The sequence below is a fragment of the Dermochelys coriacea genome, chromosome 3 (assembly GCF_009764565.3).
Source record: "Dermochelys coriacea isolate rDerCor1 chromosome 3, rDerCor1.pri.v4, whole genome shotgun sequence".
NCBI lineage: Eukaryota > Metazoa > Chordata > Testudines > Dermochelyidae > Dermochelys > Dermochelys coriacea.
The window spans coordinates 102214354-102334176 of NC_050070.1; the positions used below are offsets into that span (position 1 = coordinate 102214354).

The 119823-nt window shown below is 41.4% G+C and overlaps 1 protein-coding gene across 1 annotated transcript; it reads right to left on the reverse strand.

Annotated features, from left to right (window-relative positions):
• Positions 1 to 13581: 13581 nt before the first annotated feature.
• MOXD1 (monooxygenase DBH like 1) lies at positions 13582 to 95997 on the reverse strand. The gene is given in 13 exon segments (XM_038396421.2): positions 13582 to 14070; positions 20763 to 20788; positions 20791 to 20930; positions 25468 to 25610; positions 34502 to 34561; positions 40574 to 40765; positions 42375 to 42541; positions 45929 to 46031; positions 49304 to 49483; positions 74058 to 74141; positions 74270 to 74437; positions 76583 to 76729; positions 95614 to 95997. Coding segments are annotated over 13 exon segments (1839 nt in total). The 5' UTR covers positions 95878 to 95997; the 3' UTR covers positions 13582 to 13905.
• Positions 95998 to 119823: the final 23826 nt, after the last annotated feature.

Sequence of the window (119823 nt, forward strand, 5' to 3'; positions counted from 1 at the left end):
GGGCAAAATATTTTGGTGAAATAGCAGCACCACTGAAGTCAGTGGAAAAACTCCCACTGACTGCAGTAGGGTCAGGATTTCACCCTATGATTTTTATTGGAAAATAATGGTGATTTTTTTTTTCCATTTTGCAAAGTCCACCTTTCTGCCATGAAAAGCTGATGCAAATGCTTGAGCTGTAGTTTTTTTTTTAAATCTGGAGTCAGTGTGACTTTTCATGAAATCTTTCACAATATCAGGTAAACCTATATTCCCCAGAGAAACAAGTCCTGTCACCCAGCTCTGGTGGTGAGTGAAACGCTTGCAGATATACTACAGAAATTAGACAGGGAAGGGACTTATTTGGGTCACCTTGCCCATCCTCTTGGCCCATGTGGGATTATTCCATAAAACAAATTTTCTAGGATGTTATCAAGTCTAACAGTACATATCCCAGGCCATGGAGCTCCCCCAGCTTCCTTCTGAGACTAGTCAAGAGATCTTACCATCGGGAAATGTTTGTGTAATATTCAGCTTCACTCTTCCATAGTTGTATTTTATACCAGTGCTCCAACAGCCCCTTCTCCTGTCCTGGTGTTGTATTTATATCCACAGTTTTCTGTGTTTCTCATCACTGTGGAATCCAATCCCTCACACACATTAGCAGATGTAGCCTCACCTCCCTGGTCTGTGAGGCAGGGAGATTATGACCCTGCCAGCTTTAGAGAGAAAGATGAGCACTTTGCCCAGCACCACACAGGAAGTTTTTACGTGGAGCTGGGAATTGAAGCCAGAGCTCTTTAGTCCCAGTGCAGGGCCTCAGCTGTAACACCAGCACTCCTCTCCTTTACACCTGACAAATGTGTGGAGACTTAGTTCTATATCCCCTACCCCCTCCACCCCTTTAAGTCACTGCTTAGCTAAGATATACCCATTTAGCTTTTCAAACCTTTCCTCCTACAGTAATTCCTCCATCCTCTCTGAGCGCCTTCCAACTTGTCTACATCTTGCAGGTGTTGAAGAGCCAAATTCTCTGCAAATGTAACACTGGTACAGCTCCATGGTGCTAATTTACACCAGCAGAGAATTGGCCCACCATGTCTAAAAATGCATTATGGGTTCAATATTCCAGTGTCCATCTCGCCAGAACTGCAATGTCTGGAATAGCATCACACAAATTTATTACTTATTGCCAAACCTTAACAGCTTTTATGGCCTTGGCACATCGCAAATTTGTAATTGCATCCAATAGCATCTCTAGGTCTCTTGCACTATTACTAAGCCCTGGTCTACACTAGATGTTGAAATTGAATTTAGCAGCGTTAAATTCATAGATTCATAGATTCATAGATACTAAGTCAGAAGGGACCATTCTGATCATCTAGTCCGACCTCCTGCACAGCGCAGGCCACAGAATCTCACCCACCCACTCCTACGAAAAGCCTCCCTATGTCTGAGCTATGAAGTCTCAAATCATGGTTTAAAGACTTCAAGGAGCAGAGAATCCTCCCTCAGGTGACCCGTTGCCCCATGCTACAGAGGAAGGCGAAAAAACCTCCAGGGCCTCTCCAATCTGCCCTGGAGGAAAATTCCTTCCCGACCCCAAATATGGCAATCAGCTAAACCCTGAGCATATGGGCAAGATTCACCAGCCAGATACCCAGGAAAGAATTTTCTATAGTAACTCAGATCCCATCCATCTAATATCCCATCTCAGGGGATTTTGGCCTATTTACCCTGAATATTTAAAGATCAATTACTTACCAAAATCCCATTATCCCATCATACCATCTCCTCCATAAACTTATCAAGTAGAATCTTAAAGCCAGATAGATCTTTTACCCCCACTGCTTCCCTTGGAAGGCTATCCAAAACTTCACTCCTCTGATGGTTAAAACCTTCGTCTGATTTCAAGTCTAAACTTCCTGGTGGCCAGTTTATACCCATTTGTTCTTGTGTCCACATTGGTGCTGAGCTGAAATAATTCCTCTCTCTCTCCTGTATTATCCCTCTGATATATTTATAGAGAGCAATCATATCTCCCCTCAACCTTCTTTAGTTAGGCTAAACAAGCCAAGCTCTTTAAGTCTCCTTTCATAAGACAAGTTTTCCATTCCTCGGATCATCCTAGTAGCCCTTCTCTGTACCTGCTCCAGTTTGAATTCATCCTTTTTAAACATGGGAGACCAGAACTGCACACAGTATTCTAGGTGAGGTCTCACCAGTGCCTTGTATAACGGTACTAAAACCTCCTTATCCCTACTGGAATGCCTCTCCTGATGCATCCCAAACCGCATTAGCTTTTTTTCACAGCCATATCACATTGGCAGCTCATAGTCATTCCTATGATACAACCAATACTCCAAGGTCCTTCTCCTCTTCCGTTACTTCTATTGATGCGTCCCCAACTTATAGCTAAAATTCTTGTTATTAATCCCTAAATGCATAACCTTACATTTCTCACTATTAAATTTCATCCTATACTATTACTCCAGTTTACAAGGTCATCCAGATCCTCCTGTATAATATCCCGATCCTTCTCCGAATTGGCAATACCTCCTAGCTTTGTATCATCTGCAAACTTTATTAGCACACTCCCACTTTTTGGTGCCAACGTCAGGTAATAAAAAGATTAAATAGATTGGTCCCAAAACCGATCCCTGAGGAACTCCACTGGTAACCTCCCTCCAACCTGACAGTTCGCCTTTCAGTAGGACCAGTTGCAGTCTCCCCTTTAACCAATTCCTTATCCACCTTTTGATCCCTTTTGATGTTCATATTGATCCCCATCTTCTCCAATTTAACTAATAATTCCCCATGTGGCACGGTATCAAATGCCTTACTGAAATCTAGGTAATTAGATCCACTGCATTTCCTTTATTCTAAAAAATCTGTTAAAATCAAAAATTGATTTAACCCTGCACCCGTCCACATGACGTAGCCCTTTTTTTGACTTAAAATCGATTTCCTTACTCCACCCCCGACAAGGGGATTAGCACTGAAATCGGTTTTGCTAGGTCGAATTTGGGGGTACTGTGGACGCAATTAGATGCTAGTTGGCCTCTGGGGAGCTATCCCAGAGTGCTCCATTGTGACGCTCTGGACAGCACCTCCTCAACTCAGATGCACTGACCAGTAGACGGAAAAGGCCCTGCAAACTTTTGAATTTCAATTCCTGTTGGCCAGTGGTGGCAAGCTGCAGGTGATCATGCAGAGCTCATCAGCAGAGGGTGACCATGATGGAGTCCCAGAATCGCAAAAGAGCTCCAGCATGGATCCGAACGGGAGGTACGGGATCGGATCGCTCTATAGGTAAGAGGAATCCGTGCTATCAGAACTACGTTCCAGTTTTCGAAATGCCAAAACATTTGTGAAAATCTCCCAGGGCATGAAGGACAGAGGCCATAACAGGGACCCGAAGCAGTACCGCATGAACTAAGGAGCTGAGGCAAGCCTACCAGAAAACCAGAGAGGCGAACGGCCAGGGTCAGAGCCCCAAACATGCCGCTTCTATGATGAGCTGCTTGCCATTGTAGGGGGTTTCAGCCTCCACTACCCCAGCCATGTTGTTTGATTCCTTCAATGGAGATGGAGGGCAACACGGGAAGCAGGTTTGGGGAACGAGGAAGATGATGATGATGATGAGGTTGTAGATAGCTCACAGCAAACAGCGGAAGGAAAACCGGTTTCCTGACAGCCAGGAACTGTTTTTCACCCTGGACCTGGAGTCAGTACCTCCTTAACCCGCCCAAGGCTGCCTCCCGGACCGCCAAGTGGAGAAGGGACTCTGGTGAGTGTACCTTTTAAAATACTATACAAGGTTTTAAAAGCCAGCATGTTAATGATTAATTTGCCCTGTCATTCGTGGCTGTCCTGGATATACTCCCAAAGCCTTTGCAAAAGGTTTCTGGGGAGGGCAGCCTTATTCCATTCACCATGGTAGGACACTTTACCACTCCAGGCCAGTAGCACGTACTCGGGAATCATTGTAGAACAAGCTTTGCAGTGTATGTTTGCTGGTGTTCAAACAACATCCGTTCTTTATCTCTCTGTGTTATCCTCAGGAGAGTAAAAAGAAAAGGAGTACTTGTGGCAACTTAGAGACTAACAATTTATTAGAGCATAAGCTTTCGTGAGCTACAGCTCACTTCATCAGATGCATGTGAGCTGTAGCTCACGAAAGCTTATGCTCTAATAAATTTGTTAGTCTCTAAGGTGCCACAAGTACTCCTTTCTTTTTGCGAATACAGACTAACACGGCTGCTACTCTGAAACCTCAGGAGAGTGATATCATTCATGGTCACCTAGTTGAAATAGGGTGCTTTCTTAAAGGGACATTCAGAGGTGCCCATTCCTGCTGGGCTGTTTGCCTATGGCTGAACAGAAATGTTCCCTGCTGTTAGCCACGCGGTGGGGGGAGGCAAAATGCGACCTTGTAATGAAAGCACATGTGCTATGTATGTAATGTTAGCAGCAAGGTTTACCGTGAAAGAGTGTACCCATTGTTCTATAAAATGTGTCTTTTTAAATACCACTGTCCCTTTTTTTTTCTCCACCAGCTGCATGTGTTTCAAGGATCTTCTCCTTCCAAGAGGCTAGTGAAGATTAGAAGGTGAAAAAAACACACTCGCGATGAAATGTTCTCTGAGCTCATGCTGTCCTCCTACACTGACAGAGCACAGATGAATGCGTGGAGGCAGACAATGTCAGAGTGTAGGAAAGCACAAAATGACCGGGGAGAGGTGGCAGGCTGAAAAGAGTAAGTGGTGGGCTGAAGAGAGGGCTGAAGCAGAAAGGTGGTGGCAACGTGATGAGAGGAGGCAGGATTCAATGCTGAGGCTGCTGGAGGATCAAACTAATATGCTCCAGTGTATGGTTGAGCTGCAGGAAAGGCAGCAGGAGCACAGACCGCCGCTACAGTCCCTGTATAACCAACCGCCCTCCTCCCCAAGTTCCGTAGCCTCCTCACCCAGAAGCCCAAGAATACAGTGGGGGGGGCCCTCCGGCCACCCAGCCACTCCACCCCAGAGGATTGCCCAAGTAACAGAAGGCTGTTTAAAAGTTTTAAAGTGCTGTGTGGCCTTGTCCTTCCCTCCTCCACCATCCCTCCTGGACTACCTTGGTAATTATCCCCCTATTTGTGTGATGAATTAATAAAGAATGCATGAATGTGAAGCAACAATAACTTTATTCCCTCTGCAAGCGGTGATCAAAGGGAGGTGAGGAGGGTGGTTAGCTTACAGGGAAGTAGAGTGAACCAAGGGGCAGGGGGTTTCATCAAGAAGAACAAACAGAACTTTCACACCGTAGCCTGGCCAGTCATGAAACTGGTTTTCAAAGTTTCTCTGATGCACACCGCACCCTCCTGTGCTCTTCTAACTGCCCTGGTGTCTGGCTGCGCGTAACCTGCAGCTAGGCGATTTGCCTCAACCTCCCACCCCGCCATAAATGTCTCCCTCTTACTTTCACAGATATTGTGGAGCGCACAGCAAGCAGTAATAACAGTGGGAATATTGGTTTCGCTAAGGTCTAACCGAGTCAGTAAACTGCGCCAGCGTGCTTTTAAACATCCAAATGCACATTCTACCACCGTTCTGCACTTGCTCAGCCTGTAGTTGAACAGCTCCTGACTACTCTCCAGGCTGCCTATGTATGGCTTCATGAGCCATGGCATTAAGGGGTAGGCTGGGTCCCCAAGGATAACTATAGGCATTTCAACATCCTCAACGGTTATTTTCTGGTCTGGGAAGAAAGTCCCTTCCTGCAGATTTTGAAACAGACCAGAGTTCCTGAAGATGCGAGCGTCATGTACCTTTCCCGGCCATCCCACGTTGATGTTGGTGAAACGTCCCTTGTGATCCACCAGTGCTTGCAGCACTATTGAAAAGTACCCCTTGCGGTTTATGTACTCGCTGGCTTGGTGCTCCAGTGCCAAGATAGGGATATGGGTTCCGTCTATGGCCCCATCACAGCAATCCCATTGCAGCAAAGCCATCCACTATGTCCTGCACATTTCCCAGGGTCACTACCCTTGATATCAGCAGATCTTTGATTGTGTTGGCTACTTGCATCACAGCAGCCCCCACAGTAGATTTGCCCACTCCAAATTGATTCCCGACTGACCGGTAGCTGGCATTGCAAGCTTCCACAGGGCTATTGCCACTCGCTTCTCAACTGTGAGGGCTGCTCTCATCTTGCTATCCTTGCGCCTCAGGGCAGGGGAAAGCAAGTCACAAAGTTCCATGAAAATGCCCTTATGCATGCGAAAGTTTTGCAGCCACTGGGAATCGTCCCAGACCTGCAACACTATGCAGTCCCACCTGTCTGTGCTTGTTTCCCGGGCAGAATCGGCGTTCCACCGCATGAGCTGCCCCATTAGCACCATGAAGCCCACATTGCCAGGGCACGTGCTTTGAGAGAAGTCTGTGTCCATGTCCTCATCATCACTCTCGTAACTGCGCTGACGTCGCCTACTCACCAGGTTTCGCTTTGCAAGCTTCTGGTGCTGCATATACTGCTGGATAATGCGTGTGGTGTTTAATGTGCTCCTAATTGCCAAAGTGATCTGAGCGGACTCCATGCTTGTCGTGATATGGTGTCTGCACAGAAAAAGGCGTGGAACGATTGTCTGCTGTTGCCCTGACAGAGGGAGGGGCGACTGACGACATGGCTTACAGGGTTGGCTTACAGGGAATTAAAATCAACAAAGGGGGTGGCTTTGCGAGAAACTGAATGGTTCCTTAAGGATAGAACTCAAAACTGGGTTTAGCAGGCCGTTGATTTCACAGAGAGAGGGAGGGAGGGAGGAAAATGAATACAAAACAAATCTGGTCTAATTCTTGTTTTGAGCCACTTCATCTATCTTTATACATCTTGCTGACAGCAGACTGTGCAGTATGACCGCTAGCCATTGTCACCTCCTGGGTGCTCGGCAGAAGACGGTGCAGTATGGCTGCTGGCCATCATCTTCTGCTGGCTGCAGATTAAAACAGTGCACTGTCGGTAGGACCCAATCACCATGAGACAAAACAAGGGAAATGACATGGCTGAGTCACTCCCATGTTTGCCCAGGTGCCCGGTTAAAAGAGCACCCAGGACTAGGTCGATGACGGCTACCAGTCATACTGCACTGTCTGCTGCCAAAAGGCAATAAACTGCTGCTGTGTAGCAATGCAATACCGCGTCTGCCAGCACCCAGGAGATATGCTGACGGTTAGCTGAGCAGGCTCCATGCTTGCCGTGGTATGGCGTCTGCACAGGTAACTCAAGAAAAAAGGCGCAAAACGATTGTCTGCCCTAGCTTTTATGGAGGGAGGGAGGGAACGGGGGCCTGATGATATGTACCCAGAACCAGCCGCGACAATGTTTTGCCCCATCAGGCACTGGGATTTCTACCCAGAATTCAAATGGGCGTTGGAGACTGCAGGAACTGTGGGATAGCTTCAGTGCAAAGCTCCGGAAGTCGACAGTTGCCTCGGTACTGTGGACACAGTTCGCCGACTACATGCACTTAGAGCATTTATGTGGGACATACACACTCCACTGTATAAAACGCTTTCTACAAAACTGACTTCTATAAATTCGACCTAATTTCATAGTGTAGACGTACCCTAACTTACAGGACCTGTCTCTCCTATTAGAAAACTACATCCCCAGTAACTTCCCTCAGAGGCACAAATGTATACCTTTGAAACAGAATCTCATTTAATTATTTCCTGCCCATATTTCTAACTTCTCAAAGCCACCACATGATTGAGAGGCTCAGGCTGAAACAGGGAGAGGTACAAATCAGAATGCAATTGCTTTGCTTTCACTAGCACTGTATTAACTCACAGGTTGCTGTTTTTTGTTTTTTAAAGGTTGCCATGAAGAAGCAGGTACAAGTGAAGTCCTGATGACAGAATTAGTTCTGGGAATGAAGAATATGGTGCAACACTCCAACAATAGTATCTCCTGCAAACCATTTGTGACAAAGACAAACATAATGTCAGACAAAGTTTGTTTTTACTGAGTTGCTCAATGCATCAATGTTTAACAGCACTTGAGTCTGAGAGAGCTGTTTTAACAATCGTTCTGCATCTGCTAAGGATATCAGCAACTCTTTGCGTCATTCCTAAAGCCTCATCTTTTTCTTTTTCTTTTTTAAAAAAGGTAAGTTGATCAAAACAAATAATGCACATATTTAGTGGGGTTTGCTGCTCTCCAGAGATGGTCTGCATTACAGCTAGCAAAGGCTTATGAAGAAGTTTTTAATCACAACCAGTTACAGATCTCAAGATTTCTCCTGATAGCAAGACATTTAGATAATCTAGGCTTCAGATAAGCATCCAAATAGCAGAGCGCTTATATGAGCTGAAATAAGCGTGAGTAGCCTGCAAACCATTTGAAGTTCTCCTGCCACTAATAACTCCTTAGAAAGAGTGAATTCTTCACTAAATTATATAAAGTTCTACCTCTTTTTTATCTTCCCATGTCTTTGTTCAGAGTACTGGCACTGGCAGACAGGCTCCTATGCAATGGCAGAGAAAAAGATTTGCCTGACAGGATCATTATCTGGGCTGAGTAAATGTTCATTTCAACAGGATTTGAGATTGCCAGTGAAAAGCACTGTATTAGTCTTAATTGATTTTCCTGTTCTCAGTTATTTTTAAGTGAGAGTGTACTCCCTCTGTCAGGGCAACAGCAGACAATCGTTCCGCGCCTTTTTTCTGTGCAGACGCATATCACGACAAGCATGGAGCCTGCTCAGATCACTTTGGCAATTAGGAGCTTGCAAGCTTTATTATGATTAAGAGCATAACAGAAATTGATAATATCTCATTTTGCAGAAGCAGGTGGAGTGCCGCTGATATGTATTTCACATGGGTTCTGATGAAGGAGAGTGTTTTTATATTCTTTTCCAAAACATAAATGTTTGCACATTAAAGTATTATACAGAGCTGTTTACAGATACAGAGCAGGCAGAGATTTACAGTCTGCTCCAGAAATTTCTGAAGTTCTCCAATCACGGATTATCACACAGGATTGTTTTGATTGCAACTTCATTTGAGTGAGAAGTAGATTTAGCCAATACATTTTCTGTTCATTGTCTACATCCCACTTTTGTCAACCATTCAGTATATCCTCTTCACACATGTTTTCCTCTCACAGAGAATATTTTAAGTACAGTATTTACTGCATTTCTCATTTAACTCCAATTACGGTAAAACTTCCAAGTAGCTGTACATTGCAAACATATATGCTGCAGTAGAAGGTAATTGTGCAACAAACCATAGAAATTAAAACTGTACCTTCCTTTTGAAAGCTGTTTGTGTACAAGGCCAAATGATCTTAGCCACTGCTGCATATGCTTTTCCTACCTTTATCTTCTCAATGCCACGGTGTTCACTTCTGGTACTTTTCGCCCATGTTTTGGTTTGAGTTTTTGGCAGTCTCCATCCCTTTTTTCCATTGCAAATCTAGTTTGTAATACAACATATGCATATTTGCTCCCATTTCTTTTCGCCGGAAGTATGCTGAATCTGTGTCGCTCATCATACTGGTTTTGTTTACCAGTAAAGCCGACTTTCCATTGCTCTCCCTTCTAGCCACTTAAAAGCAGAGCAGGCCAAGCAGAAACAATCCATTAGAGAATATGGAAACTCTTGCTGCCTGGTGTATTGGTGGTTACTGCCTACAAACATCCCTTCCTAGCCTGCTTCATTCTACATCATAGCATGACATGCTGGTTGGCAACAACACTGGTTAAGATATCATTAGGTGAGGTCCCCCTGGAAAAAAAACTCCTCTCTGATTTGAAACTGCATCAAATCAGATAGCAGCCATTTATTTTGCGTGAATGGAAACTAACCATAATTTGCATTATTTATTTTTATTCCAAAACAAGTCCATGTAGGCTTGAAGCCAGAAATGCACATCCACTAGCAAATGCGAGAAAGCACACTGTGTTTAGCAAGATGCACCCAGCATCCATTTTCTTTTCTCATTTCGTGCTGTATTCTCTTTTCCAAAAGAAAAGGTGAATAAAATACATTCAACTTTAGTGATTTATGTGGCTGCATGGAAAGTGCAGGGTGTTTATGGACTTCTTGTATCACAGCTTCCCAGCTCAAGTATTAGAAATTCCTCGGGCATTTGATGAGGATTCTTTCTCCTTCTGAGTGCAGGTTGTATCACTGAGAAGTAGCATTAGAGAAGTTCCCTTTGAAACTCTCCCTAGAATGTCTTATTTTAAATGAGGCTGCTTTGTACATTACACCTGATAGGTAGGTCCCTATACACATCCTGAACCCTAAATCAGGCTTTGGTTCACCTGTGTACTCTCATCTTCTCACCCATTCTTCAGTGCTTCTCTTCATTTGGAAGTGATGTTCACACTGGCCATCAGTTTGGCTCTTTACACAGGAGACTTAGCAGCACTGCATTGCATTCTTCCTCATTGTATTATCTTCCTTGCAGAGAAGGTGGTGCTTAGGTCTGGTCCTAATTCCCTCCCAAAAGAGATGTTATCTTTTCACAAGAGACAGGACATCACCCTTTTCAGTATCTGCTCTCATTTTAAGGCAGAAAAAGAAACTACTCTAACCCCTTTGGGAATATCAATCAGCTCCTGGAATGCTGGACTGAGCCTCAAAGGGTGTCTCTACACTGCAATAGAACACCTGGGGCTGGCCCACGTCAGCTGACTTGGAATTGCAGGGCTTGGGCTGCAGGACTATAAAATTGCAGTGTAGGGCTCAGGGCTCAGGCTGGATCCCAGGCTTAGGGACTCTCCCCCATTGTGAAGTCCCAGGGCCCAGGCTTCAGCCCAAGCCAGATCATCTGACATAGGCCAGTCACGGCTCTTTTATTGCCATGTAGACATATCCTAGGAGCCCTAGCCTATGGACCACAACAAAATTGGCTCCAGAGCCTCTGGACATCATTTTCCAGCACGTTTAGAATCCAGGGCAGGGACAGAGTAAACGGAAATCTTCTGCATTAGGAAGGCTTTTGAACATGGGGTGATTTATACAGACAGTTTTCTGGGCCAACGAGGAGCCAGGACTGCTCAGCCCCCTGGGAGGGGACAGCCTGGTTCAGAGACAAAGGAACAAGGCTTTTTAGTAACAGTTTTGGCTTTTAACTTTGGAGCAGAGCAAGAAGCAGAACAGCTCAGGGAGTCTCTGCTTAGCTCCCAGTCCCCACAAAGAGTGTGAACTGCTGTGAGATCTAGTGCATGGATCAGGCAGTTCCAGCCCGGTGGAGATCAGTGGCCAGAGAGGTGAACCAACCTGGTGCCAGCTACCTACAGCCAGCTGGGATCTCCACAAGGCTCCAGACCAGAGAGAGAACCCTGCCCATTCAAGAGTGAAAATACTGTCAGAGGGCTCCTTTTGTTCTCCAAACTGTCCGTTTGCAGCGCTGCAACATAAGAACATAAGAATGGCCCTACTGGGTCAGACCAAAGGTCCATCCAGCCCAGTATCCTGTCCGTCGACAGTGGCCAATGCCAGGTGCCCCAGAGGGAGTGAACCTAACAGGTAATGATCAAGTGATCTCTTTCTTGCCATCCATCTCCACCCTCTGACAAACAGAGGCTAGGGACACCATTCCTCTCATCTCCATACACTCATCTCTGGACTCATCCTATGCATTCCGTCTGCCTGGAAAGCTGCCAGGGGAGAGCTGGGGGCTGTGGTACATCTGTGAATGTTGAGAGGTGGGGAATTCATTGTATTATTAATATTTAAGTATATATATTTAACCGTAACACATTCTAGGGGCTAGGGAGTGAATGGCTAGGCAGCAGTTCTTCAGAAAAGGACCTAGGGGTTACAGTGGACGAGAAGTTGGATATGAGTCAACAGTGTGCCCTTGTTGCCAAGAAGGCCAATGGCATTTTGGGCTGTATAAGTAGGGACATTGCCAGCAGATCGAGAGACGTGATCGTTCCCCTCTATTCAACATTGGTGAGGCCTCATCTGGAGTACTGTGTCCAGTTTTAGGCACAAGAAGGATGTGAAAAAATTGGAAAGCGTCCAGTGGAGGGCAACAAAAATGACTAGGGGACTGGAACTCATGACTTATGAGGAGAGGCTGAGGGAACTGGGATTGTTTAGTCTGCGGAAGAGAAGAATGAGGGGGGATTTGATAGCTGCTTACAACTACCTGAAAGGGGGTTCCAAAGAGGATGGAGCTAGACTGTTCTCAGTGGTAGCAGATGACAGAACAAGGAGTAATGGTGTCAAGTTGCAGTGGGGGAGGTTTCAGTTGGATATTAGGAAAATCTTTTTCACTAGGAGGGTGGTGAAGCCCTGGAATGCTTTACCTAGGGAGGTGTGGAATCTCCTTCCTTTGAAGTTTTTAAGGTCAGGCTTGACAAAGCCCTGGCTGGGATGATTTAGTTTGGGATTGGTCCTGCTTTTAGCAGGAGGTTGGACTAGATGACCTCCTGAGGTCCCTTCCAACCCTGATATTCTATGATTCCCTCCCTAGAGTCTCTGTTTCCTGTCACCAGTCAAGACCCCTCTTTGTTACACTGTTATTTTGGGTGTGGCATTTTATTTGTTGGGATTTGTATGACTGTATTTTGTTTCTTGTGTACTGTGTCATACTCCTTGTTAACAGTATAGTATTAACCCTGGCCAAACTAGCCCCCATTGTAGATGTAGCTAGGTCTTCTATCAACCTAATTACTCCCACTCAGGGAGGAGGATTAATTATTTCGATGGAAAAACACCTTCTGTCTGTGTACTATGGCAACCTAGCTAGAGTGCTACAGCTGTGCCATTGTAGAATCCATAGTGTTGGTGGAAAATCCAGCCTGGGATCTTTGCCAGTCTTTTAGAGTACCGAGTGTAGCAGCCGGGTCACATTGGCCCATCCCAGGTTTTGGTATTGACTGGAGAGGGCAGTTAGCTACAAAGGAAGAAGCCGCATGCTGTGTTCTGAAAGATGCAAGATTAAACCAGTGGTCTGTGGGACCTTACTTTAAAATGATATACGGGATCTTTGTGATTCATTCCAGAAGCTCCCAATCAGTTAGAAAACAAGTTTAGTGCAGATATCCCTTAGTCGTTTCCCTGAAACAGCACTCCTTGTGTCCCAGGCACAGAGAAGAGTCACCTTAGGTGGAGGCACCAGACATTGCAACAAAGAACTCAGGACCCAATCCATGGTGGCAGGGAAAAGCCACTCTGATTAGCAAGCTCAGAGAGGCAGCTTGTTCTACACCTCTGAGGAGAAACTACACCCCATTGCCCGGAAGCTGGGTGGGAGGGTTCCTGGGGCCAGAGCCCATGCAAAGACAAAGTGTCTCTGCATGGATAGTTCTTGCCTCTACAATGATCCCTGGGGTTCTGCCCCGCACCATTTTCCATGGAGGACAAACCATGAACCCTACCTCCCCTCAAAGGGACTATGATGGAGAGAATCGGCAGGGGATTTCCCACCGAAATTCCTTCCCCAAAAGCCCTCTCTTGGGAATTTTACCACAGCAGGGGGAGAGCCAGCCCAAGGTGTGTATAGTTACTCAGGTACATAAGCGTTTGCAGGATCAAGCCCTACATCAGTCTCAAGAACCAAGACAAAATAATACAGCACACTCCATGTTGATTAAGGTGAACTACTTAAATTTTAGTTTATTAATTTTATCTGGATACAGAGCTGTTTCTAGAAACACTGTGTGAAAAGCCAGGATAAGCTGTAACAAAACTGTAGGGGAAACAATTTTGATAATGTGACGTAGCAGTGTACCTACTGTTCTTTACACATAATGTACATTAAAAAACAAAATAAACAGAGTTTTCAGAAGAAGTAAACGTTTTATTTTGAACTAGTAAATTTGGTTTATTAATATGTAAAAAAATAGATCTACAATAGCAACAGTGCAAACATATCTGAAGTTGCATGGCATACAGAACATACATGAAAATAATTAAATTATTATACAAAGGGCCAACTGTTCCTAAGGGTACTGACTGTGACACATGCACTGAACAACAGGTTAAGGAATAGATTGCAATGTAAATAGGAAGATGAGATACATATTATTGGCTCTGTCCTGTATGGTCTCTCAATTTCAGGAGGTATAGCTGTCATGCCTTGGATCTACAATTAAAAAAATTGAAAATGATCAGATTTTTTATCTTATAAAAGATGGGTAGTTTCTATTTCATTAAGTAATCCAATGTTTCATTCAGAAACATTATTATTTAATATTTATATTGCGGTAGTGCCTCCGCCTCTGTAGTTGTCAAACTCAATCACACATCAATATATTCTGGACCAGATTCTCAGCTGGCATAAATCAGCATTGCTCCTTTGCAGTCAGTCCATTAAGGGCAACTCCACACAGAAGGGCTGGGAGTAGAGATATTCTGATGTAGGGCTTTCTCAATCTCTCCTGTTGAAGTTGTTCCACTTTAATTACATACTAATTGGGCCAGAGAAAGAATAAGAGTCTCTCCATGTAGCCCAATGGTTAAAGCACTCACCTGAGAGACGGCAGATCCCAGTTTAAACCCCTTCTTCTCATTGGGCAAAGGGGGCACTTGTACTGGGCATCTCCCACATCCTAGGTGAGCACCCTAATCACAGGGCTAACGGTGATGAGGGAGGGGCCTCCTTTACGACTACCCCTCCTCCCCCCCCCGACTGTTTTGTATAGCGCTAGATAGCCTCTGAGCATGCCTACTGGATTGGGTCCTATAGGCAGAAGGATGTCGATCTTTCACTGATTCGTGGATCAAATTGGGGCTCAGGTGGAAGATAGTGCCTTGAGTGAGCAGCTGTGCGTGTGCCCAGAGGCAGAACTTAGGTATCTTGGGAACTTCCAAAACAAAAAATTTAGGCACAAAATGAGTTTAGGCACCTACAGAGTAAGGTGGCAGCTGAATGGGGGCTTTGTAGATTGGCAGTGGTCCTTAAAACTGGGCTTTAGGTGCCTAAGTCCCCTTAGGGCTCTAGCTCATGGTTTCTTCAGGAGCAGCAGCTTTCATGCTGTCCTCACTTGCAGTTTCCTCTGCACATCCCCCTCAAAGAGTGAAATGGAAGGGACTATTGCACACAATAAAGATGATGGAGTATAATCTTCAAAGAGTCCTCCTTGTCACCTCAATGTCATTATGATGCAGCTCCCACAACCCCCGTCTGCCTCTGCTTTGACATAAGAGTGGGATGGTGTACACTGGTTGTGTGTTTCCTGCAGTGGACTCCTATTAAGATGAGCAACAACTTGAATTAAAAACAAACATGGATATGTTTGAGATAAATAAAGGAGTTCCATGAAAAATGAGACTCCAGCAGCTTAGGACACACGTTTTTTAGCCTTTGGAAATGCAATAGATGGGCTTGTGGCTTGATGGGCTGGTTTTGAAGTTGCTCTCTCCTTAGAATACTGGAAATAAACAGTCACTTAATCTTAATAAACACAACGTTTAAAATTAAGACAGATTGAGATGACAACCCTAAAGAGGGATTAAATATTTTCAATTAACACCCTCGGCATTAAGATTTTCTTCCTTTCTTGTATAGATCACTGACCTCTTGGCCATTCAGCTCTCATCAGGATTAAGGAATCTGTTGATTTAGACCTAAATGGCGCACAGGATCTGGTTCAAGAGGAAACTATAGCTAAACTGCTCAGTAAAGGGGATCATAATATAAATTCAACATAGTTGTAGGGAGGATAATGCCAAAAAACCACCCCAACCCCCACCATAGTAACATTTAACTTTAAAAGGGGACTATACAAAAATGAGGATGCTTGTTAGACAGAAACCAAAAGGAGCTGTCACAAGGGTGAAATGTCTGCAAGCAGCATGGGAGTATTTAAAAACACCATAATAGAGGCTTATACTAAATGTATAGCCCAAATCAGAAAAGACAAGAGGACCAAAAGAATGCCATCATTGCTTAACAGCAGAGTAATGGAGATTGTTAGAGGGGAAAAAGGCATCATTTAAAATTCAGGAATCAAATCCTTCTAATAGGGATAATAGGATAGATGCACAAACTCTGGAAAGTGAAGAGTAAAAGTAAAATAAGGCAGGCCAAGAAAGAATTTAAGAAGCAACTTGCTAAAGATGCAAAAATTAATAGTAAGAATTTTTGTAAGTATATCAAATGTGAAGCCTTCCAAACAAGCAGTGGGGCCCTCTGGACCAGGGTGTTAAAGGTGCACTCAAGGAAGACAAGGCCTTTGCAGGGAAGCTAAAAGAATTCTTTTCATCAGTCTACATTGCAGAGGATGTGGGGAGATATCCACATCAGAGCTACCCTGTTTGAGCGAGAAATCTGAAGTACTGTCCCATATTGATGAGCCAATAGAAGAGGTTTTAGAACAAATTGATAAATTAAACCATAAGAAGTCACCAGGAGCAGATGGCATTCACCTAAGGTTCTGAAGGAACTCAATATAAAATTGCAGAACTACTACTGTAGTATGTAACCTATTGCTGAAATGAGCCTCGTACCACGTGACTGGACTGTAAGTACTATGTTTTTTTAAAAAGGCTCCATACACAATTCTGCCAATTACTGGCTGATAAGCCTAACTTCAATACTGGGAAATTGGTAGAAACTATCATAAAGAACAGAATGATCAGGCACATAGATAACATGATTTGTGGGAAAGAGTCTTTTGTAAAGGGAATCATGCTTCACCAATCTATTAGAATTTTTTAGGGAGTCAATGAGTATATGGATATGGGTGATCCAGTGGATACAATATAGTTGGATTTTCAGAAAGTCTTTGACAAAGCTCTTGATGAAACTAAGTGTCAAGGAATAACAGGAAGATCCTCTCATGGATCAGTATCTGGATGAAAGATAGGAAACAATGGGTAGGAACAAATGGTCAGTTTTCACAATAGAGAAAAGGTAAACAGCAGGCTCCCTCAAGGATCTGTACCAGGACCTGTGCTGTTCAACGAATTATTTAATGATCTGGAAAAGGGAGCAAACAATTAAAAAAAGTTTGTAAATGATACAAAATTATTCAAGACAGTTAAATCCAAGATGACTATGAAGAGTTACAGGGGAATTTCACAAACTGGGTGACCAGGCAAAAAAAAAGCAGATGAAATTCAACACTGATAAGTGCAAAGTAATGCACACTGGACAAACACAATCCCAACTATACATATATAATGATGGGTATTAAATTAGCTGTTACCACTCAAGAAAGAGATCTTGGTGTCATCATGGATAGTTCTCTGACAACTTCAGCTCAATGATCAGCAGTAGTCAAAAAGGCTAACAGAACATTAGGAACAATTAGGCAGGGGAATAGAAAATAAGATAGAAAATATCATAATGCAACTATATAAATCCATAGTACACACCAACACCTTAATACTGTGTCCAGTTTCTGGTCACTCCATCTCAAAAAGAATTTGTTAGTCTCTAAGGTGCCACAAGTACTCCTTTTCTTTTTGCGAATACAGACTAACACGGCTGCTACTCTGAAACCAGTTAGGAAAGATGTGGACAAATTGGAGAACGTCCAGAGGAGAGCAACAAAAATGATTTAAAGGGCTAGAAAACAGGACCTATGAGGAAGATTAAAAACACTGGGTTTGTTTAGTCTGGAGAACAGAAGGCTGGAGGTGGGGACATAACAATTTTCAAGTACAGCTCTATCCTGATATAACGCGACCTGATATAACATGAATTTGGATATAATGCGGTAAAGCAGTGCTCCAGGGGAGGGGGGGCGGAGGCTGCGCATGCCGGTGGATCAAAGCAAGTCCAATCTAACATGGTTTCACCTATATAGCGGTAAAATTTTTTGGCTCCCCGAGGACAGTGTTATATCAGGGTAGAGGTATACATTAAAGATTGTTATAAGGAGGAGGTGAAAAACTGTTCTCTTTAACTTCTGAGGATAGGATAAGAAGCAATGGTTAAATTGTTGTAAGGGAGGTTTAGGTTTGGACATTAGGAAAAACTTGACCTAACTTCCTAACTGTTCAGGGCAGTTAAGCAATGGAACAATTGCCTATGTAGGTTGGGAGGTTTTTAAGAACAGGTTAGACAACCACCAGTCAGGAATGGTCTAGTTATTACTTAGCCCTGCCTTGAATTCAAGGGACTGGATTAGATGACATATTGAGATCTCTTCCAGTCTTACACTTCTATGATCAAGGGTATGGAATGGCTCCATATGAGGAGAAACTAAAAAGATTAGGGCTCTTCATCTTAGAAAATAGATGATTAAGGGGGGATATGATATAAAATCATGAATGGTGTGGAAAAGTGAACAGAGAAGTGTTATTTATCTTTTCCCACAATACAAAAACCAGGGGTTACCCAATGAAATTAATATGCAGCATGTTTAATATAAACAAGAGGAAGTATTTTTTTCCCACACGTCACAATTAACCTGTGGACTCACTGCCATGCAATGTTGAGATGGCCAAAGTATAACTGGATTCAAAAAAGAACTAGAGATGTTAAATGGCTATTAACCAAGATGGGCATGGCTGCAGCACCATGCCTGGGGAGACCATAAACCTCTCACATACCAGAGCCAGGAGAGGAAGAAAGGGATGGATCACTCCAGCTGCCCTGTTCTGTACACTCACCATGAAGTTCAGGGTATGGGTTCACTGTAGGAGACAATCTGGGAGCAGATGGACCATTGTCGGACCCAGTATGGAGCTCTTAACCATCCTTCAACAAGATGAAGGTAACGGCAATACTGGTTATGGAAAAGAAAGAAAGAAAGAAAGAAAGAAAGAAAGAAAGAAGAAGAGAAAGAAAGAAAGAAAGAAAGAAAGAAAATCCTGCTCTTAGCTTTAATGGATGTAACTTGGTGAAAAAAGAAACTAATGATAAAAATACAGAGTCAATCACCCTCAGATCTTACTGGATCATACTGACTTGGGTCTGTAATGCTGCAAATATTGCTATCCAATAAGTGAAGAGTAGAGAAAATAGAAAATCCTCCCATATCTGATATAATTTCCATATATGATTTCAGCCTCTTTGCTAGAACCCCCCAAAAATAATAATGAAATTATTTTGGCTGTGCATTTTGTGTTTACTATTGTTTTAAGTAAATTAAAGCAACCAAGCTATTTAAACCATGAACAGTGAACATTTTGGCATGTAGTGTCTGCAAAAAGAAAAGGAGTACTTGTGGCACCTTAGAGACTAACAAATTTATTTGAGCATAGCTTTCGTGAGCTACAGCTCACTTCATCGGATGCATTTGGTGGAGAATACAGAGGGGAGATTTATATACACACACACAGAGAACATGAAACAATGGGTTTTATCATACACACTGTAAGGAGAGTGATCACTTAAGATGAGCCATCACCAGCAGCGGGGGGGGGGTGGGGGGAAGGAGGAAAACCTTTCATGGTGACAAGCAAGGGAGGCTATTTCCAGCAGTTAACAAGAACATCTGAGGAACAGAGGGGGGTGATTACTTTTCATAGAATTTCAGTAGTGCAGCAAACATTCGGATGAAATCAGAACTATTTTACAGACATCTCATAAAAATCTCTCACACACTATACAATTTCAATGAAGGTGTCTCATAGTTCTAGTAATATCATACTATGCATAGTTAGAGCTCTACTGATAGTGAACCATGAATTATTTCAGTTCCATCCCAAAGACATGCCAATCTGATCAATGTTAGATTCTCTTATAATGTATGAATGTGACAACTTTAAGAATTCTAGGGACAGATTCTGCATTATACTCCTGCCCTTTTGAAACTCTCAGGAGGTATTAGGGGGTTGGATTTTAGTGAGTAGAGATTTCCCCTGGAGGATGGAAACTCCCCCAAAGGCATAAATCTCCTATGCCAGTTGTCCCCACTCTTATTGGTGTGGGAGATGGAGGGAGCTATTCAGGGTTGGGGCGAGAGCACTGCTTTGCCAATCCACCACTGACAACTGTGTGCTTACAGATCATATCACCAATGACACAGAACTGCATCTAGGCTTCTCTAACTCATGCCCATGCTGGATAAGCACAGAATCAAGCACATAACTGGGTCCATGATGCACTCCCTTCTCATGCTCAGCAGAGCTCAGATACAAAGAAGAATTGATGCATGAATCTGTTTATAATGGAGTCAAATATGCAACAGAGTGTCAAAGCACATTTATTTTTTCAATGTCTCCTCCACTGATGCTACATTGGTGTTCTAATGGTGCTTTGTCAATGCAAGTTCAGGAGCCATGCCATTCCTTTTTTTCCCAGAGGGACTGTTAAAATATCAATAGTCATTTAGAGCTGCTGTTAACTCAGTGGAGGATTACTTTTTACTTTACATTTCAAAGTGAATTTAGTGCTCAGGGAGAATCAGAAAGGAACATCCTTGGAGACTGAAATCTGCAACCGGACACAGAGAAAATATGGCAAACAATGTGAATTTCCCTTCTCTGGCCTACTAACACACCTCATCACTGAGCTAGAAGACCAACTCCTAAGGTGAGAGATGTAGACTCCATAACCTATGGCCCAGAAGTGATGAAAGGCTCCTTATTCTATTACTAATTCCATGTACTGACTAGGGTCTCGATTTTTCAGTCATTTAATATCCTGTCAGTGCTCAAGAAAGGAAAATAGAGATAGTATATTCCAACTTTTCCAAACTTTTTCAACTGTTTTTCAACAGCCATGAGAAGTGGGGGGAAAGGTATTTAACCAACTTCATATTCCCCATCAATTCAAGCACAGTAACTCCCATATGCTTCAATCAGAGAGGACCCCATTGTATTCATAGTATTGTTACGTCTTCGATAGCACTTGGTTAGCTAATGCAGGATTAGACTTACCGACCATTCTGCATTGTCAGTCTTGAGCATCTCACATTCACTGGCAGTCTAAGAACAAGCTCATTGTAGGAGAGACCTGCTGATCTGGACCATTTAAACTTGTTCATCGCATCCATGAAAGAGAGATTTTTATATTGCTTTGGACTCTTGATAATGAAAGGCCATGTCCTGAATAAAAGAAAAATTCCCCACTAAGTTATTAACATTCATAAGCAAAGGTATATACAATACCCTTTTTACAAAAGCAAATTGATTATTAACCTTTTGTGCTATCATTATTTTTATTTAATTTTAAATGTGACTAATACTCAATTTAAATGTGACCATCTCAATTTGGGTCCCCAAAGATTTAGTGGGTGCCATGCACTACATTGGTTAAACTCGACAGATTGAGACTATGTTGTCCTGCATCACATCAACAGTTTTATCTCTAGTTCTAGGCAACAAAAAACACCTAGAAACTTTTTGAAGAATGGCTGTTTTTTTCAGATCTTACATCTCTGCAGTCTCCTAGCTTTGACCCCTAATTTGGGTCATTAATCTTACTCTGCATCCTCCTCAGGTACACCAAATTTCAAAGGAATCTGATTAAGAATGTGGATTTTTAGAGGACTTAAAAAAGGTCAACTTTTAAACAGAAGTCATGATACACCACTACTGTATTCACTGTATTAGGTTACCTGTAGACATGTGGAAACAGATCCTCAGATAATGTAAATTCTCATAGCTCCATTGACTTCAATAGAGCTATGACAGTTTATAGCAGTTGAGGATCTGCCCCATCAGGCTTTGGTAAAGGGAAGGAATTTTTCTAAAGTAAAAAACAAAAAGAAAATCACCACAGGTTCTAGATAAAATATCTACAAACTGAAAAAAGGAGAAAACAAATCCAGTGCAAATCTTTCCCCTCTTAATTTCTCAAAAGACAATGGGTCACATTTTCTGCTGCATGGAGCAGACACTTGGCACAGAGGAGAAGAGGATGTGTGCTGTCAGAAACTTAGTTATGATTCTCATCCTATTCCCAGCCTCGGAGGAAGTTAGAGCGGCATGGGGGCTGATCTAACATGTGCCAAAGGGCCCAAATGAGGACAGTCAGAGCACAGCATGTTCTAGACACTTTTCCCTCCCTGCTCCTGATATGTTCCAAGAAGACCCCCAGCACACACTCTGCTCCTGTGGGACTGTGGGAAAGGATGGTGCAGAAGTTTGCTATGCTGGCTCTATGCCCTCTTGAAATTATTGAAATCCTGGTGGAATTCCTCAAGGGCTTCTTTTCCATGAGGACTCTTCCATGCCAGGGGGATCCCCCCACAGAAGAAAAGGGCCTGATTCTGTCCTCTGTGCACCAGTCTGAGATATGCAAAGGTGATACAGTGGGATAGAAAATTTGGCCCAGTCAAACTGGATCTTCTGTGACTCTTCTAAGGAAGAGAGAGACAGGGTATAAGGAACTAAAAGGTAGGCATAAGGAAAACCTTTTCTATAACTTTAGCCTTCTTTAAAGGGATACTATCCCTGGTGCTGAGACACTGTTAATAGTTAATAGTTAATAGGACACTGTTGGGTTATTAATCATATTTTAAAATCCTTACCTGTATTTTAGGTTATTGGAACTATTTTTTAATAATGGAAATTTACTTTTTACCATTTCATTATTTGATTATTTTTCTGTAGTTCACTCAACTTGAGCAGCGTAACTAGACTGGACCATTCTCACTTTTGGTTTATAATCACTTTCAATTTCTGACCTTCAATTTTACTTTTCGGATTCACAACATCACAAGGAATGTTTAAATGTTAAAAATACCTGTTGATTAATTTTTAAAAATCTATTCATAGTAATTCTAGGAACCTTCCTTCCCTCTTCTTTAATTACCAAAATCTAAAAGTTGTGTTGTGCTGGAAAACATATTATAACTTTAATTTCTGGAATAATTACCTTATTCCTAGAGAAAAATTCTTTATCTTGCAAGTTGTCCCACTGAAATCAAAAGCTGTAGGAGTCAGGTCCAATGGGATTTTTAAAAATAGCTATTTTTATTTCAGTTTAAAAGTAATGTAGAAGTTTAGTCATGATGATGAATGGCTGTTTATAGAGAATTTCTTCCCAAAACTAACAATATGTTGTGAAACTTTTGTTTTCTCTGATACAATCATAGTGAAGCCAGTAAGGGCCCTGCCATCTTAATGGCCAAACCACAATACATCATTTAACCTTACGAGTGCCACACCCACTGCAAATTCATGGAACCAGTGGTTTACCCCCCCCCAACACACACATTCCAGCTGAGTACCCCATGGAATGTCAGGATGTTTGACAGAGGTCCTTAGTTACTAAAAGGTGACACTTTTATGAGGGTGTGCTGAATATCTGTAGAGCACCAAAGTGGTTAGAACTGACAATAAAACAAGGTTACCCCTTTTGACCTGAGCAGCCAATATGTAGGGCCTTGCAGGTTGTTTCTGTTAGGAGGAGAGACTGATTTCAGTTCACGCCAGGTATTTCTTTGGTTCAATCCTTGTTTATTTACACAGAATATATGCAGAGGCTTGTTTCCCTGAACACAATAGGAATCAAACACCAGGAAACAGTTTCTTTGCTGTCTGTTACAAGCCTCTTTTAGCCAACACTTTACCCAAAAAGCTGTCTCTCTAGCAGGGCCGTCCCTAGGTATTCTGGGGCCCTACACAGCCCCCCCCCCACGGGGGAGGGGGAGTGTGGGGCCCTAGGCCTCTGTGGGCAGGAGTGGGGGGAGGGCAGGCCTGCAGTGGGCGGGGCTGGCTTGGGAGGCAGGAGAGAACCGTCCCCCAGCACTCACCGGCAGCAGGGCTGGAGCCGGGTCTCTGCACTTCCCGCCGCCAGTGAGTGCAGAGCTCAGGGGAGTGGAGGCAGGGCTGGGGTGGAGCAGGGGCAGGAAGAGGTGGGGCGGGGCAGAGGTCCTGGAAAAGAGCCGGAGCAGGGGCTGGAGCAGCAAGCAGCTGCGCAGGGCACCCCCTACGCAGCTGCGTACTTTGCGTATGGGTAAGGACACGGCCCTGCTTTCTAGGCTTTGTCTCAGGGCTATAGTCCCAGTGGTTGTTCTTGCTTTCTCCTCGGCTGTCTGCTGTTTCTCTGCTCGCTTCTCTGGTGTTTCTGCTGCTTCTCACCCCATAGTCCCACCACACAGTTCTAATCAAATCAATCCTCCGTCCCTGCATTTGTTATCAGACACCCAGGAAACTCCTTGCGCTGCATGGTTCAGCCACTGCCCAGATTTGCATGCGGTCTAGATTTTGGGTGGTGATTTTCCATTGCTTCAAATGTCACTAAAGGGGCATTTAGATGTTCCCTTATTTAGCCTGAATTGAAGGCAACTACTACTTCCAGCAGCTTCAATGTGGTGGTGGTGGTGGTGTACGTAACAGTATAACAGTAACAAATTGTTGCTTAGGGAAAACGTTATTGGCAACTTGACAAAAAATAACCTTTTCTTTCCTTTTTTCTTTTTTTTATCTCTATTTTTTTTCCTACAAACATTTTTGCTTTGCAACACTAAGTGTGCATTTTGGTAAATCAAGGCACAGTATATGCATCAACCCAACCAAGTTTCATTTCAGAAATGGTTTGAAGAGGAACAATGTACACCAGTGACAAAAGACAAGATTCTTGGAAGCAATATTTTGTCTTGCATCACTTGATTTGTCTCCTCCTTTTGCTCCTAAACTTCTTAATCCCTGACTGGGCTGTTCTAGTGCCACTTGGCAGATTCTCTCAAGAGGCACTTTCTCTACAAGGATAAAAAAAATATTGCTTTTTTTGTTTCTACCTCTCCTGTTTGCTGTTTTGTTTCATTCTCTTCCTGCTGCCTTTAATCTCTTTTCCTCTACCCTTTTCATTACTGCTTCCCCTGCACTTCCTCTTACTACTTGCTACTGTCCTGCCCTCCTGAGCCTCTACCTTCTCTCCACATCTCTTTCCATCTCCATTTTATCCCCTGCTATGCGCCACTATCCTGTTCTATCACCTTTCTACCTTATTATCTTTTCCATCATCATCCTTACTTGCCATTATTTCCAAATTGTTCTTAGCTTTTGGATGCTAGCAGCAGTTCTAAGGCCTGATTCTCCTCTCTGTCAATGTAACTCAACTGACTTCAGTTTAATTGGACTTCTGATTTAATCCGAGGACGATCAGGTCCCCAATGCCTTGCACTAGGGCCCCTAAACACTGTGAAAATGACCTGGGTTTTAATGGTTGTCAGCAAAAGGAGACCCTCAACCCCTTCTCAGCAAATGTTGAAAACATTTTACCTGCTAGTGATAACTGACCTTACCATTGAATTAAGTGTAACGTGGTTCCATTAGGCTTTTTGTAATGACACTGAAAATGATTTTGTTCTGTCTACACTACCCATCAAACCTTTTTCAATATCAGTGGAGGAGGTGCCTCATGACTGACAAGCATGGTCAGCAATGTGTGATTTTTTCTACTCTAAACATACTGTAGAAGAAGTGCAACAATCATGAGACATCAGATGCTGGAAACACTTAGTAGCATTTCTTGTGTTTAATTCAAGTAGTGCCAGTGATACGAGATGAAACAACATACTATGTTATTACAAGGGGTTAAAAAAAATCATGTGTGTGTGCAATAATCCCACAGACCAAAATAAATTAATGAATGAATACAAGGTGCACACCCTGTTATATTTCCCCTGCTTACCTGACTGGTCTATATATTTCCTTCACTCCAATAAACTGGAGTTGCTCCATTATGTCTGGAATACTTGCACATCGGGTAAGATTGATTCTCGGGTAGTACAGTAGGTAAGACAGGCACATTTCATTTCTGGTGCTCAGACCCCCCTGAAGATGAAGATGTTTTAGCAATACAAGTTTATGATTTCTCAGAAAAAGATAGTGATGATAATTAATATGTTAGCTAGTGAACTGTATATGAGAAAAGAAATAATGGACCAATATGGCAAGGTTACTCTGCCTATTCAGTTATCAGGGAACAAAAGTCAGTAGTCCCTTTGTAACAAAATACATTAAAAGTCCACTCATTGCTCTGATCAGATACAAAAATAAATGTCAGCAAAAGCAGCTTTCAGTATGTTACTGACAGTGAAGTTAGAATAACCTTCCTGCTATTTTACACCTTTGAGGTCTTTCATGAACTCTTGTTTTGACACCATTTTCCAAAGTGTGATGGAAGTGAGGTAAATTCACACTGGAGTGCAATGAACCCTGCTGCACCAGTTGGCAATGGGGATGATTCAAGTGCAACTGAGGGTATTTTATATTAACACCCGTCCATAGTTGCTTTTCCCATTGTTAACCACTTTTAACTCACTGATATGTAAGTCACACTTGTTATACTCAACCATTGAATGCCAAGTCAGTGGAACTACCATTATAGCATAGCACTTGCTTCCTTTTCCTTCCCATACCATTTCTGTTACCAGAAAATCAAGAGAAGTAATCAAGATGTTGAAATAGAGAGTGCGTATTGCCTGAATACAGGAAACAAAATGGAAGGAGTTGAAATCCATGAACATCAGTGAGGGTTACCAGATAATATATCATGAATCAGTAGCAAAGAGGAATGGAGTAGGAATAATGGTAGCAGAAATATTACAGGAGAAGGTACCTAGACATACTAAAGAAGAGTGACCTGCTGATGAAAGTTAGAATAGCAGTGAGCAGAGAAAAAATATTTAATGTTATATGTGGATATGTACCACAGGTTGGTTGTACAATTCAGAGAAGGAAGAATTCCAGGTAGCGCTAGATCAAGTGATAAGTGAAGTACCACAAGCTGAGTCCTTGATTATTTGGAACAAGAACTGAAGTTGGAGAGGATATCTTAAAGATAGCCAGAGTCTGTGGCCTGATTGTTGCCAACACAGGCGCCGACTTTCCAATGTGATTGGGGGTGCTCAACACCCAGCTCTGACCCAGGCCCCACACTGACTCCACCCCTTCCCCCAAGTCCCCACCCCTGCTCCACCTCTTCCTGCCCCCCATCCCGCCTCTTCGTGCCCCATTCTGTGCCCTCCCACAAGTGCTCCACATCCTTGCTCCTTCTGTCTCCCCCCCCCAGAGTCTCCTGCATGCCGCAAAATAGCTGATTATGGTGGTGGGAGGCACAGAGAGGGAGGCGGAGGCGCTGATTGGCGGAGCCCACTGGCAGGAGGGAGGCGCTGGGGGATGGGGAGGGGGGCTGCCAGTGGGTGCTCAGCACCTACCATTTTTCCCCATGGATGCTCCAGCCCTGGAGCAACCATGGAGTCAGCACCTATGGTTGCCAATATATACTTTGTAAAGAGGAAGGGGCACTTAATTACATACAAGCGTGGTGCCAGCAGGTCCCATATTGATTACTTCCTGACAAGAAGAAGGGATTTAAAAAAACGTGAGAGACTGGGAGAGCAAATTGAGGAGCAACATAGACTGCATGTAATGGACCTCTGGGTGAAAAGAATAATGGGGGACAAAATATGAGTTGAGGAACAAAGGATAAACTGATCGAGGCTTATGGATAGGAAAGTTAGTCTGAGATTTAAGGATGAGTTTCCACGGAGGCTGGACAATGACCAAACATACTGTGATGATACCAATAAGGTTGGGGGGGAAATATCCAAACATAACAGAGAAAGTGCACAAGCTGCTTGTGGCCAAACAAAAAGAGGGAAATTTTATGGCAAGGAGACGTGGTGGTGGTCCAGTGATGTGCAGGAGGCACCAAAGAAGAATAAGCAATGGCATAAAGTCAGAATGGAACAAAGTTATGAGGGATACAAGAAAACGGTAAAAAGAATGGTTGCAGAAGCTAAGCATCAAGCATTTAAAGCCTTAGATGCAAGACAGAGGACTTCTAACAAAGGATGGGGAAAAGGAATATATAGATTAGCCAAGATTAGGCAAAGAAACATAGAAGACTTGGGAGCTTTAGAAGTGTGTCAAAGATGAAAATGGAAAAGTATTGGTGGAAGGCAGTGAAATCATTAGGAGTTGGCAGCAGTTTTATGAGAAACTACTCAATGAAGAGAATGCGAAGAAACTGTTGAGGACAGTATGCGCAAACAACCTCACAAGACCTATCATCACGGTGGAGATGCAGACAGCACTAAAGATGATGAAATGTAGGAGGGCAGTGGGATCAGACGGTGTACCAAAAGAGGCATTTAAAGTATTAGGCCATGAAGAAGTAGTGATGATGATGAATTTTTTCAACTTAATTCTCAGTATTAGAAAAATGCCCAATGAGTGGAAGAAGAGCACATCAGTCTCTGTCTTCAAGCATAAAGGAGATGTGAAAGAATGTAGTAATTACAGCCCCATGAAGTTAATGAGTCACATGATGAAATGAATGGAAGGAATTACCAAGAAAAGAGTTTGGGAGGAGCTCGAGCTCATATAAGTGACAACCAATTTGGGTTTATGCCAGGAAGGCCAGCCATGGATGCAGTGGTTTGCAACCCAAATATTGCAGAAGAACAGGGAGAAATGCAAAGAATTGCACTTAGTGTTTGTGGATTTAGAGAAGGGTTAGGACAGAGTGCCTAAAGAATTGTGATGCTGGTGCCTACAGTCACACAGTCTGCTACAGATATATTTTCAGACGATCATGGACATGGATGAGGGTAGCACAATGGTAGTGGGAAGCAGCTGTGGCTACAGTGAGGGTAAGTCTACATCAAGGATCAGCCTTAAGCCCTTTCTTCTTTGTGTCTGTAACAGACACCCTGGGGATGGGCGCAGTGGTGCTCCTGTAATCCCTGCTACTTGGGAGGCTGAAGCTGGCAGATCACTAAGGAGTTCTGGGTTGCGGTGCGCTATGCCGATCAGGCATCCGGTGCTACTAACAACTTGGCCAGTGGGTGACTGAAGGACTGGCTAGAACAACATGAATGACATGTTGTGATTGGTGCTCTCTGTGAGGGCTGATGGACCAATGGATACCAACAGACTATTTCTGCTAAACAAGGTGTCAGCTCCCTGACATCCCCAGTCTTTTACCCACACATACATCTCCACAGGGCTCTGCCAGCCCATACTTTGCCTTGCAGCTTAACACTTGGTGTATTCCAGTCCCTGAGCTCCTCTGAAGTGTACCCCACTAGTGTCCAGCCCCTGTCACTAAACACTCACAGTAATTACCAGGTCTGCTATTCTCAAGGAAACAGTACAAACACAGCTTCATTGATAAGGTCCTTTATACCACCAAAGAATGGAGATATAAATATAGCGAAACAATCATAAGTTTATCATTAAAGATTAAGGTGTAAGAGATAGTGAGTAATAATAATGGAAACAGAAATGATTATATAAAACAAAACATGCTTCTTAGAGGCTAAACTTATCTGTAACAGGTTAAATTCCTTGTCTAAAGCAGTTTCCCCTCCAGTATTTCCAACAGGTCAACTTGGGATCCCATTTTCATAAATATAATTGTGCTGCCCAGCTAATTCCTTAAGTGCAGGATGACAGGGTGTTATCCCTGTCCCCAGATTATAGTCCAAGTAAACCTTTTAAGTGCACCCCCAAACAAGTCTTTTCCCCCTACTGTTCTCTCCTTTTTGTTAAATCTGCATTTAGCTCAGGTTGGTGATTGTGAATGAAACAATGCTCAATTTACATTTCAACAGACAGACTGATTTCCTGACGGACCAGAGATGTTTATCAGTATCTCATCTCTGCTGGGGAATATCAACTTGATACAAAATATAAAGGACATATTCAGTATATAGACATAACTTTTTAAATATTATCCACAATTATATTAATGGCCAGCATGATCCTGGCTTTCATTTAAGATCTTACATGACACTCTATGGATAGATACTATGACAACAATAGGGTAGTGAGTTTGTCAGCCTTGATAGGAGTTGCTGACAGGGAACAGGGAACCCTTTGCCAGATAGAACCGAAGGGCCTCTGTCTCTCATCTTGATGTGGAAGACTAGAGGAGAGGCTCCATGGAGCATGCTTTTCACCAATAACATTATATTGCATCATTAAGATTGTCAGGGTTCTCTCCCCACTTTGAACTCTAGGGTACAGATGTGGGGACCCGCATGAAAGACCCCCGAAGCTTATTTCTACCAGCTTAGGGTAAAATTTCCCCAAAGCACAAATTCTTTGCCCTTGAAGGGTACGCTGCCACCACCAAGTGATTTAACAAAGAATCTGGGAAAGGACCACTTGGAGTTCCTATTCCCCCAAAATATCCCCCAAAGCCCTTATACTTCCTTTCCTGGGGAGGCTTGAGAATAATATCCTAACCAATTGGTTACAAAGCGATCACAGACCCAAACCTCTGGGTCTTAGGACAATAGAGAAATCAGTCAGGCTCTTCAAAGAAACAGAACTTTATTAGAAAGAAAAAGGGTAAAAAGAAGCACTTCTGTAAAATTAGAAGGGAAGCTACTCTCACAGGGCAATCAGATTTAAAACACAGAGGATTTCCCTCTGGGCAAAAACTTCAAAATTACAAAAAGAAAACCAGGAATATACCTTTCTCTCAGCACAGAGAAAATAACAAGCCAAAATAAAAGTAAACTAATGCATTTCCTTGATAGTACTTACTAATTCTAATGGAGCTGGAACGCTTCCTTTCTTGATCTCTCTCTGGCAAACACACAGAACAGATAGACAAAAGCCTCCTCCACCCCCAAGATTTGAAAGTATCATGTCCCCTTATTGGTCCTTTTGATCAGGTGCCAGCCAGGTTAGCTGAGCTTCTTAACTCTTTACAGGTAAAAGGATATCGTGTCTCTGTCCAGGAGGGATTTTATAGTACTGTATACAGGAAGGTTGTTACCATTCCCTTTATATTTATGACAAAGATAAATAGGAATTAGAAAAGAATCTAGAACTATAAGAGGCTGCATTAGAAGAAAATGGTTTATGAATCAGCTGACAAAAGATAGAATACATGTAATGCTTCAATAAGAGGCACAACAAGAAGACAATAAAATTAGATGGTAAAAAAGTTAAAGGCTGTGCAACATTTAAATACCTTGGTTCATTGCTGAGCCATGATGGGGATGTGGATGTTAGGAGCCGCATGAAGAACATTTGATGTAAATGGAGGAAGTTGATGGGAACTCTCTGCAATAAGAATATGACACAAACTAAAAGCAATGTGTGTAAGATCATGATTAAGCCAGCCATGGTGTACGAGTCAGAATGCTGGCCAATAAGGAAGAGAGGAGAACTCCTACTTCACACAGCCGAAATGAGAATGTGCAGATGGACGCTGTGTAAGAGCTGAAATCAGTATGAGCCAAGATGCAAGAAGTCATCCTTATGGAAAAGAAAGAGTATCGACTGAGAGGGTTGGGTCACGTGAGACAATAAGATGTGGAATATGTTGGCCAGAGAATAAAAGAACTATAGTAGTCACAGGACAAAGACCACAAGGAAGACCTGGAAAAAAGGGTGGTTTGAGATGCTGAAGTAGGGCATGAAGAAAGTTTGTGTCTGCTTGGAAGAGGCACTCAACAAGGGCACCTGGAGACAAAGAACAAGAGCTACTGACCCTGATTGATGGGAGAAGAGGAAGACTATTTCTGTAACCTTTTGCATCATAGAGTATGGCCCAGAGACTTACATGGAAGTTGCCAGCACTTAGTTTAGGTTTACTCCAACTTGAATTTGCTCCAAATTGCAAATGCTCTCATGTGGCACTGTCATATCCAACCACTAACTTCAAATTATAAAGGACCCAATTGTACTTCCATTTTAAAAGACATTACTACATTTGAAAAGAACTGTTGAAAGTCTCTCTCTCTATATGGTCCCCTTTACAGTACTATCTGAGCATCTTCCAAGTATTTGAAGATCTATCCTTAAAACTCCCCTGTGAGGTAGGGTAGTAGTATTATCCTCATTTTCAGACACAGACAGAATTGAGTTACAGTGAGATCAGTAATTCAAGTGTGGCATTTAGCCCCAGCTTTGTCTTGGGATAGTGCAGAACTGATGGCTTGGCACACAGGGGGACCATCAGAAGGCATTCAGTCTCAGTTGAACTGAAGTGGCAGCCGGGAGCACAATAATAATGTATTATTTTTTTTTAATTTCTTTTATTATTTTCTCAGGAGGAGTACAAAACTAAATAAGCAATGCCTCTTTAAGGCCTGCAAGACACTCCCCTATAGCCTGTCTAGCCAGCTCTGCTGTCCAGTGTATAAGGGGAGGAAGCCATGGTTCCATCTACCTTCCTCCTGTACTTTTTCTGCCAATATCTACTGCGGGGGCCGTCTTGATAGTAGCCTCTGTGAACCCAAAGTTCATCCAATGCAATTCTGATCAGCCCTTACCCTGTCTGTTCAAGGGAGGGCAGGGTGTGCCTTATTCCCTCCCTCTCCACTATGCAGCCATGTAAGGGACACCACAATCTAACTTCAAATGACTTGCTGAAGGTCACACAAGAAATCCCTATCAAAGCTGGAATTGAACTCAGCTCTCCTAATGAGCAGCAAGCAAAATCTACTTGGAATAACTAAATGTCAAATGCTGCTTGCAAGCACTCCCACTCATTTCACGGAATCACAGAAGCTAGAGATGGAAAAGACTTAAAAGAGTACCTAGACTTCAGTGAAAGTACACATGGGACTGAGTTAAACAGGAACTGGTCCTAAAACTGGTACATGAAGACAAACCTAAAAATATGTCCTAGGTGAATAATTTAATCCTGATTGGTTGCCTACAGCTGATAAACAACAAGAAGATGCTGACAGATTCAATTCTGTACAAAGATTAACAATGGTTTAGTAATTTTTCCATTTGACATTTTCTGTTCTTCTAGTCTTAAAGCCTTAAGCCATGTTTTGCTAAGACAAATTCAAATTGTGTAATTCCATACTAGCATTCCATTTCATATAGCTCCAGGTATGAATTATTACTATCTTGCTCTATGACATAATAGGGTAGAAGAATAGAGTGCAAAATAAAATTGAAGTGTTCAGTCTAATGATTTATTTTCTCACCACAAAAGGAATGTTAGTACCAGACAGCACAGTTTAATCATTAAATAATTACATAATTATTAATTATTAAATTCTGAGTTAAGAGTGCATAACCAAGGAATAGGAAACAGAGTGACTCATTACTTTCTAAGCTTGGATGGTAGATATGGCTCAACTAAGGTATAGGCAATCCATCACAAATTAAAGGCATCTTTGTAAAAGACGCAATTCTCATTTTTTTGTTTACTTCTCTTTCTACTGAAATATATATATTTCACTTGTCACGGTAAATCATCATTCAGTAGCCTAATATCTATGTATTGCCTGGAGTGCCCTAACCAGGTTCCTAATTACCCTGCTCTACACACAGACATGCTGCTCTTCAGGTTTCAACTCTGGGAATTTCTGACTTACTTTATCCTCAGGGAGAACGGCCAGTGTCAGAGTAGAAAAGGTCAGAGGTTGGCACCTGAAGATCTGTGGGTAGTGTCAGTTCTAATGCTGAAGATCTTAAGGCATCCATGTACAGTGGAAGACCCTCTGGCACAACTCCAGGCCCCACACTTCCTTCATCTTGCCAATGATATCCCCGCCACCTTGTGTTCTGGGACCCCCCTCTGATGGGACTCACAAAGTACAGGGAGACCTTCATTGGTGGAAAATCTTCTGGACTTGGAAGGCAGAATGCCCTCTGGAGTAGCTGCTCTTTGAGCTCAACCTCCATGACCCAACATGTCTCAAAAACTCATCCCCCTCCCATCTACACAATAGTCTCATGTAGGAGTTTTCACAGGCTTTGCAGGAAAAGGTTATCCAGGTGATGCTCCCCAGTTTTACATGCACTGGCCACATTTGGACCCCAATCCTGCAAAGACTTATTGAGGTGCTTAGGTCAATAGGATTATTTACAATGTGTAAAATTAATCATGTGAGTCTCTGCAGAATTAGATCCTTGGCCAGTATTTGCATGCTTTCACTCCCCTCCATATAGTGCATATTTGAGCCTAGGATGATACTTTATTACTAGGTTGAGCAGTAAACACAGATTCAAAAAACAACAGTCTAACCACCAAGACTTTGTAGTACCGAAACATACATACACATTTAATTGTCTAATTACTATGAGTCAGACGCTGGCTTTGGAGTCCCTATTCAGTCTTTTTATTAGGCAAAACATCCAGATGAAATCAATGGGATTTTTGTCTGAGGACAGACTAAGTAAGGATTCCAGAATTTGACTCACATTAATTAGGCAGTTGTGAGCACACATATTTTCAAGCACTAAATAGACTTAGTAGTTAGGATTGCATATTTTGATTCTATATTTACTGCTCAACCTAATAATAAAATATTATGCCATTCCCCCAAATTTCCCACTTTTGTATTATATGGAGGAGACAAATGCATGTAAATATCATCCAATTGTGCTGATATATGGATGTTTTGCCTGGGGATAGATTTAGTAAGGGCATTAATTGTTTCTTATTTTAATGAGGAATAAAAAAGAGCCAGAACAAGCATTGTCCCATGAAAGATTAAACTTCCAAAGGAAAGACTGGTGCCTTAATTGCATGCTGTACAGTTACAATTAGAGAACGTTAAATTATATGTAGTAATTACTGCATAAATCCATAAGTAGCCTTGGTGCTATCACTTAGTAATGCTTTACTCTTCACAATATCAAATTATTTCTGCTTCCAAATGAGAACATATCACTTATGTATTTATTTCAAAGAAATATGCCTTCCGTGTCAACCCATTTGAAGGTTTCCTTACCCATGTCATACGTATTCGATCTATAGTGCTGTAGCGACATTCCGTGATTAAATTATCCCCCTGAAACATAAAATATAAGAAGTTCACAGTTATGAAGTTTTATAACATTTGGTTCAGGTGATGATTTACTATTGCAAAGGTTTAACAAATAATGGTCAGAACACTGGAATCCAGGGATTTGAATTTTTGAAGGAGCAGAGGATCAGTAAATTAGCCCAGACTAAAACTTTGGTGGTTTAGTTAATTCATTATTCATTATCCTCAGTGGGTGTAAATTAGTGTAGCTGCATTGACTTAAATGAAGGCATGTCAATTTATACCAGCTGAGAACCTAGTCCATTATTTGTACTGCATTAGCACCCAAAAGCTCCAGTCACGACCAAGGCCCTCACACATAGGAAGATGTGGTTCTTGTTCCAAATTCCTTACACTCTCTGAGTTCGGATATTTTGTTTGTGATAAATCCTCTCACCAATTTCAATGGGACTATCCGTGTGAATAAGGAAAAGATTTTCCACATCATAAAAGAACCATATTGTTTGCCATGATTGGCAGTCTCTTTTCAAGAGAACCCTGAGCTTGGTATGGCAGGAGGTGTGGCGAGCTATGATTGAAATGGATTGACAGATTTATTTGGAGAACGTTGCACATTTTCTGTCTTTAGTATGTTCAATTAATTTTTCATTTTCATGACAACTAAATTGCTCTACCATGTTTTTAAATAATAAAAAGCAGTAGCTCACAGAGTAATTAATCTTCTATACCAAATCAAATACAGTCTATATGTCCCTATGCAAAGCAATATGGATCAGAAATTATAACACCGGATTTATGAGGAGTGCAGAAGTACTGACTGGACACATTTGTATTAGCCTTGTGGGCAATTTTTGTCTGACCTTTAATTAGAGGAGTTCAGGGCTCTCACGTGCTTGTTTATTCATTGACTGAGTTGTTTAATGATTACTAAAAAGAGAGAAGCCTACTTTTTTTGAGGAATATTTTTTATCCCTTAAAGAAGATAGTGCCAGAGTGGCTGCAGCCACTGCCCCTCACAAAGTAGTCCTAAATTTGTGACTGAAAGATCTGAAGAATGCTGTGCCACAGGGCATAGGCCTGCTACTTAAAACGGTGTATTTTGTGAGACACCAATAACCCTCCCCCGATCTCTCGCCCCAAAAAAGAGGGGAAACTCAAGGGGTTGTAAATAGAATCGTGGATTTAGAAAATTCCTCTTCTGGCCTTAGTGATTTAAAAAAAGAACAAAAACAACAACAAAAGCCTACAACTTTCTCTGTAAGTGGAAGTAGAGAACAGGATAGAACTAGAAATATGATACTTTGGGGAATTTCAGAGCACACCAGTTCTGGGGATTTTTATGTTTATTTGCATATGGATAGTTGAGTTATTTAGCCCTTATCTGCTGATTTAATTTCTCTTGAAATGGTCAGGAGATTACCTACCAGAAGGTCTGAATCTCCCTCTCCCTATGTAGTTCTGATAGCGTGTACACCTTTACAGCTTTGTAATAAAATTATGTAATTGTGAAATGGAGAAAGTGGACTTATTGGTTCTAGGAGCAGTCATCATTTTAACTATACTCTGACTCTTTGAAGAAGATATATATACACACACACACACTTGTTCTTAGGTCCAGAAGGAGGTGGGAGGCAGATCTGTAGAGAGTCTCTGAATAAAGGGTAAAAGATAGGGGTGATGTCAGGGTAGGGTTTTGCTATAGACCAAATGTGGGAAAAATACAGCCTGTGGGCCACATCTGACTCGCGGGATCCTCCTGCCCAGCCCGAGCTCCTGGCCTGGGGGGCCTAGCCCCCAGCCCCTCCCCCGCTGTTCCACATCCCCCGTAGCCTCAGCTCACGGTGCTGCCAGTGCAATGCTCTGGGCGGTTGGGCAGCGAGTTCCTGGGGCAGCGCAGCTGCAGAGTCGGGACGTGACCCGGTACTCTGAGCTGCACAGTGGCATTGCTGACTCCAGCTGAGTGGCGCGGTTGTAGTGCCACCAGCACCGGTGCTCCAGGCACCACGGTAAGAGGGCAGGGAGCAAAGGGGGTTGGATAGAGGGCAGGGGAGTTTGGGGTGGTGGTCAGGGTGTGGATGGGGTCAGGCCGGTCAGAGGGCGGGAAACAGGGATTGACTGGGGGCAGGCGTTCCAGGGGGCAGTCAGGAAGCAGAGGGGGTGTTGGATGGAGCGGCAGGGGGCAGTTGGATGGGGCAGGGATCCCAGGGAGGCAGTTAGGAAGGAAAGGGGGGGCTGGATGGGGTGGCAAGGGGCAGTCAGGGGCAGGTGTTCCAGGGGTGGTCAGGAAACAGGAAGAAAGGGTTGGGGTTGGATGGGGCAGGATTCCCGGGGTGGGCCATCAGGGGGTGAGAAGCAGGGGAGAAATCAGATAGGGGGTGGAGGCCAGGCCATACCTGGCTGTTCAGGGAGGCCATAGCGTCCCCTAACCAGCCCTCCATACAACTTCAGAAACCTGATGTGGCCCTCAGGCCAAAAAGTTTGCCCGCCCCTGCTCTAGACCATCAAATCAGGAACAGGAGGTGGATGAGGCATTTCTAGAACAAACAACAGAAATATCCAAAACACAAGACCTGGTAGTAATGGGGGATTTTAACTACCCAGACATCTGCCTGAAAAGTAATAGGGCAGAACACAATATTTCCAATAAATACTTGGAATGTATTGGGGAGAACTTTCTGTTCCAGAAAGTGGAGGAACTAACAAGGAGGACAGCCATTTTAGACTTGATTCTGACCAACAAGGAGGAATTGGTAGCAAACCTGAAGATGGAAGGCAATTTGGGTGAAAGTGATTAGGAAATGATAGATTTCATGGTTCTAAGGAAAGGAAAGAGTGAAAGTAGCAGAACAGGACAAGTGACTTCAAAAAAGCAGACTTTAACAAACTCAAGAGAACTGGTAGGTAAGGTCTCATAGAAAGAAAATCTAAGGGAAAAAGGAGTTCAGGAGAGCTGGCAGTTTCTCAAAGAGACAATAACTGCAAGCTATCCTGATGTGAAGAAAATATAGGAAGAATAGTAAGAGGAAAAAATGGCTCTATCGGGAGCTCTTTAATGACCTGAAAACTAAAGAGAAATCCTACAAGAAGTGGAAAGATGGACAAATTGCCAAGGACGAGTACAAAAGAACAGCACACGCATGGAGGAAAAAAATCAGAAAGGCTAAGGCACAAAATGAGTTATACATCTAGCAAGAGAAGTAAAAGCCAATAAGAAGAGGTTCTTTCAATACATTAGGCACAAGAGAAAGATGAAGGAAAGTGTAAGTCTTCTACTTAGTGGGGAAGAAGAGTTTATAATTGATGACGTCAAAAAAGCTGAGATGTTAAATGCCTATTTTGCTTCAATCGTCACTAAAATGTTAATGTGATCATATACTTATCACAATTAATATTAACAGCAAGGGGGAAGGAATGCAAGTCAAAATAGGGAAAGAACAGGTTAAAGAATATTTAGATGAGTTAGATGTATTCAAGTTTTCAGGATCTGATGAAATTCATTTTAGGGTACTTAAGGAACGAGCTGAAGCAATCTCAGAACGATTAACAATTATCTTTGTCAACTCCTAGAGGATGAGTAAGGTCCCAGAAAACTAGAGAAGAGCAAACATAGTACCTATCTTTAAAGTGGGGAACAAAGAGGACCCAGAGAATTATAGACCAGTTAGTCTAACTCCGATACTTGGAAAGATATTGGTACAAATTATTAAACAATCAATTTATAAGGTCCTAGAGAATAATAAGGTGATAAGGAATAGCCAAAATGGATTTGTCAAGAATAAAGCATGCCAAACCAACCTAATTTCCTTCTTTGGCCTAGTGCATAAGAGGGAAGCAGTTTACATGATATATCTTGATTTTAGTAAGACATTTGACACAGTCCCACATGACAGTTTCTTAAACAAACTAGGGAAATGTGGTCTGCATGAAATTACTATACAGTGGGTGCACAACTGGTTGAAAGGCCCTACTCAAAAAATAGCTGTCAATGGTTTGTTGTTTGAACTGGGAGGGTATATCTAGTGACCCTACAAGGGTCAGTCCTCGGTCCAGTACTATTCACCATTTTCATTAATGACTTGGATAATGGAAATTGGAAACGCTCCATTGATGTCAGTGGAACTATGCTGATTTACACTAGCTGAGTACCTGGCCCTTGGAGTAGAGGTAGTTACAGAACATCCAGCAAAGCTTTCTTTGGTTGGTGATTAGCTCTTCCAGTTTCAAATGCATCAGAAGTTTCTAATACTTGCAGAGAACAAATAGTATGAACTCCACAACTCCAAGGAACAGCACATGCAGGAACAGACAGAGAGACTGATAGGAATGTCTGAGGAGAACACTTTGAATTAATTGTTCTACCATACTGGCAATAAGCAATATTATTATTTATTATTATTTATATGTATTGTGGTAGCAGTAAATTGGAATCATTGGTAGCAAATTATGAGAATTTAGATGCCGGTGATTCATATTATAGCTGGCATAGGCCAGGGCCACTTTAGAGAAGGTTGAATTCCAACTTCCATTCCAGCCCTTTCTTTTTGAGTTGCTCATAATATACACAAGCAAATGTGCTTTTCAGTCTTTTTCCTATCTATTTCTGTTTATTCTTTAATCTAAAAGTGACTTTTCTCTATAATTTGCATACAAGCTTTTTCTATAAAGGCATCCAAACCTCTAATCCTCTCTCAGCCTCCATTTCTCCTTCCCAAATCCCTGTACTCCTTCTCTGGAGGTGGAAGTAGTGCTTTCTCTTTTGAAGTCCCATTGGATTGGTAGCAGTCAGACTTCAAAAGGAAAATGTTGCTCTCCCCTGCAAGCACAGCTGCACCTGAGAAGTAGCCAGGCTTTGCTGTGGAAATTGAACTGGAAGCTAAATAAAGGTTCCCATTTCAGTTTCTTACCTTAGAAGGGCAAGTATCAAAGGAGCCTGATGTGCGGGAGGGGAGACAGAGATGAAGAGAATTGTGAGGGGAAGACTGACAGTTTTAAGCTAACATTCAGTCACTTCTAGTGACCTTTTCTTGCCACTTTCAACTCACTTTCTGTAATAGGCTCATTCTGAAAAAATTACCAGGTGCTTAACTTTACCAATATGTGCCATCACATTGAAGTCAATGGGACTGCGCCCCCTGCATGAAGATAAGCACATGATGAAGTACTGGAATGCTCAGAGCCCTGCAGAATTGAGCCCTCAGTCTGTAGCTTCTCTGCCAAAAAAGGTGCCAATCGGAGGTAACAAGAGCTGAGTAAATAATCTGTAATGAATTTAGACTCTTTCTTCTCATGGAATGTCTGCAAATAGATGGTGATTGAATTGAATATATTTGTTATAAAAAAGTTGATGATTTTTGTATTTTTTTAATTGTGAATTATTATTATTATTTATTTTACAACATTCAGGAGTGTACTAAGTGCCTCAATGAAAATAAGACATCATGACATCATGATTTCTTGCCCTAAGGAGATTCAGTTACTCAATGAAGGTCAATGCAGAGCGTGATGGAGTTTTTCCCCTTTAGCAACAAATAAAAAATTTAAAATAAATGGAGGACTTAGTTGACTGATTTCCTGTCTGTGTGTGAGGTTGAACATAAACAGCTCTTTGCAAGTACTTGATAGTCAAGATGTGTTGTGTTAGTTACAATTGGTCAGAAAAGTCATATGGTATTGTTTTCTTTCCCTGACTGGATTAATGTGCAAACAAACTGGCACACTCACATATGAGAGTTTAAAATGTGCTTTCCACAAACATTTGTGACAGTAAAACTCAATTGCTCAAATGTTTATGGAAACCCAACACAAAAGAGATCAGAACATGGTGAAAGAAAATTATTTAAAAATTTAGGTAAATATTCATGGGATATTGTTTAGAGTACTTTCCCAACTCTAATGTGATGGTGGTTTTGTGAAAGGCGGGAAAGTGAGTAAGACAGCCAAGTCATTTCACAAGCAAAATTAGTCCTAACGATGAACAAAATATTAGTCACTGTGGCTCACAAACTATGGTAAGGGGAAGAACGAAGAGATTCATACAGGCAAGATAGTTCTTTCTTCCTTTAGATACTGAAACTCCTGAAAATTGAAGTCAAACTCATCATCATAAGCAAGCAGCTTCTGTTCTTCACCCTTGCGAAAGTGACGCATCCTGATGGCTCTGCCAGCAAGATGGGCATGGAGAAGAACAGCAAACACATGAATCCCACTTGGCCTCTCAGCATCCAAGGCCTGTCAAAGGGAAACCAACAAAACTGTCAGTACATCACAAGCACAAAAGGTAAACAGATGAGTGAGAATGTTAAATATATAAATGCACTGTATGTTTCCTCAGTTTATAATAATATAAGCACTGTGCAATATAGAGAAACAGAAAATCTAAAACACCAAATGAAAACCAAATGGCCATTGTACAATAAAAACAATTATTTAAGCGATATTTATTAGTCTGATGTGTACATGTAGCTCTCATTAAAATTAACTGGAGTGCCACATTCCCAGTACACAGCCAATAGAATCTGAACTTAAAACATACAGTTTTTTAAATGGTATGGTCATTTCATGGCTATGGGCTGCTACTGCATATGAGCGTGTCTTTTTTGTGACAAATGATTTGCAGTGTTTTACCGCATTACTAGAAAGGACATGCATAGACAGGCAGTTTAAGATGAAAGTTTGGAAATACTGCTTAAAATGTTCTTCTGCCAAACTGCAGGTAAGCTGATACCAGAATACTGCAGAATTAAGTCTAAAGTTTTCATTCCAGGCCAAAACAATTTTAAAGCATTCTTTGACAGATTAGCACAGAAGATAGGACTGAATCAGATTTTACAAATCTGGCACACACATCCCCAAATTCCAAGTGGTGTGAGTGTTTCAAACACAGATCCAAACCTACCCTGTGGTTCTGATTTCAGTTTAGATCCAAAATTGGAAAGCACATGTTTTTCAGATTCGTTTCACATGTAGCCTTAGATGGCAGCAACCTCGCAAGAACAGATCTTATCGTTTTTAGGCTGAAATTTGCTACAACCACCACCACCACCACCACCATCTTGGTACTGTCAGTTGCACACCCAAATCCTAGCTCCAGTTTGGCCTTAAACCCAAACCATAACTTAAATTAACTATACATTCGAACTTGTCCCAACTCTCGATAGGACAAAATATCAACAAGAGTATGATATAGTACCTTAATCACTGGTTTCATACCATATCTCAATAACACAAAGTGAAACAGAATCCTCTCCTCAAAACTACATTAAAGGTCTTTTAATGAAACTGAGACTGAACAATTTAATACTTTGGGACACACAGCAAAAACCTCAGTACCTGTATCTTAACCAGTCTTCATTGATCGACCTAACACTGTTTTTCAGACTGTGACTTCAATACATAGAACCTTTAGCTTTTGCAAAGATCTTAAGTAATCTCTGTCCACAATTCTTCATGGTTAGCTTTCTATACAATGATGTCTTTGCTCTGCAGAGTGAAATGTTTTATCTAGTATTATATTAAAACAGTGTATAAAATAATTTAATATTTTATATAATACTTCATTATATGTATCAATATATACAACTGGAATATTGAATATTACAATATCAACTTCATAGAATAATCTCAGCACAGAGAAAATCATAATTTAAAAAATACTAAAAAATATATTGTTTGAAAAGGTGGTACTAATATCCAGAAAGATCCAAAGTTTTGGTGCCTAGTGCCTTTGCTCAAGTGACTTTAACTAGTATTTGTTATTCTTTCCAAGAAGTTAATTTAAAAATGCCATCACAAATTAGTACTGAGACCAAAACCTAATAGTATTAGACAGGACACATACTTCTTCCAGACATTCCAGAGTGCAGTGACCTTCTGACGTGAATTCAGGCATGCCTGGTGGGATACTGTGGAAGAGACTAACCCAAAGACCAGCTTCAATAACGCCAGCATCATATTTCCGTAAATCTGTAGTATAAAATAGCCTCAGTCCAGAGTTATCTATCAAACCTGCAACAAAAGTGCACTGTCAACTGTGGCTATAAATCAAGATTAAAAAAAAAAAGTCAATCACAGAGTTTCTCTCAGATTTGTTTATAATTTTTACAGGAAAATCATGCCAGGGAGGTTTTAAATTGGAAATGGGTTAAATATTTTACAGGAATCAGGGAAGCAATAAATAAAGGTAACTTACAAGAAGGTTGTTAAATAAGGTATGTTGATATCTGAATCAAGTTAACCAGTATGAAAAATGTTTGTCATGCTCCTCTTAGTCGCTTAGAAATTGGAGGGCACAAAGGCAGATTATGGGCAATCTATGAAAGTGAATAATAAAATCTCAAAAGGCAGGATGTATGATTTTAAAATAAAATATTTGAAAAGCAGCTCAACTCATTTTGGGTTTTTTTAGGTAACAGACATCTATTTTCATCCAGTTGTAAGTTTCTTTATCCCTTCACAACACCAGTGGTATTTTTCCTTTCTGTTGGTCTGACTGTAAAGAAGCCTTTTAGATTGCAGCATGTCACTGAAAACCAAGCAAGCCTCTTTTGCAACCTCTCTGATCCCTGTCCGCTCAGGGAGCCTTTAATGATGAACGTGCTTATCCACTGTATAAATCCCAGAGATAGGAGGGAGAACTAAATAAAGATTTTTTGGTGCTATAATCAGGGACATCTCTATATTTTCGTTGTGTACACCATTGTTTTCTGGTAGTGAATGTACTGTGTGTGTTGAGCTTTCTGTGGAAGTGCTAGGGACATGTTGTTTTTCTAGCCTGGCACATGTCTCCATAAATATGAAGTCACTGAAGGAAGCTAAGCCTTATGTATAAAGACTGACAATTTATAGGAGTCAAATTGATATTTGTCCAAGGCCATTTCATACATCAAAATGTATAGTCACATTTATGTATTTTTTATGATCATTTCTGTCACTTCCTTCTTTGATTTCTCCCCCCTTTTGAAATATTTGCCTTAGAAAATTAAAAATCCATGTAAATTAACAAGAATGTCAAAGAAGGCAAGAAACTTTCCAGGGACTTGTACAGTTCTTCTAAGAAACATAACAGACATGATGACTGCAACCATATATTACGTCAATACAATGTTATTAGCTGGATATGTTAAGACAGATATTTCCCTATCTACCAATAGTTTTTCTAAAGTGCCCATTCACCAAAGTATGCAAGATCTAAACTGTGTAATTATTTGGGGACCTGGGGTATCATCTTGGGCACCAGTTCTTACAAGTTTGAGTTGGCAAACTGAATATAAGATATGTACTGATTTCTCCATTTCTATGCTATACATAACCAGTTACTATTGTTGATCTACAGTACAGTGCATGACTTACGACCTCATCAGAGGTGACAAGAGAGCCAGCAACATATTGATTTTTAATACTTCTGGGACTTGGGACTCTAAATTGACTTTTCTTTCTGAGCTACTTGTAGGATCTCATCTCTTTGGAGCACCAATGTATTCTGGGTTTGGGTGGGTTTTTTGGCCTCCTTCTTCTGAAGCATCAGAGATGGCTATGGCTGGAAATGAAACACTGGATAGGGTGGCCCAATGCTCTGAGGTGGGTCTGAGCATTCTCTCTCTCAGGGGCTTAGCTGGCTGGTTCCTGATCACATGCTCAGGGTCTAACTGATTGCCATATGTGGGGAAAGGAAGGAATTTTCTCTCCAAGTCAGATTGGCAGTGACCTGTCAGGAGGGTAGGGGGGCAGGTTCCCTTCTTCTGCAGCATAGAGTGCAAGTCACTTGCCAGGATTATCTGGGTATATCTCAGTTAATCTTTTCCCTGCCACTGCAGGGGCCTCAATCACTCAGTGAAGGCATTGGCTAAGATTCTGTTCTGCAACACCAGCAGGAACCACACAGAAGCTATAGTATAGAAAAAGGGAGGACAGATGTGACTTTATGACAGCTCTGTGCCCTCAAGATTCTAGTCTGGTCCAGTAGCCTGGAGTTGTTCTAATTGACAGCATCCTTCTCATAGCATCGTGCACTATAGGCCCTCACCCCTTTGCTCTTTGCATGCCTCCTGCAGCAGGGCATGCAGTAGTGATGGGTGGGGGGGGAGGGGTGGGAGCACAGGACCACCTTGGGTGGTATCCATACTGTGCCTCCACTGGGCAAATTTTCCCTTGTCCCTTGCTGGCTGTTTATGGCAACATATAGGGGCCAAAGCAGGAGGCAAAATCCTTCCCATGGCTTCCAAAGTTAGATCATCATTCCAGTCTGCCCATGTCCTTTTTTTTTTTAACAAGTCATTTAGAATAAAAACATAAAATTATACAATTAATTAAAACAAAACAATGGCTCTGGAATAATTAACATTAAGTGCTCTCCTTGGAGCCTGAAATCTCTGATTTTCAGCTGATATTTAATGGAAAATCATTAAATGTTAGTGATATTAATGGGGACTCTTATATTCAGTGCAAACTGGTTTTCACAATATCTGAGAGATTTGGAGAGGTTTGCAGAAAGGAGAAATTGCTCAGTTAAATAAACGTATTTTAGGTGGACTTGATTGTATTAATACAAAAATAGGAGAGACAGGGTCTCTTAAGCTATGAGCAGAGGGTTTAATGTGGACATGAGTTTACTAATGATGATTCATCTTAAGAGAATTAAAAGGGGCTGTGGTACATTTCACCCTGTTAGCATTTTGCCAGATAACAGTAAATTCTCAGGTAACTCTGCACATATTTGTTTAAGATCCAAAATTAATTACTAATCTTGTCAGAAGTTAGCTTTGAAATGTCTTAGATTATTCTGGAATGTCTCTGGTTTCACACAAAAATTCCCTTTGCTTCTACTTAACTTAAGTAACTTTCATTAACATTAATAATGTTACAAAAGGAGAGTAAATCTTTCAAGATATGCATCCTTTAATCTGTGATTTGTCTAGCATCCTGAATATTCATTTTTCAGAAACTGCCTTCAGTTGTGGTTGCTGACTTATTCTTTTTTTAATCTTGTTCCCTGATTCCTCTACTGAATTTTTGTTTGCTTTTATATTATGTATGCTTCAAGGTCAGTCGATGCAAGCTAATTAATGCTAGTCATCTTTCAGCAAGGCTAAAACTTATCAGCGTAAGGAACAGACACAATATGAAGTATTTAGTGATAAAACTGTTATTTATTGTTTATGATGGGCATGATTCAGAATTTTTTGTGCATCCAAAACTTCCATTAATTTCGATCGAGACTTCTGGTGTGAAGGAATGAAGGTTTGGATCTGATAATGAATAGGGACAACATCAGAGGAAAATGGACTTCTGTTTTGCTGTTAATTTGGTTCTCCTGTTCTGGTGAAAGGATGAGATACATCAACATGCAGTACATTCAGAAATCCTGAATATTATGGTTAGGGTGAATGAACATACCTTCTAGATATGATGGATTGTCATAATGGACTTCCATAAGCACATACTGAGGGTCTGTTGATGTGCCAATGGATAAACCAACATGAGGAGGATATGTAAAGGCCTGTAATTTGAAACATACACATCTGCTTAATAGGGTTCCTGTCCTGACCACATGTCAGTTTTGTTTTGATCAATATACCTACTGATTTAAAAACAATAATATAATAATGTAAATAAGAATTATGTGAACTATGGACAAACAACAATTCTTTTTAAAATCTTAATGGACATGGCATCATGGAATGATATATCCCATTAAATAATAATGAATGCATAAACCAAACCACTAAACCTATATAAAATATTCAGCTCTGTTGCTCACTAACAGATTATTCATCCTACATTTGTTGACTGAGTTGCAAAAGGAAATTAAATAAAAAAGTGTCAGTATTGCATCATCAAGCGGGTTAGTTGGAAAATACATTTTTTATCAACGTTTGAATCTAAAGTAAAAATGTTCCCAATTTTTAAAAGCAACGATTTCCAGATAATATGCTGGCTATATGAGTTTAGACTGTTCTTAGACAAACTGATGCATTCTCAGTAAAATTATTTGAGCCTTAAAAGTGATCCTACACCAACTAGAAGAGGTCATTTATCAAACTTCAGACCTGTCGGAAACCAAGTTACATTGTTTCTCTTATACAAATAGTATTTTTGCACTTCGTATTCTAGAATCCCAGCATTCTAGTGGTTTACATTAATGAATTAAACCTCACAACACTTCTATGGGTAGCAATAAATATTATCATCCTTATGTTGCATATGAGGAAATTGAGGCACTAAGGGGTTCAGTGGCAAAGCCAGAATAGAACCCAGATCTTCCCTTTCCTACTCCAGTGCATTAACAACAGGATTATCCTTGCAAAGACTGTGATAAACCTTGTTAAACTAGATTTTATTTATATGGGCTTCTTACTTCACTTGGACCAAGGTAGAGGAAAGTTCCAAATATGACGCTAGAGTGTAGAGTTATGGCCAAAATGCACAAAGCACATGTCAGGAGTGATGTGCAAAAGTGGCCTAATGTTGTCCACTGGACTGCCCTGATTTGGTGCTAGACTGGGCTTGGAAGTTCCAACTGCACAGTGTGACAGTACCATTAGGACTGCCCTAATTTTAACATTTGCAAGGGGCTGAAAACATAGCCTAGGATTGGCATGACATCAGGATTGTGTCCTCTTTTCCATAGTCAGAAGAACAAATGAGCAGCCATATTGGGTCAGACTAATGGTCCATCTAGCCCAGTATCCTGTCTTCCAATAGTGGCCAATTCCAGGTGCCCCAGAGAGAAGGAATAGAACAGGCAATCCTCAAATAATCCAGCCTCCATCGTTCACTCCCAGCTTCTGGCCAACAGAAGCTAGGGACACTCAGAGTATGGTGTTGCATCCCTGCGCATCCTGGCTAATAGCCATTGATGAACCTATCCTCCATGAACTTATCTAGTTCTTTTCTGAACCCTGTTATAGTTTTGGCCTTCATAGCATCCCCTGGCAAGCAGTTCTACTGGTTGTGCATTGTGTGAAGAAGTACTTCCTTATGTTTGCTTTAAACCTGCTGCCTATTAATTTCATTGGGTGACCCCTAGTTCTTGGGTTAGGTGAAGGAGTAAATTACATTTCCATATTCACTTTTTGTACCCCAGATCTCTATCATATCCCCCCTTAGTCATCTCTTTTCCAAGCTGAAAAGTCACATCCAATTTCCACAGGTATTATAGGTCACCAAGTCCAGCCCCCTGCTCTCAGGCAGAACCAGGTAAACCTAGACTACTCCTGACAGGTGTTTGTCCAAAAACCTCCAATGATGGGGATTCCACAACCTCCCTTGGAAGCCTATGCCAATACTTAACTAACCCTATAGTAAGAAAGTTTTTCCTAATATCTAACCTAAATCTCCCTTGCTGCAGATTAAGTCAATTACTTCTTGTCCTATCTTCAGTGGACATGGAGAACAACTGATCACTATCCTCTTTAGAACAAGCCTTAACATATCTGAAAAATGTTATAGGTGTCCCTTCCCTCTTTTTTCTCAAGACTAAACATGATCAATAAGCTTGCAGTAGGAAAGTTATGTGGCATATAAGCCCCTATCTTGGCTCTACACTAGTGCAGGATCATCCTCTCCTTGGGGGTGATACGCCCTGGTCTGGGTATACCAGAATTATGACCAAATTACACCTGCCATGTGGTGCAAAGTAACAGCAGTGCACACAAGGATCTGTGCCAGTGTGAAATCAATCTCTATGTTTATTTGGAGAGAACCCTCCTGTCCTTCCCTAGTTTTCATCACTAACTATGGGCTGTTTGGTTTTCTCCATCTTCTTCTGAAGCACTAGGTGGTGGCCATTGCTGGAGGCAGGATTCCAGATTAGATGGGGCAGTCTGATATGGCAAAGCCGACATTCCCAAGTCATTTTTTCCACAAGTGTTGGCACTTTCTACATTATTTTCACTACTTTTAACTTAGCGCTTAATATCCCTATCATGTTTTATACAGAAAAGGTCAATACAATTTAACATTGTATGGTGAGACACTTAGCTATTATGGCTATATATGCTTTAAGGAAAAGAGCTTAAGGCCTGGATCCATATAGGGACTTAGGCCTTCTGACACTGAGCATTGCAACACTTAACTTTTAGGGTGCCTAGAAAATCACTGAAATGAACTGCAATCCACAAAGCCTGAGTTAGGTGCCTAGACTCCCTATCCAATGCATGGGGAGAGATAGGTGACTAAGAATGGGCTACACAAAAAGCCAGCACTCTAGGTGGGGAGGATCCTAAGTACCTTTGTAGTTTTAGGCCTAAGTGACCAGCTAAGATAATATGTAACTTCTTCCTGAAAAGCTGTATTTACATCTTGGCTATCAAAATAAGAACCACAGGGCTCATGTTCTGTTGTGAGGGGTGTTGTTTATAACAATCATTTAATGACTTTATGAGAGAGCCATGATTCTGCTTGCTCCCCATCCCCACTCTCTCAACAGCTGCTCCCAAGAGGTAGTCGTACTCCATCTAATCCCCACTCTCTACCAGTTGCTTCCTGGAGGTGGCATTCAAGGCAAAGCCCCTGCACATCCTTGAGTGCCAAGGCTGCACTGCATGTAAGGGGGAGCACACGTTCTTACTCCCTATTACACCACTGTGCAGGTGTGTAATGCCAGAACACAATCTCACACAGTTTGCAAATATGGTAAAAGTCCTAGTGACCAAAATTCTGTGTCATGAAATCCAATTTACTAATTGGCAGCATGGAAAAACCTTCACTGTGATGCACATTCCTTTAAAGCTTTATTGATAAATCATCCCAGGTAGCCATTCATCCTACCTCTCCTCCAATGGCCCAAGCAAAAATGACTGTCTCACAAGTGAGAAAAGAATCTGGCATGTTGGGGTGGTAGCATTCATGGCCGTAGTCCAATACATTGTCATTCAAACTGCTGCTACACTGATAAAGTAGGATATGGTGCACCAGATTCCCATGGCCCTTCTGTATCAACGGTTCGACCTGTTAACACACACACACAAAAAGATGACATTTTGGATGGAATCATTTTCAGTAACAGAGCAACCTATATAGATATGTAGACTGCATCCAAAAATATGGTGGATTCTTATTTTAATGGAAAAGGCTTTGTCATAAAATATAGCCTGGTTATAGCGGTTTGAAGAGCTACTTCAGTGCTGTGCAACTCCAAGAAGCACTGCTGGTAGGATAAAGAACATGATCGCTCAACAGTATCCAGGGAACACTAGACCCATGATTGGTCAGTTTTGATACAGAATCTTCCATAATTTGCATAGTTCTAGAGTGAGAGTCTTGGAAGCTGATTACCATGAAATAAACCCAACATCTTTCAGTGTGTGACCAGACACTTTCCAGTTACCATGGTATTTGTTACCTAGAATGTTTTACAAGAATCGCAGAATAGATGCTGCAGTATGTTTGCTGCAGTGATGTGCCGGAGGGTTCTCAGGAGTGCCTGGGAGCCCCCGGTTAAAATTCTGCCACTGAACTTAAGAGAAGGCTAGTGTGATTTCACTGCTGTCTAATGGAGTTCTTCCTCTATCTGGGTGCTATTAAATCATCTCCCTCAGAGATGACATCCCTGTGGAAAACATGAATGTTTCTGAAGAGCAAATTTTTTTGTTTTTTGAATAGACCAGATTCCACTAAAAGTCAGGCTATCCAGAAATATTCAAAGGGAGAGAACCTCCCCCACACTACCCTTTCAAGGTATACACCCCACTCCATCCAAGACTTTTTCAAATTACACAAGAGAAGCCCTATACCATGCTATCAATATACTGTATATATATTTCAGGGGCAAAAATATAATTATTTCTGGCATGTAGTGCTTAATATGTTTGTTTGCCTAGTATTGTTGTCTCCTTTTAATAGTTATGAGAATACTTTTTTTTTAAATGGGAAAACAAGTGAACACATTCCCAAGTCCTGCAATTTCACCTTGCAAACATATGCCTCCCTGTTACAGCTGGCTCATAACTGGGTGAGAACATTTTTTGTCAGAGCGTCTTGTTAAAATATTTGGAGCACATTACCAGTCTCCAGAAATGTATGTCACTGGCCTTTATTCAAACTATTGAAATGAATGCATACAAACCAGGCCACACAGAGTCTGCACATACCAAAGCCAAGTCCCCTGTTGATATTATTAGCATTAATAAATAAAAGTAGCATAGTTCTATTGAAGTCAATGGCACTATACTGATTTAAACTGGATCTTCAGGTAGAGTATGAGAGTTTACTATTGATGTCAAGTCTTAAAGTCTTCCTGGGGTGGAAGCATCTTCTGCATTATTTTCCCCTTTTCTCTCCACTTTGCCACTTCCCCAAACCACTGTACAAAACAAAATGTATTTATTGGAAAAGGAGCTATGGTAATGCAAGCAGTTTTCCCACAGTGATGAGATTTCCACCCCATTATCTTTCCAGGACTAATGATTCCATTATGAGAATTCTACCTCAACCTGATGTTTCCTGGACCCAGCACCATGCAGAATACCTGCATATCTGTCAAGAAGTGCAAAAACCCAAAACTGCCCACACCGCTGTGGCTCAGAAGTTACATAGGACTAGGTGCCTCCAGCATTCAGAATCTCTATATAAATTATGAATGGATTCAGTGAAAAGTGTATGTTTTCTCTGTATATGCCATGGAAATAAGGGTACTTGTCCAAACATGTGATACGTCCACCTGCTGCTGCAGGACCCCAGCACCAGCTGTGCTTACACTCACTACTTCAAAAACTATTTCTCTTCAAAGCAATAGGACATCACTAAAGTTAGAAATCCACATCCTGTCACCGACATCTTGTTATCTAAACAATAACATTATTTCAAATAGATACGTTTGGTTCAGCTTTGAGCTTTTTTAAAAAATCTTTCAAAAACAATTTAAAAAATCCTTCAGTTGTGTCTCTGCAGTGCATTTCGTGAGAGGTTTTATACTCAGACAGAATTATGAATATACTGTACATTGTTAAAAGTGTCAGTGCAATGATAATTATATGCTTTTCTTATTACAAATTAGATAAATAAAAAAATAAGGATGAACATGATCTGGATGTCATTTAAAGTCAGTTATGGAGAAATAGGACATAAACAATGATGACCAAAATTTTCAAATGTGGGCCCCAAATCCAGCAAAGCATGTAAGCATGTAAACAGTTCCATATGTTTAATGTTTAAGCATGTGCTTAAGTGCTTTGCTATAGTAGGTACATAAAGTTAGGCAGTTGAAACCATAATTCGGCACCTAAATAAGAATGGCCTGCTGAGTACTTGCAGCTCCCATGAACATCAGTGTTAACTTTGGTGCTCAACACCTTTGAAAATGGGCCATGTTTATTTAGATGACTAAAAATGGACTATAATGCCTAATTTTAGGCACCCACACTTGAAACTTTGGATCAATTAATTTATAAATTCTGATTTCCCAATTGTTTGAACTTTTTAAAGTGTAAAGTTAAAATTTGGTTCTATGCCTTTTAATCCAAAAGCCAAAGAACCTGAAAATAAGTTACTTAGGTTCAGTTCTACCTTTACAAAACTCCGGTCACAGAAACAAACCAATTACTCCACCAAAAGTGTTATGCTCATGAGTGTCAAAGGCTACTAAGTCATTATGGTGAATATGAGAAAGGAGAAAGCCAAATTTTGGAATAATTTAGGAAAAAGGGGTTTTAATTTGTCATAGTAAATTTGGGTAGGGGAGTAAAGTCCTGGGAAAACTTATGAAAAGTCAATCATATTCTGTGATAACTAAACAATCTTTGCAGACCTATGTCACTAATTAATTTTAGATCTGATTTTCATTTACACAAAAGTCCTTTTACAGTGCTCTCACACTGTAAATGAGCCTTAAAATTGCATTTAGGCCCCACTTCCTGGTACATGTGCACTGCCAGAGTCATGTGAAGGGGCTGTAGCATAAATGAGACTCCAGACATTTATTTGTAACATTTTAGCCACAACTCTTGACTTGGTTATTTGGTTCCTTCACCTTTCCTTGCTGATTCTTACCCGATTCTTGTAGCAAGATTTGGCCATCCATTAGTCATTATTATTGAAAGAGAAAGACGAGATAGAGGGGGAATTCATTTATAGTTACCTACAATGTTACCATCCCCACTTTGCCTATTCTTTAGTTGTTTATCTGTGGTATTTTAGCAGTTGCTGAAATGCAAGTGAGAAGCAGCTGTCAGAATTGATCTGTAAACTGCGTCATGAATAGGCCCGCAGGAGATACTGTACTATCAGAGCATGTCAGTCAGTTCTCTCCCCCAAGGCAGAGGAATTTTCTGCTTCACATACCCTACCACCAGAGGCTTGAGGAATGAGAGTCTCACATCTACCCCAAATCAAAATGCCTAAAACCCTTAGGAGTGTATAAAGTATTTTTAAAAGTCCTTAATCACTCCTACTTTTCACAAGAATTAAAACAAATTAACTGCCACTTCCTTATTGCTGCCATGCTCACTTCCTTTCTACACTTCTCCCTCTGTAGCATGAATGTTTGGGCACAAGGTTTTTCTGAATGACCACACTAATACCCATGTACATATTTTATACCCCACTACCTGAAATGGAAGGAATTCCTTTCATTAGAGGGATATGTAATCTCCTCCGCCATCGGACACACACACACACACACAAATGAAAGAAGGAGATTTTTAAAAAATAGTTAACTTTGTATAAAATAGTAAGTACATATACACAATTAAGTGCTTCCTTTTACCACCCATTACAAATATTATTTGATATTGCAGTGTTTTTTCAATTGTTTTGATTTTTTTCTACAATAAACCATGGGAAGTTTAAGGCTCTGGATGGATTTATGCCAGCTACTACTGTAAATCAATAAACCTTCAGAAAATTACACAGTACATATCAGTATAATTACATTTATTAAGCTTCAAAAAGATGTTTTAGTGATGATCTCTTTACATGCCACAAGGTATCTTTTCTGAATCTCTGAATTTCTGAATTTGCAACATTTCACTAAAATTTCTTGATAATGTTTGTAGCAAATTTTGTTTATACTGCTGGAAAAAAAGGCTTTTCTCTTCCTTGGGAGCTTCTTTGTGGGATGATCAAGTCTTGAAGATTAAAGTCTTTCAAGTGAATGCCCAGGGCATTCTATTTACTCTAAATAGTTGGGTTATGATGTTTGACCTGTATGACCTGCCTTGATTGGGTAAATGAAGTCTTTTTAAATTGTTCACATAGCCACACATTTGAACTTTGTGAAAGTCCATCTTTGTTACAGGATTTAATAAGAACATAAGAATGGCCATCCTGGGTCAGAACAAAAGTCCATCCAGCCCAGTATCCTGTCTACCGACAGTGGCCAATGCCAGGTGCCCCAGAGGGAGTGAACCTAACAGATCATGATGAAGTGATCTCTCTCCTGTCATCCATCTCCACCCTCTGACAAACAGAGGCTAGGGACACCATTCCTACCCATCCTGGCTACTAGCCATTAATGGATTTAACCTCCATGAATTTATCCAGTTCTCTTTTAAACCCTGTTATAGTCCTAGCCTTCACAACCTCCTCAGGCAAGGTGTTCCACAGGTTACTCTGCACTGAGTGAAGAAGAACTTCCTTTTATTTGATTTAAACCTGTTACCCATTAATTTCATTTGGTGGCCCCTAGTTCTTATATTATGGGAACAAGTAAATCACTTTTCCTTATTCACTTTCTCCATACCACTCACGATTTTATACTATACCTCTATCATATCCCCCCTTAGTCTCCTCTTTTCCAAGCTGAAAAGTCCTAGCCTCTTTAATCTCTCCTCATATGGCACCCGTTCCAAATCACTAATCACTTTAGTTGCCCTTTTCTGAACCTTTTCTATTGCTAGTATATCTTTTTTGAGATGAGAGGACCACATCTGTATGCAGTATTCAAGATGTGGGCGTACCATAGATTTATATAAGGGCAATAAGATAGTCTCTGTCTTATTCTCTATCCCTTTTTTAATGATTCCTAACATCCTATGTGCTTGTTTGACTGCTGTTGCACACTGCGTGGATGTCTTCAGAGAATTATCCACGACTCCAAGATCTTTCTCCTGATTAGCTGTAGCTAAATCAGCTCCCATTATGTATGTATAGTATGTATAGCCCCCATCATGTATGAATATTTGAGGTTTTTTTTTCCAGTGTGCATTACTTTACATTTATCCACATTAAATTTCATTTGCCATTTTGTTGCCCAATCATTTAGTTTTGTGAGATCTTTTTGAAGTTCTTCACAGTCTGCTTTGGTCTTAACTATCTTGAGCAGTTTAGTATCATCTGAAAACTTTGCCCCCTCACTGTTTACCCCTTTCTCCAGATCATTTATGAATAAGTTGAATAGGATTGGTCCTAGGACTGACCCTTGGGGAACACCACTAGTTACCCCTCTCCATTCTGAAAATTTACCATTTATTCCCTACCCTTTGTTCCCTGTCTTTTAACCAGTTCTCAATCCATGAAAGGATCTTCCCTCTTATCCCATGACAACTTAATTTACGTAAGAACCTTTGGTGAAGGACCTTGTCAAAGGCTTTCTGGAAATCTAAGTACACTATGTCCACTGGATCCCCCTTGTCCACGTGTGTTGACCCCATCAAAGAACTCTAATAGATTAGTAAGACATGATCTCCCTTTATAGAAACCATGTTGACTTTTGAGCAACAATTTATGTTCTTCTATGTATTTGACAATTTTATTCTTTACTATTGTTTCAACTAATTTGCCCGGTACTAATGTTAGATTTACTGGTCTGAAATTGCCAGGATCACCTCTAGAGCCCTTCTTAAATATTGGCGTTACATTAGATATCTTCCAGTCATTGGGTACCATATCTGATTTAAAGGACAGGTTACAAACCATAGTTAATAGTTCCGCAATTTCACATTTGAGCTCTTTCAGAACTCTTGGGTGAATGCCATCTGGTCCCAGTGACTTGTTATTGTTAAATAACTCAATTAATTCCAAAACCTCCTCTAATGAAACTTCAATCTGTGACAATTCCTTAGATTTGTCACCTACAAAAGACATCTCAGGTTTGGGAATCTCCCTAACATCCTCAGCTGTGAAGACTGAAGTAAAGAATTCATTTAGTTTCTCTGCGATGACTTTATCGTCTTTAAGTGCTCCTTTTGTATCTCGATTGTCCAGGGGCCCCACTGTTGTTTAGCAGCTTCCTGCTTCTGATGTACTTAAAAAACATTTTGTTATTACCTTTTGAGTTTTTGGCTAGCTGTTCTTCAAACTCCTTTTTTGCTTTTCTTATTACATTTAATTTGGCAGTGTTTATGCTCCTTTCTATTTACCTCACTAGGATCTGACTTCCACTTTTTAAAAGACCCCTTTTTACCTCTCACCGCTTCTTTTACATGCTTGTTAAGCCATGGTGGCTCTTTTTTAGTTCTTTTACTGTGTTTTTTAATTTGGGGTATACATTTAAGTTGAGCCTCTATTATGGTATCTTTAAAAAGTGTCCATGCAGCTTGCAAGGATTTCACTCTAGTCACTGTACCTTTTAATTTCTGTTTAACTAACCTCCTCATTTTTGTATAGTTCTCCTTTCTGAAATTAAATGCCACAGTGTTGGGCTGTTGAGGTGTTCTTCCCACCACAGGAATGTTAAATGTTGTTATATTATGGCCACTATTTCCAAGCGGTCCTGTTATAGTTACCTCTTGGACCAGATCCTGCGCTCCCCTCAGGACTAGATTGAGAGTTGCCTCTCCCCTTATGCCTCTCTCCTATACCAGCTGCTCCAAGAAGCAGTCATTTAAAGTATCGAGAAATTTTGTCTCTGCATTTCGTCCTGAGGTGACAGGAAAGCCAGTCAATATGGGGGTAATTGAAATCCCCTACTATTACTGAGTTTTTTATTTTGATAATTAGCATTTCATCATCACTATCACTGTCCTGGTCAGGTGATCGATAATAGATCCCTACTGTTATATTCTTATTAGAGTTTATTAATAATTCACTTCAAACCCCTTAGAAACCTCCTCTAGTAGCAAACTTCTTTAACTAGGGAGCCATTACACCTCTTTATAGCATCTTTCATCATAATGTATCTTCTTAGCAATGGCCACAAGACTAACTCCAAAGAACTGTCAGTGTAATATGAAACTAGAATTTGTGGCCAGATTCTGACCTCAATCACACCTGTGCAAATCCACAGTAACTTAATTAAAATGAATGAAGTTACTCCATGTTTACAAAGGAATAACTGAGACCAGAATCTGGCCTTTTGATTTTCCACTCATCAGTGCCCGATAATTATTCAGATAAATTCTTGTTCTCTTTTGCATAATTATCCACTCACATATTACAAACACAACCATACTGTTTTTCTTTCTATATCCTGATCTTTTTTAACATAGCATTATTAACAGGGGTTTTGGATTCAACTCTGTTGCAAACCAGCTTCAAGGTACTGATGGGATTAACATTAAACAGGATGAATTTTCAAATTGATCTAATGTGCCAAGATGTCAGGACTCCTACTAGGAAGAAATCTCACAAGAAAGCTTACCCTTGTTTATAACGATATTCTGTCTCTTTTTGTTTGCTTTGCTTCCTTGAAGTTACAGCTGTAGCTTGTTATTAATGGCTGTTTCTCCAAATGACCCAAGCCAGAAAACTGTATCCCATCCTCCACCTCAGAAATATCTCACTAGCAAATCTGGTCAACCAAATTTAGCAAAACAATTTTTGGATTTCTTTGTTATGTAAAGAAACATCAATCAGTTTTTGTTTTTGTTCCAGTGGTGTTTTCACACTAACATGAAAACAACATCAACAAAAACTAAAGCTAGTCTATTCATTTGTTCAGATTCAAAAGCTGGTTTCCATTTCATTTTGATGTTTTAAATTCTTGAGATAAAATGTTGTCATTATTGCATATTTCTGTAGTCACTTCTGGCCCAATTCTGTAGCTGTTTACAGATGAGAAATTCCTAAAATGTAGTACTGCAGTAGTAGTTGTAGGGGCAAGGTTGTGGAAGATTGTCGAGGAGCTAAGTGGTGGACTGAGTACCTGACTGGATGTAAGCGGGGGATGCAGGCAGTTTCAAAGAACTTTGTCCAACAGACCCTGCCAAAAGCTATCTTAGCATAGCTCAGCATATGTTTGCTTGTAAACAAGTTAGTTTGTATAACAAGCATAAATCATACATGTAAGAATATACCAGCTATTGACCCCATGTAACCCCGAGATAAGTGCGGAGAATGTAGCGCCTCAGAGGACTCCCCCCCCCCGGTGGAGTCCTTCCTGGTCAGCTGTCCCAAATGGCCAGAGTCCCCTGCAGCCCCTCTGCACGTCCTAGGGGCTCCCTGCAAAGATTGGAGCGTAAGTTCTTCCTTTCTTTCTTCAATAAAGCGTAGTTTACTATTCTTAGGCCTGAGTGTCCTCCTTTTGCTGGTATCTCTCCACACACACCCCCCGTCCTGCCCTCGCGGGCACAGTAGTGTTCCTAAAGCACCAGACTTGCATGGGACTCCACATTCATTAGCCAGATGCAGAAGCACCTCCACACTCAGTACACTAAAGCAAGTGATTTTGATAATGCAGGCTTCAAAAAGGGGCTTTTCTTGCTGTAATGGCATCCACGCTGCACCCCCGGATATTCAGCCCCTGTTCCTCCCTCCTCAATGAGTTAAGGATACTTCAGTCTGGTGCAACACCTATGCTCTTTATTCTCTAAAGGTTTCCCACCACCAGTTCACAACTATATACAGGTGTCACAGCTATTTTGCCTACAAAAGGCTTGGCCAGCAACAAACTCAGGGGCTTCCATCTCCTTCTATACTTGACCTTTCTCTTTACCTTCCCCTCTTTCTTTGGCTTCCTCAGAGCCTTTATAGCTCTGGGCTAATAAGACTGGCAGATGCGGCCAGTTACCAGGGAAGCACAGGGCTATTCACCTCGCCCCAATCCATTTCCCTTGATTGGGGCTGAAGTGGCAGGAGCTGATGAAGGACTTCTCAACCAGCACCCTGTCACACTTGCACAGAATAGGTGTGTCCTGTGTCTTATGAACCATGAACCATGCACCATTGTGAAAGTGTGTACAGCGGTGCTTCAACATAGAAAAATGAACTGAGGTCCTTCCCTGGAGTAACAGTCCCTCCACAGCATTAACACTGACAAGAGACCCATTACTCCATGGAGTACATGGCTATATAAATCACCTACATCTCATTAAACCATGTAATACCTAGAACCACGGCTAGCAAGGCACTATAGGAGGATGTACTCTCCATGGTAAATGCCACTTAGCAAGGCGATGGCCTTACACAAAAGCTATGCAGTGGATAGGTACAGTCATTTGAATGTGGTATCATCAGCTGCCCATAGTGCTCAGCTCAGTGTCCAGAATACTATTCTACGGTCTGAAAACTTGGATTAGAAAAAGTGACATGAGATTTTGTGTACTTACTTTGGTGTTCAGGATGGTTTAGGATAGTTATTTTATCTAATCAGGTTCACCAAACCCATGAATGCTTTTTGAAAATGAGCTCTGGCTAATTTTCACCAGACAATTTCAATTAGAGATGTACAGATGTTTTGCTCTCCTCTTGCTTTTGACATGTAGTATTACTTTCTTGTTTACTTTTACTTTCTCATATATCAACAATATTTTTTCATTGTCTGTTGATCTGCCTGTCCAACTTAGATGATAAGCTCCTCAAGGTAAGGTCCATGGTTTCTCATTAGAGTTGATTGAAGATATTTTTGTTGCAACTTTTTTCAGTCAGAAATTGGGTTTTAACTAAACAATAATTTTGATGGAAACTATCTGCTTCCCTTGAAAGTTCTAGATTTGTCTTCAGAAAATTAAAACTGAAATGTTTTAGGGGGTTTTTGACAAAAAGTTGACATTTTCTTCTGAAAATGTTCATGAAATGTATTTTGATGTTTTGGTCTAATTTTTCTGCACAACACCCCCTTCCTCATTTTCTGATCAGCTCCACTTCTTATACACATTTGTATAGCACCATGCAAGCCAGAGCAGCTCAAATAAGCAGAAGCCCTATGTAGCTGGACCTGCAGAGCTGGGGGCAGGGAATCCTGACTCTACCAAAGTCAATGGGAGTTTTGCCATTGATTTTAATGGGGCCAGGATTTCACCCCTGAAATCTATTTTCATGGCAGTTCCTAGGAATTCAAGGATTTTGGGGACCACACTCCTATCCCCATTATAGCCCTGCAAACACCTCCACCCTGTGGAGAGCATTTGTCAGAAGTTGTGAAATTAAACTCACAGAATAGCCAGGGCATCTGCCCATGTCCCATGTGGTATGCTGAAAAACATAATTCAAATACTGAATTTTTACATAGGTCTGAATTCTGCATAGACTTAAAACACATGTTAATTTTACACACTGTGAGTAGTTCAATGGATTAATCACTGTGTGTAAAGTTAAGCATGTGCATATGTTTTGGTGACACTGTCATGCAGTCCATGTTAAATTCAGTCCTTATTTCTAACTAATCAGTTTTGAACTCTGCCCTCCAGAAAGAGTTCCAGAATTTATAAGGTACCAAATATATAGGCATCTTTAAAAAGTGTGTGGTTTTTGGAGTCAACTGTGCTAGGCATAACAAAATCATTGTTATAGTTCTACTCAGACCTATTTATATATGACACTGAGCACCGCTATGTATCTTGATATTTTTTCAGATTAAATATTTTCTTATATTAGCCATACCCTGGATGTGGGGAAAATATCAATTACATTTTGTTGTTACTGAAATAAATTGCTTCTTACAACAATTTAATTCAAAGATCACTTAAATAGGAAAAGGCCCAGCCTGCAGGAGAAAGAGCCAAATGATGAGATTAGGTAAATTTCCCTTGAAGGATGGGAAACTTTCCATACCAACCATGGAAGCTCCACACAACTCCAAACATTTAAACTTGGATGATTCCTTCTTAGTGCATGCAGAGTGTATTCAGTGATAGTTTCAAATGAAGAACATAATCTTGAATTGAAATAACTGTGTTATTTGTTTATTTATTTTATAAACTGTTGTTGAGTCTGGGTTTAACTGCTTTTGAGAGTAATTTAAACCATCTAGCAAGGTTACTGAACACAAATTCTGTCATCACTGTGAGGAACAATGTCCTTACCGTCGGAATGGAAAATGTTATTCAGAGCATTGACATTTCCCATTTATGGTTAAAAAAGGGACATTTGTTTGCTGATTGACCATGCTGCTTAATATAATAAGAGACACTTATTTAAATTTCACTATTATACCTCATTAAGACTTGATTACTGTACGGTAGCTTGAAACTGTAAGATTTTCACTTGAATAAATATGCAGTTGCAGCTAAATGCTGCTCTGTATTTTGCATCTCTAAATTCATGCTGTTTCCCCCCATTTTCTCAAAGATTATCATAATTAAATTAAATGATTCTAAATTCATGCAATCCCCCCCAAATCATCATAATTAAAGTAAAAAATCCTAATAACTGTTACACCTCCATATACCCAATTAGCAGCCATGTAACCATAAACTAAATAACTTTAATTGGGTAAGAAGAAACAAACAAAAACAAAATAGTAACAGCAAAGATTTCAAAATAAGCACAGGTGCACAGCAATTACAACTGTCACCCAGTCCACTCCTAGATTCCTGCTTTTAGTTCCAACTAACCAGTTTGAACTTATTACCTAGAAAGAGTTCCAGAACTTAAAAGTCATCTCAATCCAAAGAAACATACATCACAATGAGCATTCACAAAGACTTGTTTCCCCCTCAGGTATGTTCTCAGACTGTTAAGATAACAGATTGCAGTAACAGAGTGAAAAAATGCAACCCCGAGGAATAAACTGATAAAATGTTTGGGTCAAGAAAATACATGTTTCATTCAGTTATCTTACTTTGCCATCCTGTCATTTCTTTCTCAAGCATGAGGCATATTGGCATGGTAGCTGTGATACACACACAGTACGACCACAGAATCTTAGATTTCAGTGCAGCTCACACACACCATACAAAATTAATCTGGAAGTAATCAGGAACACCATTACTACTCTGTGAAAATAATGAAGCAATAAACTTCTTATGTTTCAGATCCAAAAATCAGTACTGTAATTTATTTATTTGCTACTAAATAATATTTGACTTTTTGTGGGGGGAAACTTTTTTTAAAAAAACAACTTCCTGGAATGACTGCTGACAGTTCTCTGTGATCAGTCTGTTTAGGCACATGGTATTTTTTCTGTTCTCTAAGCCAAAACTATTTCCCAAATCAAAGAGAATTCATGAACCATTTCAGTTGTCCTGAAATGGCATTTTTTGGTAAGTAAACTATTCACTTAAAAAGTTTCATCCATCTCGACTCTTTCTGTAACACCAAACATTTACTAGATACTGTTGCAAGTAAAAAATAAAGACATGGGATACAATTTTCAAAAGCAATTGGGTTCTTGAATATGGGACTTAAACTCTATCCTCAGTCACTCAAAACACTTTTGAAAATTTTACCCATGGTCCCTGCCCTCCAAAGGCTTAAAGAGGTAACATATAGAAAAGAGAAAGGGCGCAAATTGTACATGGCTCAGTAGTGTGGTAAAGCATGTTAAAGTTAATTAATGTTAATTACTTCCATGAAATTCACATTCTCTAATATTGGACCGGATTCTGATACCCTTGCATAGGGTAGCTCCTTGCTCTATAAGTAGTCCTATTGACTTCAGTGGAATAAAGTACTATTCAGCATCAGTGGAAATATAATAAGGGTCAGCTTCAGATAATATTACTCTTTCAAAGTAATTAGTACTATTTGAATATTGTTATTATCATTCATATCTTTTCCAGCACCCAAAAATGTGATAGGCTCCTCATAAAACAAAGAGGAAGACACAGCCCATGCCTAAATATCTTAACATCTAAAATTAGTCCATACATAATATGAAGGGAAATGAAAGAGAGGGATGGGGCAGAGGATGTAATGATGAAGGGTGCATCAGAAGTTTTATAGCAACTTTGTCTTTGTATGTTTCATCAGGCCAGAGGTAGTTTTTGTTTTTATATTTTTAAATATGTTATGAGCTAGAGTATACTTAGCCAGGTGTAATTTCCCTGGGGTCCTGGTGCAAAGGACACTCAGCAGCCAACAGTGATCCAGCTGTCACCTGATGTATATTGAGATGTTATATTTGTGTGATCTCAGCAGGAATTTGACTGATGTGGCAGAGTGGTTTTGCCTGAGTTATTTTTCCATGATTATATTAATGTAGTTTTGTTTGTTCAACTTTAAGAGTTCATTGGAACATATGGATCCGCATTTCAGAAGCAGTTTCATTCATTGGCCCCTGAAATAAGCAGTCATTGGAAAGATGAGTTTACAACTGGATTTTGGGGTCACTATGACACATCATTCACAGGATACTCTGGAAGCAGCTGTTCCCATCTCATTGCTTGATGGATAGATGGGGTATCCTCCAATCATAATTGTTCACTCTATAGAGAATAACCTGATAACTAGTTGACACCAACTGGAATTCCCCAGGATGTGGTACCTATAAACCTGGAGTACTCAAAAATGCTTCTAAGGAGGTTTTGGCAAGGATGCTAAACCTACCTGGCTTGTCTGATCTAGAAAATTGTTCACCAGGGAAATAGGCACAGTATTATTAGGACTTAGGTGGGCATGCTATTCAGTATGGTCCAGATACAGCCATCCTTACTCACGCTTAATTGTCTCATTCACTGGTATTTTATTACCTACCTATAGCCTAGCTATGCTGGTATTTACACAAAGAGTGATATACACCTGTCCACTGCAGCATCATTTTGGCTGATATATATTTACAGGCTATATATTTACATGTTACAGGAATGTTTTATTACCTACCATGATGGGGAGAATAGTCAGACTAATTGCAGACATTCCTATAACAGGATTTCCTTGCATCTTTGGTGCATTGATTCAGTGGTGTAGTAGTAAAAAAAGACATGGGTAAACCCCTAAACTAAACTCCATATTCTCCCAGTAAGAAGTGGGTAAATTCTGTTTACCCTCAACTACACTACTGCATTGGTTAGTCACTACCATATCCCTGTTGGAGAAAACACAGTTCTCACTCTCAGGTTGGATGCAGCAAGACAGATGCACTTTATTATCTCAAGCAATTGCACAGCGGGAGAGAGTGCACTAGGACACAGGGTTTCCCCCACCTAGGCAGGTCTCTCTAAAGATAAACAATTCAAGCAAGCATTTATACCTTTATTACAGACTATAATAACAGCTGTATATTGTTTATACATATTCCTTCATAATATCTTATCTTAATATCTTTTTCTCACCAATTTCTCTTATAGTCTACATTCTATTCTTATCTAATACAAGGTCACAACAGCCTCTTTCACAGTCTTTTCCACTCGCTTTGCACTATCCCTGCTTCTACAAATCTCGCATTATTAAAGTTAGAGTTAGCCTGACTCCAGCTCATTTCAGAGGCCTGCATCCAAATTCCCTTTATCTATTTCCACATCCCCAAAACTATACACAGAACAGAGAGTGGGGGGAGGAGAGGAAACGGATGAAGTAGGAGATCAAATGTGGGAATGGAGCCTTAATATCAAGTATAGATAGATGATGACCCCACAAGACAGACAAATTCTTCCATCATGGAAAGAGGCAGTTAGAAGATTTGGGGATTAGGGAGCTGAATCCCAGAGTATCAGGGCACATATACTTGTGTCCCTTCACTATGCTGGATTTTAAGAAAAAGTTTAAGTTATGATACTGGTCATTCTCTTAAGAATGTTGTGGTCCATGTAAACCAGAAGGCCTGTATAGAGTATATAATTGCCTACTGCATGATCACATTGTGAGTGCATCAGTATAGACAAAAAGAAAAGGAGTACTTGTGGCACCTTAGAGACTAACAAATTTATTTGAGCATAAGCTTTCGTGAGCTACAGCTCACTTCATCGGATGCATTCAGTGGAAAATACAGTGGGGAGATTTATATACATAGAGAACATGAAACAATGGGTGTTACCATACACACTGTAACCAGAGTGATCACTTAAGGTGAGTTATTATCAGCAGGAGAGCGGGGGCGGGGGGAAACCTTTAGTAATGATAATCCATGTGGGCCATTTCCAGCAGTTGACAAGAACGTCTGAGGAACAGTGTCGGGGGAGAATAAACATGGGGAAACAGTTTTACTTTGTGTAATGACCCATCCACTCCCAGTCTCTATTCAAGTTTAAGTTAATTGTATCCAGTTTGCAAATTAATTCCAATTCAGCAGTCTCTTGTTGGAGTCTGTTTTTGAAGTTTTTTTGTTGAAGTATTTCCACTTTTAGGTTTGGGTGATCATTTAGTTAGAAAAGAAGACCCAGGTGATAGGAGTGGGTGAATTCAGATGTTCATGTTCTGCAGCTAGCCACAATGGAATGGGGTATCAGTGTACAGCGTAATATGGGGCTAAATAGAAGGACCTCCACCCTTTACATATTTCTTATTAGAAAGGAATACAGACAAAACTTCAGGGGAGGATTACACTCCACTGAGAAATGTGGAATTTGGCTGCACAACCAACTCTGATGTGGCTATAGATGCTGCTATTTTTGCTCCCCAAGTCTGAGGCACACAACCACCTACGGCATGAAGGGACAGTGTTTGAATGTGCAAGGTGTACGTTTAAGGGGGTTTTCCTGGAAAAGTTTGAATCTCCTGCCAGGTCCGTGGAGTGATTTTTGACATTGCATAATCTAATCTGCCTGTTCAGGCTTGCAATGAAGCGACAGTCCACCAGGTCAGAGGCCAGATAGCCTGCAAGCTTTGTGGCACACGATGAACACTTTGCAGACAATCTAATTTTATAGGGTTGAAATTATTGTGCACATGCAATGCACATGTAAAATACAGCACTTGTTGTTTCAGATTGTCTGATGCAATTTTCCAGAGTTATGACATTAAGCAAAACGTAAAAGTTCAGGCCAGAGAACAACAAGAAGTTACTGTCTGGTATCATTCAACATAAAAATCAGGGCCCCCATTTAGGTACCAAAGGCTGCAAGCCGCCTTTCTGGCCTTTAATCAATCAGTCTCTTAAAACTGGAGTCTCTTTGTGTTTTTCACACTGGAGTCTTTGGTATTACTAAAGCATTCCCATGTCCAAAAGCCCATTCTCTCTTGGCAACAAGATTTTTGAGGGATTCTGCTTTCTAATAAGAGATTACTATGAATCTGAAAATGAAGTTTAACCAGCAGCTGCTAGCCTGCTCCAATACAGATAAATCTTAGTTTAAAAGGCACTCCCTTCTTGTTGCAAGACCAGTACTGGAAAATTGGTTACATATGTTATGCAAAAGTGTACTTCACCATTTTTCTATGTTCCATAACTAGGCTTTTCCTGGTGAAATATATGGACTGATTTGATTATTCTCTCACTTATCCTTTGATGATTAAAAGAAAAAATAATTGCCTATGCAAAAAATCCAAACCTCCTCAAAGCAGACTTAAAAAAAAACAGTTTTTTTTTCTTTTGAAGTAGGATAGATCAATGGGACTCAAAGTGATTTACTTCCCTAAGAAATTTGAGTTAAAAATCCTTTATCACTACCTTCTCTATCACCCCACATATTAATAATGATGAAAAAGGTTTATTTGTGTCAATATGCTGTCTATTTGTTTTATTGTACAAGAGACACTCAGAGATACTTGATATTTGACCAACCAGATGTATTTCTGATTGTGTCTTATGCGTCTACCCATATAAACCCTAAACATTGTACTTTCTCCCATTCCATCACTGGTCAACATGTTTGCTCCATTCTCATGAGTGATACTGCACAATGAATGGAGAGACATGAAAGAGATGATTTGAGTATGTATCCAAACATCATCCATACTCTCCGAACCTCTGCAGAGTCTGCAAAATTGTGCTGCAAATCTCATAAAAGCAGGCTCTCTGATGGGATTTGTAATACTTTCTGATTCCATTTGGTCATGGAAATAGTGCAGCCTTTCTTCCAGTATTTTGGCTATTCTGCTTCTGGTCCCAGACAGAACCTCCAAGCAGCATGAAAATTAAAAACAATGGCGGGGGGATGGGGAAGAAAGACATTGGCTGATTTCTTTGTATCTTCAGCAAGGCTGGTTCAAAATTCTGGGTGAAGGTTCCAAATTCTGGGTAAGTTAGTTCTTATTTTATACTACTTGCTTTGGACTACCCTTAATACTAGAGAGACAAGGTGGGTATTGGACCAACTTTGTAAGCTTGAAAGCTTCTCTTTCATAAACTGAAGATGGTAGAATAAAAGATATTACCTCATCTACCTTGTCTCCCTAATATCCATCCAACAAGACTACAACATTGCAACCCATGGAAGATATCCTTAATACCAATATTCAATCTCAGACAACCTTTTTCTGCCTATTACTACTATTAATGTAGAGATTATTATTACTAAGAGTTGCAAGATTGGTTCCACAAATTTTAAAAAAGATACTTTAAGGGGGTTAAGAAAATAAGAAGGAAAAATGGATTGGGTGTTGAAACTAGTATGGTCATGTTACACTTAGTGCTGAAAAACCTTCAAGCAAAGTGATTATGGAGTTCCTGGCTTCTAAAACATACGTTCTTTCATCAACAGATGTTATAAATTGACAGAAGTGTGTATACACCACTCAAGTATGTGAAGGGAAACAGAGGTGTGCCAGGTGTGGTGGGAGAACATTTGTATAAAGCAGGTAATATTGTATTTAAGTTTTTTAATTGCAGTAGGAAATACAATGCTGCATTTGGGAGATCGGAGGTCAGCATTTATACCTAAGAAGCACAGGTCCAAAGTAATGTATAATATAATTTTGGCTGATGCAGTTAAATTAATAAGTAATCCATGTAAAATAAGTCTTAGGGAGAAAGAAAGCACTGAGTCCTAAGCTAAAAACAGTTAAAAAAAATGTTACTGAAAAATTATGAACAGAAAGAGATAAAAGCACTAAAACACATTTCAAAAATATCATTTCTGTAGAAGTGTTTCTAATGAATTTGAAACTGTCATTTTCATGACATATGTATGGCAAACATCTGTACGGTGCAAGCTCAGAAAAAAATGAAGAAATAAGGTCACCAGATAAATTGAAAAATAAGACAAAAATTAATAGATATGCGAAGCGTTAATAGGGAAAGCGATCTGGTGACATTTTTATATATTGTGACAAAGTCAGACCTGGCAGTTCTGGAAGGGTGGTTGAAGGTAGGTATAGTAGTCTTAAAATGATTAAAGCACTTTTTCCTATGAACTGAAAGAGGTTACCCTCAAGTTAATTATCGACACTTGAGTTTAATGAAGGGCAGCCTGTGATCTTTAAGAATCTCTTCCAGTGAGAGGGATAAGAGAGGATGGATGACAAACAAGCTGCAGAAGGGTTGCATGCAGTGAAGGGAAAAGATTTCTTGTAGGTGAAGAGCTGTTTTCCCCTATAAGCAGAAATCTTTTGTTTATTTTTGTTTGGGGTGGGGGCCCTAGTTCTCAGCGTAGCTGGACCCAGGGAGGGTGGCTGGCAATTGGTAGTGACATAAAAAGAGGCAGTACTCCAGCTGGTGTTAGGAAATTAAAAAAAATTTTGTTTTTGTTTAAAGATGCTTTGGGGCCAACCCTGTAAATATTGTAAATAAACTATGTGAAATATTAAATCTCCAGTGTCAGCGTGTTTTACCCCAGGCCTCCTCAGCACCACAGGGAGAAATGCTGAGACCTGACCTGACAAAAAAGATGTGTTGTCACACGATGTAGATAAGCAATGGAAATCAGAGTACTTGATGGTACTTAAATGGATTTCAGAAGTTTCAATGTGCTTCCAGGGGAGAACTCTTACATAGAATGAGAAATAAGAAAAAGAATTAAAAAAAACCGTAATCCTTGACTAGATAAAATGGCATAACCTAAACTAACCCTTTTATTACCTGCAGAAAACCTGAGTATTCAGGCTCCAAGCAGGTGGCATACAGAGCAATTGGGGGTGTGGAGCTGCTCTCTCTCTCTTACTGACATAGCTCCTACCCCAATCTAAGGGTTGGCATATCACCAGTGGCCTCTCTAGGCCAATTATCCATGCACACAAAATCCATGTTCAATGTGGCTTATGCAAGACCAATGCAGAGACCTTTTCATAGGGTTTAGGAGTGCATGGGCACCCCAGTGGGACTATCCTGTCAGCAGACCCCCCCACTCATTCCATGTGAGAAGCTTATGTGGTGCAGAGGACTTTGCCTTATGAATATGATACTCTTTGTGTACTCATTTCAATAAAAGCACATTTAGAAAAAGAAGTGAGACAAACTTTCATTTTCAAGAATGGCTAGTTAATAATTGTCTAGAGCAGTGCAAGAATCTGAATAATCAATAGACTTAAACTTATATTTTAGAAAGTCTTGAGTAACAAATACAACACAAAGCCTGATCCCCTACATTTGAGAAAACTCAGAGCTAATTTCTATGTATAGGAAAAATAAAAACGTACTGCATGGTTGCAAGCCCCAAGAATATGCCACATCCTGGAGCTGCAAGCAGCAAGATAGGCAAATGCACATCTAGCTGTGGGAGGTTTTTGCACACAGGAGGTGATGTACACTGCTCCGATAAACAAAGCCAGTTTCATCTTGGGGTTTCAGAGCTACTGTACAGCCATCTTGCAGGTCCAGCGTGTGGATTAGATGATGCCTGACGTACTCTATCCCCAACATGTCCCAACATTCTTCAGTTCTACCTATTGTGATTTTTAAAATTGGCCTGTTGCACTGATATTTGGTTCTGCAGCCAGAAAGTTCATAATGGGATTGAGTATATACAAATATATAGGCAGACATTGTCCCTATCTCAAGGAACTTAAAGTTCCAAGAAATATAAAATAAAGGAAAATTAAAATGAGAAATCATAACCTTGATTATACCCAGAAGTTACCTACTACAGGACAGGCCCAACAAAGAAAATAACAGAACGCCACTAGTCATCACCTTCAGCCCCAACTAAAACCTCTCCAACGCATCATCAAGGATCTACAACCTATCCTGAAGGACGACCCATCACTCTCACAGATCTTGGGAGACAGGCCAGTCCTTGCTTACAGACACCCCGCACCTGAAGCAAATACTTATCAGCAACCACACAACGCAACAACAAAAACACGAACCCAGGAACCTATCCTTGCAACAAAGCCCGTTGCCAACTCTGTCCACATATCTATTCAGGGGACACCATCATAGGGCCTAATCTCATCAGCCACACTATCAGAGGCTCATTCACCTGCGCATCTACCAATGTGATATATGCCATCATGTGCCAGCAATGCCCCTCTGCCATGTACATTGGCCAAACTGGACAGTCTCTACGTAAAAGAATCAATGGACACAAATCAGAAGTCAAGAATTATAACATTCAAAAACCAGTTGGAGAACACTTCAATATCTCTGGTCACTCGATTACAGACCTAATAGTAAAGGAGTACTTGTGGCACCTTAGAGACTAACAAATTTATTAGAGCATAAGCTTTCGTGAGCTACAGCTCACTTCATCGGATGCATCCGATGAAGTGAGCTGTAGCTCACGAAAGCTTATGCTCTAATAAATTTGTTAGTCTCTAAGGTGCCACAAGTACTCCTTTTTTTTTTTTGCAAATACAGACTAACATGGCTGCTACTCTGAGACCTAAGAGTGGCTATTCTTCAACAACAAAAAACTTCAAAAACAGACTCCAATGAGAGACTGCTGAATTGGCATTAATTTGCAAACTGGACACCTTTACATTAGGCTTGAATAAAGACTGGGAGTGGATGTGTCATTACACAAAGTAAAACTATTTCCCCATGTTTATTTCCCCCTCCTCCCCCCCACTGTTCCTCACACGTTCTTGTCAACTGCTGGAAATGGCCCACCTTATCACTTTGATTATCACTACAAAAGGTTTTTTGTTTGTTTGTTTTGTTTTGTTTTTTTCCTCTCCTGCTGGTAATAGCTCACCTTACCTGATCACTCTCGTTACAGTGTGTATGGTAACACCCATTGTTTCATGTTCTCTGTGTACATAAAATCCTCCCACTGTATTTTCCACTGCATGCATCCAATGAAGTGAGCTGTAGCTCACGAAAGCTTATGCTCAAATAAATTTGTTAGTCTCTAAGGTTCCACAAGTACTCCTTTTCTTTTAACCCTGATTCAGTGACCCTTTATTGTACTTATGGTCTGTTCTCTGTTCGCGGATATGGTGTAAGGCATAGTTACTTGCTCCTGTCCTCATTGTAGCTATGGGTTGAATACAGAAGTAGTCTTATCTGCTACATAATTTACCTGTTGTATGCAGTGTAATTGTAGTCATGTCGATTCCTGAGAGCTTAAATTCATAACGCTGCTAGACACTAAAAATCATGGACTGAACACTTACCCAGACAAATGGTCCCACTGACTTCAATGGACTACTTGGATGAGTAAAGGTTTGTAGGATTGGGCCCTAACTTCCTTTACATGCAAGTCTCCAAAACAGCACCTAATGCATTCTTAAATACCTTTGAACTAACAACCACCATCATTCAATTTGGCAGGCTTTTCACCCAGACAAAACCATATTTCCTAAAAGCGGTTAGGGGTAGATTGTGGCTTTCAGGCCCACAGTGGGGGTGAAGCAGAGCTGCACTGCCTGGAAGGAACTCGTGAAGAGCATAGCTTCTCACTGGGGCATGCAGGAAGAATGAACACTGCATCTTTTAGAAGGGTGGAGCCTGCTCACCACCAGCAGAGCTGGACTGCTCTGTGTGTGGGAACGGAGGGCTGATGTCTCCTATTGTGGGTGACTAGAACCACATCTCAGGTTTCACAGGGTTTGTTTTTTGTTTTTTTTACAATAATCACTTCCCTTTCTTTACCTCTTTCAACTCAACCAGCTACAATCGGAGATTCTTAAAACTTTTCACTGCCTAGCTTTACTTTTATCTCTATTTCCCTAAGGTCTTGTCTAGAGAAAATATTGTACTTTACAATGAAAATTAATATATCTGAAAATAAATTAGTCAGAGGATAATTATAATTAACAAAAAGAAATGAAAGAGAGAAAGAAAAGGTGTGCTATATGAACCAAATTCAGCTTAATTTGGAGTTGGACCAGTTAAGGGCTTAAACCAGTAAAGTACTTAAGCATTTGTACATAACTAATTGTTTAGTCCTTCTGAAGCTGATGAGACTGCTTATGTACTTAAAGTTATGCACATGGCTTTTTCTCTTTCTAAAAGTGGGATGCCTTGTTTGTGTTGAATGTATACAACAGAAGAAACCATGAATCAACATCTACTTATGTATCCAAATGGCCCAATCAGTTTGTTGAAAGCAGATAATACATTTGGCTTGTCCTTTGTCCATTTCTATCTTTGTTTGCATGGCCCATGTCCTTTTTGGAGATCCATAATCCCATTCCTTTGTGTAATCAATAAGCATTTGGAAATGCACAATGTGTTTGCAAGAATACATCTGTATAAATCCACAACAAGCCTGCATAAGTCAGCTATATAGCTGTGTGACGTATCTGAAAATTCAAGTTCTACCCTTAGAAAGAAATGCTAAAACAGGATTTTCACAATTCCTTTTCTCTCCTTTTCTCTGTAATCAGTTTAGCTGTCAGTGAGTACCACACCATTTAAATTACAACATTGCTTTCTTCCCCAAGTCAGAAAAACATTGAAAATAATATTAAAATTGTCAGCTATTTATAATAAAATATCAAACAGGAGACTTTCAAAGTTTATGAGATTCTAATATTCATTATAAATCACAGCATAAGTAAAGAATATGAAACACCACACTTCTGTGAAAAAAAATCAACCAATAAGTGAATTTCAGCTTAAGTTCTCAAACTTCAACTGGCCACATACTACATTCACATGGTGCACCTATAGTAGCTATCATGCAAAGCATCTTAAGGCAAGTTACACAGAGTCTTTTCAGTGAAGCATACATGTGTACAGTTGCTATTAAGATCAGCATTGAAAGACGTGCATAGGTGCTTAATATTCTGAGCCTATATCATTTGAAAACAGATAGCAAGGAGTTTTCACACATTAATATTTCAGGCCAAATTCTGTTTTACATATACCGCTGTATGACTGGTTACTGCCTACTTCAATGGGATTTACATGCAAGTAACTGGGGGCATCATTTGGACCTAACGATTTATCCACTGGAAAATTGATTAAACCCATTGTACCACAGAATAACCATGTCTCATATACACATTAGAGATAATGGGTCAAGTTCTCTTAGGGTATGTCTACACTGCAAAAGAACCCCACAGCAGCAAGTCTCTGAACCCAGGTCAACTTACTTGGGATTGTGTTACCGAGATAAAAATAGAAGTGTAGACATTCTGCCTTGGGCTGGAGCCTAGTCTCTGAGAACACGCATGTCGCTGGGTTTCAGAGCCTGGACTCCAGCCAAAGGAGGAATGTCAGCACTGTTATTTTTAGCCCTGTAACGCAAGTCCACAGCCTGACCTGGGCTCTGAGACTCTCTGCTGGGGGTGTTTTTTGTAGTGTAGATGTACCTTTTGTTTTTAGACCCTTGCAATCTCACCGAACTTATTGGAGATGCATGAACATAATAGAGAAGCCCAACAATAGTAGTAACATCTTCATGTTTTTACTTGAAACATCAATGGGTTTTAGGAAAAATTAAAACCTTGAGCCTGATCCTGCAACCCTTATTCATACATAATAATTGTATACTGCCACTCAAGTCAAGGACTACTAACTGCAGGATCATGCTTCTTTTAACTAGCACCATCTAATTTTGTTTCCTCAAGACTGAAATTTCTCTCAAATAATTCTTACTTTGTTCTTTTAACATCTATTCACACTGATACAATAATTTTATGATTACATATTACATACCTTAAATTAATGAGGAGTGAATCTAAAAAATGTTTGTTGATTCAGATAAGCACCCAAACATATGGATATTTATTTGAACTATTTACTTCACTTTGGTCTGGCAAAGTGGAACAGAATTATTGTGAGAATGGGCTCTTTTGTGAAATCTAAGGTACATCACATTATTGATTTTGTGAGGAAGAATATAAGCACCATCTTTCTCACAGTGTTTTTGTGCTTCTGGGTCCAGCCTGAACCAGAAGTTACAGAGGCTAAAAAATTTATAATATAAGGAATAATGCTAACTGGTTGCAGTTTTGAAACCAGTCTGAATTTGCTCTGAGCTTTGTAAAAAAGCCTGTGGCTTTTTTGGCTTTTTTACCCAAATCAGTTTACCCATTCTCTCTCTCTCTCTCTCTCTCTCTCTCTCTGTGTCACACACACTCACATGCACACACACACCCACACCCTTCCTTACTCCTGTTTTCACAAAAACAGTTGAAAGATCTTGTTTGTTTCTTTGTTTTTGTCAAAGTGCAAAACAAAAACAAATTTGAAAACCTTGAAAGTTGCTGTGAAACAGAATTGCTGTCCTCTGGACATCTCTAAACATGAGGGTATAAATTGGACTCTTCAGACTGAGTCACATACCTTTATCACATGATGCTTTTCATGATGTATAGGTATCTTAAACATTTGGCACCAATATGTTGTATCTTTGTCCGGTATAAGCACCTGTCTTAATAAAAAGGGAAAGAAAACACTAATATAAAAGTTAAACTTTTTTCATGTTGCTGTAGTCCCCGCCTCTTGCCCCCACCTCTACGTATCTCCAAATAAAAACAAAACCCAAAGTAACTTACGTCTTGGTTTGTCAAGTCAAAGTATGGCAAAGAGGGAGATATAACATTCATTTTCTCAGGGTTCAGTAAACGTAGACTCTTTGAGCCGCGATTTGATCCATGATAATTTTGGCCTGCTTCTCCTATGTCTTTGTGGTGATAGGCCCATATCACCCTTACTGTGCTCTCCTTGAAAACAAAATCTTTTCTGATTAGATATAGGAAGAAGTCCTTCCTCACAGTTTAGTTCACAACATTCCCAAGGCAGATCCAAAGCTGTAGTGACTTGTCATTGCTCTGCTGGAGCCACCCTTTCCCTGTTTTTATAATCCACCCCCATGTATCTACAACGGGGCTGTCCTCCAAACATGTTTCACAGAGATCTCCTTGCAGGGCTTAGCTGGTCTCAGTTGGAGGTTTATTCTGCCACTGAGAAATGTGTGCCATCAAGGTATGTGTGTCTTTCCCATGAAGGTTAGTAAGTTTTATGCACTGCCACAGGAAGCAGAATAGATCGCTAAACAGCAAATAAACAAGCAAATAAGGCAAGTCTTTTTTTAGAGGGGTTACCAGTGCTTCTTCTGCAATCCACTGCTAGAATGAGAATGACTGCACCGCACTTAAAGCGGGGCAAATGTTGGCTGGGCTTGCTGAAGAAGGGACGCTGTGCATTATGGCCGGGGGGTGGGGGAGTGAGGTCAGAGACTGCTGCAAAACATGAATGGTCAACTTTGCGGGCACTGACTCACTCCCCAGGAATGTAAGGTCTGAAGACCATAAAGGTACAAGCCTTGGGCGTGGGAAGCCTCTTTGTTCCATGCAGCAGGCAAAGCAGCACCCACCCACCCTCCATCCTCTAGTCGAGGCAAATATCAGGTGGGTTAGGACCTGCTGTGGGCATTGTGCTAGTCACTGCTTTTGGGGCTGGGAAGGAATTTTCCCACACTACCAGATTGGCTTCGGTGGAGTCAGATTTTTTCGCCTTCCCCACAGCGGACATCAGGGATGACCTTTTCTGGTAAGAAGAAAAGGGGGTAGGCTATATGTCATAATTTATTTTGTAAGTGTGGGGCAGATGTCCAGTGCAGTTACCCCATAGGGAAGGCATCCAGTGACCAGATAAATGGCCTGGTAAAGGATTTAAAAGGAGGTGCTGGATAAAGGAACAGAGAGGGGAGGGTGGTTGGGGAATGCCTATGATTGGTACATCAGGGAGCCACGCTCCCACAACCCCCTTCTCATAGCCACATTAACCCTCCTATGAATGGGTGGATGGTAAGATCCAAGCCACGGGTTGGCTGGGGGGACCTGGATGGAAAATGAAGGGGGGCTGGTGGAAGCCCCAAGTAATGATTTTTAATAAATATGGATTTGCCTGCACTGTACACCTTATCTGCTGGGTAGTCCCAGACATCTATATAATAAAGTTGCAGCCTGATTAAATCCACATCAAGTGTCTCCTGTCCTTCTTTCGGTATACCCAGACAATGCATCTCGGTCCCTCCTGTTCTCTGCTTGTGGCACACAATAGGTTAGTGTCCTGAAGGCTGTAATACTTTGTTCTAATTCTGGTTGTTGGGCTCAGTGTGGGGATGATTGGGTGGTGTTTAGTGGTCTGTCATATATGATGTCAGATTAGATGATCCCATGGTCTCTTCTGGCCTTAAACTCTACAACACTGATTAAAAAAGCATATCCTATCATAGCGAACTTTCTAAAGTTAGAAGATTAACATACCAAAGTGAATGACTTGATGCAAGTCTTTCTGCTTGTTCAGTCATCTTTAATGCTATTGTCAGTGAGTACATATTTTAAAACTGCATAAAAAGAAATAAATAGACTATTGCAGCTACCATGCAGTAAATAAAACATGGACAATAAACATATTTTAAAAAACTGCTCTGCTTAAAAAAAGAGAAAATACAGAAAATCAAATATAAAGTATGTTTATCCTGCTATATGCACAAATTTTCCAGAAACTCATCTTTTTGTACTGACGTCAAGCATGTAAGATTCAGTACAAAAGAAATTTTGGAAAGGTCTGAGAAACAGATAGAAGGGGAAGAAAAGAAATTTGAATTTGACTTTAACTGCCCATGCCTACTAAAATACATCCAAATATTGAAATTTTACATGATTAATCTAAGCCCCAAAATGGAATTTTTGGAAAGTTTGTGCAAATAGCTGGATAAACACATTTGGTAGATGAATTTCTGTAGTTCTTTTCCTTTTTTTATAATCTGAGGAGTTTTTGATAACTGGCTTCAGTGTCATGGTACATTTTTATGTACTTGATCTATGTGTCTCTCTCTATATAAAAGGAAAACACCTTACCGTTATACTCTTATCATTTGTGTCACAAGTGTGCAGCTCTCTGCTAAAAGCCAATATTGTATGTGTACTATTTTCCATAGCATACTCAAGATGGTAATCCTGTTGAGAATCTTTCTTCAAGGCTCTCTTTGCATCTGTAAAATAATCCTGTTGAAAATACAAAATAAAACCAACTTGCTATAATTCATTATAAAATGATCTGGTATTAAATCCAAAACATGTCTTTATGTAAAATATTGAAACTACAACAATTGTTTGCTAAAGGATTTATTGTAAATGAGATTGGGTAATTTTCTGAGTAAAAAGTCATCTAAGTCTTACTAGTAAACAGCTTTCAGAGTAGCAGCCGTGTTAGTCTGTATTCGCAAAAAGAAAAGGAGTACTTGTGGCACCTTAGAGACTAACAAATTTATTAGAGCATAAGCTTTCGTGAGCTACAGCTCACTTCATCGGATGCATTTCAGTAAACAGCTGAGGCTCAGAAACTTAAAGCAGATCCTTCTTTAACAACGGTAATAATTTACTGCTTGTGCCCAGATACCTAGAAAAAACAAATAGGATACTTAAAAAATAATGAGCAAATTCATCTTTACTGTACCTCTACTGATTTCAGTACAGCAAGAGTTAATTTCTCTTAATGTTTATATCAAAAGCATTTCCTTTTCCTCTCTCCCCAAATTCTAGTATTTACTATTTTTTCTTACCAAAAAAAATTGGAAAAAAAAATCTAAAAGAAATCTAAAAATCTAAAGGAACCAGCCACTCTAGCTTTAACTAGTGTGGGTTTTTTTGGAAAATTATCATTAAACAGCAAAATTCATCTTACGATGGCATAGTCTTGTTTACACATCTATCAGTTTAAAAAGCCCACTCAAATGTTTGTAGTGACTTTTTTAAAAGAAAGAAGATCACAGTCTTCAGTGTAACAGACATATCATATAATTGCAGAAACTGCTTCAATAATGTCACATCATTAACCTCTTCACCCCTGAATTCTTTGCTGCCATGTGCAGCTGCTTGCTAGCTGTGCCTCATTCCCTCAAGATGACACAACCTCTCATATTGACAGAGCCCCAACCATGTGGTGTTCATAAAAAAGGCCTTCCATAGGCTCAGGGACAAGGGGAGCAGGATGCATTCTTAGATGCCCTTTTTTGAGTTTTAGGCCTGTTCTGTGCAGATTTTTTGTTTTTTGCTACTCTGTGCACTGAACCTTGGAGGGGAGCAGCTAGTCTGTGGTTAGGAAAACATCAAGAGAAAACTGCTTTCCCAGCACATGCTAGTGTTCTCTCTGTTCCCAGAGGATTTTGTTTGAAGCAGAATTTTTTAACTAGTAGATGTTTCCGGGGCTAAATGAGTTTTATGTGGTTTCTATGACTTGCATTCTCCAATCTCCAGAGACAGAATCTCTCACCTGAAAAAAGAAAAGGAGTACTGGTGGCACCTTAGAGACTAACAAATTTATTAGAGCATAAGCTTTCGTGAGCTACAACTCATTTCACTTGAACTTGAAGTGAGCTACAACTCACTTGAAGTGAGTTGTAGCTCACGAAAGCTTATGCTCTAATAAATTTGTTAGTCTCTAAGGTGCCACCAGTACTCCTTTTCTTTTTGCGAATACAGACTAACACGGCTGCTACTCTGAAATCTCTCACCTGAATATGCAATTGAGGGAGTTTTAAAAGTGCACATACAAGTGTTTAGAAATTATATTCAGTGTAAAATTTGAGGCTGAACTGAAATCCCTTTGAAAATTTGGCTCCTGGTCAACAGCAACTAAATCAAAATCTTAAGTAAAATCTTGGCCTCAGAAAAAACTCATTTAATTAACGAGGCCAGGATTTCACAACTCATTTCTGAAGTGTCCCTTTTTCTCTCATTATCACCATAGTAACCTGGAAGTGGAATTTGGCTCATTATGCATGTTATAGATTGATATGCATAAATATGTATGCATCTATATATCTTGAATGTGGAGCACTCAAAAGATAGGACATGCCAGATTTAACGTTGTCTATGAAAACTTAACTGGTCCCTCTTGTGTGTATGCACTATGATACAGGAGCAATTACAGGAGCATATTATTTTTTCCACAGGACCCCTGCCTCATTCAGTGCACAGGATGGACCACGTTATGGAGATGAATCAAGTCTGCATAGTGTTGCTCGTAGGAACCCTGCTTCATTTGTTACAGAAGTTGGATGGTGTATAGCAAATGTGGAAGAGGGCAGCAGGAAGAGAAAGGATGGTCTCTTGGTTAAGGAAGTTGAATCTTCCCTGGAGAACTGGATTCTATCCTTGCACGTGCCACAGAGTTTCCATGTGATACTTGGCAAGTCAATTACACCAAACTATTCACACATGGACATTGTCTGGTTTTTATTTTATGGTGTTCAAATTGAATCCCTGAGGTTGACAACTTGCAATTGCAACTGAAGGCAGCATAGCTGTGCTTTCAAATTAAAGTGTTTGATAATGGAGATAATAATGTCCCCTAACCTCACAGGGGTATTGTGAAGATAAATTAATTAATTCATTAATGTTTGGAAAGCATTCAGATACTATACTGATGAGCACCACAGATAAGTCCATGAAGAAATTCACAGTTCTGTATGTAGAGCAGGGTTTGAATGGTGTGCAGTAATAAGGCCTGGGACCATACATTGAACAATGGGAAAACACAAATTATGGAATAGCTGCTTTTTCATTGACCACTGTCCATCCTGTGCACTGAATGAGGCTAGGGTGCAATCCACAATAAAAACAAATGTTAAAACCTCATACATTGTCACAAAATGAAATAATTGTTTTCCGGCCAGCCCTATGCATGGCTAGGTGCAAGTGAATGAGTATAAGTTCAAAAACGGGTATGTGAGTGTGTGTGGATGAGAAAAGTCACAGAATCAGAAGGATTGTGAGCTGAGAAGAGGAGCAGAGGATGCAGCTGAGAAATATGGGGCCTATATACATGTGCTGAGAGGAAGGGAATAGATGGATGGGTTGGATTGGGTTATGTGGTGGGGCAGAATTGCTGGATTTGTTTTACAAGGTGGAATTAATGGACCTGCTTTGGGATCTGTATTGGGGGAACAGAAAGGTGGTGGGTGTTGTGTGGAGGTTTGCTTGAGGAATTGGGGTGTTGTGTTCAGTGATTAATATATTTTTGTTGAGTGGAAAGTATGTATTTTTTTCCATTGAGACAGTCACAAGGGATTAGATGGATTTGCAGTGGGGTGGAGGTCCCACTTCCAAGTTTTGCTTGAGTCCCATCCAAATATTAAAATCCTGTCCTCTGCATCACTGAATTAGGCATAAAATATGCCAATAAGGATAACTGATGATCATTTAAATGTAAACCTAACTATTTCATTCACCCTATATGAATGGAGAGGGATGGTCACAGATCTGCACAATTTACAGTGAGTGATGTTTCAGTTTGATTCTACAGGGAAATGGTGATTGGTGCCACAAGTACTCCTTTTCTTTTTGCGGATACAGACTAACACGGCTACTACTCTGAAACCTCCATATCAATGTGTTTTTCAGCATCTAGCAAAGGTGAGAAAAGCTGGTTTCAGTCATTACCTCTACAAATCCATTCACTCATTTACCACTTTTGGCATGTAAAAAGCCTAGTATTTACTAAACAAATGTATCCAGCCATTAGCTTGGGAACAATTTATATTTTTGGCTAAATCTTTTAGTCCCATGGCTCTTACCTTTCCAAACTACTGTACCCCTTTCAGGAGTCTGATTTGTCTTGCATACCCACAAGTTTCACTTCACTTAAAAACTACTTGCTTATAAAATCAGACATAAAAATACAAGTGTCACAGCACACTATTACTGAAAAATTGCTTACCTTTTCATTTTACCATATAATTATAAAATAAACCAATTGGAATACAAATATTGTACATACATTTCAGTGTATAGTATATAGAGCAGTATAGACAAGTCATTGCCTATATGAAATGTTAGTTTCTACTGACTTTGCTAGTGCTTTTTATGTAGTCTCTTGTCAAACTAGGCAAATATCTAGATGAGGTGATGTACCCCTTGGAAGATCTCTATGTACCCCCAGATCTCATGTACCCCTGGCTGAGAACCACTGTTTTAGTCAATCCTTTTGCCTTTGGAAGATCAGCCATCACAAACATGGAGGACATATGGATCTGAAGATACACCTCTTTGGGGTGGGAGAATAAGAATAAACAATCTAAGGCCTGTTCCCACATTACTGCTAGAATCAAAATTCCCATTGGCTTCTCAGGTTACTAGTGTGGAGACTGCTCCGTAGCACAGGATTTGTCCACACTTACAAGTTTACTGGTATAATTATGTCAGTTAGGGGCGTGATTTGTACCTACCCCTGGTGTGGACACAGTTATAGTTGTAAAAGGATACCTTATACTGATATAGCTTATTCTAGTTCCCAAACTAAAATAAGTATACCAATATAAGCACTTTTATGCCAGTATAATTGTGTCCACAGTAGCGGGGTTTTACCACTTAACCTATACAACTATAGTTAAAGCAGCTAAACTTTCTATTGTTGACAAGCCCATATTGGTACATGCTATTCTAAATTTTAGAGAGCTAAAGAACAGATCTGTGGTCAGAATCAAGCTCTCAGTACAAGATTTCTGTATCAATCTTAACAGCACGGAAAAGATATGGTATGGTTTGCTGATTCTACACTTACTATTTATCCATTATAATAAGGACTTAAGGCCTGAGTCTCTATTTCTTTGCAGCTCTGGGGATATTGCCATGCAAAATAAGTGAAAAGTGCATATAAAAACACTATCAAATCAGACTGGTAGTGTTTTATACCCACTTTACTGAATGTAAATGATTGTAGAAGGAGGAAACAAGTGGAGAATCAGGCCCTTTATTTCTTCTGTGAAGTCTAGCTCCCTTGCCCAATGGTAAACCAAGTTTTGGTTGTTTATAGAATTTCTGTTGAAAACTTGCAGTACTATAGATGAATCCTTCAGAATTAAATATTATTAGTCTTGATATATGATAGCACAGACTTTTTCTTCTTTGGGATACTTTACACCTTTAAAAATAATTTAAAGTATCTTAAATATAACACAATTTTCCTGCATTTTCTATAGTAATATTGCATAAATCAGTCTTAGCAAACCTTAGCACAGACTTTACATCAGTCAAATACTTAGATAGCATTATCACAATATGCTGTTTAGAAATTAAAACATCTTATGGAAAGTTAACAATCACACAGATTATATAAATTGTTGTGTATCATTTACAACAGATGAAGGCAATGATGTTAAATTGGTTCTCACATTCTATTGACCTGTATCACTTTCGTATAAGAGCTTTGCAACAGTCATGTTTCTGATTGGCACTATACAAAACAGCATGGAGAGTAATTTCTTATAGATGTAATAAAAGCTGCAAATAGGCTGTTTTATCCTTGAAGAATGTAAGCACAGCTGCACAAGGAATCTTGAGAAAAAAATATTACCAGCTGTCATCACATACTTGAACAGGTGTTTATAGAGAAAAAAGCAATCCTCAATATCTTTACAATGTCCAAGACTGTTTTGTTTATGATATCCATTTCCTATAATAAATTTTACATAGCACCTTTCAATCCAAAGGATCATAAAGCAACTTACAGACTATGGCCCTATCCATGGGTTCAATGTGTGAGCAGACTGCACGATTTATAAAAGTTGCCATGTTCTTCCTCAGAGATCACCAAATTTCAATGCTGATTAGACTAGTTATAGGGGGGCATCTCAGGGTCAAGCGATAGGAAAGAGGCATGGACAGAGCTAGATGCACTCCAGCTATTCCCAGCTTAGAGACCATTGTTAATTAGAGATTGCTTTATCTTGGAACAGAGTTGGAGATGAGCTGGGGAGAGAAGCAGGGAGCTATAACCTAGCAGGAAGTAAGTACAGCACAGAATCTGACTCAAAATATCTAGGAACGATAAACTGCTCCAGAAAAAGTAAGAACTGATCAAAACTTTTGTCTGAAATCTGCAACAAACCAGCCCTTTTTTTGGAATTCTAAATCACGTGGTTAATCTTTTTATTATTAATTACTATTATTAATAATTTTTTTTATTCAAATGGAATCCTGGAGTTCTTGGTTCCAGCAGCCAGTGGATAATATCACAAGAAAAGCTGTTTTCACATGGTATCTGACAGGAACCAGATAAAACATAATTTTACAAATAAGCAAAACAAACTTTTTTCAATCTCAAATGAGTTCCAGCTTGAATTTAGAGCAATGACTCTACTCAGTTCTTATTTGATTAAAAATAAAGTAGAGTGACCAACAGAGAGCTAACAAGAAGGAAAAGTCTGCAAGCCTCAATCACAGTAAGAACATTATGAGATCATTCTGGTTGACTGACAATGATGTAACGGGTCCCAAATGAAAAAGAATATTCCATAGAAAGCCTAGACTGACATCAAGCAAGCAACTGCAGAAGGTGTCCAAAGTAATTGTCCAATAGCCAGTTCATTTGCCACCTATAACCAGTTCGTTCATGATTAATTATTGATGGCTGTTTACAGAAACACTAGATTAAATAAACTATGCTTCACTACTACAAAAGCCAAATATTCTTCTGAGCAGTCCCAGCAGGCTACATTCATTACTGGTATAACTCTGATTAAGTTAGTAGAAGTATACCAAGGTGAATGTGTCCCACCTACTTCAGCGGAACTATCATTTGAGTAAGGAGAGAAAGATTTTCCCCCAAATAAATATTTTTTTTAAGAAAGAGAGAAAAAGAGATACATACACTTCTTCCAGTTTTTAGGGTTATTTGACATATTAGAAGGATGTTTATAACATGTATGTGTGTGTGTACACACACAGACACAAACACAAACAGAATATAAACAAACCATTCTAGTATGTCAAATAAACCTACAAACTGGAAGGTGTCAATAATTTTCATTCTAACTCCAATTTCTTTTATCCAGGTAAGTTCTGTCAGGGATCTGTATACTCTGCAGCAAGATGGGCCTAAATTCTGCAGACACTCCTGGGTTTCTGTGGAATCCTGTGGCAGTTGATGAAATTTTGCATCAGACTTAGATATTTTGATTATTACCTACACAGAGGGAAGATATTGGATACTGGAGGACTCTTTGATTTAGCATACAAAGGCATAATAAGATCCAGTGTTTGGAAGTTGCAAGAAGACAATTTTTTAACATTGAGGATACTTAACCACCGGAACAGGTTCCCAAGATATTTGGTAAATTCTCCATCACCTGGAGTCTTTCCATCACGATTAGCTATCTGTCTAAAAGATATCATCTTGTTCAACCGTAAGTTATAGAGCTAGATGCAGGACTGTCATTAAAAAAAACTAGACTAGACAAAGCATGTGACAATATGCTTTAGGGGGAAAAACTTCACTGAGTGGGGATGCACGAAAACCTAGGATTCTTTAGTCTGCAGATGAAGTAAATGCTAGTCAAATAGCATCTGAAGTGACTATCTTTCAGGTGGACTTCAGGTTGGAGATTTATGCATACCTCTAAGCTGTCCCTTATCATTAGGAATATCCCTCATTCTGGATCCAGATTTATAAAGGTAGATGTTGTATTGTTTTTAATTACTTGAAATTATTATGAGGAAGACTTTCAAAAGCGCCTGAGGGATTTTGGAGCACAGCTGTCAATGAGACTTGTGCTCCAAAACTCCTTAGGTGCTTTTGAAAATCTCCTCCATATATCTAAAATCCTTGTTTTTAATGCTAACTAAATCATATTATATATATATATATATATATATATCATATCATAAGTATATTTCTTGTGTTCCCACTTAAGTGTTTTTGTTCACATTGTGTCCTACATATGAAACTGTATGGGTTAATGAGGAACTGTAAGAAAAATCTCATCTGCTCCTTGTTTCATAAAGACAATAAAAGTACTACAAATAAGGATACAATTTGATCACAGAGGATATGGAGGTCACTAATTCTGTGACTTTCCGGGACCTCCAGGACTTCTTCCACAGCGTCAGGACTGAAGCAGCTGTGAGCCCCGGATCAGCCCCAAAGCTAAAGCTGCAGCTGAGGTTAGGTCAGCCCCCTCCAGGATTGTAGCAGTGGTGGTCAGCTCCTGCTGCAGGAGCAGTGGCGGGGCTGGAGCAAGTGCAGGCGATCAGCCACGGGGCACCGGTGCAGATGGCTGGGGGTTGGCCCTGGGGCCGCCAAAGCAGTGGTCCTTAGGGCTGCTGGAGCAGCTAGCCAGTAGGCTGACTGCCGGAGTATTGGTCCCTGTGCCACTGGACCAGTGGCCCCAGGGCTGAAGCAGAAACTCAGGTTGGATCAGCCCCTGCCGCAAGAGCAGCAGCAGGTGTGGAGCAGCTTACGGAGGTCAGCCCCTGGCAGCATTGTGGTTGTTAGCCCTCTTCTCTTACCACCCCCCCCCCCCGTGTTTTTACTAAAAGCCAGCAGGCTTCTACCAGTTTTTGTTTATTGCCCACGATCTGTCCCTGACTTTTACTAAAAATACCCATGACAGAACCTTACCCTTAATTATAAATAACAAAATAATCTAGGTCTGCAAGGAGGAGAATGGGGTTGCATCCCTGACCATCTTGCTTAATAGCTATTGATGGATGCATCCTCCATGAATTTACCTAATTCTTTTTTTTAATCCACTTATAGTTTTGGCCTTCACAATATCCCTGGCAATGAGTTCCACAGGTTGACTGTATGTTGTGTGAAATAGTACTTCTTTTTCTTTGTTTTAAAGCTGCTGACTATTAATTTCATTGGGTGACCTCTGGTTCTTGAAGAAGTAAAAAACACTTAATTATTCACTTTCTCCACTTATTCATGATTTTATAGACCTCTATCATATTCCCCACCCCTCAGTTGTCTCTTTTCCAAGATGAAAAGTCCCAGTCTTTTTAATCTCTCCTTATAAGGAAACTGTACCATACCCCTAATCATTTTTGTTGCCTGCTCTGTACCTTATACAATTTCAATATATCTTCTTTGAGATAGGGCAACCAGATCTGCATGCAGTATTCAAGATGTTGGCATGCCATGGATTTATATAGTGGCATTATGATATCTACCGTCTTATCATCTATCTTGTTCCTTACATTCTCTTAACTTTTTTGACTGCAGCTGCACATTAAGCAGATGTTTTCTGAGAACTATTCACAATGATTTCAAGATCCCTTTCCTGAGAAGTAACAGCTAATTTAGCCCCCAAAATTTTGTGTGTATAGTTGAGATTATGTTTTCCAATGTTCATTACTTTGCATTTATCAACTTTGAATTTCAATTGTCATTTTCTTGCCCAGTCACCCAGTTTTATGAGATCCCTTTGTAAATCCTTGCAGTCTGCTTTGGATTTACCTATCCTGAGTAATTTTCTATTGTCTGCAAATTTTGCCACTTCACTGTTTATCCCTTTTCCAAATTATTTGTGAATATGTTGAACAGCACTGGTCCCAGTACAGATCCCTGAGGGACACCTCTATTTAACTCTTGCCATTCTGAAAAAAGACCATTCATTCCTACCATTTGTTTCCTGTCTTAATCAGTTACTGATCCAATCCATGACTGCTTACTTTACTTAAGAGCCTTTGGTATGGGACCTTGTCAAAGGCTTTCTGAAAGTCCAATACACTATATCCACTGGATCACCTTTGCCCACATATTTGTTGACCCCCTCAAAGAATTCTAATAGATTGGGGAAGCATGATTTCCCTTCACAAAAGCCATGTTGACTATTCCCCAAAAAATTGTGTTAATCTATGTGTCTGATAATTCAATTTGCCTGGCCCTGAAGTTAGGCTTACAGGCCTGTAATTGCCAGGACTGCCTCTGGACCCTTTTTTAAAAAATTGGTGTCACATTAGCTATCCCTAGTCATCTGGTACAGAAGCTGATTTAAGTGATTGGTTACATACCACAGTTAGTAGTGCTGCAATTTTATATTTGAGTTCCTTCAGAACTCCTGGGTGAATACTGTCTGGTCCTGGTGATTTACTACTCTTTAATTTACCAATTTGTTCCAAAACCTCCACTATTGACACATCTGGGACAGTTCCTCAGATTTCTCACCTAAAAAGAATGGCTCAGGTGTGAGAATCTCTCTCATCCTCTGCAGTGAAGACCGATGCAAAAAATTAATGTAGCTTCTCCACAATGTCTTAATCTTCCTTAAATGCTCCTTTAGTACCTCAGTCATCTAGTGGCCCCATTGACTGTTTGGTAGGCTTCATGTTTCTGATGTATTTAATTTTTTTTTTTTTTTTTGCTGTTAGTTTTTTGTGTCTTTTGCTAGTTGCTCTTCAAATTATTTTTTTGACCTGGCTAATTATGCTGCAGTGTCTCCTTATATCCCAAACTCAAGCTAAGAGGGGCTTAATAATCTTCTGGAGATTTTTCCACATTGCAAAAAAATACCTTCAACAAAGCACCAACTGAAATATGTCAGGGTGGTACACACTTTGCATCTCTTTTGCTGCCTTTCAACTTGTTTTCTAAACACATTTTTGTTGCTGTTGGCATGAGTGCACTTAAAAGCAGCATATCGTTAAGCACAGAGAATGCTCACTGTTTTCTGTCTTTTAAAATCCATTCCAAGCACTTTCCTATAAGCAAATAAGCTAACTCTATTGGATACATTTGATAACAGATATTCTTTAGTTTGGGTGAGAGTTAACAAGCAACTCTGTAATGAATAATGAAGTACTTTTTAGTGACACATAGCCACTATACACTAATGATTTATACCCTGAGTAAGGACTATTTTTGTGTAAGTTCAACAGATGAATCTTACAATGCAACCCTCTTGTATAACTTGCATAAAATAGGCATTCATCAAGGAGGATTACTCAAAATGGGGCTCTAAGCTGCTACGTGCTGTGGGTCAGGATGCACAATTCCAGACAGGGGTGGAGACCGAAGGAGAAGGCTTGGATTTAGCATGAAAATCCATGCTGTGTCAATTCATGAGCACAAATGAGAGAGACGCTTTTTTTTAAATATAGCTAGATGCAAAAGTTAAGGCTGCCCCAAGCACTTTCATGGCATGTAATCCAAGTTGAAAGTGACCTTGGCAATATTACTGGGGTAACATTTTTACAGGCATGAGCTGTTCAACAGTTTCTCAAATGGAGTCATAAGGAGCTCCCAGCCTTCCTACATCAGGCACCATTGTTCTATTTCACTGTCTGTTGTTTTTTAAAACAAGCATGTTCATTGTTGTTCTGTGCAATCTGCAACTATGCCACTGCAATGCTCTCTGCAACATGGCAGAATACTGGCTGTAACATTCTTATTGATAACCACAGTTCCCCGCCTCTTCTCCTGCCTTATCTGTATCTCTCTCCCCTTTCTAGTTTTCCAGTCCCTCATAAAAGTATACTATTGAGTATGATAAAGTGACCATACCATGAGACTTGTTCTCTGCACCCTCCCAGAATTGTTTACTAGATTCCCACTCCAATAGCTGAACTCCTGAAATGCTTGGCCACTAATGTATTATTGCCCCATCATTCAAATCACGTAGCCACACTTTTTAAAATCATGTTTCCTTTTATGATATAATTATACTCTTCAGCCTGATTGATCTATAGTACTTAGAGAGAGTTAACAGAATTGTCTTTCAAGTCCTTTTAGCGCTACCCCACCATAAATCCGTTCTGTTGCATTAAGGCTCAGGTGAAACAAAAGTTGTAACGTCAAAGTCCAAGAGACATTTAAAAATATACAAAGGAAAATCTATGTTGAATAGCCAGGATTTGAAATGCTATTTTTCAATATATATTATATAAAAATAGCATTTCAAATTCTGGCTATTCAACCTAGATTTCCCTTAAAAAAAAGGAAATATATATATATTTTTTAAGGAAAATGCTTCCCGGTGGTGAGGTGGTGCCTGTAGAGTGCACATGTAGGGATGAAGATTGTATGGCAGGCAAAAGATTTTTTTCTGCTCTCTGGAAACCCTCTGCAGTCTTATTCCACCCCAATGAATTGATCTTTCACATGGCAATAAACAGAACCTGGTTTTACATTTATTGTTTTGCTATGCTTATAATGTCTGTTCTCAAACAATGACCTCTCTCTTCCTGAAACACTTTCTTTAAAAATAGAAGGGAGAGCAAAGAGGGTTAAGGGAAAAAAAGATAAGCACCAAAACTTTCACAGGGACCAGTGATTCTGAGTGCCCACTTTGAATTTGAGGAACTGTCCTAGATTGAGGGGTCATTGGAGAAGATTTTGGAACAAATTGATAAATAAACCAGTAATAAGTCACCTGGACCAGATGGTATTCACTCAAAAGTTCTGAAGGAACTCAAATATGAAATTGCAGCACTACTAACTGTGGTACATAACCCATTGCTTAAATCAGCCTCTTTACCAGAGGACTGGAGGACAGCTAATGAAAAGTCAGTTTTTTAAAAAGCTCCAGAGGTGATCCTGGCAATTACAGGCCGGTAAACCTAACTTCAGTGTCAGGCAAATTGGTTGAAACTATTGTAAAGAATGGAATTATCAGACACAGAGATGACCACGATATAGAATATCAGAGTTGGAAGGGACCTCAGGAGATCATCTAGTCCAACCCTCTGCTCAAAGCAGGACCAATCCCCAATTTTTGCCCCAGATCCCTAAATGGCCCCCTCAAGGATTGAACTCACAATCCTGGGTTTAGCAGGCCAATGCTCAAACCACTGAGCTATCCCTTCCCCTATCTTGGGGAAGAGTCAACACGGCTTTTGTAAAGGGAAATCATGCCTCATCAATCTATTAGAATTATTTGAGGGAGTCAGCAAGCATGTGGACAAGGATGATCCAGTGGATATAGTGTACTCAGACTTTCAGACAGCCTTTGACAAGGTCCCTCGCCAAAGGCTCTTAAGCAAAGTAAGCTGTCCTCAGATATGAGGGAAAATCCTCTCATGGATCAATAATTAGTTAAAAGATAAGAAACAAAGGGTAGGAAAAAAGGTCCAGTTTTCACAGTGGAGAGAGGTGAATAGCAGGCTCCCCAAAATTATCTGAACTGGTCCAGTGCTGTTCAATGTATTCATAAATGATCTGGAAAAGGGGGTAAACAGTGAAGTGACAAAGTCTGAAGAAGATACAAAATTACTCAAGGTAGTTAAGTTCAATGCTGACTGTGAAGAGTCACACAAAACAGAGTGACTGGGCAAGAAAATGATAGATTAAATTTGGTGTTGATATGTGCACAGTAATGCACATTGGAAAACATAACCCCAACTATACATACAAAATGATAGGAACTAAATTAGCTGTTATCACTCAAGAAAGAGATCTTGGAGTCATCAGGGTAGTTCCTTGATAATATCCACTCAATGTGCCAGAGCAGTCAAAAAATGTAACAGACTGTTAGGAAATGTATATATAATAAGACAGACAATACCATAATACTGATATGTAAATTTACAGTATGCCCACACCTTGAATACTGCATGCAGTTCTGGTTGCCTCACCTCTAAAAAGATATATTAGAATTGGGAAGAAGTACAGAAAAGGGCAACAAAAATGATTAGGGGAGTGGACCAGCTTCCATATGAGGAAAGATTTAAAGACTGAGTCTGTTCAGCTTCGAAAAGAGACGACTCAGAGCGGATCTAATAGAGGTCTTTAAAATCATGAATGGTGTGGAGAAAGTGAATAAGGAAGTACTATTTACCCCTTCACAGAATACAAGAACCAGGGGTCACCCAATCAAATTAATAGGCAGCAGGTTTTAAACAATCATAAGGAAGTGCTTCTTCACACAAAAGACACAGTCAACCTAAAGAACTCATTGCCAGGGGTTGTTGTGAAGGCCAAAACCATAAGTGGATTGAAAAAAATCATTAGATAAATTCAGGGAGGATAAATTTATTAACGGCTATTAGCCAAAGGGTCAGGGATGCAATCCCATGCTCTGGATGCCCTGAAGCCAACTGTTGGATCCTGGTGCTGAGCGACATGGAATGGATCACTCAATAATTGCCCTGTTCTGTTCGTTCCTTGTAAAACAGCTGGCATTGGCCACTGTCAGAAGACAGGATACTGGACTAGAGGGACCATTGGTCTGACCCAGTATGGCTATTCGTATATAAGACTCTGCCCCATTTTACAGAAAGATTTTAGGATGCAGCACTGGGGAAAGGATGATGGAGAAAAAGAGATGCTGTCAGCAAGCTGAATAGATACTGGCATTTCAGCAAGACTATTTCATACTGCAACAGAATAAGTCATTCCACTTGGCATAGCCTAGGTTTATGAATAAAATGTGCAATTCCGAAAAATATTAGGAAGTTGCTTATATCATTTTTTCATCTCAGTTGTAATTTATTGTGCATGACAGTGAACACACTCTTTTAAGGTTTACTGGAATACTGCATATAGTTCTGGTGTCTACATTTTAAAATGGATGTTGAAAAATGAGAAAGGGTGTAGAAAAGAGCCACATAAATTATTTCAAAACTGGAGAAAATGCCTTACAGTTAAAGACTTGAAGAGCTCGATCTGTTTAGCCTATCAGAAAGAAGATTGACCAAAGACTTGATAACAGTATATAAACACCTTCATGGGGAGAAAACACCTGGTACTAAAGGGCTCTTTAATCTACTAACGAAAGATATAACTAGAACCACTGACTGAAAACTGAAGCCTGACAAATTCAAAGTAAAAATAAAGCACACACTTTTAACAGGGAGGATTATATTTTATTAGTTATTAATAATTAATTATTATTATTATTAATATGCGGAGGGATAGCTCAGAGGTTTGAGCATTGGCCTGCCAAACCCAGGGTTAAGAGTTCAATCCTTGAGGGGCCCATTTAGGGATCTGGGGCAAAAATTGGGGATAGCTCCTGCTTTGAGCAGGGGATTAGACTAGATGACCTCCTGAGGTCCCTTCCAACCCTGATATTCTATGATTAACCATTGGAACAGACTACCAAGGAAGTTGTCTTGAAATCAAGACTGGATGTCTTTCTGGAAGATATGCTTTAGTCAAACACAAGTTATTGGGTTCAATTCAGGGGCAACTGGATGAAATTTAATGGCCTGCGTTATACAGGTCTGTCTAGGTCAGGGGCGGGCAAACTTTTTGGCCCGAGGGCCACATCAGGTTTCCAAAATTGTATAGAGGGCCGGTTAGGGGAGGCTGTGCCTCTCCACACAGCCAGGCATGGCCCGGCCCATGCCCCGTATCCAACCCCCCCCGCTTCTTGCCCCCTGACGGCCCCCTGGGGACCTCTGCCCCATCCACCCATCCCTGTTCCCTGACCGCCACCGGACCCCCCAGCCCTGACTGCCCCATCCAACCTCTCCTCTCCTTCCTGACTCCCCCCCCCCAGGACCCCTGCCCAATCCAACCACCCCTTCTCTCCTGTCCACACCCGGAACCCCTACCCCTGACTGTCCCCCACTGCCCCATCCAACCCCCTCTCCTTCCTGACTGCCCCCATTCAACCCCCCCGTTCCCTGCCCTCTGACTGCCCCAACCCCATCCACACCCCTGCCCCCGAACTCCCCAGCCCTCTATCCAAACCCCCCACACCTCCCCCTTACCGCTCTGCCTGGAGCACCGGTGGCTGGTGGCGCTACAGCCGCGCCGCCTGGCTGGAGCCAGCCACACACAGCGCAGCTCAGAGCACCGGGTCAGGCCGGGCTCTGCAGCTGCGCTGCCCCAGGAGCTTGCTGCGCCGCCGCTCAGAGCATTGCGCCGGCGGCGCGGCAAGGTGAGGCTGCGGGAGAGGGGAGACAGCAGGGAAAGGGCTGGAGGCTAGCTTCCCGAGCAAGGAGCTCAGGAGCCAGGCAGGAGGGTCGTCCATAGTTTGGTCTAGGTGGTCCAATGGTCCCTTCTGCCTTAAACTCTATGAACCTAGGACATAGATTTCCAGATAACTAAACTGGTCTCTTTTAGTTTTGTATTTTATTCAGAGACAGATTTTATGTAAATCTATCTTCAGTTTGAAAGATCAAAGAAAATCCCTTTTTACCTGAAATTATCAATTCATATATGCCTGTACTTCATGCAGTAAAATAACAAAATATTCCTAATGTTAAACATGTTACTAATATTCCAAAATTTAGTTTAATTTTAGAAAATCTGATTATTATTTGATTATTCAGTTGATGCAACAGAGAAATTTTATAACTTGGTTTCTACTGCCAAAGTTTTAGAGATGCTATATGCTTAAAATAAAAGCACCTCCAATTTGTATGAAGTCACTTCCATGATGAAATGCTTTTAGTAAATCCTGGAGGAGAAAAGAAAGGCTACAATTATTACTTCTATGGGAATTCTGCACCACTGCGCATGCACAGAATTTATGTCCCCCGTAGATTTCTTTGCTTCCCTGCAGAAAAATGACTTTCTGACAAGGAAGCAATGGGAAGCCACAAAAGCAGTCATGTGACCCTCCCCAGCAGTATGTTTCGGGTGCCCAGGGCAGCCAGCAGAGAGGCAAATCACTGTGGGGCAGGAGGCAAGATTGGGGAAGAACTGGCTGATAGCTCCTACCCTGTGCCAGGCTCAGCTGCTAGTCTGGGCTGGGGAAGATGGGACTTCCTCTTCCCCTGCATGATATCCTGGGCCGGATCAGACCCATGCCCAGATTTCTCCCCCCCGGCTGCAGGAAGTTCTGCAAACTCCTTCCTCCCCCACTGCTTCCTGCACCCATCGCTCCTCAGCTGCAGGGGGAGGGATCCCTGTACAGGGAGCTGCTCCCCCATTGCCCAACCCCCATGCATCCAGACCCCCTCATACTCAGACCCTCCCATTGAGCCTCACCCCCCACACTCAGGACCCCCCCAAGGAGACCCATTCCCCCTGCACCTGGACCACCCTGACGAGCCACCCGCACCTGGATCCGCACCCCACCAAGCCCCAACCAGTTGCACCTGGATCCCCATCCCACTGAGTCCCACTCCCCAGCATCTGGACCCCCCTCACCCCCAGACTGCCCCACCTCCCGCTGAGCCCCAACCACCTTCACCTAGACCCTCCCTGCAGAGTCTTATTACCACTACATCCAAAAAATCCCCAACAATCTCCTCTGCATCCACATCCCCTCCGCACCCAGATTCCCCACTGAGCTGCCCGCACCCAGATTGCCCCACACAGAACCCTCTCAACTCACACGTGGATCCCCCCACACTAAGCCCCTCCACACTTGGATCCTGCCTTCCTGAGCCTGCCTGCTCACATCAGGTGCACCTGGCATAGAGGGGTAGGGCCTTGAGGTATTTCTGGGGCAGGCCCAGTCCTTGCAGTGTGTCAGGGTTGGGTGCAGCCTCACCAATGAGTCTGTGTCCCGGGGGGTGTGGGGAACTGCACAGTGATCTCCCACCTCTGTGCAGCCAGTGGCCTGTGCTTAAGCCTCCACATTTATTTGACAAATAAAATTTGCAGAATTTTAAAATATTATGCACAGAATTTTTAATTTTTTTGGCACAGGATGCCCTCAGGAATATATTATAGGGCTTGATTCTTCCACCCCTATTTGCTTTGGCTAGTACTTTACTCCATGAGTAGTCCGTTTAAAATCAATGGAGTTACAGGGAGAATAAATTACTATTCAAGGCAAGTAAGAGTGGCAGAATCTGGCTCCTCATTTGTAGATACCAGGCTCGATTCTCCTCTCACACCAATTTTACATCATCTAACTTCATTGGGTTCAAAATAGTTCCTTCAGATTTACACTGTTGTGAATGGATTGCTGTTTGCATTGCAAAACGGTCATCTGATCGATTTCTAAAAAATTTTGATACACTTCTATTAGTTTGCAAACACCAGTTACATTAGGGGGATATGGTCCTGGACTTCTGTTTCAAGCCAGGCCTCTTAGCATTACCCAGCAAATGTTTCCACCAGGCTTATATTAAAACAGGTGGACTGGAGAGATTCACTGAAACCATCTTGGGAGCTCGTCTTACCAGGAGGTACATTTCACAAGTACAAATACTCATATAACATAATTGATGCATCCCATGAAGTGAGCTGTAGCTCAGGAAAGCTTCTGCTCAAATAAATGTGTTAGTCTCTAAGGTGCCACAAGTCCTCCTTTTCTTTTTGCGAATACAGACTAACAGGGCTGCTACTCCGAAACCTGTCATATAACAACATGAAGTTGCTGCTGTTGAACCCCGTTGTGAGAACAAGGTCAAAACATTGCTGTCTGCTTCCAGCACATACTGGCAGGAACAGAGATGGGCAGAGACAGTTTATGCTCCAGTTGATGAGGCAGGATCTGGCACTAAAAGTTGGGGGAGTTACATCCCGATTACAAGGAGGTCATAATGTCGGAAGGGTCCCCTAGATGGACTAGAAAGGAGAAACTCTAAAGGCAGGAAGATTATAATACACGAAGCCTGCGCCACCCGCAGGAAGCATAGTTAACGGGCGCCCAGGGAACTGTTCATGGGCAGCCGGGCGCCAAGGCCAGCGCATCCCGCTGGAAGAGGCCCCGCCTTTGCACTTCGCTGCTCCCGGCACAGAGCTCAGCCCCGAAACGCAACGCGGAGAAACTAGGAAAGGGGGCGAGAAAAGGGTTGTTCCCTATTCTTGCTCCTGGGGCGGGGGGAGGAGGCGGCCCAGGGCAGCTTTAATAAAGGAAACGTTGGCAGAGGGACAGAAGAAGCAAGCAAGCAAAAGTAAGTTAGTTCTAGCGAAAGGAAAGGCTGGGAAGCCTAACGCAGAGCAGCGGGGGATGAGGAGAGACCCGGCGAGACGGAAAGGCTGGAAGGGGAGGGCAGGACCGAGCGGGAAGGGAGGGCAGGGCAGGCAGGGTGGGTGGAGGGAAGGGGAGAGACGCAGAGGCGAGAGAACTAGCGCGGGCACAGGCAAGGGCAGAGCGAGCCTTGCTCCGCAGCGCTTCGTCCTCGCCCGCGGCCCCGGGCTGCTCCCAGCGCCGCAGCAGCGGGCGGCGGTGCGGGGCGCCCGGCGAAGGCAGGCGCAGCTCGCAGCCTGGCGGGAGCGGGGGCCGTCGGCCAGGTGCTGGGGGCGGCGCGGACCTTACCTGCAGATAGGGCTTGCCCCTGGCCACGCCTCCCACCACGATGTCGGCGGACGCCATGGCCCCGGTGGGGGAGAGCCCGAAGCCCACGTAGCCCTGGGTGCGCACCTCCAGGCGGAAGGAGATGCTGCTGCCCTGCTGGCCCCACAGCAGCCGGTATCCGGCCGCCCCGTCCAGCACGGCGCTGTGCGGGTAGCGGCCGGCGGCGGCGGCGGCGGCGGCGGCGGGGAGCAGCAGCCCCCACAGGAGCAGCGGCCAGCGGCGCATCCTTCCCGGGCGCCGCTCGCTCGGGCGCAGGAGGGGCTCGGTGCGGGGACGTCGCCGGGCTCCCGCCAGCACCTCTCAGCCGGCGCTGGGCTCTGCTACTACAGCAGCCGCCGCCGCGCACTGCACGGCGGGGGGCGGGGGGCGGGGGGGGGTCCTGCTCAGCCCGCCCCGGCAGCGGGCGGCACCAGCCCCGGCTGGGAGCAGGGGGCGGGCTTTGTTCCCCCCTGGAGCGGCGAGGTGGTGGGGCGGGTGGGCTGCAGGGAGGGAAGGAAGGAAGGGCGGGCGGGGGGCGGGGGGCGGGTCACTGAGGGGAGGGCAGGGGCTGGACGGAGGAAGGTGGGGCGGGTGGGGGCGGGACGCAGGGGCAAGAGGCAGGGCCGGGGGGAAGGGGTCAGGGAAAGGGAGGGGCCGGCACTCGGGGGGCAGGGAAGGGTCCTGGAGGACAGGAATGGGGGAGAGAAGGGTTCAGGGAAGAAGCGGCTGGGGACCCACGTGGAGTTTTGTCCCCCCCCCCCACCCCACCCCACCCTTTGAGCCGGTGAGGCAGGAGCCCCCCACACCCGCACCCCGGCCGGCCGCGGCTTCTCCTTCTTTGGGAGAGGCCGGGCGGCCAAGACAGGGGGGCAGCCCGCAGGCACCACACGTGCGTGAGCCGCCTTGCCCGCCTAGCCACCAGCCCCGGCCTGACAGGGCAGATCCCAGCCTCCCTCGGCCCTCCTGGGCGGGAGCCTCCCTGCCGCGGGGCGGATGGGGGACCCTGTGAGTGCGCGCGCTGTCGTTTAGCGAGACGCGCGCTCTCCGCTTGGAAGCAGCCTGGGTTACCCGGTCCCAGCCTCAGAGCAGCCCCTCGGCGGCCGCACGCTTTCCCCTGCTCCTGCTCACAGCTCGTGCGGACGCTCAGCGGATACACTGGGGTGACAGCGGCGAAGCGCCAGGCAGGCCCGAGACTCCGGCATCCGGCCACCGGGGAAGGCTGCTAGAGGCCGGGTGCTTACTGGGCACTGTTAGGGCTGCGGCAGCGGCTGAGCAGCGGGGAGGAAGGTGGGTGCTAAAGGGGCCCCGCGAAGCTACGTCGTGGCGGGTGCTCGGCGGGTGCGGTCGCCCGCACGCAACGCCAGCTTAAAATCGGCATCTAAATATCACCCTAGTGCCCCCCCCCCGCCCCCTCCGTAAAGCTTGTGCGGAGACAGGAGAGACCATGCAAGGTGGAGAATAGGACTCTTATGCACAAGGCGAAGGCTTCGGTGTTTGCGTGGCAAACGCCTGCCCCTACCACCACGTACCCGTTTGAGGCCCGATTCTCAAGGAGACCTAACGGCCAAGGTGACTCGCCCCGGGAAAGGTGCGCAGGTTAAAGAACAGCAGGGCTTGAGGAAGGGGCAGAAGCAGCGAAACCGTTCTTTCCCACGGGGGAACAAAGCGGTGGGTACTTTTACAGGGAGCGTGCCTAGGACCTAACCCCCGCCACCTCCCACCCTTATGCCCCTTCCTGGATTGTGGCTAAAGTGAGGCATGAGCACTAGGAATGCCTGAAGTCCCGTTGTCATGTGCCCCTTTAACGCAGAGTCTAAGTTTTTGAGTTCGTCTTGTTTTTAAAAAGCTGCCCAAATCCATATTCCCCTATAGGAAGCTTTCCTCTTCCAGGGCAGCTCAGCTTCAGCGCTCTAGATCTGAAAGCGATAGCGCAGGCTCCCTTTTCTCGCGGCTTCTGGTAGGTTCATCACACAGGGCAGATGTTCTCAAATGGAAGTCCCATGAGGCTGCGAAGAGCATTGCCTCCAAGCTACCAGGCTTGCGCTCACTTTTAAAACTCCATATCCTTCACTGGCCATGTGTGTTCATTCGTTTGGAAGTCAACGATCATGCAGAGAGGTAGCCAGAGATGTGGCAAAGAGACCTCTTAAAAGAGGAGACTAGTAATTTCAGGCCGTGGGGGGGGGGGGGGAGGGAAAAATTGAAAGATCGCATCAGAACTGGGCTGGCATGCTCGTGGGGGAAGGTAATATACTTATTGATTCTCTGTGTTTTTTCTTTTTCTTCTGTCTTTCCTCAGCAACATTCCAGATCCCTTCACATAGAGGTGTTGGGGAGATATACAACAGCCATGACTTGACTATCCAGGGTATGAGTCTAAGAATACCCATACAACCAAATTTCAGATCACTCTAGTTACAGTGTGTATGACAACACCCCTTGTTTCATGTTCTCTGTGTATATAAATCTCCCAGCTGCATTTTCCACTGAATGCATCTGATGAAGTGAGCTGTAGCTCACAAAAGCTTATGCTCTAATAAATTTGTTAGTCTCTAAGGTGCCACTCTTACTCCTTTTCTATACACCCAGACAATAACAAAGAAAATTAATTTTAAAAAACCCCAAACCCTACCTTACCCCAGTTCTACTCCAAAAAGGGAGAAGAGCCTGAGACTCTGTGAGGTTCACTAGGGACTTCACTACTGCTATTGATTTTAAACATTCTAAGAAGTCAGATACCAGGATGATTAGCAGCAGTTTAAAAAACATTAAGAAAAGATAACTATACTCTACTTTCATTCCCCCACTACTCTCCATGTTCTAGTATCTGTGCAGCTTACACATATATTACTGGATTTATCCATACAGCACACCTGGGTGCATCATTATCCCTATTTAACTGGTGGGAAACTGATGAGGCACAAAGATTGTGTGACTTGCCCAAGGTAAAACTGAAAGTCTGTTGCAGAGCCAAAAACTGAACCCCAATATTTTGAATCCCAGGCCAGTACCTTACCCACAAAGCCATCCTTTCTCCCTAATAAAAATCCCAATCCCAACGCTGTCAAGTGAACCTGGATGCTTTAATTACTCCACAAATTGCAATCAGAATAAAGCACTGGTAGGTCAACTTCCATCCCTCTATGGTTCGGAATGTCTCAGAGATTGCAAAGTCTACATTTCTCTTAGAGAAGTGTTACACTCACATAAAGGCAGAATTAAACAGAAAAGAAAAAAAACAAAAAGGTCAGATATGGCAAAGTCTACACTTGAAATGCTGCAGCTGTAGATCTTCAGTGTAGACCCTACCTATGCTGAGGGAAGGGGTTCTCCTCTCAGCATAGGTAATCCATATCCCTAATAGGCAGTAGTGCTATCTACACTGGGGATTAGGTAAATTTACCTGTGTAGCTCAGGGATGTGGATTTTTCACACCCCTGAGTGACATAGCTGGTAGACCTAACTTTTTAGTGTAGACCAGATCTTAGTCAGCCATATAGTCTCATCTGGCCTTTAATTTTCTGTTGCTAGAAAATAAATTTAAAAATTGGATTATTCTATTTTGTTTGTTCAAAATAGTTTGTATCTGAAAATGACAAATTCTGAAACCCAGAACAGAGGATAGGATATTACTATAGAGAGACACAAGAGAGAACAGGTTTCAGAGTAGCAGCCGTGTTAGTCTGTATTCGCAAAAAGAAAAAGGAGTACTTGTGGCACCTTAGAGACTAACAAATTTATTTGAGCATAAGCTTTCGTGAGCTACAGCTCCAATGCATCCGATGAAGTGAGCTGTAGCTCACGAAAGCTTATGCTCTAATAAATTTGTTAGTCTCTAAGGTGCCACAAGTACTCCTTTTCTTTTTATAAGAGAGTACAGGTAATCCTGCACAACACAGTGAGTATATGTAAGATTTCAAAATCTTTTTAGACAACCAGTGAAATGAGGGAATCCTTTTCAGATGTTTGGGGTCAGATCTTGAAGTTAGTGTGAGTTTAGACACTGACTTTAATGGGAACAGGACTGGGCTCTTAGAATCTCTATACAAAGCTTCATGTGCAATCACATGGCTGTAGAAAACATGAAATCACTGTCTATACCTCTGTTTGACTCCCCAGTCAAGCCAGAACAAATTAAAACAGTCACAACGCTCACAACTCCAATGAATCCAAGAACTGGGCCCTCTCAGATCATCTCAATAGACTCAGCCAACACTGCTGCAGCATCTGGAGCCTGAGACAAAATGCCCAAACTCATAAGAACAGCCATACTGGGTCAGACCAAAGGTCCATCTAGCCCAGTATTCTGTCTTCCAACAGTGGCCAATGTCAGGTGCCCCAGAGGGAATGAATAGAGCAGGTAATCATTAAGTGATCCATTCTCTGTCATTCATTCCCAGCTTCTGGCAAACAGAGGCTAGGGACACCATCCCTGCCCATCCTGGTTATTATTATTATCCTCCATGAATTTATCTAGTTCTTTTTTGAACCCTGTTATAGTCTTGGCCTTCACAACATCGTTTGGCAAAGAGTTCCACAGGTTGACTGTGCGTTGTGTGAAGAAATACTTTCTTTTGTTTGTTTTAGACTGCTGCCTATTAATTTCATTTGGTGATGACTAGTTCTTATGTTATGGAGGTGTAAACAACACTTCCTTATTTACTTTTTCCACACCAGTCATGATTTTACAGCTATCTAAACTCAGATACAAACTAATTCAAACAAACAAAATAGAATAATTAGGTAAATTAGGGGCTGTAAATTAAGTATAACATTGTTTGCCCACTACCCAGTAGTACTAAGAAGCTAAATTAGTTAATGTTGGTAACATTAAGAAGAGTTCTGTGTAGCTCAAAAGTTTGTCTCTCTGAGCAACAGAAATTAGTCCAGTAAAAGACTTTACCTCACCACTTTGAGTAATGTTAGTAAAGCACTTCAAACTCATTGGATAGAAGACACTATGGGTCTGATCCAAAATCCAATGACTCTTTCAACTGACTTAAATGGGCTTTGGATCAGGCCCTATACAAGTGCCAATTTTTTTTTTTTTTTGACAAAAAGCAATGTCAATAGAAGCAATTTAAAATCCTAAAAAAAAAAAAAATCCTTCATATTAGCCAATCTTTGAAGTGTTTTCATATTTTGAAAGTAAAAACATTTCTTTTCAAAGGGATAAATCAAATTGTATGATTTTTCCAATGTAAGATTGGGGGTGGGAGCATATTTTCACTTACCAGTAGGGGGAAAAAAACCAAACAGACTATAAAAAATGGTCAGACTAAAAGATGAAACAGCAGAGCAAATTTAAAACAGAACAGATTAACAAATGAAATTTATGGGATCCTGTATCTCAAGTACATTGCTGTTTCTGCTTCTAGATGGAATCTTTTCTCCACAAACTTAAAGAAGCCAAATATTTCTCCTCTCAGAGCTAGTCAGTGCCCTCTTCAGAACAAAGGTAGCAGTTAATGGGAATGTAATATACATAAATAAAGTTGATTACATACAACATATAATAATGTGGCAATGTAGTTTTTCCATGTTTAGTTTTAATAAGCTCTGTTATAAATCAATGTCACCCTTTTCCATTCCCCGAGCCAGGCAGAATTTTTTGGTAAATTGTTCCAAACTGCAGGAGCTTTTCTTTAATATTAAATAGCTTAAACAATTTTCTGACAAATTTCCTAATTCCTATTCCCAAGGCAGCTGGGAGCTAATTTGGCGACGGTGTAAATTAAAATAGTCTTAGGACTCCTCTGGTAGTAACAGCCTCAAGGAGACTTCCTGCTGGCCCAGCATTGTTGGAAAGTAGAGCAATTTCCAGCCATATCCCTTCCTCCTCTTGCGATATCCTTGGCAGCTCCTTTAATGGGTATCTCAGAGTCCAAGATAGTGCAGAATGCAGAAAATGAGTAGGATGATAGGGCTGCAGGCCTGTTTCCTGAGCCCAGGAAGGATTAAACCCCACACCCAGAAGTCTTTCAGGCTCTCCCCTTAGTGCGAGGTTTATTCATTGAAACAAAATAACTCCAAAGTTACACAAAACAAAATCTATTACCCTCAACAACACAGGCTGCAGGGCACAGAGACAGGCTGGCTGCCCAGACCCCCACCTTTGTCTCTGCTCCAAGGCCAGTTATAGGAGTCAAACTTGCACCTGCAGTTCCCCTCCAACTGAGGTATCTCAGTGAGTTACAGGAATCGCATGACCTCTTCCCAGCTGGGTCTAATATTCATTCAGGACTGGCTGGCCACAGGCCCTCTGACCCTTAAAGGAGCAGACCACCCTGTCACTGCCATGACCTCACTTAAGTACATCCAGCCAGCTCACCTTGGGGCACACTACTGCTCCAAACAGCATTATTAGTCCCCTGTACCTTGTAGTCAGGATACTCAAGCACCAGAGTTCTAGCTGCCCTCTCTGTCATTGAGCAAGGAGGGAAGACATAAGTGCATCCTCTCCCCATTTTGTACCAACATACAAGAGCAGCCAGAATGTGCTTGTTAGCATGCAAACATCAGAGTTGGAAGAGTTTTATTTATTTTTCAAACTTTCATATTAACTGTTAAAACTAAAATTAAAATATTCCAGGAAGTATTCCACACAGCACTAAATATTTGCCAAATTTAGTTTACGTATGGCAGCTGCCAAGGCTGGCCTTAGACCAAATGGCACCCCCCTCCATTTGTTAAAATTTTGAATACCTTATTTTTTTTTATTGCATTTGTAGCCCATTTCACCACTTTGATACACAATTTGCCCTTTTCATATAAGATGATAAATTTACTAGGATCTGTAAATCTGTATTTATTCATGCTGTATATAATCAAATAAAAAATTGTTTCCTCTAAGCTTATAGAAACTTTTTAATTCTAAGAATAACTGAAATGTACTAACATCAAGAAATTGAAATGTGCATCAACATTGGGTGGACCAGTCAGAGCCGGCTCTAGGATTTTTGCCGCCCCAAGCAAAAAATATTTTGGCAGCCCCCGCTTTTTTTTGTGCCTGCCCCTGGCTCTGCCCCAACTCCGCCCCTTCCCAACCCCTTCCCTAAATCCCCGTCCCCACCTCCTCCCCGGACGTGCCGCATTCCCCCCCCCCCCATTGCTTCCTGCAGCAACCCCCTGCCCTAGCTTGCCTCCACTCTGCCTGCTCCCCCGAACATGCCGCCGCTCCGCTTCTCCCCCCTCCCTCTCAGGTGAGGGAGAGGCAGCGCACTCAGAGGAGCAGGCGGAGCGGAGGTGAGCGGGGGGGGGAGTGCAGGAAGTAATGGGGGGGGTAGAGGAACCGCTCCCCACCCCAGCTCACCTCTGCTCCACCACCGCCGCCTCCCCCGAGCACGCCGCCACTTGGCTTCTCCTCCCTCCCTCCCAGGCTTGCCGCGGGAAACAGCTGTTTTGCACGCGGCAAGCCTGGGAGGGAGTGGGGAGAAGCAGAGCAGTGGCAGCGCACTCAGGGGAGCAGGCGGAGGCGAGCTGGGGCAGCGGGGACATTTCTAGGGGCAGCATGGCCAGCGCCGGAATGCCACCCCTAGAAATGTGCCGCCCCAAGCACTGGCTTGTTTTGCTGGTGCCTAGAGCCGGCCCTGGGACCAGTATTAAATAGCGTTACAGTAGGTGACAACCTTAGAACGTTAGCTCTAGTTCTTTGGTTCAAAAAGTAGCTTTTCCCACCTTCAAGTCTCAAAACACAAGTATACTTTCACAATTACATAGTAAAACAAGGCTCACAATATTACAGCTGCGCTCTCACTTCATTTCGGTTCGTTCTTACATCTCACTGACTGACTGGCGAGGGCATGGCTGAGAAAATTCTAGGAGGTTTGAGGAAAATGTAGTTCTCAAAGTCCGGAAGGTTCCATGAGATTCTACAAAGGTCCAGAACATTCTAGGAGGTTTGTGAAAAATGAATTCACATACGGAATACCTGAAACATTTTACTTCAAACATTCTATTTTCTCTTTTGTCGTTAACAAAAACACCATCCTGAGCCCAGCACTTCCCAAGCCTAGCACCCCAGGTGGTCGCCTAGGTCACCAGCCCCTAAATCCAGCCCTGGCAGCTGCAGATGTAACACGCAAGGTTAACGAAAACTTCATATTAACAGGAGTGTCATATGTAAGAGGAGATAACTGTCTTACTGTACTCAGCACTGGTGAGGCCTCAGCTGGAATACTGTGTCCAATTCAGGGTACCACACTTTTGAGAAAGATATGGGGAAATTGGAGAGTGTCCAGACAAGAGAAGAATAAATGACAAGAGGTTTAGAAAACCTGACCTATGAGGAATGGTTTAAAAAACTGGTCATGTTTAGTCTTGAGAAAAGAAGTCTTAAATACGTTAAGGGATGGGGATCAATTGTTCTCCATGTTCACTAGCAATCGGACAAGAAGTAATTGGATTAATCTGTAACAAGGAAAATTTAGGTTAGATATGAAGGAAAGAAAACCTTTCCAATTATAAGCATAGTGAAGTAATGAAATAGGCTTCCAAGGGAGGTTGTAGAATCCCCATCATTGGAGGTCTTTAAGAGCAGGTTAGACAAATACCTATCAGAGATGGTCTGGGTACACTTGGTCCTGCCTCGAGGGAGGTGGCTGGATTAAATGACCTGTCAAGGACCCTGCCAGCCCTACATTTCTATGATTCATATAAAAGAAACTGAAAGTTTGCAGTTTAGAGGAAATTTCTAAAATATTTAGTTTTAAAAGCACACACAAAATTAGATGAAAATTTTCACCACACTCATAATGCCTATATTTTAACGTTAGAACCACATGCTTTAAATTTTCAAAAGTAACTAGTGATTCTGGGTACCTCAATTTTTGGGTGTGCAACTGATTTTAGAGGGTGACTCAGTGCTTTCAGAAAATTTAGACCTCTGTAAGTTGTGTACCCAAAATCACTAATCACATTTGAAAATGTAGGCCACATAATTTTAAATAGCAATAAAAATGTCCATGGAGAATGCTTAATCTCTGTGTGAAACACTATGAAGATGTCCCTGCCATTATTCCATTCCTACATGTACAATTTGATTCCTGTACTATCATTTCTGTGCAGTGAGAGATGTTAATTTTCACCATAAAATTCTGAGTAAAGGAAGCCAGGCAGGGTAGGAAGAAGAGTTGGCCGCCAGGTTGGTTTTCCTCAAAATGAGACTGGGGAGAGAGGGGAGTCAAATCACTATAGGGGACTTGTCATGATTAATTAAATGTTATTTATTGCTGCTCACAGGTAGTACTGTCTTTTAAAGGTTCTCTCATGATCCAGGGCTTTAACTGCTTACTAACTACACAATATTAAAACCTCTGTCTTAATTTTCTTAAAAATGCAGGTTGGTCGTAGTCAGATTCATGATAAAGGCGTAGTTTATTCCTTGGGCAGGCAGATCTCTAGTTTACCTGAGATCAAGTTGGAAAGCTGGATCAGAAGTAAGCTCCATTTGTTAGACACCGTTTCTTCCCTTGTTCTGATGGTGGGAACTAGCAGAGACATTGTTGGATGAGCAGACAAAGACCAAATCCAGGATCACCTATGGGATCCAGGATCACCTATTATTGAACGCAGAAAGTTTGTGGGTTTGTGCCTACAGAGAAGCCTACTGCCTTAGAGTCGTTCACATTCCTTGTCTTCTTCGGATGCTCACTCTACAAGTTGCTGGCCAAAGTCTCAATCCAGCAAAGCTCTTAAACTTATACTTAAATACTTTGCTGGCTCAAGGCCCAAGACAGCACTTGTCAGAAGTCTCTCTCAGTGCTCTCTGATGATGCTGTACTGCGGTGAATTGATGAATGGCTTTACTGAACATGAAGGTGTGTAACTTTAAGGTGATGGAGGAGGACATCTTTTCAGGCTGTGGCCATCACACGGTTTTAAGAAAATCATTTTTTTTTTTTAAAAAGCAGGACAATTAGTGATTCTTGTGTTTACTGCTAAAAAAAACATATGGACTGTTAGCTACAGATTTCCTCTGGATTTGAGTTTCCATGTCTTATTTACACACTACAATTAGTAAGGTTAAACGAACAGTAAGGGAGGTTGAATTTAGGGATATACTCTCTTCTGGAGAAGCCAGAGGAAATTATATTCTTTATTACACAAGGGCTGTGAATATGCCTGTAAAACTGTTTGAAAGGAGGAATCATAAGTTATTGTATCCCTTGGACAACATTGGTAGCACCTGTCTTACTGACAAGTTAAGACGACTAACATGTAATTAGTCTGTCATATAAAAGTTTCCTGATTATTTTAAAAGAAGGTAGCATCGATCACGATCCTGCTTCCAATGAAGTCAATGGTAAATCTTCCAGTGCAAGCAAGTATCTTTTTCTATTTCTTTTATCTCTGAGGACAACAACATTCTAGAAGATTTTTTTTTTTTAAACTTTCAGTATCTGTTGCACTAAGCACTTTTTTTCCTCCAAAAAAAAAAAAAAAAATGTATACAATACCTTTTGCCTTCTTGATAAAAGGACAACTGGGGGACAGATTGCATTTATGGAAGGAAGGAAATAAGGAAATATGGGTTTAAAGGAGAATTATATAGAAGTGCATACATGTTCATGAGAGACATTTGTCTGCTGGCTTGAAGACATGGTTACTTTAACATATCTGAAAGGTGGTATAGGCCCACATGCAGTGTTCATCCCTAAAAAGTCAACCTTCACTGTCCCAAGAACTTGCAGTAACTTGAAATTTTCAGGAGGCACATGGTCATAGGTGGTTCTGACAGGTTCCTGTTTCAAGCCAAACTGTTCACCCACTTCTGCAAGAGAAAGTCCCTCATGGTAGAGTAGAAGAGAAACACTAAAAGGGATACCGGGTTCTGAAGAGTTAGAAACTGAACAACAAGAGAATCTAAGCAGACAGCTGGCAAACCTACCAATGCAAGAAGGAAAATAGGGTGTTTGAACAACAACAGATAAGATAGACAGAAAATGAGTGAATGGCTGGGGGTGTCTAGTAATCTGTATCCATTACAAATTCTGGATCTGACACTGAGCTCTTCTATGAAGCTGGGGAACTCACTTATCCTTCTTACATCAGTTTCCCCATTTGTAAAATGGGGATGATATTAGTTACTAGCCTCAGAGGATGGAATTGCGGAGAGGGATAGGTGCTGACTCTGTGGGTGCTCTGCCCCTGGAGCACCCATGGGGAAAAGTTAGTGGGTGCTCTGCACCCACCGGCAGCCAAACTCCCCTCCTCCCCACCTTCTCCTCCCCCCATGAGCATGCTGCGTCCCCGCTCCTCTGCCTACCTCCCACAGCTGTTTGGTGGTGTTAGCTAGCTCTGGGGGGGCACAGGGGAGGAGCTGGAACATGGCATGCTCAGGGGAGGAGGCGGGGAAGAGGCGGGGCCAGGGATTAGTGGAAGGAGTTGGAATAGGGGCAGGGAAGGGGGGGGAAGAAGCAGGACGTCATGGAAGGCGTGGAGTTGGGGCAGAGGGGTCGAGCACCCATGGAAAAGAGGGGAAGTCGGCGCCTATGCAGAGAGGTTTCATTAGCATTTGGAAGATTAAAATGCTAAGCATGACTATTAAAGTGGTAAAAATAAGGCAAAAGAAGAAAACAGTCAAACAAGTTAAAATCCCTAAAATTAAATTAAAAAAGGACCACCTATTGACATTGACTGACATAAATAACATCTCTAACTTCAGGACGGGTAAACTGGGCTCATCTGAACTACATGCATTTTAACATAGCTAAACATGAGGTCATACATCTAAAGGAAAAAGAATGAAGGAAGATAGGGACTGTATCCTGGAAAGCAGTGACTCAAAAAAGGACTTGGGGACTGTGACAGATAACCATCTAAACATGAGCTCCCTGGGTAAGGTGGCAGCAAAGAGAGTCAACACAATTTTTGGATGTAGCAACACAGGAAAAAGTGGAAGCAGGGAGGTGGTGACAGTATTACTAATGTGTATAAGGCTGAAGGCATTATGAGTGAGACCATTACCGGAGCACTGTGTCCATACTTTAAAAAGGATGTTGAAAAAAGTTCAGAAGAGAGCTACAAGAATTATTCAAGTTCTGTAAAACTCTTATACTAAGAGACTAAAACTACCATGAGAGGCTAAGGAAGCTCAATCTGTTTTGCCAATAAAAGGTCTAAGAGATGAGCTGATCATAGGCTGTAAATACCTACAAGGGAAGAACATTTCTGATAGTACAGTGCTCTTTACTCTAGCAAAGACATAACAAAATCCAATGGCTGGAAACTGAAGCGATACAGTTCAAAACTAGTTCAGTCAGAATTTGTGTGCTAGATGCAGGAATTAATGGGTGGTAATATATTGCTCTCATTGGCCCCTCTGGCCTTTAAATCTGTGAATGATATGAAGACTTCAATATTTAATTCAGAATCCTTAATTGAAAGCTGAATGCAAGTTGGGATATCAACTTCATCGTTACAAAACGTGTTTATCAATACAGAAATTGTCAATTTACACTTCGCTTTAGATTACATTTTCCTAGCAGGAAGGCACTGTAGTACAGAGGTAGGGCACTGACTAGGGAGGCAGGAGACTTGCGTTCTGCTACCAGCTCTGCCCTCACCTGCCATGTGACCATAGCCAAGTCCCTTTCCCTCTCTCCCCTCCTACCCTTCATCTATTTTGTTTGTTTAGACTGCAAGCTCCTCAGCACAGGGACTGTTCTCACCATGTGACTGAGAGAGGGCTCCAATCTCATCTACGGTGGCACAGAAGAACCTAACACAAATATTGGTGATATGTTTTTATTCTTCATATTTTATGCTACAATTTTGATAAATGTAGTAACAAATTTGTATACACTATTTTAAGAATCTATATAATATTTTAAAGTCCTGTAGCAAGAATATTAATGGAGATGCTGTGCAGGGAATGATCTGAAACACTATCAGGAAAAAGAAAAGGAGTACTTGTGGCACCTTAGAGACTAAAATTTATTAGAGCATAAGCTTTCGTGAGCCACAGCTCACTTCACGAAAGCTTATGCTCTAATAAATTTGTTAGTCTCTAAGTACTCCTTTTCTTTTTGCGAATACAGACTAACACGGCTGCTACTCTGAAAACTATCAGGAAAATTAATCAAAAATCTAAACAACAAAATTTAGACATTTGTGGAAAATAGGAGAAAATTCTATATTTTATGAAAAAGATGAGTGACTCAGTTCACCCCTCTCTTTTCCACAGAGACTCCTTGTGCTAAGACCAGGGAGGGGCTGCTGAGTGTTTATCTTTGAAAGAGAGTCATTAAGGACTATCAACAAGTCAATAGGCTGGGCTCTGAGGAACAATAAGAAGGCTGCAGCCTACCTGAAACTGAATCTCTGTTCATCTGTAGCGGGAAAAGTGGAAAATCCCCAAGAGGGGAACAAAGGAACTGGTGTTCATACAGCCCTTTAAACCCACAAAGGCTGAGAAGTTTGGGGGAGGAATAAAAAGGGGCATATTTCCTGAGGGAGAAGGAGCTTTCTGAACGCTGGACTATCTGGGCTGAAGGACACTTGGCTGCAGGGCTCAGAGAGAAGACTCCATGTTCTAGAGGAGAAGGGGTAGGAAGAGGATCCTGGACTCTCTGGAGGACTGACCAAATCCCAAAGACCGTTAAGGCATGGTGAGGAAACGGAGGCAGGGAAATGGGTACACGTGTTCGTTTTGCATGGATCTATATATCTCATGCTTTATAAAGTAAAAAGTGATTGTTTTAGAAATCTATTTGCAAAGTCTTTGTCTATTTACTTCAATTATCATGTGTCCTTGAAGGGATAAATTATAAACCAGAGTGCCCACAAGGGTGGAGCTCTGGGAAAGGGTATGTTTAAGCTTTTAGGAGCCTCAGCACTGGTCTTGGGATTGAGGGGTCCCACTTCCAAAAAGGGACATGGGGCAGAATCTGTGCCCAAGAAGTGTGTCAGAAAAGCCAACAACAGTGCCTGGAGCCCACTGAGGTGCAGGGGAGCTGTTAAAAAACCCCAACCAAAACAAAAAACCAAAAGTACATGGACCCAGCATAAGTCCAAACAGAGCAGCCTGGTGCTTGTTCAACAGGGGAAGCTTGACCAGGGATGTGACAACATTTTTCTAAAATCAGAAGAAAAGCAGCTGTCTAACATTGCAATAAGAGCACTGAGGAGGCAGTTGCACATCTTTAATGTTCACAAGCACAAATATTTTCCAGTCAGGGCTTAGCCAAAGCCAGAATCTTCTCAGCAAAACTAAAATAAAAATAATTGCTTGTAGGCACACAATACCAGTCCAAAGCATGAATACATGCTATTTCATTTTTCAGCAAGGACAGATTTTCTGGTTTAGCTGTTGAGTAGAATCTTGCAACCCTCATACAGGTATCCTTCCCTATGTGACTATACCTATTGAAGAGATAAGGTGGGTAAGGAAATATCTTTTATTGGACCAACTTCAGGTCTGACCTGAAGGGAGCTCTGCTGTGTGGCTCAAAAGCTTGTATCTTTCACCCACAGAAGTTGGTAAAATAAGATATTACCTGACCCACTTTGTGTCTCGAATATCCTGGGACTGACACAGCTACGACCGTGCATTGCCTATTGAAATCCATCTGGGGATACTTATATTTGTAGGGAGTGCTGAGTTGAGCCCATATTTAATACTCTGTGGTGGTGATGTGAGTTGATTTAGGTCCATGTCCATTGTATAACCCATCGGATGACTAACCACAGAGAATTGCAGGGGAAGGAAAGATCATACAGAGGAAATTGACTATTTTGCTGGCTGCTGTTGTGACCAAGGCTTTAAATTCTTTATATATTAGTCATAACATTAACAGAGATCTCATTTTGCCAAAACACTGCAAAGTTGTGGAGAAAATTCTTTTCTGGGAAGAGGTGGTTCTGACTTAGAAGTGCCAGGGCCTGCAGTTCTTTTATATAAGAAGCCAACAAATAAAAAAATAGAGATTGAATATTTTCCAAGAGGATATTTACTTTTAAAAATGCATATCAAGAAGTTATGGCTTCGGGTCAGAGTCTGCATGGTCCCTACATGATTGGTAATGGGGACTGAGGCAAAGAAAACAAGGAGCCTCTCCACTCCTGCTCTCTTACATGAGGATCAAGTGTGGGGACTGTCCTTACTTAGGGCAGTATGGGAACTTGTATCTCCCATTCCCCAGCACTGCAAAAATGAGAGAGAGAGAGAGAGAGAGAGAGAGAGAGGTACACACACAAGGCATATGGTTCCCATTCCCTTCCCTCTGTGCACCTGCCAGCAGAGCAGGCCCTCCTTGCAGTGGAAAGAAGCTGCACCCAACAAAAGTAGCTGTAGGAGCAAGGTTGCGGAAGATTGGCGAGGAGCTAAGTGGTGGACTGAGTATGTGACTGGATGTAAGTACGGGATGCAGGCAGTTTCAATGAACTTTGTCCGACAGACCCTGCCAAAAGATATTGCGGCATAGCTCAGCATATGTTTGCCTGTAAATAAATAGTTTATGTAATAAGCATAAATCATACATATAAGAATGTAACCAGCTGTGACCCCATGTAACCCCAAGATAAGCACAGAGAATGTAGCACTGCAGAGGACTCCCCCCGGCAGAGTCCTGCGTGGTCAGCTGTCCCGAACGGCCAGAGTCCCCTGCAGCCCCTCTACACGTCCTAGGGGCTCCCCGCACAGATTGGAGAGCAAGTTCTTCCTTCCTTCAATAAAGCGTAGTTTACTATTCTTAGGCCTGAGTGTCCTCCTTTCGCTGGTATCTTCCCCCCCGCCCTTGCAGGCACAGTAGTGAAATGCTCCCTTTACACAGCCAGAAGCTTCAGGGAGGCACTCCAAAAAATGCCCGTGCATCTGCATGCAGAGTTTCTACAACTGCATATGCAAACAGGTATTTCAATTTCAAAATATCCACTGTGCATGCAACGTAGGCATGAAAATGCAAAAAAGAGTGGGCATGTGTAAGTGGTCCTCTATCCACTGGAAAAAAAATCCCTAAAAACTGTATGAAAATTTTTCAAAAGGGCTTTCTATTGACCTAGACCAAAAAGTGTCTGCTTCTCTCATTCCTGTGTAACGTTTTCACTTCTTTAGCTTATACCCAGGATTGGCAGAGTTGGATTTGATTTTTTGATAATTTGCACAGATAATATTGATGAGACAAGGTGGCTGAGAAAACATTTTTTAATTGGACTGACTTCTGTTGGAGAGGGAGAGAGAGAGAGTGTTTTTGGGCTTACACAGAGCTCTTCAGTTGATCCAATAAAAGAGCTCTGTGTGGCTTGAAAGTTTGTCTCTCTCACCAACAGAAGTTGGTCCAATAAAAGATATTACCTCAGCCACCTTGTCTCGCATTTATCCTGGGACTGACACAGCTACACTACCACTGCATACAAGTAATATGTTTATTATTAAAGATTTTTAAAGATTTTTTTATTGATACATATTCTCAGTTATGGGAAATGGGGGGGGGGGGGAGACAATTTAATGACTATAGATGTTGAGATTCCAAAAGTTAAAGCTTTAAACTATTTAAACATGAATTGTCAACATCACATGTCAAAATATACAAAGTAAATATCCTTAATTTAAACTAATAATTTTTTTTAAAACTTGGCATGTCTGTAAATGTAGATTAATGGATTTTTTTTTTTTTTTGTTGATTTGTGTGTGGGGGGGGCGGTAAAAGTTACATTTATCAACATTTACAGATAAAAATCTAATCCTTCCAAGCTTGTTTACAGTCCAGAGAGGTTGCATTTCATTGGCCATGTGTGATAATATAGCTTGTGAAGTATCTTGGAGACAACAGACTCCGTAAGAAAAGTAGTTCATGCAGTACACCGTGGACAGAGCAGAATCTGTCACAGCATGAGAGAAATGACAATCAGCCTAGCTACAGCATTTAGAAACCAGTTGCAATGGGGTGCACAGACCCTACACTGGGCCAGTGCAGGAGAAGGTAACGGCTTAGGGCTTGTCTACAGTGGCAAGCTTTGTTGCCAAAAACTGGCTTTTGGCAACAAAACAGAGACAGGAGAGTAAATTCTTGGTCTCATTGAAGGCAATGGGAGTTTTGCCACTGATTTCAGTGGGACCAGGATTTCACCCATGGACTTACATCTGCCTTGTCCTACAACACCTACCAGAAGTGACAGTCCTGGAGGAAGGTCCACCCTGCTGCAGTTAGTAATCAGGAAGGGAGAAAGGCAAGCCTTGGAGGTGGCTGCTCTATCCCAGGGAACACACATCACTAGAGAGTGTTTGATTCAAAGGCCTGGGGACCAGAGTCAGTAAGCAAGACAAGGTGCTTTCCTGGAGGACGGAAGGGTCCATCAACAGACTGACCATTTGGTGTCCAGCTCTCCCTGAGGAAAAAGAAGGCCTAGATATGGACTAGATGGATTCCTTGCCCTCCCCCACACTCCAGCAACTAGTTGGTTGCTCTAGTTGGGCACTGGTACTTTAACTGTTTCAGAAGAAGTGGTTTTCCCCCCACCTTGGGAAAAGTGGTGTTTTTGGGTTGCAGCTTTGGCTAACTGGCACTGTACTGCCATGGCACCTGCACACCAACCCAGACTGGTTCATATCTTTGCTTCACCCAGTTAGTTTGTCTATTTTATTCCATTGCTCACAGCATACGCTCTAGCATCTATTAAGAGCAAATTAGTATTAGTACTTTGACAACTTGCAAGCTGTTATAGTACTGTTCAGAACAGTAAAGTTATTCCTTAGTACAAATTCACAGAGAAGAGTTTAACTCTTGATAAACAGAGTCACTCTTGAAATAACTATGTTGAAAACTTCTCTATGAATTTGCATTCTCAACCTGGAATTTGCAAGACTCAAATTATTTTCCAGAACCCTGGTCGTGAATTAAGCAATATTTTCTAGCCAATGGTGTTTGATAATGCTGTTCTTTTACTTCCACTAATTAGACTCTTTGTGACTAAGTGGTGAATTCATCTTAGGACATTTTGTAGGGGAAGAAAAATCTCATCTGTATCCTGAAGTAAACCTTCAAGGGCCAGCAGACTGCTATGGCACCATGTGAAGCTGATCTGCCCTACCCTTCTGGCAGTCACAGCAGGATGCTACTAGGATTGTAATCACAATTTTTACACTGTTGCAATTACACAAGGAAAGCACAGGACAGGAACAGGTTCAGTCAATTTTCTTCATCAAACCCGTCTGATAATCGCTTGTGGAAAGAGAGAGGCAGAATTGGAGGGCCAAGAGGGAGATACAAGAAAGGTGATTAAGAAAAAAAAAACAAAAATAAAGGAGTACAAACCATTACTTCCGTATTTTGGACCACACTAAGGATGCTGTCCGAGCTTAACAAATAAATAAGGCACCCATGATGTTTTTTATTTGATATAATTTGGTTAGGTTAAATGAATAGATTTTGGGACCAATATATTTTGCCTTATGTTTATTCATTGGGTAATCAGACTCTGAAATAAATTGGTTTCTTGGAGTTGAAGTGGTTGTCATTAGCGCAGTCCTCTTAATGCTGCCATATGCCCCCAGCACTATTTAAGTCCTTATAACATTTTAATCTTTTCAATTAGAAGGTACGTCTGTCATCCAGCAAGGACATAAGCAAGAGAGAAGTCAGGAAGAGTTCAGGGAACTGAGCCCTCTTCTGTGATCATAACAGAAATGATTACACCAGAAAACTAAAGCCTTTTCGGATATACATGAAATACAATACGCCGAAATGCTATTGTGGTTTTCCTCCCCGAACCATAAAAATAAAACCGCAAGTATATTTTCTGGCCGCAGAAAAGGGTAGCCTTTTGAGACCATCCAGGAAGGGCAATTTTCAACGTTTGACTTACCTCTAATGGACAATAGTCAATCACTGTTCTGTGCAGCAATCAACATCCCATAGTGTTATATAGAAGCTTCTGGAGCCACATGCAGTTTCTAGACTTTTTGTTTGTTTCCACTTTTTTTTAAAGATTGCTTCCTCCTTCTCCCACGCCATCTGCTCCCCAAATAATTGTCCTCTTACATTTAGTCTTGTGGTCTTTATTGAATATTTCTGGGGTTTCAGAGCCCTCCTGGTTTAGGCATATGGTTAAAAAATATTTAAACATTTTTATCTAAAGCTGGGCTTGTAAGTGGGTGAATCACAAAATTAATCCGCTAGCTTTTTCCTTATGAAATATATTCTGCTTGAATCTTTCAAGCTCCTTTAAATCAACTAGAGAGTTATTATAAAAGTTGGGGGGGAGAGGTGGGGCGGTGGAAGAGAAGAAAGTATTGAGGCCTAGTTTCTATTCAGGTATTAATACTCAGGAGTTTTATCTGGAGATGAGGGGAGAACCTCCAGAGTGTTTTACAAACCAAATTCATACAAATTCCCCAGATAGCTCATCCCTCCAATACATAACACTCCACTTACCAGACTGAACTGAGATTAAAGAGGCCAATTTAAAAAAATCCTTTAAACCCTAAAGATGTATAAAAACAAAATTCCCAAGCTAGTTAAAACAAGTTTCATCTTTGGCTGAAGCTGGAATTTTAAGAGAAGTTAAAACACTGTATGGGAAGCAATTCCTGTCACATACAGTCATGTATACATCAAAGAGGAAAAATATTGGAAAATGATTAAGAAGAAACTCTTAAGGGCCCAACCCATCTCAAGATATCCTTGGCATTGGGAGCTGCAAAAGCCCTGGAAGGCAACAGATACAGAGGAAACCTCAGCCTCTTATGAAAGCTATTTCAATAATACTTTGCTGGCTTGCACATTTTAGAGCTAGGCAGCAGTTCAAGCTAATCAGCTATTTACTTCCCTGCACCGCAACTCCAGGACATTCAGTCTCTCCCAGTATTCTCATTCAGGACCACTTAGTAGGCAGGAGTTGCAGTGACTTTAGGGCTGGAGTAACTATCTTTTTGTGGACTGAGCAACTGACCAGGCTCTGAAATCAGAGAAGGGAATGCTTTCCACCTCTTCTTCTGTTCAATCAATGGGCAAGTCCTGATGGGGCTTCCATGTAGAGTTGGTTGGGAATTCTTTGGAATGGAAATACTGGTCAAAATGAGAGAATGACACACCAGAATACCCAATAGCTATGGACAGTCTCTACGTAAAAGAATAAATGGACACAAATCAGACATCAAGAATTATAACATTCAAAAACCAGTCGGAGAACACTTCAATCTCTCCGGTCACTCTATTACAGACCTGAGGGTGGCTATCCTTCAACAAAAAAACTTCAAAAAACAGACTCCAGCGAGAGACTGCTGAATTGGAATTAATTTGCAAACTGGATGCAATTGACTTAGGCTTGAATAGAGACTGGGAATGGATGAGTCATTACACAAAGTAAAACTATTTCCCCATGTTATTTCTCCCCCCCACCCCACCCCCCACTGTTCCTCAGATGTTCTTGTTAACTGCTGGAAACGACCTAGCTTGCTTGTCACCATGAAAGGTTTTCCTCCTTTCCCCCTCCCCCCCCGCTGCTGGTGATGGTTCATCTTAAGTGATCAATCTCCTTACAGTGTGTATGATAAAACCCATTGTTTCATGTTCTCTCTGTGTGTGTGTGTGTGTGTGTGTGTGTGTGTGTGTGTGTGTGTGTGTGTGTGTGTGTGTGTGTGTGTGTGTGTGTGTGTGTGTGTATAAATATCTCCCCTCTGTATTTTCCACCAAATGCATCCGATGAAGTGAGCTGTAGCTCACGAAAGCTTATGCTCAAATAAATTTGTTAGTCTCTAAGATGCCACAAGTACTCCTTTTCTTTTTGCTAATACAGACTAACATGGCTGCTACTCTGAAACCTAGCAATGCAATTGTTCTTGAGGCACTTATAAAAACACTTGTTACACTCCTTATCAAATACCACAACTGCTTGGATGAAATGAGGGAAAACCATGACTGTAAATCACTATGGTTTGAATGGAGAAACAATGGAGTAAAGAAAAATAAAATGCCGCTGGACATTTTCAAAATTGAATTGCCTTGTTTTTTCCACCTGTAAAGATGGGTTAAAGCAATATGCTAATTAAAAATAAAAGGCTAACGTGTAATACTTTCTTGCACTAACAAGCCTTTGACGCTAGATAGATTCCCTGATTTTAGCAGAGATTCCAACCTCTCCCACACAAATTGCTTCATCTACTGAATTTTTGCACAGAGGCAAGTTTTATATATTATATATATGATTGACTGTCACAATCACTCTACTGTCCCCCATGAAAAACATTGTACCCTTGCATATGGAGATCAGAACACATCTTGCTGCATTTCCAACCCCAGCACCTTCAAATTGTTTTAGCAGCAGCTAGAAATATTATTGCAAGACGGGAAAGCACCATACAAGTGACTCTGTACACCCTGAAATAGACACAAATAGACAGAACCTCCTTAATGGAAAAGCTTATAATCAATGGTATAAAGAAGAAAACCTATGACAAAATTTGGTCCTTTTATGATAACCTATTTGAAGGCATATGTTCCTCTCCACCTTTTAAGTCAGAATTTTGTTATAGTTATGGACATCTCTAGTTGCAGCTTTTGTACACTTACCTTTATTCAAACATTGTATGACCTACCCGTCTTCAATGAAAAGGAAGTAAAGAAGGAAAAAAAAAATTTGCATGCTTATACTCTGAAAATGGTTTCAGTTTCTAAGGCATGGTTTGCTTTTGTGCTACGTCTTGGGCCTTGTTTTCCAAGGAAATTGAGTGGCATAGCTATTGATAATTAAGCTATTCTGCAATAGCTCTTCCTGAAGAGCTCCCTGTGTGGGCATTCTATTCCAGAATAAAATTCACTAACTCTGGAGTAATTACATATTCTGTAATAGCTATATTGGTCAATATCCCCATGTAAACAAGGTGTTACACTTTAAATGACAATATTAAGATTCAATTTCAAGCTCACTGAGGAGGTACTGTGCCTGCCTTTGCCTTGTGGATACTAACAGAATGTAAATGTTCAAGTAAGAAATAAGGCTGGTACTGGATGGGTTCATGTCTATACCCACACACACACACACACACACACACACACACACACACCCCTTTTATTAAGAGTTAATGCTTGCAAGCCCCAAAAGTGTTTTAATGAAAACGCTAAACAAAGGGACTCCAGAACACAGAACTTGTTCTCTAGCACACTTCAGAACAGCTTTAGAACACTGCTATTTCCAATGCCATTGGGGATATAAATCTGATAGCCAACTGTATTTTCTCTTTTAGATTACTACCCTCCCACCCCACCCCCTGGACTAAAAACAGTTTAAAATGCTTAAAAAAAAAAAAATTTATAGCCAACTTCCACCCAACCCCTCAGTTTCTCAAACAGTGACATTCCAATATATTTGCTGACTTTATGCACACAGTAAGGGGGCCTGCCAGAACAGGCTGTTGGATAATAAGTTAGTTTGCAGATACCGTATAATACTAAGAACAATTTCCAAGAAGGAAACAACTTCACAAAAACCTCTGGCGTTGTGATTTTCACCCCCTTTGAAAAAGCAGGAAAGAAAAGAAGCTCTCCTGGTGTGTGGTTAAGATAACTACAAAGGAACTATTCTTACAAGGTCTCATCAGTGAAACTGAAATATGCTTTGATTGCCTTTTTTTGGCCTTGCTAATCTGACATGTTGATGGATAATGCAGAACAGTGAACGTCTGTGTTCTAGAAGACACTTAGGATGTATATGAGACTATCCAGATGTTTTGTTTGATTATCTATTAAGAACCTTAGCTTAGACTATGTCTATGGTGGGAAAAAGATGAGGAAAAGTAGCTCCATTAGAATTTCTGTTATTTAAAGTAATTGCTGGTAGACACATAAGTTGTGTGCCTTCCATCACTGAATTGCTTTAAACAAAAAGAAAAAAAAACCCACACCAACAAAACAAAAAACCACACCATCCTCCTCCTGCCGCCCATCCCCCTTGGTTTTGTGAGACTGAAGGCCTTGTCTGAGCTAATCCGCAATCAGGCACTTGCCAGTGGGGTTAGGTTTTATATTCAGTTTAGGGGAGTTGAGTAGGCTGCTCCACCTCCCAAGAGGCTGCAGTTTGGCTGAATGTGGTGGGTAGCTCACCCTATCTGATCTACTCCAACCGCAAAGTGACTGTGCCCTGATCAAAGGCTTGCACTACATGGTTTCGGACAACTCATCCCCACTACTATGGGTAGAGGGAAAGGAGGAATCCTTCGTGCTTCTCCCTCCTTTATCACTTGTGCAATGGGGAACAAGATCCTTTGCTCACTCCCTTCCCAAGTACCTAAGGAGAGAAAAGGAAACATCTCCCCCAACCCTTTCCTAGGAGCAGGAGAATGCAAGTAATGCAGACGCTATGATTACAGTATGCACAAAATAAAATTTAGTATTTAAGTTATACCCTGAAAAGTAACTATGTAAAAACGGCGCTGTGCTATTCATCAGATCTGCCCAGTGCAAGCAAGCATTTAGAATGCCGTCTGCTTACAGCTAACTCCTGCAAATGAGTTAGATGGCATGCAAGGTTTAAAATACCCACACAGGGAACAGAAATGTGACAGAAGGCTCTTCAATCTAGCAGACACAGGTATAAACAAGATCCCATGGGTGGCAGTTGAAACTAGACAAATACAGACTAGAAGTTAGGCACACTTTTCTCTTTTTAAAGAGCAGTAAGGGTAATTAACTACCGGAACAATATACCATGGATTTTAGTGGATTCTCCATCACTGGAAATTTTCAATCATGACTGGACATTTTTCTAAAAGATATGCTCTCGTTCAACCATTGCCATTAGACTTGAAACAAAATTAATTTGGGAAGTCGTATGGCTTGATCACCATATCTGGGGTCAGGAACAAATTTCCCGCTGGTCAGATTGGCAGGGATATAGGGTTGTTTGGGTTTTTTTGGGGGGAGGGGGACTTCCTCTGCAGCATGGGGAACGGGGCACTTGCAGGTTTAAACTAGCATAAATGATGAATTCTATGTAACCTGAAGTCTTTAAACCATGATTTGAGGAGTTCAATAACTCAGCAAGAGGTTATGGGTCAATTGCAGGAGTGGGAGGCTGAGTCTCTGTGGCCTGTGAGGTGCAGGAGGTCAGATTAGATAATCATGCTGGTCCTTTCTGATCTTAAAGTCTATATGAGAGGTGACCACAATGGCTTCTTCTGGCCCTATACTCTATGAATCTGAGAGCTAATTATCTCGAGCCTGGAGCTTACAAACATTTACATATATGCTTAACTCT